Genomic DNA, 144179 nt, shown 5'->3' with positions numbered 1-144179 from the left:
GGATCAGCTCCTAGTTTGGGTTCAGGAGGCAGATTTAGAGGCTTCAAACTCTCGTCTTGGATAAAGCTCATTGGCTCTGAACCATCCCTTCATTATGCTGCTGTAGGCCACAGGCTGCTGGGGGCAAACCATGCTGCCACCATCCCAAGTGCCTTTAGATAATGTATGTTATAATTTGGTGATATAATACTGAATTGAAATAGGACCATTATATTACTACTGGATAATCTCCTTTAAAGGGACAATGAGGAGTTTCTCCATCGGCAGAACAAAAAATTCCACGAGAATAAAAAAGTCTCATATTAATGTGGATGAATCTACGTTACCACTTGTTAATGGGCCCATTTTCGATAAATATATCGTTTTGTCTCTATCGTTATTTTGTTATTATTAGTGTGGCGGAAATGCTGGGCGAGCCGACCAGCGTTTCCTTACTTTCGGTTTCGCCGACGCTGCCCAGCGAATCATGAGAATAACGCCGCCGAATCGCCGTTTATGGTGGGAACTACGACGGTATCTGAACCTCTTTGAACCTCTGACTTTAATTCTTGATGAATGAAAACATGAGTCTGTCTCGCGCCGGTCAAAGAATTTCACAGTGCGTGCGGAGGCTCATAAATGTAGTGTAAAAACGCTTTGCTTTTCCAAAACTCCTCGTTGTCCCTTTAAAAAATCAAATGAAACATAAATATAAAACATAATATAAACAGCTCATAACTCTATCAACATGATCAGTACTGTCTCCAGACTTGGACATCAGCTTTGGGACAACAGATAAAATATCCAGGAAACTTGAAAGGTTGAAGTGCCGGTACCTCCTCAGCCAGACTGGGCTGTTTGAGCAGCTGGTCCTGGTCCTTCCTGGCCAGGTACAGAGCGTCGTCGATGGACAGTTCTCCGCTCTTCACCTTGTTCATGATGCTCAGCTGCATCTCGTTGCTCAGCTGAAATCACAACAAGCCGGAGCATCGACTTCAACTTAAACCTCTGGTTGCATTTTCTCAGTATCATCATTTGAGAGTTCACTCCTGTTGTGTATGTGCACGTATGTGAAGAGTTTTGGTTCATTTCTCCCCAAACAAGTGATAAAACATTACAAATATTTAATAGATGATCACTATGAAAACTTTGGATTTCTTCCTCATACTGTATTTTGCATGACAAGACTTGCTGAGAAACTCTTACAGTTATGATGGCTGATAAAGAAAGGAAGAATTAAACAGAATTCCTCAACAGATGTGTGTCACTCTCAGCCCAGCTGAAAGAGGAACCAAAGCAGCAAGATCAACATCTGTATCTGTTACAGGAACACATGCCTTCCTTAAATCAGTCACTGTCACATTTCTGAGCGAGTAGTAAATGCTCCTGTTGTGGGAAACCACAAAGAGCAGGCAACTCAAGAAGAATTGAGGAAGTAAAAAATGCTCGAGAGACTCCCATAAAGTGCACAGAAACTTTTTCTCCTTTCTTGCTTGACAGACCTGCCGCTAATGAAAGTGAGAGAGCTGTTTTCTCTGGAAACTAAGGGTACCAAAAGCTGTTGTTATTTAGTGACTCATCTGCAGATGCATTGATTTTACGCTCTCATAAACAGGCTAAATTAGTGTCTGACACTTGCGGTTAAAAAAAAAACATACTGCCTGATGCCGGCTTCCTCTGCCTGAGCTCATAAACTGGAGTCTTACCTTCGGCAAGTCCTCAGAGGGTTTATCCATCCTGGATAGATTGTCTTTCTTCTTGGTTCCTAAATTTGGCATCGTTTTTTCTTTTTAATATGTCTCACAAAAATCCATGCAACTGCTCAGACAATGAATCTGTTCCTCTGTTGTTGTTGTGGCAGAGATGCAAATGATAATTGGGTTTTCAGTGAGACAAATCTTGAGCGGAGAATTGCTCCTCTGAGCGGAGAGAGGGAACATTGCTTAGATTTGTTGTCACTTTCTACACCTCCCACTTTGAGCTCAGGTTGCACCGAGGTAAAGACCAGTCAGGTTTCTGCAGCCACACCCACAGCAGCTCAGCGCCCTGCACCTCGCTCTCACCTAGTTCACATGTCTGCACTTGTAAGACAATGTGCATTCACTGTAGGAAGCCTGTGGCCCCTTCACAGTCCCTAGAATAACTCAGGGCAATACAAAAAATAATCTATATGTCTCATTTAAAGACTTTTCCCCAGTAGTTTTACAAAAAACTTTACCCTCAATCAGAATGTAATTGTCTTTAACAACAACAGGAATAACAACATTGCCTTTACAACAAAACTATTTCAGCATCTTATGATAAGTGCTTTCCCTGGTAAACTAAATTATAATCCTCATGCTGCTTTATAAAAGCAGAGCATATTTTCTAGCTGCCACACAAACTGCAGAACAGATAAATAAAAATCTCAGCCTGATTATTTCATCACAAAAAAGTACACTGCCATACAAAGACCAAATAAAAAAGCAGTGGGAAACAGCAGCAACAAAGAAAATAAAGTAATTTTGAGCTTTTCCCATGGTAAACAACATCCAACAGGGATAATTATATTAAAATTGCATGTGTATGCGGAGCGGTGCCTTAACAACAACGTCAACACTAATCATTTCTCATTACTGGTGACGCTACACATCTGTTGCACAGCTGTCATGTGCTGCTAATAGCCTGGATTTTCATTTTGGGCCCATTTGGGACGCACAGGCGGCACAAACTCCCCAAATCCCCTCCATATATAGGTTGATTCTGCTTAATTGAGTTAAATAAATAGGTGGGAAACAACAGCAGCAGTAGGATGCGACACGTCCCATTTTCATCGTCTGTCTGTCTCGTTCTGGTCTCATTTAATGACTTTGTGCCAAATTTAAATTTTAAGGTCTCACCTGTTTACAAGTCAATTCAACTAGAAAACTTCAGACACAGTGTTAGAATAAAATGTAACATATTGAGAGTCACTCTTCTTAGTTGACCTTTAGTTGATCTCTGAAGTTGTGAAGCCAGTGAAGGAGGATATGAAACTTGCTATCTAGCGGGCCACACGCAGTTGTGGAGAGAAATTATTTTTTTAATTGTGTGTGTATAGGGCAACCGCCCACTTGTGTATCCAGCAATGCATATTTTGTATAACCTGCTTGTGTGTACTCAATAAAAGGAAGCTGCAAACTGGGGAGCGTTGGAGTTAGCAGAGAACACTCAGGAGAAGTGTTGCGCTCCCCTAGCTAGTAAAAAGCCACAATTGTGTTTGTCTCAGTCTGTTCAGTGATCCAACGGTGAACGAACGGGGTATTTCTACCCAACACACAGTTATTATTCATCTGTGATGAACTGGATCAAACATTTTTATTATCACACTTATGACAATCACTGTTTTTGATAAATGATTGACTTCTTTTTTACTCTGCAAAATGTCAAATGTCAGAAATAAAGGCCAAGTCAAAATGTTCATCTTTACTCCCTGAGACAAGGTTCGTTACCTTTAATTATCAGTGCAAGCTATTTTTAGAATGGCGGAGCAGAGCCGTGAGCTGCTCAGAGCTACGCTACGGAGACTCATGGGATTTCTTGGTTTCTTCCATCAAACTCATCAAATACACAATCCAACAACTCCACAACGCTCTGGTGGACAAGTTGTGAGCTGCACATTCACCACGCTATGAGATAATAACACAACGTTACCACACAGAGTTGTTTTAGAGGGAAATTCATGCAAAACCACTGATGCGTGTTGCCTTCAGGGACAGTTTTTCATCAAGCAGTCTCTGTATTTCCCTCTAAAACAACTCTGTCTGGTAACGTTCTGTTATTATCTCATAGCGTGGTGAATGTGCAGGTCACAACTTGTCCGCCAGAGCGTTGTGGAGTTGTTGGATTGTGTATTTGATGAGTTTGATGAGGAAATCCCATGAGCCTCCGTAGCGTAGCTCTGAGCAGCTCGCGGCTCTGCTCCGCCGTTCTAAAAATAGCTTGCACCGACAATTAAAGGTAACGAACCTACTGCTATGACTATAGGGATTATGGCAATGGGCCAGTTTGCCAAAATGTTGAACTATCCCTTTATCAATTTAATTCTTTAATGGCATTTTTGCTATTAAAATGACTTTAAACAATCCATCAGCCATTAAATAAGAATCGCTAAGAGCTTTGTTGTCGATCCATTAAAGGCAAGGCAAGGCAATCTTATCTGTATAGCCCATTTTTACAAACAGTTTGTCTCAAAGGGCTTTACATGGCATCATAACAACATCCTCTGCCCTTAGACCCTAGGCAGACGTGCAATAGATGTTGTATACAGCCAAGAAAACTGTTTATAGCACAGAATATGCAAAACATGGAAATGTTAACAAGAGTTCAAGAAGGCAGCTTAGGGGAGGCAATCAATAATCCGCTTATTATTTTATCTTCAGGGTACCAGCGGGTTTCTGGAGCCTGGGGAGATAAAAAAAAAAGAAAAAGAAAAGTTGTTAAGGTACTTAACAGGCTCGACAACAATGACTTCACTTCATCTTTACTCCACCCATCTGAAAGTTTCGTGTTACCTTCAGGCTCCAGATGAGTTTCTGCATTTCCCTTCCTTGCGGTCACTGTAGCCTATATGTTCCCAATAAATGATCTGATTCACAAGCTGCATCTAAAAAAAAGCGACCAAGTGAGATCATCAATCAAAACTACTCACTATTACAGACTGACTTCCCTTTATTTGCCTGGAAATGAACAGGGAAGAAGAGTCGTATCACACATGTAATACTGTCGTCACACTGAGGAAATTCACACACTGAAGGTTCAGTATCGACCCGAACTACGACAGCAGCAGCAGCAGCTCAGGGTCACACAAGTTCAAGTTCAAGACAATTTCTACCAAACAGAGCTTTTAATGACTTTAATCAGCTTTTAACCTCTAAACATGGATATTTCCTGTCGTGCAGGAGCAGAAAAACACACAAAGATGGATTTCACACACCAGAAACCAGGAAGTACCGTCTCCAAAATGCCACCACAGAAGAGGAAAATAAAAGTATTAAAAGTCTCCAGGTCATGTTGTGACTGTAAAGGTCAGAGATGTTCATTGAAAACAAGTTACCATCACTACTGCAGTATAATGGATCTGTGTGTGTGTGTGTGAATCCTGTGTAAATTTGCTCGTTTTACACATACAGGGAAAAAACCTGACATTTTTAATGGGAATGGGTCTATGGTAAAAATGCCTTTATTGTAATAGTTTGCTGGGGACTGGATCCATTGGAGTTTCCAAGGAGGAAACAGACTCAGTGGTTTTTTTAGCTGCAGCCGTAACTGTAGGAATAAACGTGCACCACACCACTGGAGTTTAACACAACTATGAACAAGAGGGAAACATATTACACAATATACGGTAATAACAAGACCGAGGGGGGAGGGAGGGGGAGAGGCTTTATTAGCTCTGTAATAAGAAGAAGAATGAACAGCTGCTTCATGAGAAGTTTGAGGGAATTCCCACGGTGAGGTGGAGTTTTACTTTTTACCACAGAATGTGAGAAGAACAATGAATAAATGTGAGTCTGCGAGAAAATACTGAAGAAGGTGATACAGAGTGTGAATAACACACAGACACACACTGTTTAGTCTACTTTAGATAAAATACCAAGTCCACATGTTGTTTAAGACACGTTATTCCCTTAAACAGCTGTTTTAGACTTAATGAAATGCAATGAAACATTTTAAATGCATGGTGCTAATATACGGTAGGTAATACACTTGCAGTATATAGATGTAGTTTTTGCAATAGTTGCATTAGCCTTTGTGGCATTAAATAGGAAGAAGAAAAAGACACTTTATAGCACATTTCTTGTCAGAGACAATGTGCTTCACAATATAAATACATAAAAATATAAAACCACAGATAACAATTGCATTAATTTAACATGGTGACTTTGCATTAAAATTAAAGAGCTGCTTACACGTTCTAGCATCACTGATAATAATTAAACATTAGTTGTGCTCTTAGTTTTGATATTTAAAGGGATAATTCAACATTTTGGCAAATTGGCCCATTGCCATAATCCCTATAGTCATAGCAGTAGGTTTGTCACCTTTAATTGTCGGTGCAAGCTATTTTTAGAACGGCGGAGCAGAGCCGTGAGCTGCTCAGAGCTACGCTACGGAGGCTCATGGGATTTCTTGGTTTCCTTCATCAAACTCATCAAATACACAATCCAACAACTCCACAACGCTCTGGTGGACAAGTTGTGACCTGCACATTCACCACGCTATGAGATAATAACACAACGTTACCAGACAGAGTTGTTTTAGAGGGAAATACAGAGACTGCTTGATGAAAAACTGTCTGAAGGCAATGCGCATCAGCGGTTTTGCATGAATTTCCCTCTAAAACAACTCTGTCTGGTAACGTTGTGTTATTATCTCATAGCGTGGTGAATGTGCAGGTCACAACTTGTCCACCAGAGAGTTGTGGAGTTGTTGGATTGTGTATTTGATGAGTTTGATGAGGGAAACCAAGAAATCCCATGAGTTATAAAAATAGCTTGTACCGACGATTAAAGGTAACGAACCTACTGCTATGACTATAGCGATTATGGCAATGGGCCAACTTGCCAAAAATGTTGAACTATCCCTTTAACAGGATGAGGTCAGGATCCCGGGCTGCTGCGTCACATATGTGGGGAATTTCTTTCAGGGACATGTCCAGGTTTAAATGTGGAGACCTGCAGGACAGGAGTTTACAGGAAACGGTCAGAAAAAAAAAGAAAACCGTGGGAAATACCCCGCGCGCAGCCCCCAGCGCGCAGCCCCGCCCCCCCGCCTTAAAGACCGACGGTGCGTAACACGGCAGCTGCACAGCGCGCGAGGTGTGTGTGAGAGAGACATCTACATTAACACAACATCAATACAACAGGACAGGACACCGAGATGCGTCCACCGACGATAATGATGATGATGGTGATGGTGGTCTTTACTATAATGGTGAGTGAGCTCATTGATGCATTTCACTGTAGAGAGGAGAGAGAGATTTGGATCAAAGCAGCGCAGCTTCGGTCTCACCTGCGTCTCTGGATCATTAAGTTTATTCATAAGTTAATTATATGTAACTATCTTCATCTTGTGACTTATATTCGTGTGCAGTTTGATCCGGATCGGTCTTAGTCTTAGTGCGCAGCAGCTTTTTCTGCCACATACGCAGCGGCATTACGCACCAACTCTCATGTTTTAGTTTCACTTTCGGTTCTGAGTCACTGCGACAGTGGGAGGCGGCGGCGGCGAGAGCGCGTGACTCTGTCTGTCCCAGTCATACATGTTAAAATAATAATGTCAGAGGAGCTCAGTTTATCCGTGTTAAGATAAAAGGAGAGAGAAGTGGTGCAGCAGCAGCAGCAGCAGCAGCAGCAGCAGCAGCAGCAGCAGCAGGTCCACGGCTGCTGCTGCTGCTGCTGCTGAGGCCGAGTCAGGCATCAGCAGCTCGGGCTGAATGTTTGGGACTTTCCGCCGCGCCCCTCTCACCCGCCCGGGCGGAGGAAGTGCACCAACTGTCAATAACCCACAGAGAAAACATCCCCACCATGTTTATCACATACACTGTGGAGGGGGGATACCAGGACTAACTAACTAACTAACCAGTCAACCAGTGTTAACTAACAGGAGTGTGTGTGTGTGTGTTTGTGTTGCAGGGGACGACTGCAGCTCAGCCTCATTGTGACCCTCAGACTCAGTATGAGCTGCATGGACAGTGCTGCAAGAAGTGCAGTCCAGGTACATCTATCTATCTATCTATCTATCTATCTATCTATCTATCTATCTATCTATCTACCTATCTCTGTCTCTATCTATCTATCTATCTATCTATCTATCTATCTATCTATCTATCTATCTATCTATCTATCTATCTATCTATCTATCTACCTATATCTGTCTCTATCTATCTATCTATCTATCTATCTATCTATCTATCTATCTATCTACCTATCTATCTATCTATCTATCTATCTACCTATCTCTGTCTCTATCTATCTATCTATCTATCTATCTATCTATCTATCTATCTATCTATCTATCTATCTATCTACCTATCTATCTATCTATCTATCTACCTATCTCTGTCTCTATCTATCTATCTATCTATCTATCTATCTATCTATCTATCTATCTATCTTCCATCCATCCATCCATCCGTCATGTGATGCAACCCAGTGTCAAGTGCATCTTGTACAATTTTACAAATGATGTAATTTTACATCATTTGTCACATTATTTAGAAGGAATTTAAAATGTAAAAAGTCAGTGTTGCTAAAATGGCATCATAGGGAAACAGAAAAAAATTTAATTTTGATAAGTAGCTACACTTAAATCCACTGTAGGTGGATAAAATATTTAATATTAGTCATTCTTTTGTGGTTACACCATTTACAGGGTGGTTCAAATGTCATAAAACCAACATGAATACAAAATGTACATTTTAACAAATCTGCTCGTCTTGCCAACTTACTGTAACATGTTCAGTGTCTAGAGGACGAAGGTTTCAGTTTGTTTCCCTCTTTTCCTTCACTTCTCTGGATTCATCTTCACTTCTGTCCATCCTAAAGTCATCACATCAGCTCTCTGAGGGTTTAAGAAATGCACTTTACTTAACAGTTTGATAGCACTTAAGTGTCTCTCTGGTCAATATGAAGCTCTGCAGCCAAGTGTATAATAGGAAACAATCAGATAACATAAATGTCAGCTGGATCGATCGTTTTCTGACTCTTAAGGGCTGATTATGTTGTTGGATGTCAGGTCGGAAGTAGTTGGAGCCACTAGTGTTTTCCTACAGTATTATCTAACACCTCAGAATCAGATGGATTAGATTTATGTGCAGTTTAAATACAGTAAATCAAACACAATGATCTTATTACTGTAATGGATCTAAGGTGTCAGATCATCTTTACTGGATCTGTATGTTCCAGTAACCACACGTTTCCATTTTCTTGAGATAACAGTACTTCCGTGTCACTGTTTTGTCCTTCCAGGCACCCGTATGATGATGAACCATGGCTCTTGTGAGGAGCCCAAGTGTGAAGAGTGCGGAGAGAACGAATATCAGGACGAGTACACGCACAGCGACAGGTGTAAACGTCAGCCGTACTGCGACCCCAGTAAGAGCTCGTCACACAGATCGCTCACACATCCAGATGATTTTGGTTTCGGCGCATCTCGACTTGAATAAAAACTCTTTTTCTTTCTCTCTCTCAGATAAAAACTTCCAGAAGTCTGTTGGTCAGAACAAGAAGCAGCTGTTGCCCTGTCTGTGTGAGATTGGATTTCACTGCACTACACAGTGTTTGACTTGTGTGCCGCACAAGTCCTGCAAACCTGGATACGGAGCTAAATCCATAGGTATTACACTGTTCATCCTACTGATGCAGAGAAATTCAGTTTTGCAGCGTTGTGAATCTTTTCTGACTGTTTTTTTTTTTCATCAGGCAACCAGACACATGACACCGAGTGTCAGGAATGTCCTGAAGGAACGTTTTCCCAAAACGACTCATGGATAGAGCCCTGTCAGAAACATCAAGAGTGAGTACAGGAGCTCCAGCACATTAACTTTACATTCATACAATTTAACTTTAACATCTCTTTTACAAGAGTGTCTCGACCAAGAATATATTTATTTTGCACAATTTAAGAAAAAAAAAACATTTATTTTGATTCCTCACTGGACTAAAAGGAATAAATGTCCAATAATATTGGAAATAATAACCACATATTCACCATTTGAACATTTTATTCTTGTTGGTCTGACACATTTCACGAACAAGTCAACAGGTTTAACTGGATATACAGTGACAAAGATTATCACATTATCATTAAAATGCAGTTTTTAAATGATGATTTCATTTAATATTAAAGAGATAGTTCAACATTTTGGCAAAGAGGTAAATTCATGCAAAACCGCTGATGCGCGTTTTAGATTTTAGTCAGGTCTAAGTGGTGAGACGCAACCGGTCGCTACCGCCTTGTGTTCAGACACTGTGTGGTTGCGGTTTGGTTGTTTAGTGTAAACTGACAGGTTGATCATTCACAGTTCACACATTGCTTTTTGCAGTCTTGGTCCAATGTCTAACATTAGTTCAGAATCAGTTGTGGCCAAAAGCTTTGAGAATGACACAAATATTAATTTTCACACAGTCTGCTGCCTCAGATTTTATGATGGCAACCTGCATCTTAAACTCCAGAAGAGATGTGATGAATTGAGGAGAAATTAAAGCTGAGTTTTAGAGGGAAATTCATGCAAAACCACTGATGCGCGTTGCCTTCAGGGACAGTTTTTCATCAAGCAGTCTCTGTATTTCCCTCTGAAACAACTCTGTCTGGTAACGTTCTGTTATTATCTCATAGCGTGGTGAATGTGCAGGTCACAACTTGTCCACCAGAGCGTTGTGGAGTTGTTGGATTGTGTATTTGATGAGTTAGATGAGGGAAACCAAAAATTTTCCCAGCTTGGGATCAATAAAGTGTACTGTATCTAAATCCCATGAGCCTCCATAGCGTAGCTCTGAGCAGCTCGCGGCTCTGCTCCGCCGTTCTAAAAACATCTTGCACCGACAATTAAACCTACTGCTATGACTATAGGGATTATGGAAATGGGCCACTTTGCCTATCCCTTTAAGGGGAAGGCCCTGAGTTAGCTCCATGTGTCCCTTAGCTCCAGCTTCAGAGTCCTAGTTCTGGTTAAATCAATGACTTGTAACTAGTTCCAGGGAGAATGGAGGCTCTCTGCCTTCCACCTACTGTAGCGTAAGACCAGAGTCACAACCTGTCTGACAAAGTGAAGTAGATGATCACTCAAATATCTCAAACAGCAACACTTGATGCCACGATCTAAAGAAATTCAAGAACAGATGAAAAATAAAATCTTTATAAAGTAATTTCTAAAGCTTTGGAACAGTGAAAGCTTCAATTTCAAATGTTTGAATGGACTTCTGCTTCAGTAAATGAAATCACATCACAACCATCGCTTGTCGATCGTCTCTTCGTCACTCTTGACGTGTGAAGTCTTCAGTTCCCTTTTTTTTTCTATAATCTGCCCGAGACACAGCTGACCTCAGACCAGTCGCACCACACCCGTCCTCCTTCCCTCTGAGTCTGACGTCAGTTTAAATTGTCCTCGTTCACTTCCTTCTGTCTGGACACGAACTTGTACGGTAGCTTTGCCTCAGGTTTGTCTGTAGGAAACTCAAAGATCAAGATCTGATTCAATGAAAATCATTTTGAAAGACTGGATCATAGGTTCATTCTCTTATAAATAATCATAGCAGTCCAAACTGGACTGTTTCATTTTCTATATCAGTATTTTTTTTTAAATATTGCATCATAACAGTGTTTATTGATATTACAACACAATCAAACAGAAACAGGTCTGAGTAAGAGAGAAAGAAAGAAAGTTCACACGCTGTCCCTTCACATCTGTGTCATCCACCTCTTCCAGTGAAATTCAAAATAATTTCAATGGAAAGTTTCAGTTCAATGTTTTTTTCCCTCTTTTCACTGGAAAAAACCCCCCGAAATAGCAGTGAGTCCAGTCCAGTTTGTTACTGGGGATTTTTTTTTCATAGATCCAATTTAATCGTACACATTTTCTTTCTTAAAGGGATAGTTCAACATTTTGGCAAATTGGCCCATTGCCATAATCCCTATAGTCATAGCAGTAGGTTCGTCACCTTTAATTGTCGGTGCAAGCTGTTTTTAGAACGGCGGAGCAGAGCCGTGAGCTGCTCAGAGCTACGCTACGGAGGCTCATGGGATTTCTTGGTTTCCCTCATCTAACTCATCAAATACACAATCCAACAACTCCACAACGCTCTGGTGGACAAGTTGTGACCTGCACATTCACCACGCTATGAGATAATAACACAACGTTACCACACAGAGTTGTTTAAGAGGGAAATACAGAGACTGCTTGCTGAAAAACTGTCCCTGAAGGCAACGAGCATCAGTGGTTTTTGCATGAATTTCCCTCTAAAACAACTCTGTGTGGTAACGTTGTGTTATTATCTCATAGTGTGGTGAATGTGCAGGTCACAACTTGTCCACCAGAGCGTTGTGGAGTTGTTGGATTGTGTATTTGATGAGTTTGATGAGGGAAACCAAGAAATCATCCATGGATTGATTTCTCACCGGCTTTGTTGAAAACAAATGCACATGGAGGAGAGGAGGGTTAGAGACACAGAGGAGGAGGAGAACCAGACATTGGAGAGTTCAAGTTTAATTTCTCCTCAATTCCTCTGATCTCTCTTCTGGAGTATAAAATGCAGGTTCCCATCATAGAATCTGAGGCAGCAGACTGTGTGAAAATTAATATTTGTGTCATTCTCAAAGCTTTTGGCCACAACTGAACTAATGTTAGACATTGGACCAAGACTGCAAAAAGCAATGTGTGAATGATCAACCTGTCAGTTTACACTAAATAACCAAACCGCAACCACACAGTGTCTGAACACAAGGCGGTAGCGGCCGGTTGCGTCTCACCACTCAGACCTGACTAAAATCTAAAATCTAAACTTGTCAAAGTGAATGTTTTGCACCAAATTTGAAGAAAAATTAGAGATGTTGTGTTCATGATGAGCCGAAATCATAGTGACCTCAACCTTTGGCCACAAAATTGGAAACAGTTCGTCCTTGAGTCCATGTGAGTGTTTTGTGCCAAATTTGAACCGATTCCCTTGATAAAACCTTCACAAGGACGAGATTTCACTTTGTAAATCACTGTGACTTTGACCTTTTCATTTTTAACCATTCAAATCTAATCAGTTCTTATTGAATCTTAGTGAAACTTTGTTCCAAATCTTATTTTAAAAGAAATTTCTCCCAGGGTTTTTACTAAAGCTACAGGACACAAAGTGCTGATTCTCTCTTTCATTTGCATACTGTAGCTAACCAGGGATTTTAACAGATTCTTGTGTTGTTGTGCAGATGTCCGGACGGATACCGGGTCAAAGAAAGTGGGACGAGCCAATCCGACAACGTCTGTGGTGAGTAGCGAGTGGGAAGATGAATAGTGAACGTGTCTGACTCGCAGCTCGGCTACGTACAGTCGTGTGGTTTCGAGGTGTTTTGTCTTTTCCTCAAAGTGAAACTGCCGAGGCGCCGAGACGCTGAGTCTCATGAAATGTATGTCGGTCTGTGGTTGAATTGTGGGATTCACGGCTTTCACCTACACACGATATATACACACGACACGACACTACACTGGTGTGTGAACTCAACACAAGTAAAAGCATCAGCTTCTTTTTTGTGTTGTAGTATCAAAACGTCAGCGTGGACTAAAAGTCCTTTCCACTCGACACGTTCTCATTTTGTGCTTCCTCTGCTAAAATGCAAATTAGTGACAGATGCTACATGTTTCCTGTTTCCTGTATTTATTGAAACTTCTGTGTTCTTCAAAATGAATACTCATGTTACACTTAAATAGACTTACAATGAACATTTATATTGGAGATTTAACACTGAATTTCTGCAAATTTTTGTCTTTATCTTCTTGCAGAGAAAACACGAGACCACATCTTGGCCATTGTTATTCCACTGGTTTGTGCTGTGATTGTCGGTGTAGTTCTGGTCACTTTGTGCTTCTGCAGAGGTGAGTTGTTGCTGTTAAAGCTTCTTTTACTTCATGTTACAGTTTTATTGATGTAATCTAATCACTGTGCTTTCTTTTTGTGTCTTGGTTCATAGGAAATGCAAAAGGAGTCAAGGTAAATGTGATTTTCTTTCTTGCTTTGTTGACTTTTGCATATTCAATACTCTTGTAACTATTAGTTACAGTCACACACAAAAAAATATCATGTTGGGGTAGTAGATGTCAGGATAATAATCCTAAAATGTTGCTACCTCTCAAGTTTAGCGCCTTTTTCTTTAAAGATGTAAACTTTATCAGAATAAGACGAGATGATTGACACCGGTTTTATCTGTATGTCAGTGTGAAGCTATAACTCTGTCCAGGTTTAACATAATCTGTATTGATTAGAACAGGGGTGTCAAATGTGGGGATGAATTTGCCAAGTGTTAAAAATGACATAGAAGACAGAAAAGGCGTAATATTGTCGAATGTTACGTATTTTTCTTATGGAATTTTAGGTTGTTCATAGAATAGAATAGTAATTTATTAATCCTCCAATCGAGTAGAGTAGATAAACTTTATTGTCATTCAGGTACGCATAGAATGAAATGTCGTTGCATTGACAATGATCAGTCGATCAGTAAAAGTGTTTTATGTGCATATGAAAGTGCTTCATGTGAATATAGTTAAAATAAATAAATATATAAAATTGAGTTTAAAAAGTGACAATGTATAGTAAAAACAGTAGTTCTGGCAGCAGTTATTGAGAGTTCAACAGTTTTATGGCCTGAAGGGAGGGGGGGGTGAAGCTGATACAGAACCTGGTTGTTCTGCTCCTCATACTGCGGTGTCTCCTAAAATTAAAAAAATAAAGATAAGATAACTTGGAAGATGTAAAATAACTTAGGCTAGCAATAGTATTAAAAGAAAAGAAAATGAAAAAGTAACAAAATCTGTATAAAATTATAAAGGAAACATGAAACATATACTCAGGATGAGCAATTGTGTGGGTGTTTTGTAAAAGTAGAGTTCATTAACTGTTCTTAATAATATACCTACTTCTTTGAACTAAAACAAAGGTAAAAAAAAATATAGATTTCTTTATTATTTATAACATTATATTATTTAATTGGTCCGGCCCTCTTGAACTGAAATGAGTTTGACGCCTTAACCCCTGGATTAGATAATTAGACACACATACGAACGCAGTAGAGATCCTTTATGGGTTCAGCACAAATACTGAATAAAAAAATAATGATGAGTTTTCTTATTTTGCCTTTTGACAACTGTTTCCTTTATGCCAGAGGCGTCAAACTCAAATACGCCGCGGGCCAGAATTTAAAAAATGGTACAAGTCGAGGGCCACATGTTTTTTTTATTGAGAACTTATTGAAATTACCTTTTTGCACATATTGAACCTAAAACTAATAAAGCTTGTAAGTTATTTACATATAAAACAACAATAATCATTTAATAAAAAAAATAAAATAAATCAGTTGCATTCATTTCTAATGGCTCTATCTGCAGCTTTCCATGGTCATTTCTAATTAGGGATGCACATGATTAACCATTAACCAATATCAAGAACTTTGACTGATTAAAGCAGAAGTAAGCGATATTTTTGTGTTAATATAAGTCTTAAATAGATATATCTTCCGACAGCAATCACTTACATAGAGTGTTTGGACCGAAACACGGGTCTCTCAGTCCCTCTGCTCTGCTCTGAGCCGAGGAGAAAACATTTCTCGTATCCTACAAGTTTTATCCAATGAGGAGAGAGAACGTCATGAAGGGCTGTGTGTGCAGCCAAGGGATGCGCGTGAATGTGGTGGCTCCTCATACTGCGGTGTCTCCTAAAATTAAAAAAATAAAGATAAGATAACTTGGAAGATGTAAAATAACTTAGGCTAGCAATAGTATTAAAAGAAAAGAAAATGAAAAAGTAACAAAATCTGTATAAAATTATAAAGGAAACATGAAACATATACTCAGGATGAGCAATTGTGTGGGTGTTTTGTAAAAGTAGAGTTCATTAACTGTTCTTAATAATATACCTACTTCTTTGAACTAAAACAAAGGTAAAAAAAAAAATATAGATTTCTTTATTATTTATAACATTATATTATTTAATTGGTCCGGCCCTCTTGAACTGAAATGAGTTTGACGCCTTAACCCCTGGATTAGATAATTAGACACACATACGAACGCAGTAGAGATCCTTTATGGGTTCAGCACAAATACTGAATAAAAAAATAATGATGAGTTTTCTTATTTTGCCTTTTGACAACTGTTTCCTTTATGCCAGAGGCGTCAAACTCAAATACGCCGCGGGCCAGAATTTAAAAAATGGTACAAGTCGAGGGCCACATGTTTTTTTTATTGAGAACTTATTGAAATTACCTTTTTGCACATATTGAACCTAAAACTAATAAAGCTTGTAAGTTATTTACATATAAAACAACAATAATCATTTAATAAAAAAAATAAAATAAATCAGTTGCATTCATTTCTAATGGCTCTATCTGCAGCTTTCCATGGTCATTTCTAATTAGGGATGCACATGATTAACCATTAACCAATATCAAGAACTTTGACTGATTAAAGCAGAAGTAAGCGATATTTTTGTGTTAATATAAGTCTTAAATAGATATATCTTCCGACAGCAATCACTTACATAGAGTGTTTGGACCGAAACACGGGTCTCTCAGTCCCTCTGCTCTGCTCTGAGCCCAGGAGAAAACATTTCTCGTATCCTACAAGTTTTATCCAATGAGGAGAGAGAACGTCATGAAGGGCTGTGTGTGCAGCCAAGGGATGCGCGTGAATGTGGTGACGTAGGGACGAGGACCAATAGATCCATGACGAGGGCGGGGGCTGCTAACTCCGTCGGCTGACAAGACGTTATGGTGCGTTCAAGGCAACCCGTAACCCGTGTTTTTCCGACCTGTGAAGTCGTACCAGTTCAATCTGGTACGAGCTCATGGGTCAGAAGTTACGAGTGGCCGTTATAGTGACTTTCACAGGTAAAACAGGTCGGAAAAACACGAGTGGGTTGCCTGGAACGCTACAAAGTTGTAAGTTGTGACTTGAAGCTGTAATTTACGGTTTCAAAAGCCTGCCTGGAACGCAGCATTAGCCAAAACGACCGGATCGCTTACTTCTGCTTTAATATCGATAATTTTTTTAACTTCTATGTGTCTTGAGTTTGACACATGTGCTTTATGCTATAATGAAAACCTGGCTCCATATTTTCCATGTATTAAATCCTGTTATGTGTTCCTGTGCTGCCTGCAGGGCTGTGTGGAGTCGTGTCGTGGAGACTCGTGGGAGATCCACAGAGAACCCGTCCCCATGACGCCGGAAGACGAGGACGTCGGTAAGGATGCGGTGTATCCGGTGCGGCTGCTGTCCCAGGTGGAGGAGGAGGTCGTCAGCAGCAGCCAGACGCCGGTGGAGGACCTGGACGAGCTCAGCGCCGCCGAGATGTCGCTGGATCCCTGTCGCACCGAGAACGGGAACTACGTGGGGCAGGAGATGGGGAAAGCCGAGACTCTGTCCCGACAGGAGTCACAGACGGAGCCCATCACCCGACAGCTGTCCGCCACGCACACGTACACGGGCTGAACGTGGCCCTGAACGCCTCATTCTTTGAGAAGAAAAAAACAAAAAAAACATCTAACTGTGAATGTAAGCTGTTGCGTCCCATTGGAGTTGCACATTTCTTGAAAGAAAACCTAAAGTTGTACATAAGTTTTCAACAATACTGTCTTAACTCTTTCGCGACCACACTAATTCCTCATCACATCCGCTCAGGACCACATGTTTTTGGCTATTTTTTACCTTTTTTCTCACGTCGAAGCGAACTCTGTACATCACCTAGAAACAAACGGTCTTCACGTGGTTGAAGAGTGACTTTCCAACGCGCTCCTCGGAAAAACGGCGAGTTTTTCCGCCGTTTCGTTCGTGAGTACGAAGGAGAAGAAGAGAGCTGGGTTTCTCCAAAAACGGAGCTCCCGCTCTAGTTTCAGAAAAAAACGCACTTTTGTGTCAAGTGGCAATCCGCTCATATTTCCGCTACTCTGTCTGCAGTGTGGCGTCTCCCAAATCATTTCTACGGCTAAATAAGTATTTTTGTAGGCAAATCTGGGGGGTGTGGCAGCGTGGAGAGCAGCGGTGCGGTGGGGCGGGGGCGGCCGGTCACAGCACCCGCTGCACGGTGAAAACAGCAGTGATAACCGGCTTTCAGATCCGAGTCTCCAAACCAGAAACGTTTGTAACAGCACCGGAGAAAGTCGCCAGATTTGTCGTCGGTCGCTTTTGTCAAAAAAAAAGTTGCCTAGAGGGTTTGGAAAGTCGCCAGATTTAGCGAGAAAGTGGCAACACTGTAGCCGACAGCCGCACAGCGCTGCACGCTGTCCCCAGAGCAGCATTCAAGGAGAACGATTACTCAAACAAAACCAAAATCACACAGTTGATTGAAGTTTAAAACAGTTTTTACATATCAGAGGACTACCATATTCACACACAGGGTACCTGAGAGTGTCTATTATCGTAATCTTTAAAAAAAAAAAAAAAAAAACCTTTTGGCGAGTTAACTCGTCAATGGTCGCGAAAGAGTTAAACTTTCAATTGATGTAGTTGTTTTGTTACAGTAGTAGATAGCACGACTTTGTTGTAGTATTGGCTCTGGTACTAACTGGCTGTTATGTTGTATATTGATGTAATGATCAGCTGCATGTTTACTGTTTTTTTTTTCTTTTTTTATATATATTTTTGTGAATGTGTAAATTCTGTAATTTGGAGTGTGTAGCATGTAATTGAGAATATTTTGCATTAAATGTGTTTGTTAGTGAGTAAGTGTTTGTCTGTAAAGCTGTGTTCAGAGGGGGAGTATCACGGATTATTCTTTTCTTTTTTTAACTTTATTTATCAAATAGTATGAACAAGTGAAAAAGGAACAAAAAAAACAAAGTGACAGACATTCCAAGACATGACAAAGGTACCGTACACATCGAAATGATATAAGGACAAACATTATCAAAATATTTAGATAAATAATATAAGAAATATAGAAATGACAAAATAAATGAGTGAATAAATAAATAAATAGGTCTAATAAAAGAAATAAATTATAAAAATGTATTATATTTTTATTCTTATAATGGAACCATGAGGGGGTGTAGAAAGTACCCATAATCCCCCGGGGGGAGATCTAAGCAGGAAGTGAAGTGACATGTGAGAGACAACAATGGGGGGTAAAACCAGAGCTCATTCACTTGAAGCGTGTGTTTGTTCACATAGAGAAAGTTGCACTAAATGAAAAAAAGCAGAAACTGATGAAAATATGAAAAAAGCTGCACGGAGCGTCTTTTTTTATTTTATTTTTTTTTATTTTCCTGTTTCTGGTTCGGACACCTGAGCGTTTTACCACGCTGGACGTCGACAGAATGAAAGTGTGAGTAAAAATGTGTGTTCGTGTGTGTGAGTTCAGATTTGACAGAGTTGTAATGAGTCAGAGCGCACCTGTGTTTCCCCCCTTCAACCGGTTGGAAATCCCCCCACCCCTCCTCTCCTCTCCTCTCCTCTCCTGGTTATATGGCTAGTATATGGCTGGGCTGCAGACTGCACAGTCAGACCTGCACCTTCAGACCCCTTAACGCCACCTAGTGGTTGACTGTAAAATTGCAACTGCACAGTCTGGACCTGCACTGTGGTTTTTTGACAGGGCAAAATCCAAATAAAACGCCTAGATCTTATTGTTTATAAAGCTTGGAACAGTTTTAAACTTCTTTTTTTTTGAATAGCCTATGATGAAATAAAATGTTTTTAAATGTTCTATTGCATGGGGTTACTATTGGTTTTGTAAGCAGTCTAGATATGACAGATACGAAATATGGACAATATGGATGGCAGTAGGAACGTGAGTAGCCTATCCAATGTGAATCACATTGTTCGTTTAATGTCATAAAAGTTTTGGTCGAAAATGTATCTGACAGTGTGTGCCAACGTTTCCACACTATATGTCTGTTTTTATAGTGTTGTTCTCTGGCAAGTGCTTTCTAATGCAGATTTTCTGCAAATGGCAAATAAATGACTCTGACTGAAAACTTTGACATTTTATATTTTATGAACACGTTGGCCCACACACATAGCCTATCATTTTATTTCTGTTTAATTTAAGCACACAATATTAAAAGTATCTCGGTTTCATTAAATGAAACAAAATGTGCCGGCCAAGCCAGCTTCCAAAAAGATCAATATTATATATAGTAGGCTATATCTTACGTATTATTTGACGTGCATATAAGACTATCTTACGTATTATGGTCAAACGTTCGTTACACTGTCAGATACATTTTTACAAAAACTTTTATGACAATTATGACAACACCTGAGATCCAATGTGATTCACATTGGATACTCACGTCCCTACTGCCATCCATATTGTCCATATTTCGTATACATTATCTGTATCCATTAGCAACAAAACAGGTGGCGCTGTAGCAAAAAACTAAGGGGTCTGACTGAGCAGGTCTCCGGGTCTGCAGACACATGCTTCTCCCTCCTGGTCTGATCAGGCTGTAGTTACACTGTTGGACCACAGGGGGGCGCTGCAGGAACAGAGTTTATACAGTGACACTGTGGATGAAAAACACAAAGTAACAGAAAAAATGTAGAATGATGTAGAAATGTTAACATTTTAAGACATTTTTCTTTTGTTTTCGTATGTTTGCTTCAGAAAATCAAAGGTTAATTCCTCTCTCTATGTGTGTGTGTGTTCCTGTTTGTAGGGATTATTATTCTGCATGTGGATGTTGAGCTGCAGCCCGGTCCAGAAGAAGATGCTGCATCACAACAGGAGCTTCCTCCTCTCTTCTTCTCCTCTCCTCTTCATCCCTGGATTAACGGAGGTAAACGACTCCTTTGAAAGTTGCAGCTCTGACGTCACACAGAGAACTAGCCCTTTAATGAATGCAGCTCAGGCCTGCATGGTACTGCAGAAAACTCAGGCATTTCAAAACATCTGTAAACAGCTGGTAGCTATACCCATTATACATCTGATGAATTTGAATTTAGGTCTGAAAGTTTAGTTTCCAGGTTCAGTCAACGTTTGGTTTGATATGAACTCTCTCATCAGGTTCACATGATGGAGAAACCAACTTCTTTACGTAGGTTTCACATCTGGAATGTGGAATAATATGGATTAAATAAATGAAGACTGTGTTGCCTTTTAAGGATCGGTGCGATAGCCACTTCACCTTCTGACCAAAGAAATGATCTTCAACCTGTAGGGAAATGAAAAGTTCATGACCCTGTGACTGTGGATGACAAATTAAATTGAGAAACTGACTTCCTTCAAATGTTATTATATTATAAGAAGATAGATAACAAGCTCATGCTCATTATCTCTCCCCAAAGACTCCACTTCCTACAGAGACTCTGTCAGTTTTCTACAAAGCAGTACTCAAAGGCATCATCAGCTATGGCTGTGGACGGCTGCATGGTTTTGTTCAGCATCAAATGAACGTTACCAGGTGATGGAGAACAGATCTAAATCAACCAGTCACTTTATGAAAGCATGTGTGTTGTCAAACAAACTAACATGGAGAATCCATGTTCCACTCCCTCGTTTAATTTTTTCCGAACACGAGTTAGTTGTTGCTTTCAGGGAGTTTGCTTCGAAGCCGTTAGATAAATAGTTCCCAACCATTTTTGGCTCGTGACCCCATTTTGACATCAAAATTGTCTGGCGACCCACTCAGATATTTTTATATGCTGCATTTAATTAGAACTTGGTTTGTATTTGAGAAGGTGAAAGTATAGAATACAGTTGTTTATGATCATAATTTTAAAAAGAATAATAATTAGTTAAAATAATATTTTTATCAGTAACTTTTTTTTATCAATTACTAAACATTTCAGGCGACGTGGGGCCCCGACCCCAAGGTTGAAAAACACTGCGTAAGATGCAAAGGCAACCGTGTTTAAACTCTGCTTCATCCCGACCTCTGTGTCGCAAGTATTGAGGCCTTTTAAATCTACTCATTTGCCTCTGTTGCTCTCTTTTTATGTTATTAGTTTTCTACTATCTTCCCTTATACTAACATTTGATTTACACTATAAAATGCACAAGGCCTAATATCCTATTACTTAAACTCAAACTACACTGGTGTCTGTGACTATTTACTGGTATGTAGTTGTCAGTCTGAACCTCTGCACCATGCACTTCATGCATAAGACAAATGTCCCTGAATGGGACAATAAAGTACATCTCATCTCATCTCATCTTAATCTCCTGTGCATGACTACAAACTATTAACAGTTACACTACTTTTATATCATCACAAGCAAAGCTTAGTATAAATGTCATATAAGATGTAAATGTCACTTTAATAGACTTTATGCACATGCAGCTCCACTACTTCCTGAACTTAAACAAGCTCCTTTATTTCCTGTTTTACATTATTGGACAAACTGATTCATCCAGGCGTGACTGACAATTGTGAATACTCAGTTTGTCCAATAATGTAAGACAGGAAGTAAAGGAGCTTGTTTAAGTTCAGGAAGAAGTGGAGCTGTGCATAAAGTCTATAAGCAAAGCAAAGAGATGATGATGATGATGATGAGTAAAGTGTATAAAACGATAAATCAGGATTTCTGGCACGAAGCTGGACTTTATTTAAGCAAAAATATTTCTTCATGATTAGACAAAGGAAACATAATTTACAGGTTCATCGGTGGAAAAATACATCTAGACATTTATTTACAGTAACAGTAACAACACGTCAGTCTTTGGTCTCAGATTCTCCTCTGGTCTCTTTGCAAACTTCAGGACTAAAATAAAAAAAACTTCCTCCCTGAGGTTCGACAGAGTAAAGTGCATCATGGGAAATAGTCTGTGGTTTTGAGTCCGTTTAGATAATTTCTCTGGTGGTGTAGCATGCGGGGAGCAGCAGCCCCCCCCTGGAGGCCCAGTCGGCCCACAGCCCCCCCGCTGCCGCCGGGAGGAAGACGCTGTCCGCCGGACTCTTCCTCCTCCTCACGGGCTCCGAGGTCGCGGTTTCTGCCAAAGACCAGATTTTGGGTTTTTGACTGGAGATGTTGTCTTTGTCTTTGACTTTGTCTTTGTCTTTGCTCTCAGAGTCAGAGTCTCTCTTCTCCACTTTCCTGACCAGCGCGAGCTCTGCGTCCTCCTCGTGCGGCTGCTCCTGCATCTCCTCCATCTCCAGACGCGCGTTCACGTCCGGTTCTGAGCTGGAGCTAGTCTCCAGGTGGACGCGCTGCTCGTCCCCGCCGCCGCCGACGCGCTCACTCTCATTCTCAGGCTCGATTTCGCTCCGTTCATCGTCGCTCTCTCCCTCCCGCTCCTCTTCATCTTCATCCTCCTCCTCCTCCTCCTCATCGGACTTCCCTTTGGACGCCCAGCTCACGCGGTTCTCCTTCTTCAGGCGGCGGCGCGCGTTGGCGAACCAGGTGGAGACCTGCGTGAGGCTCATCTTGGTGATGATGGCCAACATGATCTTCTCCCCTTTGGTCGGGTACGGGTTCTTCAGGTGCTCGTTCAGCCAGGCCTTCAGCGCGCCCGTGCTCTCCCGCGTGGCCACCTTGGTGACGGCGGCGGCGCGCGCGGACAGATCCTCTACTGCTGCTGCTGGACGGTAGGGCGGGTAGAAGGCCCCCCCGCGAGCCAGCAGCGCGTGATGGTAGGGGGAAGCGGCCTTCAGGTCGAAACCGTTGTTCTGGAGAAACACAAGAGAGGAAACGTTTAGGAACGAGAACGAGCCAAGGAATGGCAATGCGCTCCTTGTGCGTAATTACGCACTGGAGCGCAGCAGTTCAATGGGTGATTAATGGTCGAAACCGAGCGAGGAGGAACTCGAACCTGTTTATACGAGTTCACTTACAGTTTATCTGCATTTTTTTTTTTTTTTACACGCAAACAGAACTGAAACAAGTGGAGCTGTGTGTGAATCACATAGTACTGAGGTTTGTTCCCGTTTCTGACATTTAACATCCCACTTTTGATTTTAAAAAAAACTGAAACTAAGTTGCACTGAGTTGATTTTCTCATTAATTTACTTTATTTGTTTATTTGGATGGGACAGCTAGTGCACGTTAATGAACATAAAAACATGTAAATGTGCCGGATTGTAGCAGCAATGCTAATTTCCCTCCGGAGTCCCATAACATAAAAACAGTACAGTAATAATATAGACAACATAACAAAAAGACAATAAGACTGTGACGATATAAAACATATTGACAAAGACTTTATGGACCGTGAACTCACCATGTGTGCGATGTGCCTGTGGTGCGGATACGGGATGAAGTTATATCCCTGTAGTCCAGAGTATGTTATGGGAACTCCAGCTGCTGCCATCGCTGCCAGATGTTGTTGCGCCTGTTGTTGCTGCTGCTGCGCGTGCTGCTGCTGCACGAGCACCGGGATCTGATATCCAGTCGGCATGCTGCTGAGGTTCCTCTCCAAGAAGAAGTTTCCAAATCCAGTTTGTGACGCGGGCATCGTTTCCTATAACGTCCCAGTTCCTCGATCGGGGTTTGAGTGGCAACTTGAGCCTCCTGGATCTATTTATATGCAGCCAGGGGGAGGAGGGAGAGAGGGGGAGGGAGGGAGAGAGGAGGAGGAGGGAGGGGGGTCCCACTGGTATTGACTGACAGCTCCGTTCAAAAGACCTGCAGCTTTCACTGGGCAATAAATCCCATCAAAGACGCCCTCCCTCCGCTGTTCCTTTTAGCGTTGTGGTGAAGAGGCTAAATATGTTAACGCAACACAGTGATTTCTGCAGAACACACTGAGGTTTCAATTCAAATGCAGCTTCTTCTTCTTCTTTGAGAGCATTGGATAATAAAGAGTCTGAGAAGAAGGAACCAGCAGCTTCAAACAGACGGTTATTTATTCTCCTCGTTCAGTTTGAAACAGCAGAAATTTGATTTTTCGTATTTTATTTCATTTTATTTTATTTCCGTCACTTTATCTCCTCAAGAGATTCATATAATATATAATAAAACACTTGGATCCAGTTCACACCGTCTCTTCCTGAAGCTTCTTCACCTCTTGAGAATTAAATGAACCTCCTACAAGACGCTGATGGACAAAAATAAGGAAGGAAAAGAAAAAGGAACGTTTTGGTTTTTACGCACGCCGCGCGTAAAAGTGTCACCGAGAGACAGATCTGCTCATTAATTTACAATAATAGCAGGAATAAAGAGGAAAATCTACCAGTTGTCACTCACTCGGCCTCGCGGGGGGAGCCCAAAGCTTTTTATTTGTTAATTCATTTCATTGACCATCGGCCATAAAAACAAAACAAACTGTCCGTGAACGTGTCGGATGGTTTTGTTTGGAGCGAAGAGCCGCGTTTCAATGGCCCTAATTAAAGCAGGTTAAGCGAAACAGGTGTTGACTAATGTATATGATAATTGTGAGATAACAGATGCTAATGCGCCTGTGAAATGTGTGTGTGTGTGTGGAGGGGGAGGGGGGAGAGCCTAGGGATGCCCCCCCCCCTCCTCCTCCTCCTCCTCCTCCTCATGTCCTTCAAAAGCGCCACAGTTGAGCTCAGTGTTGCGTTCAAAGGAGCTCGTCTCTTATCTCGCATCACTTCTGATTATTATATTAACAGCGTTAGGAGGTGAAGTGCTGCTGCTGATAGCGCGACGACGCTTTTGTTCCCAGATAATAGTGGAGAGAGGGGGAAGGAGGGGGGTATTATTGTGAGGATGGGGCTGGAGAGAGGGAGGGGGTATTAAAGAGAATTAAAGAAGTGTCCAGACACGCAGGGTAAAAAAAAAAAACACTAACACCATCTACAATCCTCTCTCCTTTTGATTCCACGTGTTTTTAGTTTTTTTTCTTTTCACTTTAACATTTAAAACTTTATTACTGTTTTTTTTTTTGTATTATTTGCTCTTTTTCTGCAGCTTCAACTCCTTTTTATTTTTCTCACTGAGCTCCTGATGTTTAAAATCTATTCCTTCTCATTTTATTGACATTTAAATCTAAAAGCTCCTCATTGTTTCCACAAAAAAAAAAACCTGCACATGCAAATTCATTTTTAATGCAATTAACTCAAAATTAAAATGTCTAATATCTAGACTTCATATATACAGGCTTTTTTTTTAATTTTTAAATTGTAGTATTCTTATTTTAATCGCATATAAATCTAAAAGCTCCTCATTGTAATGAAAAAATGAAACCTGCACATGCAAATTAATTTTCAAAATTATAATTTCTAATATCTAGACTTCATATTACAGCCCATAATACAGGTTTATACACATGCACAACGTGGAAAATTGAAAAAAAATCTGACTTCAGATTGTTTAGGACAAACTTTTTATTGTGAAGTGTTGCTGCAGAGTTTACAGTCACTTTATTATGAACATCTGGATGATATAAAGACTCAGTAACTCAGTAACTCTCTCCTTCATGCTGGTTCTGATTCTCAGCTCAGTTTTTGGTCTTGCTGAGTCTTCAGTCTGAGGAGACGGAGGAGTGAAGAAACAAACAGATTCTCTGTGTAAATGAAATAGACGTGGGATCGTTATTTATCCAATTAACATCCAGATTATAAAAGGAATTAGTTCTTTCTTCTCCTTGATCTTCACTTTGACTCCTGAGCATCAAACGATGACAACGACATTAAAGTATCATGTAGTGTGAGTCAACACTAATACTGATGGTTGTGTTGCTTAAGGAACCGACTCATCAATCATAGTTTGTATTATATTTTCCTTTTATTTGCAGATTTCAGCTTTTTTCCAACAAAAAAACAGACTTTATAAAAAAAAAAACACAAAACACTTTAGCTAAATTTTATTTTGAATCCTAATCCAAACCAGAAGTGTTTTTTTTCTTTAGTTGCAGTGTTGTGTGAGTCTTTAGAGCTTCTGGATGAGGAAATGCTGCTGGCTACTGATCAGATGGTTTGATCCATAGATAGCGATTCACACAAAAACTTTGAAACCAAATGAAAGTTTCCATCTTTTAAGAGTGGGTTTTTCAGCTTCTGACCTTCATATATAATAATAATAATGATAATAATAATAACTTAACATTTGGACATTTTAAAGACGGTGCAAAGCTGTGATTTATATTTTCATTTGTCAGTTTCTGTCACGTTTTATTGACCAAATAATGAATTTATTGATGATTATCAGGTCTCATCCTCTGATATTTTGTTACATAACTACAGGTTTATTGCATCATCATTGTAAAGAGAGAGGTATGCACAGATAAAAAAAAAAAACAAGGTGGAGGGAAAGGAGGAATTCATTTAGGGTGGGGTCCACAGAGCCTAAAGCAAATTTGTACAAGAGCAACAATGGGCCGAGTGGAAGAGAGAGGGAGAAGAGAGAGAAGCTTACGGCATCAGTGGTCGACATCTCCCAACACAAACAGCTCAGGGCTGCAGCTTTTGTCTTCTCTTGTAGATCCACTTTTCATTCTCTTCCTCTTTGGGCACAATGCAGGTGTCGGTGCTGCTGCGACAGGTCGGGGCTTCTCCTTCTCCTTCTTCTCCTTAACGCTGTTTGCTGTTAGGATGTCAGTCGTTTACAGGAGAGAGGGAGAGAGAGGGGGAGAGAAGTGGCCAAATGGAAGAGGATTGTCCTTCAGATACAAGAGCAGATAGAGGAAGAGGATGAAATTCTCCTTATCTCTGTAAATAACCACTCTCCTCTCTCATTCTCATTCTCCTTCTCCTTCTGTTTAAACTCAACTCCACATTCATTCTTTTATCTACAAATCCCCCTGAATGCATCACATCACATCACAGCCGCGTCCGCCGAGGGGATAAAATAATAATGGAGGCTAATGAGCCGGCCGGGACAATGGGGTTTAGGTGTGACCTCTTTTTTTTTTTTTTTTTCTACCTGCGATGTCGACAAAGGGACTAAACATGCAATTAGAGAAGTTCAAAGGTCGGTGTGAAGAAGACGAGCAGAGAGAGAATCCACACAGTCTCCGACACCTTCGGCTTGTTCGTTTATTTCTGCAGCACAAACACAGAGGAGAGGAGGTGAAACTCTGTTAGGTTGTTGTGTTTTATTCTTTTTTGTCATTTACATTTTTATTGAACTTTTAAGAAACATACAGATAAGTACAGGTTCAAGATGCACATGTTTTCTTTTGTGTGTTTTGGTGCTGACATCCTCTCACATACAAATAGGAGAGATTATGAAATCCAAACAAATATGACACATAAGGAATCCACATGAGAAGAAACCGAGTCCTGTTGTGTTTTATTCTGTTTTTTTTCCACATTTAATTTCCAGTAAAAGCAGCAACAGCAGCAGCAGCATCGTTACCATGGCGTCAGAGAGCCGCTGTGCGACGGTTTCCCTCCCTAATGGGATTTTCCTGGGGCCAAAACACAAATGTTGAGATGTAAGCAAGAGTGTGAATGTTATCAAGCCATCCCACCTCTTCACTATCAGACCCCCTCTTCCCACCCAGACCCCCCCACCCCATTGCCCCCCCTATCGCCCCCTTCCCCTCTTTGTCCTTTGTCATGACTCTTATCAGCGCCACTCTATCATTCTTTCAAAATAGTAGTGGCGCTGAAACCGCTTGCAAATGTAAGGATGTCTTTGTTTAGGGGCCGGCCCCCCCTCAGCCCCCCCCCATGAGCCCCCTCCTGGGTGCTGCCTGATTGACGGCTCTCCGCTGGGTGAGTGACAGGCGGCGTTGGTGAAGGTCCTGATGGTCCTGATGGTCCGCTGTGACAGCTGCTGTTAGTGCTGCTGCTGCTGCTGCTGGTTGTTGTGTAGCTGGTGGTTGTGTTGCTGAGCCTCGGCCCCGCTGGGTGCTGGTGGTGGGTGGGATGGTGCAGGGGCCCCTAGGAGCCCCCAGCGAGAAGCCCCCACCCCACCCGGTGAGCTCGTTGTTGCAGATGAGCTTGTTAGGTCGCTGCTCCCTGGTTCTTCAGCTGAACATGTGGAGAGCAGCAGGAACCGGCTTCAACCGGCCGCCGGGGTCGGATTTGACACCGAGACTGAGACTGATTTGATTTTATCTAAAGAACTAAATCAAGTCAAGTATAGTTTATTTCTCCCAACTTGGGCAATTTGGTTGCAGTCCAGGTTTGTAAAAGACATAAAAACATTCCAACACACATACATACATATATATATATACTATATATATATATATAAACAATAATGCAACAAAAGGCAATTTCAGGTGAAGTGTCAACCACATAGATCCCCAACATCACCATCATCAACATCATCACCATCACCATCATAAATGTAATGAACAACTCTTATAATTCTCCTTCGCTGCAGGACGGAGAGATGTAGAAGATCATTTGCACCTTTTTACTTCTTCTGTTCATGTAGATGAGCTGCAAGAGAAATCAATTTCCCTTTGAGGATGAATAAACTCATTCTTATTCTTATATCATTATTTAGCTGTTTTTATCGAATCTGTTGACACAACGTCTCCTGCAGGTCGTCCTTCCCTCCTGACGGTCTGATCCCTCTGTCGTTTTGTTTTGTGGAGGTTTTTCCTCTGATTGTCGAAGGGCAGATAACGTGACATAAGACATAACTCTGTTTATTCATTCATCCCACACATGGGACATTAGGATATTACAGTAGCATTGTAACATACAAGGTAAAAAAAAAAAAAGGTAGAATGGCCCATTGCCATAAGGAAAAAAAGCCAATGATATAAAACAAACATATAAGAGAGAGAGACGTTCTGTGCCCAATTATTCCAAGAGTATATTCAGTTATTTATAAGAATAGAATAAAAATGATATACACAGTGTTGATAGTTTACACACTGTAAAGTCCTAAAACGTGTGATTTTTGTCACTGAGCCAAATGAGAAACTTTAACTCAACTTGACTCGTGTCGTCCTGATGATGAAGTTCAGGTTTTTTTAGTTGTGATATTTTCTCCCTGGAGCCTGTCGATGATTATGAAATATGATTACATGCATCTTTCAAACACAGTTTAGTTTTAAAGCCTTATTATTATTATTTTCATCATTATCTCCTTGGTCATCGTCTCCGTTGCAGGTTTCAGGGATGTTGTGGTTTTTTCCTGTGCAGGATGTTACCGTAGAAACTGCTTATTGACACTTTCAGTGTTCATTAATATGCAGTATCCTCTCCTATGAAGACAGATTTGACTTTACTTTTTTTTAAAGCATGTGTTTATTAATTTCTGTTTGCAAGTTACAGCAAAGAGCAAACTGTTTCTCCCTATTCTCCCTCCCTTCCCCTCTTTCTCTCGCTAAATAAGTAAAACATTAAAACTATAAAAATGAGATGAAAATAAAGCAAAAAGGAAGGAAAAATAATAATATTAATAGATTTGACTTTATTGTGATAGATTTTCTGCATTATTGAACGTCAAGAAGCATTTATAAAGAGTTAACGCGTGTCGTTCATGTCGTTGTGTCGCATCGTTAGCTCGGCTCATCCTGCTCTTCTACTTGTGTGGAGTGTAGCAGAGCTGGTCTATTTCCAAGTGTAACAACAGCGTTAATGAGATTATCTTAAAGTTTTCAGAGTGACGTTAATGTGAATGTGCTGCAGAAACGGGACAAACTGAAGTTCATGCGTCCATTATTTTGCCTCTATAGCCTCACAGAGAGCAGCTAATGAGGTTATTGGTGCATCTGTGACGTGACATCTACATTTTGGCCCTATTTGTGAAACAATGGGAAACAAGGAAGCCGGGGACATTGGTGCTCTGTGTTTTCCAACTCAAAATAACAAAAGGCGAGCGGCGGCTGGTGGGAGAGGCTGTGCTCTCATGGAAATGAGCAACCGAACCAACAATGTAGCTCCTAATCTCTTCAGAGAGAGGAATCAGTTACACAGCAGTATGCGCCCCTCAATGCTTTTCATTAGAGTCAGCGTGCTATTGAAACAGTCGCTCCACCCACACACACACACATATACATGAGTGCACACACACACACACACACATACATACAGCCACAGGCCTTACTCATACACACCAGATACAAGGTACCCCCCCCCCCCCCCCCCCCAAAACAACAGAGGGGTTGAAATAAGTGGGGCAGAGGGTGGTATTGGGGGTGTGAGGCCTCAAAGCATGGGATTAGAGTTAATGTGCCCTCCCTGGGTTATAATCTCTTCAGAGGGAGACTTTGTTTGAGGGGCTCGAGGGCAGTAAGATAAGTATCTATTACAGAAACTCCCCTCTTATCCCCCTCCCTGAACCCCCCCCTCCCTCCGCTTCAACATCCATGAAGCACAAAAACACTTGCCTCTGTTCCCACTCTGTGTTGTGTGATATCCAAGACACCAAAAGCAAGTGCTGCCCTTTTCAGCTAATCAGGAATTAAGGTCTAAAGCCGTATGGAGAGTTAGCAGGGCCCATATTTACTCCATCTGTGGCCCACAAAGTCAGGTAGTTAAAGAAAGATCAAAGGCGGCCGGGCGGCTTAAGAAGGAAAAAAAAAAGAAAAAAGAAAAACTCTGGTTATTACGACGGAGTATTAGGGCCACATTCACAAATAAAAAAATCACAAACTCCGAGAATAAAGATGTAAATTTACGACTTTATTCTCGTAATGTTATGACTTTTTCTTGTAGGAAATACGACTTCATTCTCATAAATTTAAGACTTTATTCTCTTAAATTTACGACTTTATTCTTGTAAATTTATGACTTTATTCTCATAATGTTATGATTTTATTCTCGTAAATTTATGACTTTATTCTCGTAATGTTATGACTTTTTTCTCGTAGGAAATGTACGACTTTATTCTTGTAAATTTAAGACTTTATTCTCGTAATGTTATGACTTTTTTCTCGTAGGAAATGTACGACTTTATTCTTGTAAATTTAAGACTTTATTCTGGTCTTTATTCTCGTAAATTTACGACTTGATTCTCGTAATGTTATGATTTTTTTCTCGTAATGTTATGACTTTTTTCTCGTAGGAAATTTATGATTTTATTCTCGTAAATTTACGACTTTATTCTCGTCTTTATTCTCGTAAATTCACGACTTGATTCTCGTAATGTTATGACTTTTTTCTCGTAGGAAATTTATGATTTTATTCTCGGAATTTACGACTTTATTCTCGTATTGTTATGACTTTTTTCTCGTAGGAAATGTACGACTTTATTCTCGTAAATTTACAACTTTATTCTCGTAATGTTATGACTTTTTTCTCGTAGGAAATTTACGACATTTTTCTCGTAATTTACGACTTTATTCTCGTAAATGTATGACTTTATTCTTGAAGTCTGTGTTTTGTTTAGTTTTTCTCAATGTGGCCCTAATACTCGGTCGTAGGTTGTTCTGCAGAAGGAGAAAAAAGCTTCATCACACGTCGTCGTCCTTCTTCTTCTTCTGTGAGGAGAAGCTGCACAGTTTGATTTCAACGAGTCAGTGAAGTAGACACAAAACAGCAGCAACAGTTTAAATATAAAATACAGTTTAATACCAAAATATCCTCATTACTGTATATAAATATTGTGCAAAAGATGTAACGGAGGCTCCTTCTTCATCTTCTTCTTAGATTACATATTTAGCATCAAACAATAATGAACAATTACAAAAAGCCCCTTTTAAAGCAGCGCTGGCAGAATAAACTCAAAAACACTGGTGCAAAAAAAAAAAAAAAAAAAGGTTTAAAATGAAACTTGAACCTGAGGCAGAAACTTCAGATAAAAGATTAAAAGTTATTGCAAATCTGCAGAGAAGCTTCAAATCAAACAAAACAAAATCAAAAACCTGTAAAAATAACTAAAGCGACACGACAGACGTGCACTTGTCTGGATCAAAACTGGTGATTGGCATAAAACATAACACGAGCCAGGCTTTAATAATGTTTAAATTGTGATAAAATAAAAATAAAATAACATTTCTCATGCAGATTTTGTTTAATATTTTCCTCCCTGCTTCTCTCTGTAATGTCTCACTGACTCAAACATAGAGACATTTTACTTAACTTAAACTGATCACAACCAAACAGTATGAACATGAACTTGTATCAGACTGAACATTTCTACTGTAATTTACATCAAATCTGTCCTGAAAGAGCAAATTAATTCACATTTAATTATTAATTTTTTGGTTAATCAACAACCCAAATGTATGTTACTGTCTGTTTATGGATGGTGCCTTCATGGACTTCAGTTATTATAAAGTTTACTGCTAAATGACGAACAAACATATGTTTTATGATATGTTTTATAAAAAAAAAAAAATCTCAATCAGTCTCAAGTGTCGCTCTCAGATGTCCCAGTTTCCTGCAGCATTTGAACGCATCGGCAAAGAAGACTTTCTAGTCCTGACTTACACTAATTCTGTTTTTCCAGGTTATCCAACACTGTAATTTTGATCTGTAAACAAATTTAAAACTTTTTTTTTTTTTTTACCTGGATCATCTGCAAATTTAAATCCTGACTTTAAATAAGTGACTTGTGTAAAATTTAGGAAATGAAACACAACAAATACTGATGGTAGCCTATGTTTTGTTTGGAAAATAGTTTTTGGCAAAACATGAAGTGCACTTTATCTTTAATTGGCCATAATGTATAAAATCTACAACTAAGAATGTTTAAAGGTTAAATCTGGTGATGTTCTTCACTCTGTTTCAGTAACGTTTCCTAAAAACCTCAGTGTCCTGTTGTTGTTTCAGGAGATAATTTGACTTTTTTAGAGACGTAACTGTGTTTTTGTGACTCATTTTGAGACAAATTAACATACGATAATTATTTTTTTAATCATATTTGTGGATAAAAATAAAGAATATCACCTTTATATACCTGCTCTGTCCTCAAATTGAGAGTAAACTAACGCACAAAGACAAAGCAGAGTTTAACGTTTCCCTGCGACTTGAACTCAACATTAATTACAATTCAAAAGATTTGAGAAATACTTGTCTGATGAGTGACGATATTGATAATATTGATCAGTTGCAGCGCCTGTGTGGAGCCTTTAGGTTCATCAGCAAGCGTGCGTTATTGTGTATGAATGGAATGACTGTCAATGTGTGTGTGTGCATGATAAATACACACACACAGTATTAATACTTCAATAGTACACACATGGAGATTTACATTAAAGGGATAGTTCAACATTTTGGTAAATTGTAATAGCAGTAGGTTCGTTACCTTTAATTGTCGGTGCAAGCTATTTTTAGAACGGTGGAGCAGAGCCGTGAGCTGCTCAGAGCTACACTACGGAGGCTCATGGGATTTCTTGGTTTCCCTCATCAAACTCATCAAATACACAATCCAACAACTCCACAACGCTCTGGTGGACAAGTTGTGAGCTGCACATTCACCACGCTATGAGATAATAACACAACGTTACCAGACTTGTTTTACAGGTAAATTCATGCAAAACCACTGATGCGCGTTGCCTTCAGGGACAGTTTTTCATCAAGCAGTCTCTGTATTTACCTCTAAAACAACTCTGTCTGGTAACGTTGTGTTATTATCTCATAGCATGGTGAATGTGCAGGTCACAACTTGTCCACCAGAGCGTTGTGGAGTTGTTGGATTGTGTATTTGATGAGTTTGATGAGTTGAAACCAAGAAATCCCATGAGCCTCCGTAGCGTAGCTCTGAGCAGCTCACGGCTCTGCTCCGCCGTTCTAAAAACAGCTTGCACCGACAATTAAAGGTAACAAACCTACTGCTATGACTATAGTGATTATGGCAATGGGCCAATTTGCCAAAATGTTGAACTATCCCTTTAACATAGCGTAGAGTCAGAAACGATCTGCTCGTCCTCAGCGTGAGAACTTTCTGGGTCTGAACGGAGGGAGGACGAGTTGATGCGTGGCCGCCCGCTCCTCCTCGATGGGCGCCAGCTCCTCGGCCGAGCCCCACTTCTTCTTGGACTGGAACAACGACACCAACTTCCTGTTCCTGTTGCGTTCTCTGGCCTGAGTCACCTGGAACTCTGCCACCGGAACAAACACAAACAAACAACACGTTGACGGGTTAGAGACAAAGAAAAAAATTAAATTCGGTAACACTTTACACACTTTTAAGCATTAGTTAAAGGGATAGTATCATTTTTTGAAAGTGGGGTTGTATGATCTACAAATAGCCCCTAGGTACTTTAATTGCAGTAGAAGACAATAGGCCGTTTCTTTGGGTCCATTCACAACACTGTATGTTGTGAATCTCTGGGCAGGGCTATTATGGGCTGGCGTTGCTAACGGGAGGAGTGCAGAGAGTCTTCTACTGCAATTAAAGTACTTAGGGGCTATTTGTAGATCATACAACCCCACTTAAAAAAAATGATACTATCCCTTTAAGCATTAATAAATACTGAATTCTTCATTTATAACGCATGAATACGTATTAGTATGTAGTTTATAAATACAGTTAAAAATGTTTTACTCATCATTGATAAGCACTAACTATAAACTACATACTAATATGTATTCGTTATATTATTCGTTGCGTTATAAATTAAGAATTCAGTATTTATTAATGCTTAACTAATGCTTAATAGTGTGTACTTATTATAAAGTGTTACAGCTTAGCCTAACATGCTTTAGCATATCTTAGGTTTTGTCCACATGGAAACACAGCTTCACCCAGGACGATCTTCTTTCGTTTTGAAAAAAAATCTAAACACGCCATTGCGTTCTGAGATTTTCCCACTCTGGGACCCGTTTCCAAAATATACCGTTTTCACCCCTCGGAAAAAAAAAAGCCGCCTGGACGAAACGCTGAAACGATACTTATGCAGATTCACTGAAACCCGTGTCTGTGTGGACATGCAACCTCTTAACTCGCCTCGCTCTAGTCTGTGCACAGGTAAACAACCTGCCAGCTCCTTTAAAACTCATTAATTATGCATTTGTTGGTTCACACTAAACCCAAAGTGTAAAAGCGACGGGTTTCACAGGAAAAGGAGGCGTTATGGTCTGGATTCGTCCAGTGAAGCTGTCAGACATAAAAAACGTGTCATTTTCACTTTGATTTTGGTTGTTTTAAACACTAATCTAAACACAATACAGGAACTCACACATATGGCGTTTTTAGAGTCATTGATGCAGCGATTATCACTGGACAAGTTAACTGTTTCCCCCTTGTGTCTAGTCTTTATGCTAAATTAATCATCATTGTGCTGTTTTCATTATGTACAGACATAAGACTGACATGAATATTCTCATTTACCCTTTGACAATACAGTTAAAATTAAACTATAAAACCATAAAACATTAAAACTTTGCACTTAAAAATAAGGTGAAAAAAGAATTAAACATTTTTCAACATGTTGCGCAATTACAACTGACTAAACAACTTCAGTTCTTATAAGGACAATATCATATTTTTATAATACTTTATAATGCTAAAAGACTTAATCTAACTCATCATCCTGAAGCTACAGTGCTCTTCTCTCTCGAGTATTATTTCTACAGCGCGTTCAAAAACCAGAGTTACATGTTTTACATAGCCTACTTTAAACATGCACATAAAATACGTGGCCAAAGATTGACAAATTTGAAAAAATATATAAAACCACATCATAAAGCGAAAAGTAATGAATTAAAACAAATATATATTACATCTTGTTGAACATTAAATTATTTCTATACTCACGCAGCTCACACTCTTCCTCCGGACCCTCCGGTTCTTTGATGTTTAGGTAGTGACAGGCAAGATGGCCGCTGTAGTCCCGCAGGTTTTCTTTGGCACCTGATGATAAGAGTTAAAAATAAATCAGAGGAAAACTGAGCCACGTGTAAAAGGGGAAGAAAAACAAAACTCAAAGTCCAAAGGTAAATAAATTAATAAATATAAAAGCATGAGAGTTAAAAGCAGCAGATTAAATGAAAGCAGTTTTTTTTTCTTCTTACCGTACGTCCCAACGAGCAGGTCGTGGATATGTTGATGACCGTGTAACGCTGCGATGTGTAGAGGTGTGTAACCCTGCAGGGCAGAAAGAAAATGCCAAAATGTAGATTCACATGTAATTTTCATGGACAATAATGATTAAAAATACATTTTAACACTCAATTTACTCACACAAGTTAAAGTTTACACTGCAAAAACTTTCTAGTCAAAATGTCATTTCTAGTCAAAACAAATCTCATTATACTTAAAATAAGTCATCACATTTAAAAAGTACGGTAGCTTGTTTTTAGACACTTTTTACTTCTTTCAAGCATATGTTCACTTCAAATAAGTAGAAATATCTGATAGTGGAGCAAGTTTTTCTTTCTTATTACAAACATAAAACAAAACTGGCTTTCACTGGCAGATTTTTCTACTTATTTCAATTGAAAATTTGTCTGAAACAAGTGAAAATGATCAAAAAACAAGTTAATTTTTAGGTGATGAGTCTTATTTTAAGTGGAAAGAGTTTAGTTTTGACTAGAAATGAGACATTTTGACAAGAATAAGGACAAATATTCTTGGAAAGATTTTGAGTTTTTGCAGTGTAAAATTGAACTTTACGTTGTGTCGAGTGGTGAAAAGCTTCAGTTCAGTTCTTACCCCCTGGAGTTTCCCAGGTCCAAATGCAGCCAATGAAAACAGCACAGAGAAGAGAAAAGAAAAAAAAAAGTATACAAATTAGCAAAAGGTTATGGAAACACCAGATAATGATAAAAACATAATTGCTCGGGGTAATTCACTGATAATTGCTTCAGTTGTAGAGCGGTTAGTTGTGCATGCGGACGAATAGACGAACGCACTGTTTTGGGAAACAATTAACGTGACATGACATGATTTATTAGCAGAGCCCGACAACACGTGCTGCTGTAATACATTTACACAGCTGGAGCTTCACACAGGTCGCTCAGGGAAACATGACATCACTGAGGAAGAAGGAGGAGGAGGAAGAGGCGGCGGCCATGTTGATCAATACAGGTCAGACACTGTACAAACCAATCGATCGCCACCTGGTAACGGCCGGGATACTCACATGCTGCAAGAGAAAAAGAAGAAAAAGAAGTGTGTGAATAATTGGAATACACACCACAGACTTAAAGGGACATTCCACTGATTTAACTCTTCGTGTTCCTGTAATATCGTCGTTGACTGTGACCTTTGACCTCTGATTGGCTCAAATCTCATCAGTTTGTACTTTAAGTCATGACATAGAGTTTTCAAAAAGCAAAGTCATGTGTTTGTGAGGACCGTGTGGCTTTGACCTTTGACCTTTTTTTGGCCACTAAACTCTACAGTGTTTTGTGAGGTTGTTATATATCAATAATGAAGGTTTATAATCGTAAATATTGAGGATATGGAGGCAGATATGATCTGGTTTATTATTTAGATGTAAAGAGGAAATGTTAAATGGATAGTTCAACATTTTGGCAAATTGGCCCATTGCCATGATCCCTATAGTCATAGCAGTAGGTTCGTTCCCTTTAATTGTCGGTGCAAGCTATTTTTAGAACGGCGGAGCAGAGCCGTGAGCAGCCTCTAAAACAACTCTTGTGTTATTATCTCATAGCGTGGTGAATGTGCAGGTCACAACTTGTCCACCAGAGCGTTGTGGAGTTGTTGGATTGTGTATTTGATGAGTTTGATGAGGGAAACCAAGAAATCCCATGAGCCTCCGTAGCGTAGCTCTGAGCAGATATTTAGGAAAGAGGAGCACTCACTGATTTGGTGTTGACGTCAGCGCCGGCGTTCACCACCAGCGACGCCATGTCCGGGTTCCCGTGTTTTGCCGCCCAGTGCAGAGCCGTCTGCGTGGGACAGAGAGTCAACAGTTACTGTAGCATCATCACCGTCACTGTCACATGCATCGTTACTGGGCGACGGCGGCAGAGTGGGGAGGGAGGGTGAGAGAGAAAGAAAGAAAGAAAGAGAGACAGAGAGAGACAGAGAGAGAGAGAGAGAGAGGAGGTTTCCTGCCTAATTACAAAACAACACAGCTCTGTGCCCACGGCCGGGGAGGAGGGGGGGGCTGGTTGCTGTCACCAGGGGGAAGATTGATGATGTTAGTGTGACCTGCGGAGGGGAGCCCCACCCAGACATCATCACTACTGTCAGCACACGTCAAACACACACACACACACACACACACACACACACACACACACACACACACACACACACACACACACACACACACACACACAGATACAGCCACATGTTCACAGACTGAGATCCAGTTGTAATAATAATAATAATAATAATAAGTCGACATGAGGAGCCGACGTGAAGCCTCCACCTGTCGGAGCAGAGCTGTGATCATCACGGCCTCCTTCGCTTTAAAGCTCCGTAATTATGTTATCAACAGGTGTGGGGAGGAGTGGGGGGGGCAGATGTTGGCAGATGTTGGCTGGAGTTTAAAAACCACATCCATCCTCTCTCTGAGTTTGAGTTTGACCCTGAACACGACGAAACTGTTCTCACAGCTGCTGCAGCAGAAGAGAAGAGAAACTTTAAAAAGAAAGAAAAAGTGACGAGATGGAAACGACGACTTCTCTTAGATGTGGAGGCGCTGACGTGTTGCTATGACACCTACCATGTTTATCTTTGTGTAAAACAAGATAATTAACATTTAAGTCCTGTTCATGAATAGAAAGTGACTTTTGGAAAGTTCATCATTTATTTCTCGATTTTTTTAAAGATATTTTTCAGACATTTTTTTACCTTTATTTTGAAAGGACAGTGTAGAGAGAGACTGGGGGAATAACATAGGCCTACACTCCGAGGAGTCGGACCGGCGATCAGCGCTTTAGGCGTACGCCAACATGGGACGTTTTCTCTAAACACTCGACCAGCGAGCATCCGTCAAAACCTGTGATTTCCAATCTATAATCTATACTTTTATCTTTTAACAAACAGTGTAAAAGTTATAAAAACCAGCTGCTGCATATTAAATTGCAGCGAAAATAATGTGTAGATAATAAATAATGATCATTTAGATAATGATAAATAATTTATAATTTATAAAAGACTGATGGAAGCTGTTCTGCTGCAGAATGAGAACTTGTACTGTAGATATTAGATATTTAAAGTATGTCATTTCTGATGATACTTATAATACTTGTGTTATTTTGAACAATTAACACTCAATGATCAAGTGTCAATAAAAATGAATTAAATTATCAGGACAGTTTTCTGGTGGTTATCAGTCACCATCTCTCTCTTCTTAATTTGCCATTTAATAAATAAGTGAAAAAATGATAATTCATGTGTAACAGTGAATTATATAATATCTGCTCCTTGTTGTTAATCAGCTCCTGAGACTAAAACCTACAACAACTCTGACACGTCCGCTTGGTTTTATTTAAGTTTGAGAGGAACTTCCTGAAAGTTTCAGCTGCAGTTTGAACCTCAAAGTAATTTAGAAAAATAAAAACCTTCCGTGCCGACCGGAAAAACTCCAGAGCAACACATTCAACTTTTCTGAAGAATTTCCTGATCGCTATTATTTTATATTTAGATATTTAAAAAAAAGAAAGGTTAAAAGGTAAAAAATCAGTTTCATTGAGCAGCAGATTAAGATTAAGATGCTTTATTGTCATTGTATATCATACAACGAAATTTCCATTTGAGGCATCCCCAGATACCCGTAGCAGCATTTAAAATAATGTTAATAATAATAATAATTCATCCTAAAAGCCTAAGCAATAAATAATAATAAAAAATCATTTTAGGATTAAGTTTTTACCTGAGGAGCAGCTGTAAAAACACAGAGACAGAGAAACCCAGAGGTTTAGATCCTGTCTCATCACAGACAGAGGACATGAGTCTGTCTGTGTCGAGGAGCTGAGACGCTAACGACGCTAAGTAAGTAACCGCTGGATGACAACTGTCCAACATCTGGAACAGAAAATAACTAGAGGAGAGATAGAGAGAGAAGGAGCTGCGTCTGACAGACAGACAGCGTCCATCACTGTCTGTTTTGTCACATCTGAAGAAGACGGATTGATTGGGTCGAGGCGTTTGACGGGCGGCTCGACGGGCGTCCCGGCGGGGAGCGGTGATGGACGAGGACAGAACAGGATGCAGCGTCAGGATGCAGCGGCAGAGAGGAGGAGGAGGAGGAGGAGGAGGAGTGATGGACTGATGATGTACTTACAAACTGTGTGGAGGAGGAAGTCGGTCCCAGCAGGAAGGGAAGGAAGCGAGGGAGTGAGGGAGGAAACAGAAAACAGAGTGAGACACTGAAGGACGGTGTCAAATGTCTTGGTTGAATGTACAAAACTGGACATTCAGTAGGAACATCTGCATGAAAAGGACATTTATTTTTCTTTACTTTGAAAACAACCAAATGGAAAATTAGTAAATTTTTTTTGACAGCAAACCAAATTTTACACTTTTTTTGAAGGAACTTAATCAATACAGCACCGAGATCAATGGACTAGAAATGCCAAAGGCTTTAAAAACAAACTTTATTTTGGAAAAAAATGTATTTATTTAATATGCTTTTCTTTACATCGATGCATTTTTTATACATGATACTTCTATACTCTTTGTATATTTATCCACCTTTTTCCGAACGTCAAAAACGTAAGTCGGTTTTGCTCTTCCGGTGGGAATTATATGCATGGTTGTTTTTTTGTTTTTTTCAATGAAAATCTGTAAAACATGGATCATCCCACCAGCTTTTAACAACAGATATCACACAAATTGACATTTGTGTTAAAAGCCAGCGTTAATAGATCCGTGCGTTTACCGCAACTATGACAACGACTGAAAACCATGGAAACGTACAGTAAACGTACAATTCCACCGGTTTGGAAACTTGTGGATACTTTTATATTTTTTTCTCCCCCTGGCTCGACAGTTTTGTTATGTATGAAGGCCTAATTGTTAAAGCAGAAGTAGGCGGAATATTTGTGTTAATATAAGTCTTAAATAGTTATATCTTCCGACAGCAATCACTTCTATAGAGTGTTTGGTCTGAAACACGGGTCTGTCAGTCACTCTGCTCTGCTCTGAGCCGAAGAGAAAACTTTCCTTGTATCCTACAACCTTTATCCAATGAGGAGAGAGAACGGCATAAAGGGGCGGTCCTCTCTGTGTGTGCAGCCAAGGGATGCGCGTGAATGTGGTGACGTAGGGACGAGGGCGGGGACTGCTAACTCCATCTGCTGACAAGAAGTTAGACAAAACCACCGGATCACTTACTTCTGCTTTAATAAAGTTTAAAAAAAGACACTGAAGGAAGGAGGAAGGAGGAGGAGGAGCTCAGGTGGAGGTGTGCAGGAGATCTGACCTTTATGAAATCCACCTGATCCTGACAAACACGAGGTGAGAACAGGATGAGCAGTTAAATCCTCTCAGTCCTGCACGACTCCTCCTCCTCCTCCTCCTCCTCCTCGTTGTTTCTCATCAGTCTTGTCATTTATTTTATTCTATTTTTTGTGCATGCAGGTTTTGGTTTTTCTTTTCCATCCTCCTCCTCCTCCTCTTCTGCCGACCGACCGGACATCAAAGCGTCCCGAGGAAGACTCAGCACCTTCCCATGGACACAACCTGCATTGTTCTACAATTAATCCCAGCCTGCTCTATTACTTTCAGATTATCTTTAAGTGGGTGAAGTCTTTGTGGGGCATTAAGAGTCTCCTTAATCCGCCCCCACCCTCCTCTTTCCACTACAATCTCCCTTATACACTTCAATGGCGGGCCTTGCTATCTTGTCCGGGTGGCTTAGGGCCGCTCTTAGAAGGTGGTCCGAGCCAGCGAGCCACAGGCCGCCGGACGGTGTGAGAACTGTGACACAGGGGAGGGACAACAAACATGAGCTCAAATCTCTTAAGCGCACACAGGGAGACAAATAAAAGGATTTGGGTTGTCAGGGGGGGCCGCAGGAGCTAAAAAGCTATCTTTCATAATCCTTTTGATAGTGGAGACCTTTGAAATGCATGATCTGGATGTTTCAACACGGGCTTCTCCGAAAAAAAAGAAAAAAAAACTATTAGAGGGAAAAATCTCATTGGAGCTTGTGAAAGTTACACAAGCTATAAACGAGCGAGGAGGAGGAGGCGGTCGGTGATAGATGGAGAACTAGAGAGAGTAAAATGTGGTTTATTTCTAATCAAAATGTCATTTCTAGTCAAAACAAATCTAAAATAAGACTCATCACATAAAAAGTAACTTGTTTTTAACACTTTTAACTTATTTCCCGCAGATTTTCACTTGAAATAAGTAGAAAAATCTGATAGTGGAGCAAGTTTTTCTTCCTTATTACAAGCACAAAAAACTTGCTTTCACTGACAGATTTTTCTACTTATTTCAAGTGAAAATTTGTTTGAAACAAGTGAAAATGATATAAAAACAAGGTAATTTTTAGGTGAGGTGGAAAGAGATTAGTTTTGACTAGAAATGAGACATTTTGACAAGAAATAAGACAAATATTCTTGGAAAGATTTTGAGTTTTTGCAGTGAACTAAAAAATCAACTTTGAGTATCAGTTTTTACACATGTGGTGCAGATGTTGGTGTCGGTGATGAGACTCACCCCCTGAGGAGACGTCACGGTCACAGAGCAGCATCGAAGAGAGATAGATGAAATAAAAAAAGAGGCTTCAAATCATTAAAAAACATCTGAAACACTCAGTTAATAAAGTTTATATTATATATTGATATAACAGTTTGCAACAAGTGGCACATTAAATACTCACTGAGGTGAAGTCCTGGTTCCAGCCCCAAGAAAAGACACAAAAACAAATTAATTATAATCATCCATCACATGAAACAGTTTTTATTAAAAAACATAGACCGTCACTACATGTGCTATTTTCATATTTCATATCTTATATTATATTCTTTTTAAAAAGAGTCTTTTTATTTTAGTATTTCTGGAGGCAGACACAATATTAACACATTTCACTGCACATTGTACCATGTATAATTGTGCATGTGACAAATAAATCTTATCTTATCTATCTATATGTTAAAATATTCTACTCTGTTAGTATTAAAGTCCTTATTGTCGTCGCTTTGTGCAGAATAAAACAAACTGAGAAATTAGAAATCAGCAACAAATGGCTAAAAGAGAAACTTCACACATTATTAAAACATTAGATATAAACAGATAAATATAAAATGTGCAGATTTAATTCTTCACAGTGGGAAATTGCACAATATTATATTTAATTTTGATTGTGTTGATGAAGACTTTGAATAGTCTGAGGAAAGAAACGGTTTTTATTTGTTGTGGCCGGAGTTTTAAACGACAGGAAGTTCCTTTCACAGTAGTTGTGTCTGATTTGTGTGTTGCCGACGCTGTGATCAGAGACTCGGTTCACTCTGAGCAGCTTTAACACGTGTTGAACAAACAGCTCCAGAGATTGTTGAGTTGAAGTCTGTTGACTTTTCCATCACGTCTGAAGAGCAGTGACGACTCGGAAAGTCAGAGCGAAGACCGGCGCACACATGACGAACGTCACACAAGACTCTTTAGTTTTACTGAGGTGAGACTGGAGGAGACGGATCAGTGATTAATGCAAAGAACAATAGTTTTAATTAACTTTATTATAATGAAAATATTTCTTCAGTAAAGTAAAAGTATTTTCTTGTGCAGCACAGTTTGCAAGATCATCTGCATCCTTGAAGGGATTTTCAAAATAAAGCATCTGTCACATATTAGTGAGTTTGGCTTGCAACAAGTCTCAGTTTAGTTTTTTGTTTTCCTAAATTAAAGGGACAACGAGGAGTTTCTATTTGGTTATAAAAAAGTCTCATATTAATGTGGATGAATCTACGTTACCACTTGTTAATGGGCCCATTTTCGATAAATATATCGTTTTGTCTCTATCGTTATTTTGTTATTATTAGTGGTGGTGGAAATGCTGGGCGAGTCGACCAGCGTTTCTTTATTTTCAGTTTCGTGGCGAGTCATGAGAATAACGCCGCCGAATCACCGTTTATGGTGGGAACTACGACGGTATGTGATCGTCTTCCAACCTCTGACTTTAATTCTTGATGAATGAAAACATGAGTCTGTCTTGCACCGGTCAAAGAATTTCACGGTGCGGAGGCTCATAAATGTAGTGTGAAAACACTTCGCTTTTCCAAAACTCCTCGTTGTCCCTTTAAATTGAACTTTTATTAAATAAAAAATAGGTTTTTGTTTTGCAGCTTCTTGTAATTTTATATTTCTGTATCTTTATTTAGTTTTCTGCACCAGTTTGTGTAACGTTGGTGTTTCCTGCCTCGTCGCTATGTGACAGCGATTATCACCACGCTGCCACATGTTGTTATTGTTTCCTGCACGAGGTCCAAAAGATAAAAAACACTGTAACACAGTGTGGTGAAGGCAGAAGTTGACGGACCAGAGGTCAGAGGTCAGAGAGCAGAGAGCAGAGCTACCTTCTTATTGGCCAGAGAGGGATCCTGTCTGAGCAGCTGAGAGAGGTCGGGCACCCGAGCTCCGGCTGCAGAGTAGATCCACTCCTTCTCTATGGGATCCAACTGGAGCAGAGAGAGAGAGGTCAGTCAGACACACACACACACACACACACACACACACACCCTGCCATCTACATCCTGTTATGGGCTGTCTTTGATAGCGCTGAAGCTACAAACCTCTAATCCATTTTCCTAGAAACCACAGAGTCGCAGCACAAACTGACACACCAAGGGAAACACCCACGATGACGCTGCTGCACACACACACACACACACACACACACACACACACACACACACACACACACACACACACACACACACACACACACACACACACACACACACACTCCCAACAGTTTAGACTGAACTTGAACTTCTGTTTTCTGTTGTTTCATTAAAACTTTCTCTGGGCAGGAGGAAACTGACTGGGTCAGAAACAGAAGCAGAAACAGCCTCATAGAAACAGCTCATGTACAAAAGATAAATGTGCATAAATGTGAATTTACACTAGTAAACATCTGTAGTTGCGACAGAGTATTAGGGCCACATTGAGAAAAAAAAAAAAAAAATACAGACTTGGAGAATAAAGTCATACATTTACGAGAATAAAGTTGTACATTTCCTACGAGGAAAAAAGTCATAACATGAGAATAAAGTTGGAAATTTACGAGATACAGTTGGAAATTTTGCGACTTTATTCTCAAAGTTTGTGACTTTTTTTATTTGTCAATGTGGCCCTAATACTCTGTCGTATGTAGTATATTTGTTGATTACTTTTTTTTTTTTTTTTTTTTTTTAAATCATATTCATATATTTGTACTCTACCTACTTAAAAAAAAAAATCTTATTAGGGAAAGATGCACCGACATTTTGTTGCGCTTCATTGCTTGATGACAATAAAAGGAAATTCAATACAATAAATATAAAGATCGACGTCTTTACAGAAACCTGGGAATCATTTCTAACGCTGATCAGGGATCAATAATCCAGGACTAAAAATTTAAGACTTGCTAATGTTTAGTAAAATTACCTCTAAATGCATTGTGTTGGAATGATCCTTTACTAGTTTTTCAGAGTCGTACAGAGAGACTTCACTGATGAGACATGTTTGTATGTCTGTGTTTGTGCTCTTGTGTGTGTATAAATATCTGATACATATCTGTCAACATGAGCCCGGCCCGTTGTTGTAGCCATTGAAAGTATTTAAACCACAATTAAGACATAATAATCACCTGATCGCAGTTTTTTTTGCATAATGGTTGAAGTCGTTTCCCTTCATCTGTTTAAAAACAGCTGCATGTAACTAACAGAAGTTTGACTGATCCTCTTTTCATGACATCATCACGTTGCCCCCCCCCCTCTCCTTCTCCTTCTTCATAAGGGTTATATGTATTATCATCTATGTTCAGGCCTTTACAATATACAGTAAGTGGCATAAAATGATCAGAAAAAGACAATTAAATCATTAACCGCAATTATTTGTAAGGCAATTAATCAAAGTCAACTAAGCCCTAGTATAATACACACACACACACACACACACACACACACACACACACACACACACACACACACACACACACACACACACACACACACACAGGAAGTGAAGTGACTTACGGCGACGGCGGCCGAGCCCATGCTGCCTGAACTCTCCTCGTCCTGCTCCGACTCCGACTGCAAGACACAGAGAAGAGACAACAGGACGCTGAGTCGCTGGACTGTGACACACACACACACACACACACACACACACACACACACACACACACATTAACTGTATCAGTCATAGTGCTCACTCAGCATGAGACGACATCACAGGACACACACACACACACACACACACACACGCTGAGGGTCACGCTGCTGTGATGTTTTCCGGCCGACGAGACGCGACCAGAGGGTGTGAGACAGAGAGAGAGAGAGAGGGAGAGGTTAATGAGACATGAGACGAGGCGACACTTTCACACATGAGGGGGAATGAACAACAATCCAATTAACAATGAGCCACAACAACAACACAACAAGTCGACAGTCAAACACTCAGCTGTGTTTTTTTGTTTTTTTTACTCTGTAAAAGGGTCAAAAAGAAAAAAACTCAGGAGAAGTCATTTATGTTGTTAACTGTTGATGATGATGATGTTGAAACACTCGGCTCTTTCATGTCTCTGCTGCTAAAACTGTCACATGTCGGCCAAGTGAACAAGAAAAGTGGAGCGATGGTAATTAGACACACCAATAAAAACAGACTGAGAGAGAAGAAAAAGAAGGGAAAATAAAACCCTAACAGTTTAATCTGCACTTTTTATTTCCTCTTTTTCAATTTATCTGATCATTTCCTGCGTATTTATCTATTTTATCAGGAAACTTGCATCTTCAAATGTCTCGTTTTGTCGCAGAAACACAGAAATATTCACTTTACTGTCAGAGAAAAGAAAAGAAAAGAAAAGAAGAGAAAAGCTGTTTCTGCAGATGTTTGTTGGTTTGTTTGGGTTCAGAAATGATTGATGAAGCTTCTGTCGGAGGTTAAATAACGATCAGATAACAGAGCGTCAGACTGGTGTGAAGAGTTCACATGCTCATATCTGATCATTAACCCTTCGTCATGTTGCTCAGCATCGACGCTGCAGAACAGAGAGAAGCTGAGCATCATGGGAAACTCAACAGGTCTGTTAAAAGTTATTATACATTAGATTATATTCATCCTGAGGGGAAAGTTAACGTCCTGGAGCTGTTGAGCTTCATCATTTAGGACCCTGACTTTAAATTCACTCTCCATCGTCACCTTTTCTTCTTATTTTCGAAAATGTCATCTAAAAAAAAAAGTTGGGTAACACTTTACAATAAGGGTCCCTTAATTAACGTTAGTTAGTACATTATTAAGCATTAATTAACTGTTTACACTGCAAAAACTCAAAATCTTACCAAGAATATTTGTCCTATTTCTAATCAAAATGTCATTTCTAGTCAAAACAAATCTCATTCTACTTAAAATAAGACTCATCACATTAAAAAGTAGCTTGTTTTAGACACTTTTTACTTCTTTCAAGCAGATTTTCACTTGAAATAAGTAGAAAAATCTGATAGTGGAGCAAGTTTTTCTTTCTTATTACAAGCACAAACAACTTGCTTTCACTGACAGATTTTTCTACTTATTTCAAGTGAAAATTTGTTTAAAACAAGTGAAAATTATCTAAAAACAAGTTAATTTTTAGGTGATGAGTCTTATTTTAAGTGGAAAGAGATTAGTTTTGACTAGAAATGAGACATTTTGACAAGAAATAAGACAAATATTCTTGGAAAGATTTTGAGTTTTTGCAGTGTACAGATATATTAACAATCATTATTATGTATTACTTAGGATTAGGAAACACATCAATTAATGTAGCCTATTAGTAAGCAGTTAATTAATGTTTACTACTCAAAGTTAGTTAATAAATTATTAAGTAATAATAAAAGTTGAATAATGTAATCAGTTATCATTATGTATGCATTACTCAGCATTAATTAACACATTAGTTTATATATATTAATGCTTAATAATGTACTAACTAATGTTAATTAAGGGACCTTTATTGTAAAGTGTTACCAAAAGGTTTTTATATTGAGTGAACTAATGAAGTTCTTCTGTTTTCTCTCTGTGAACGTTGGTCTCTTCCAGACGATACAACGTTAATGAGTTTATGAACCGATGTTTCAGACTGAGTTTCACAGCTTCAGGTCGTCGTTAATAAGGAATCAGGTGTGACTGACTGACACCTCCAGTAACACACTGCTGCAGAGACACACACACTAACACACACACAGCAACACACTCTGACATATTCCAGCTGCATCATCATCATCATCATCACTATCATCATCTTCCTCTGGGACGAAGCTCGGCCTCTTTAATGATTTTTATCTTTCTAATGAGCTCCAACATGTTGCTGTTTACCATGACAACACAGCTTCATTTAAATGCAGATCCTCACACTCACACACACACACATACACACACACACACACACACACACACACACACACACACACACACACACACACACACACACACACACACACCTCCCCCTGCTGCTGACCCCCCCCCCCAGACCCTCAACCCGCTGGGGCACAGATCCAGGTAATTAACTCAGCACCACCTGGTGGCCGAGACGGGAACCACAGCAGGTTCTGAAACAGGAAATCGCTGTTTACTTCTCCTGACACTGAAAATTATACTGTATTATAATATTAAATGAAGAAGACACATTTTAACAAAGGTTAAAGTCCTCAGAAAGATGTATTATTGTACAATTATTTTATCATTTTAAAAAGTTGTGACGATACACTGCAAAAACTTTCAAAAATCTCTCCAAGAATATTTGTCTTATTTCTTGTCAAAACTAATCTCTTTCCACTTAAAATAAGACTCATCACCTAAAAATTAACTTGTTTTTTTGATAATTTTTACTTGTTTCAAACTAATTTTCACTTGAAATAAGTAAAAAAAAATCTGCCAGTGAAAGCAAGTTGTTTGTGCTTGTAATAAAAACTTGCTCCACTATCAAGATTTTTCTACTTATATTTCAAATGAAAATCTGCTTGAAAGAAGTAAAAAAGTGTCTAAAAACAAGCTACTTTTTATGTGATTTGTTTTGACTAGAAATGACATTTTGACTTGAAATAAGACAAATATTCTTGGTAAGATATTGAGTTTTTGCAGTGTGAAGTCTGAAGGTGAAATTTTACATTAACGTCCAGAACGCACTGACGTTCTGTTTAATGTGAAACATGATGAATAAAAGTCACAGCACATCTTCTCCATTAAGAAGCAACAATTATTAGTTTTATTTATTTTATTCTATTAATTGATTACCTAAATAATGGCTGATAGGCTACTGATCTTTAATTATTGGAGTATATTGATGTAGGAGTGAGTTTATCACTTTGACGATGCAGCAGGAAAAGTTGGAGCTCATAATATTATCTTTATTTACTAATGCAAAGCTTATGAATCTTAATAGTTTTACGTGATAAATCACATTAAACATATTAGTTGTATTATTCCTCTGAGAAAGAAATTCACATTAATCATTTTATTACCAAAATCTGACTTTTAAGAAACTTTTTTTGGGGGAAAAAACTCATCTCAGTAAAATTCATCTTTGTTTTGTCTCTCTTTTTCCTTTTTTTGGCAAATAAATTATAGACTCTAATTTGAGTGTTGAGGACACAGACAGTCTGTAACCATGACGACGCAAAAAATAAACAAAAACAAAACTGCAGAGATAATGAAAAGGCACAAGACCGGGCAATATTATCTGTGTTCAGTAAAACAGTGATTTAATGTCATGGTTATTATCAATACTTTTATAAATCACATCAATCTGCAGATAATAATAATAATGATAATAAATGTTATGTTTTAATTACAATCGGTTGTAAAGGAGAAATCTAAACTATCAGCTATTTATATTATTACCTCATCATTTCCACACATAAAACAAGACGAATTAAAACAAACAGACGCTACGAAGCTTCACGAGCTCATAAAACCTTCAACACAACCCGCTGCCATCCAAAACTCTAAACTTTATTGAATCACAGCGACGACGGGCTGTTTAAACATCTCCACTTAATGTTGATTAAATCCACACACACACACACACACACACACACACACACACACACACACACACGGGTCCACGAAGCTCAGTGATTATTACAGTCGGTTGTTTTTCTAATGAAGCTGCTCGTCGTCACGCCAACGTTTCTCTGATGTTTTTCCAAGTTTAGACAAAGTCGTCGTTGAGAAGTCTAAATGTTTAGTCTCTGTTCCTTTTTAGTGACGTTTGGTTTCAGATTAGAAACTCCTGGAGAGACAGAAACGTTGTGTTTCTTTCTACTAATATTTGAGTTTTCTAGTAGTTGTGTTACAGCTGACTCAGGTTTATTAGTTATTGTCACAATAAACAGACAAAAGCTCAGAGTTGTACTGGTTTGTAATATCATCTATGTATGTATTTGAGGATAACCTGTATTTCTTTTATTTGATCATAATACCATGTGTTCTGTCCTGCTCCACAATATTTACACTAAATCCCTGGAAACTACAGAACTCCACTCAAGTGTGAATCACTGATGTGCAGTGAAACACTTCACAATAATGATTCTACAACAGGAAATTATACATTCATAGAACAAAATATGTATAAAACTCCAAAAATTCAAATAGCAGCTGAGGTGAATCCAGGTGAAACATTCCACTAAATAGAAAAACTTCATGAATGAAAACAACTTCCTCCATCCAACAGCCCCGACCTGCTGTTTCCACATCTGTATCATCACGTGACAACAAACTACAGACAGAGACCTAAACTCAAACCTCCCTACAGCTCAAAGTGCTGCCTTCAGATATCCAGAACCTAAAACAACATCACATAGGCTAATCATGAAAGAATAAAAAGCATATTCACATTTGAGAAGATAGAAACAGTTAATTATCAATATTTTATCTCTAAAAACAGACGAATCGATGATCAAGAATGACACCAGATTAATTTCCTGCACCACAGAAGCAGAAGCACCAAATTAGATAAGTGATCTCTCTTATGTGCATTTGCAGGATTCCCAGCGTTACTGTTGCTGCTGCTGCTGAACGTCTGTGATTTAAAGGGATACACCAACATTTTTTTTTTGTGTCTTGCCTCACTCCCGAGTCCATGACCAGCAGATAGACACCATCCTTTCGACTGTGCGTGCAGTAACAAGGGAGATAGAGCCGTATCGCCCGTAATTAGCTTAGCTCAAACACTGGAAGTGTATGGGTAGTGTTAGCCTGCCTGCTACCCGAGCCGAAATCAGCAGTCAGAAGCTGATTTCATTTTAGCTCTAAACTATATATATATAAATATATAACTTTATCGACATTTCAAACATGTTTAGGCGAGAAAGTAGCCGTTTAGATCAGCAGTGTGTCGTTAATTTGTCTAAATACCAGCTGTTTACAATTTTGTTCGGACGAATTCGGCGCTACTCAAGCTAGCCGTTGTGACCAACGCACTTCCGGTTACTTTCACAAAATAAAACACCCATTGCCCTTGACATACAGAAAACCATGACGATAGAATTTGTGCTTTTACTTTGAAATAGGAAGCTAACCTACCCTCGATGTAGCTAGCTTGAACCAAAATAAACCGTCTTTGCTTGAACCCTCCGTTTTGACCGATCTCGTCCCGTTAGCGGCATTTGACCGCTCAAGATGCCTTACCGGAGAGTTTTGTCAGCTCTGAGACGAAGATCGGCCCGCCGGTTTCCGTTTAGAGTTGCTGAAGAGTTTCTCTGATGACTTTAGGTGGAGGCAGGCTAACACTACCCATACACTTCCAGTGTTTGAGCTAAGCTAATTACGGGCGATACGGCTCTATCTCCCTTGTTACTGCACGCACAGTTGAAAGGATGGTGTCTATCTGCTGGTCATGGACTCGGGAGTGAGGCAAGACACGAAAAAAAATGTTGGCAGATTGTGACCTCTGACCCCAGATCATGCACCGACTAGTGTACCTGGATGTGGACAACAGGAGGCTGCAGAGGTTTGTTCTGCTGCACGGTGACTGTTCCTGTCTGCAGGATCACACACACACACACACACACATCAAAAACACAATCAGCTCTGAACTTCCTCAGGTCAAAGTGCTGCCGGAGGTTTAAGCCTCTTTTCCTCCTCCTCCAACATCTGGGTGTGGAGCAGATAATGTTTACTTTCACAGCCTGTTTGAACAAATCATGTGTGAGGACGTTAAAACCTGCAGCATAAAGTGCATTAACGTTTCAAATCTACAAGTTAAAGGCTTTGTGTTTTCACTCACTCACTGCAGGAACAATATTGCACAAGTACTTCCAGGGGGATTACTGTGCATTAAACCACACGCCGTGCAGTGTTTATTTTCACAACAGTCAAGTGCTTCTCTGCTGCATTAGTTTCACACAGATCCGCCCTCTATGTAAAGACATTAAGCCCTCTGACCTTCCCCGTTCTTCTCCTCGCAGCAGCAGCAGCAGCAGCAGCAGCAGCAGCAGCAGCAGCAGCAGCAGCAGCAGCAGCAGCTCTAACAGTGAAGAGCTCCTTCTTCTCCTTCTGCACTGCAAAAACTCAAAATCTTTCCAAGAATATTTGTCTTATTTCTTGTCAAAATGTCTAATTTCTTGTCAAAACTGATCTCTTTTCACTTAAAATGAGACTCATCACCTAAAAATTTCCTTATTTTAGATTTATATATAACATTTTTTGTGCTTGTTATAAGGAAGAAGAACTTGCTCCACTATCAGATTTTTCTACTTATTTCAAGTAAAAATCTGCTTGAAAGAAAAGTAAAAAGTGTCTAAAAACAACCTACTTTTAATATGATGAGTCTTATTTTAAGTATAATGAGATTTGTTTCAACTAGAAATGACATTTTGACTAGAAATAAGACAAATATTCTTGGTAAGATATTTGAGTTTTGCAGTGTAGTTTCCATTTATTTTCCTATACTTTCCACACCTAGAAATGTATAAAATCAAATTCCATACTTCCCATACTTGTGTAGGAACCCACTATCAGATTGTTCTAGTTATTTCAAGTGAAAATAGGCTTGAAATAAGTAAAAAGTGTCTAAAAACAAGCTACTTTTTATGCACAACTATGTATGTATATGTATAAATATACTTACCTTAGGTATAATGAGATTTGTTTTGACTAGAAATGACATTTTGACTAGAAATAAGACTTATATATTATACATATTCTTGGTAAGATTTTGAGTTTTTGCAGTGCGCTCCACAGTGTTTCTCTGTGTAAATGCCACAGGGCCGCGGGGCCGTCGTTAAAAACACTGACACTAAACGCTCCGAGAGAGAGAAAACGGGCTGCAGCACAAACAAAGACCGTGTTGTTGTGACTGTGAGTAAACATGGTGTAAACACAGAGACACACAGAGTTTATATTCACCTCAGCGGCGCCGTCGGGTTCTCCACATGACATCGGCTCATCCTGCTGCTGAGGAGGAGAAGAAGTCGTTGTCGTGGCGTCCGTCACATCCCACTGTGCCGCCGCCGCCGCCCTCGTTCTGGACGGACTCGAGTGTTTCTGTCCATCGTCGTCATGGGCGATGATGATGCCCTGATGATGCTGCTTGTTGTCGCGCTCCTGCAGCAGCTGTCGGTACTTCTTCTTCAGGACCAGGAACTTCTCACCCTGCAGCGGAAACAAAGAAAAACAGAGACATAAAGAACATTTAATGCTTTTATTAATTCATCTTTATCAGTTACACATGAACTAACTTAACATAACTGAACCTATGCTCTATTTAAATTCACATTAAACTCAAGGTTAAAGGGATCGTTCAATATTTTGGCAAATTGGCCCATTGCACATAATCCCTATAGTCATAGCAGTAGGTTCGTTACCTTTAATTGTTGGTGCAAGCTATTTTAAGAACGGCGGAGCAGAGCGGTGAGCTGCTCAGAGCTACGCTACGGAGGCTCATGGGATTTCTTGGTTTCACTCATCAAACTCATCAAATACACAATCCAACAACTCCACAACGCTCTGGTGGTGTGAGTTGTTTTAGAGGTAAATACAGAGACTGCTTGCTGAAAAACTGTCCCTGAAGGCAACGCGCATCAGCGGTTTTGCATGAATTTACCTCTAAAACGCAATGGGCCAATTTGCCAAAATGTTGAACTATCCCTTTAAACTTATGTTTTAAATGGCTCATTTAATCTAAAATGTATAATTTCTTACTTTTATTGATGAGATCTCATATAGGTGATTTAATTCACTTTATCAGTATTTGAATATAGAAGTTTAAATTTAAAAAGTAAAAAAAGACTTAGTTTGGCTTTTTTTTTTTGGAAAATATTAATTTACTTATGTCCATCACATCCTGTATTTGCGTCCCCGTCACAGTTATTTGTCATTTTACATTTCTGTTTGTGCACATTTAAACAAACGAACCATCTCTAGGCTTTAGATTTACTTCTATATATAAATGTTTATGAGTATAAGCAACAAATAAAAGCAGAATTTCTCACCATTTCTCTAATTTGACACTGAAACCAGTTCATTTATAGTAACTCAACTGATATTGGACAGATAAGTTTTTACAGTAAAACTCTGTGACTCAGTGAAAAACTTTTACAAAACCATCTTCAGAGAAAACACAACCAGCAGCTGCGTTCCCTCGGGGGGAGGAGGGAGTTAAGTTATTAGACGACTTGTTATTATTGTGCCAACACACTTTAACAACTGTTCATAGTGAAACACTCGTTCTGCATCGGTGCCCGAATAAAAATAGACAGAAACACGAGAGCAAAAAGCTTTTCCCACAAAAGGTAAAAATATTTTTTACAGTTCACTCACATTCTCCGACTTGACCACAGCGATCCGGTCGATGATGAGCTTGAACTCCTCTCTGTATTTAGCTGCAGGGGGAAAAAACATTTGACATGTAAAACTGGAAACTAAATATAGATTTTAATATCTAACAGACTGTAATGAGAGGGAGGGACAGGAGATTACATTGTTAAATGAGGATAAAAAGAAACTGACAGGAATAGACACAGGGATAAAAAGGGAAAAAGAAAAGAGCATGAATTAAAAGAAATGAGAGAAAACACATGAAGTGTTTCCAGACAGAGACAAAACCAGACGGTAGAGTGCGTTCACAAAGTATTCAGACCCCGTCACTAAACATTTACTTATGTCATTACCTCATGTTAAAATAACAAAGTCTCTTCCCACATGAATCTACAAACAGAAACCCATAATAGCAAAGTGGAAACAGAAAAATATATATTGCACACTGACATAAGTATTCAGACACTTTGCTAGCAGACCATAAATTGAGGTTCTTCACATTTCTCTTCATCATCTTTGACCGTGATTGGACTCAACCTGCGGTGAATTCAGCTCTTTTGATGTAAATGTAAAAAATGTAAAAAAATAAAAAAAAAATAAAAAAAAGTGTCAAAGACGACGATGCACATCAGAGCACAGCGCACTTTCCCTAAATATCTTACAAGATACAACTAACGCAATTTATGTTTATTGTAGTTTACCCATTTTTTTTAGAGTTTTAATATGTCCTATGATCCTAAACGTGTCAAACAAATAACATGATGTTGGGAGAACAGCTTCTCACTCCGACGTATGACGAGGTCATCATGGAAGTGACAATAAAACTGAATTGAACTGAACTGCATGATTCTTAGATGGAAGAAGGAACAACCAGGAACAACCAGGACTCATCCAAAGGACCTGAGTACCAGAGGGGACCAAGAACCTGATGCAGACTAACTTACTAGTAGTACGGTGGCACCGACCTTCAAATTTTAGGAGTGCAAGCAGAAAAGGAGTGCTCACCACTTAAATCAACTTGCTAAGCAAATATTTACATTTCCTTTTCATTCATGATTCACAGATTCCAGATTCATTACGTCTCCACTTTCACGTTTCACCAGTGTTAACACAAAACTGGCAAATTTATCTGGTTGCACATGCATAGTGCAACCAGTAGAGTAGATCAAAAGTTTACTTGCACCGTCTCAAAATTTAAGGGCAAAATGTATGGACAGTCTTAAAGGGATAGTTCAACATTTTGGCAAATTGGCCCACTGCCATTATTGCTATAGTCATTAGTAGTAGTAGGTTTGTTACCTTTAATTGTCGGTGCAAGCTATTTTTAGAACGGCGGAGCAGAGCCGTGAGCTGCTCAGAGCTACGCTACGGAGGCTAATGGGATTTCTTGGTTTCCCTCATCAAACTCATCAAATACACAATCCAACAACTCCACAACGCTCTGGTGGACAAGTTGTGACCTGCACATTCACCACGCTATGAGATAATAACACAACGTTACCACACAGAGTTGTTTTAGAGGGAAATACAGAGACTGCTTGATGAAAAACTGTCCCTGAAGGCAACATGCATCAGCGGTTTTACATGAATTTACCTCTGAAGCTTCTCCACAGTGGAAGGTTTACAAGAAGCAGCAAAAACACTCTTATCTGGTCTGATAAGATCTAGATTAAACTGTTTGGCCTCAACTCTAAGGCCGAGTCAGGAGGAAACCACAAATGTTGTAGAGTGCAGATTGACGAGGGGGGAAATATTTCTATATTTTAGCATAACGCTGCGACATAAGAGTGTGAAAACCAACTGAAGGGGGTCTGAAAACTTTCTTAACGCGCTGTGTGGTTTGTGAGTGAGAGTGACAGTCTCTTGGAGGAGCGGCCGGTTTCGTATTTCTTCATGTGAGCTGAGAGGACGAAGGCAGGAAGAGGAACAAGGTCCGTCCCAGCACACACACATTGCGCTTGGCTGGTCAACTGGATGCTGCTGCTGCTCACACTTTCAAGAAAAACACACAGTTTGCTTCGATGAAAATAAAAAACAAGAGGAGAGAGAGGACTGAGTTTCTCCTCCAGCATGAGCCCAAACACAAACAGATGACAGAATATCCCCCCAAGGACAAAAGGCCTGAGTCACCGTAAACCTTTTCCTGTGGGAACCAAACACACCACAGCTGACGACCGGAGCTCATCAGATAAAACCTTTTGTCTTTGTTTACACCGGAGAGCAGATACTCAGACGTGTGCAGATTGTGTGATTAAAAAGGCCTGTTTCTCACCGAGGGGCCCTGATTAAAGGGATAGTTCACCCAAAATTGAAATATCCGTGGCTTCTCTGAGTTACAGGGGGTCTCGGCGTAGCAGTGCATGTCCATATAACGGTTGCAAATGGATACCAACTGTCTTCGTAACAAAAAGACACACCAAAAAACATCCAAATACCTCCATGCTGCTCGTATGTAATGTCCGTCTTGTATTGAAGCCCCGAAATGCGAAATTGTCCCGAAAAAAATTAAATAAGTTTTTTTTTCAGGACAATTTCGCATTTCGGAGCTTCAATACAAGACGGACATTACATACGAGCAGCATGGAGGTATTTGGATGTTTTTTGGTGTGTCTTTTTGTTACGAAGACAGTTGGTATCCATTTGCAACCGTTATATGGACATGCACTGCTACGCCGAGACCCCCTGTAACTCAGAGAAGCCACGGAGGACTCTGAAACTTCTCCCAGCCCTTAGTCCACATGAGGGTGTAGAGGGAGTAGATAATTAATGAAATTTCAATTTTGGGTGAACTGTCCCTTTAACACACACAGACACTCATTAGACTTTAGGCGTATAGGTACTAGGCATCCCATTCATTTCATTCATTCATTCATGCCTGAGCTGCACATACATAACAACCACATACTGGAAGTGTTTCCTTTTCCTGAGGTGAGCTGGTTCCTCGGCTCACCAGCGCAACAACAGGAAACCCAAAGGGAAGCTGCCACTTAACATCTGTCTCAACAAAAGACATTCCTCGCTTCGCTCACAGACTAGTGAGCAGCTCTGTTAGACGGCAACAACGCGCTGGTTATTTATTAGCTGGAGATCTGCAAAAACAAGCAGCTCGGACAACACACACACACACACACATGACACGTCAGGGTTCCCACTCTGTTCTGGAAATCATTTTCTACAGTCTGACGGACAACACGCCAACACAACCTCCGCCCCATTCATGCTTTGGAGAAGTCTTTTCAACAGTTGTAGCTTATTTTGTACATTTAACCAGTTTGTTTCTATGTTTATTTCTCTTCTCTATCTCATTCTCTCTCCCAGAAGTCTGATTTAAAGATGTGCAGTCTGTGGCTGCAACTTATCTATGACATAATATCTTACATGCTTAGAAATGAAGACAATTTTATCATAGAACAACGCAAAAACATGTTGTTTTCAGTTCTCTGTCACTATCTAACTGTCCTTCATCAGAGAAGACAACAGGTCCAATACTGGAAACACTCATCAACTCAATGTCACACTGCAAAAACTCAAATATCTTACCAAGAATATTTGTCTTATTTCTAGTCAAAATGTCATTTCTAGTCAAAACAAATCTCTTTATACTTACTTATATATTATATATTATATATATTATACTTATAAGACTCATCACATAAAAAGTAGCTTGTTTTTAGACACTTTTTACTTCTTTCAAGCAAGCATATTTTCACTTGAAATAAGTAGAAAAATCTGATAGTGGAGCAAGTTTTTCTTTCTTATTACATTTTTCTACTTATTTCAAGTGAAATTTTGTTTGAAACAAGTGAAAATGATCTAAAAACAAGTACATTTTTAGGTGATGAGTCTTATTTTAAGTGGAAAGAGATTTGTTTTGACTAGAAATGAGAAATTTTGACCAGAAATAAGACAAATATTCTTGGAAAGATTTTGAGTTTTTGCAGTGTGATAATTTTCTCGCTAGGATTGGGAAAGAAACCCTTGGTGGTGTATAAAAATCTCTGAAAACTGAGCTCTGGCAGCTGGTGTCATGATGTGATAAATCATTTTCCAGGACAACTCAAAGCTTTTCCAGGACATTTGACTATTATTTGTGCTTTCCATGACTGGAAAATTGGTCAACCATTTTCCAGGTTTTCCAGGACGCGTGGGAACCACCCCCAGCTCCCTCCTCCCACCTCCCAACACCGTTGCCCCAGTTTTTTCCGATGTGATGAGAAAAGCGAAACCCATTAAACAGGTCCATGTCCAGTCATGCATGTGGACTTAATTATGATTAAAACACTATCATCACAATTACGACGTGAAAAGCTGCGACCACCACATGCTACGGCCGGACTTTAAATATGTGGGAAGCACTTTTGTAATTGGACGTTCACCGCGTCAGATGGTCTCTCTGTCGCTCTTAAACCTCTGTCAACAACTGCACCGCTGCTGACGGAGCATCTGGACCGAGCACGCTGCCGCCGACTGCAATCCAAGGTCACTTTGGATAATCAGTCAGGGAAGGTTGAAATATGTTTGTGTTTCAGCCGGTGCCAAAGGTAAAGGTGCAGTTCATCAGAGGATCACGGATGAATCATTATTATTTCTTTAGGAATGAGAGGGGGGGGGAAGTGCAGAAAAGGGGAAAACATGAAACGTTGCTTCACTGTGATTTATTACACAGCTGTTGTGTTGTGTTGTGTTTGTTGGCTTCAGTTTTGAAAGATGCACAACACCACATGAAAAAGGCACAAGTTGTTCACAGTGCAGAAAAAGAGAAAGTAATCAGTAGTTTGCCTACATTAGTGCTAATATACAGCAGGCCTGCAAAAAAGAAAAGGGAATTGCCGTTTTTCACATTCTGGAGCTTATTTCTAGCATAAAATTTGATCATTTCCTCCCCCAGATAACTTTGATGTCATTACAAGTGGTTGTGATGAAATGAGCTCCAGCCGAGAGGCGCGTATATCCGTATAATGGAGTCTACAGGGCAGCAGAATGCAGCCTCTAAATAACACATTATCTGCAGAGAAACTCCTTCATTTCACCAATATTTAGTTGTGATAGGCTAGTGCTATTCCCCTCTGAGTCCGGGGTTAGCTGTTATCAACATCCGGGGTCTGTAGGTTGACCTACTGACCTCTGACCTGGATGATGTCATCTCTGAGCGCCGCACGGCTCATTCTGATAATAATCATTCTGCTTCGGCATTCGGGTCCATTTTTATCTCAACTAGCCGGAGCTTTAGTGAGTCCAGGTTGAGGAGAGGAAGCCTGTGGAAGCTGAACTTCATCCAGCTGCTCATTTTGTTCTGACAAGTCAGAAACACGCAGAAACGAACCGTAGCATTAGCGGTAGCAACAAGCCGCGTGGCGCTCAGAGATGACATCATCCAGGTCAGAGGTCAGTAGGTCAACCTACAGACCCCGGATGTTGATAACAGCTAACCCCGGACTCAGAGGGGAATAGCACTAGCCTATCAGAACTAAATATTGGTGAAATGAAGGAGTTTCTCTGCAGATAATGTGTTATTTAGAGGCTGCATTCTGCTGCCCTGTAGACTCCGTTATACGGATATACGCGGCTCTCGGCTGCAGCTCATTTCATCACAACCACTTGTAATGACACCAAAGTTATCTGGGGGAGGAAATGATCGTATTTTATGCTAGAAATAAGTTCCAGATTGTAAAAAATGCAATTCCCCTTTAAAGTTAGATGTGCAGGATTTTTCTTTTTGCAGGGCTGCTGTATATTAGCACTATAGGCGAACTACTGATAACTTTCTCTTTTTCTGCACTGTGAACAACTTGTGCCTTTTCCACGTGGTGTTGTGCATCTTTTCAAAACTGAAGCCAACAAACACAACACACAACAGCTGTGTAATAACCCCGACCCTGGAAGACCCTGTAGTCATTTTCATCCAGGGTCATAAGAGGTTAACAGAAAAAAAACACTTGAAAAATCTTATTTAACTGCTCATAAATTCAACTTCTTATTAATCACAGGAACGTTGCCTCACTCCTCTGACAAACCGGCTTCAGAATGTGATTTATATTACACAGCTGTTGTGTTGTGTTGTGTTGTGTTTGTTGGCTTCAGTTTTGAACGATGCACAAACAACTTCTTCACCACATTAAAAAAAAAAAAAAAAAAGTGCATGACGTTCATAGTTTTTACCCAAAAACTGTTAGTAAGTACAAATATGGGAAGTATCTGAGTCTGTGGCTGTGATTCAGGACCTGGTTGCATAATCCACATGTAGGAGGAGGAGGAGGAAGAAGAAGAAGAAGCAGACACACTGCAAAAAATCTAAGATCTTACCAAGAATATTTGTCTCATTTTTTGTCAAAATATCATTTCTAGTCAAAACAAATCTCATTATACTTGAAATAAGACTAATCACATTAAAAAGCAGCTTGTTTCTAGACACTTTTTCCTTCTTTCAAGCATATTTTCACTTAAAATAACCTGATAGTGGAGCAAGTTTTTCTTTCTTATTATTATTATTATTTTTCTACTTATTTCAAGTGAAAATTAGTTTGAAACAAGTGAAAATTATCTAAAAACAAGTTAATTTTTAGGTGATGAGTCTTATTTTAAGTGGAAAGAGATTAGTTTGACTATAGAAATGAGACATTTTGACAAGAAATAAGACAAATGTTCTTGGAAAGATTTTGAGTTTTTGCAGTGCAGAGTGGTCCTGGGTTCAGATTGAAGGAAGTGGAGACTTTTCTATTAATCCTGATTATCTTTACTGAGGTATCACACACACACAGACACACAACAGGTTGTTCCCGGGGTCCTTGAATGTGTCATATGGAGCTGATGGTGAGTTCAGGTTCCCTTCAGCCTGGAGGAAGGAGGAAATGACACAATTCCTGCTCTGAAACTGTAGATGCATGAGGCATGAGAGGGGCTTTTAATGCAAACCAGATGCAGCAGGGAACAATGCACGGACACAGCAGAGTGTGTGTGTGTGTGTGTGGGAGGGAGGGGGCTGTGTTTCAGAGTGGGGGGGCTGTGTGTGTGTCTGTGTATGTGTGTGTGTGAGGTCTTTACCTTCAATAGTAAATGACCCATAGGAGGCTGGATGGTAAACATGAGGCCAGTGATATCTGTGCCATCCTCTCGGACGCACGGATAGAACCGACTCACACTCCTCCTCCTCCTCTCTCTTTCTCTCCCTCCCTCCCTCTCTCTTTTATTTGTCATTAATCTGAATCCACGACACACACATAGAGACACACACAGAAAGACACACACCGGTGCTACTCACCGCGGAGCTGCAGGTCACTGTGGCCGATAAAAGGCTTGAACGTCTTCAGGATGTCTGCGTTTCTCACTCTGCCCGAGTTTCCTCCGCTGGAGTAGAAATAATCCAGCAGCGACTCCTCGTTCACATCACTCATCTCAGCGCAGGGTCCGTGAACGCCTCTTCTCCCGCTCTCTTTTCTCTCTCTATCTCTTTCTCTTTCTAGATGTTTCTTTTTCCTTTTTTCTTTTTTTATTATTCCCACCGTTCAGATCTTTTATTATTCTAACATCTCTCCTCCTCCTCCTCCTGCTGTTTCTCTCTCACTCGGCCATGACAGACTTGGGGCTCCTCTTGGCTAATTTGTTGTAGTGCATGTCTGAAGTTCACTCCACCCAGAGGAGCTGACCGCCTCCTCCTCCTCCTCCTCCTCTTTAACCCTTTAAAGTCGCAGCTCAGCAGCATCTTGCGGTCTGAGCTGCTGCAGATTCTGCTGCGCCGCCTCAGCTCCGACCTCTCCTCTTATCATCTTTCATTTGTCTGTTTATCATCCATTTATCGCGCTTTGGAAATGAACAAGGCCAAAAACTAAAGCCTGAGCACGTTCTACGCATTTTTTGAAAATGTCCCTGAACGCCTCATATCCATGCAAGACGCATTTGTGCTGTAGGATATTCAAGTGTTCTAGTATCTTCGACTTCACTGCATTTCCCAGGGAGGATTAGTGCTTTTTACTTCACTACACACTAATTATTTGGCGCATTTATTAAAATAATAACACAATTTCACATTTCATTTAGCAGTTTTGCATGCAGCAGTTTACATCTCTGCAGCCTTATAGTGTTATAAATATGTAATAGTAGCCTATTGATTTTGGTTTTATAATGATGCAAATTATTTGATGCAGTTGAAAAAAAGTATATATAAGTATAAAAAGTTGGATTTTGGCAAGCTTATTGTTTTTTCCCTCACACTTTTATTTTGGGAAAAGGTTTACATACATCCTGTCCCACTGCAATGTTGGTAAATGTTTTGCTGTATGTTGATTTAACTGTTAAACACTTTGGATGAAGCAATTTTTCCCGAGGCCTTGGCACATTAAAGCAAAAAACAAGAAACAGTTTAAAACACAAAATGGGGAATGTATAATATACACTCTATTATACGCTATAAAGTTAGCTCATGTTAGCAACTTTGCAATAAATTGTCACGTAAACATTGCTTGAATGTGATTCCAATAATGAAACCAGTTTATATAGGCTACTAGCCTATAATAATTAAACTGAAATATGAATTTCTTTAGGCCAGAAGTTGCAGAAGTGCAGTTGAACAGCAGATCTTCTGTAGTTGGTACATTAGTTACATAACTATTGACATAAAGCACGTTATAATAACACAATCTGACTGTTACAAACACAAAACGTAATGTTTGCTTACATCACAGCTGCAGCTTAAGGAGCCTATTTTCACTGAATTATACAAAGAGACACAAAATGATCAAAAAGAAACACAAAGTGACACGAGAAGACGACTAAGAAACATGAAATGATGCAAAAAATGACCACAAAGTGTTGCAAGATGACAAAGAGACACAATATGACTTCCTTACATGTCTCAGCTCCCATAACTTGCAGAGTGCTCATGGTAGGGCTCCCAAATTTGTTCTCTACAAATAGCATTGCCATAAACTTCTCAAACTATATCACATAATTCATTATGTCAAATGCAAGGAGTGCCACTGTTACAACCTGCCCCACTACCAGGGTAGGTTGTAACACAACCTGGGGTAAATTGTAACAGTGAGATTAAAAACTAAAAACTGAGACCAAACCATTTATTGTGCATGTTCCAACACTAAAGCATCTTTCTGTGGTTCAGTATGAACAAAAATAATTCATTACTGACGGCTAAATGAAGAACAGTGTCAGTGGTGTAGATCTAACATTAGAAAGCTGTTTTATAGAACATCTTCTGATAACACCAGTGAATGTTGAACATGTATGAATGTAAACCTTCAGCAGGAAGTCAGAAGCAGCTCATAGTCCATGTATAATTCCAAGAAAGATTAATGACACTTAATAAAACAAAACAACAAAGGTAAAAGGTGTTGCAACCATCCCCACCCCTGTCAGTCAGTGTTTGACTAACTGTACCTGCATGGTGGTTTGAAATAAACATTAATGAAATGACTCATATTTTACCTAAGAACCTGCTCTTTCGTCGTATTGCCTAATTCAAACTTCAACGGTATTGATATTAGTCAAAATTTAGGCTTTTGTCCAAAACATTAGTTTCTGACCTAAAAAAGTTATTTGGCTGTAAAACCTACTCACTTCATGACACAACCATGCAAATTAACATGCAATGTCAAGGATTGAGTGGGTGCACATGATATTGATCACGTAACTCTAATGTTATCCCTTATTGGTGAAAGTGATGCTGTTACAACCATCCCCGGTCTCCCATATACCTCCTTTACCACTGCAGTTATTACATGAACAGGCTTCTGTTGGTAAATACTTTTCCGTAGGTTGATTTAGCTGTTAAACACTTAAACACTTTAGTTTTTAAAGGTGGATGAAGCAAAGCAAAGTCTTTTTCTTGCATCGTCGCATTCAAGCAAATAATGACAAAATGGCAGAAACAGTTTTTTTTTTTACCCAGAGGTTCTGCAGCTCTGCAGCACACATTTTGCAGATACTCTAATATTTTGGTGGTGGACAGGATGACCTCAAACACACTTTGATGTTTCACATGTTGAATATGTATCACACACTTATAACCAACATTTAACAGGTTTGTCACATGATCTCATTTCACAATCTGTTTCCTTTTCCTTTCATGTCTACGAACCACAGTCTCATTTTTAGGTAAATAAGAAACTCAGTGTGGACGTTGTCGTTGTTTAAAGAGCTGATATTCGATGGTTTGCATTTGGGTCACAAGTTGTGAACTTTGCAAACACACACACACACCCACACACACACACACACACCACTTCACCCCCTGCTGATAATGACGGAGCCCCCTCCATCCGTCCGTCCGTCAGCTCAGGTATTAGACACAGAACACATTGTCAGATTAATTGTGTGATTGCGCTGTAAATATTAAATGTGCCGGACTTACACGTTAATCCCTCTGTCCTCCTCTGGTATAGCTTCTCTTTGAATGGGTTTTCATTTAATTTAGAAATGAGTGATTTGTATTTCCATGTTTTAGGCTGCTGCCCTAAGAAGACAATATTGGAATTACAGTAAGCTTCTTATAAGCTGATACAATTATTGAGGTGAGGAGTTGTGGTGTGTGTTGTCGCGTGAAAAGTGGGACCTTATGCTCTTTCAATTTAGAAAAAACAACACAACTTTTACTGGGATAGAGACATTTGATCCTCGAGCATATGCTGCGTCTTTGTGGGATGAATTTATGCCCGAGAGCAGCTGGCAATACGTTTATCACCTTGGTGCTGCTGTTTGGAGATTGTATGGACCCAAAAAAAAAGAAAAAAAAAGCAGAAGATCAGCCATGATTCATTTAGTCAAAGTGTTCAAACAGACCTACAGCCTTTTATTTTAATTAAAAGATAAGAAAGGAATAAATGTCCTCCATTATCAATGTATTGTTGTATAAGATAATATTAGATGATTACGTTTAATGTAAGTAGTAAATCTATTAAATGAGGCAAAGTCCAGACAGATCAGGGGCCTCATTTATCAAAGAGGGTGTAAAACTGCTACTAAATATTTGCGTACGGCGAAAAGACGAAAATGGCGTACACCCTAAATATTTACACCTTTTTCAGATCAATCAAACTATGCGTACGCACAACTCTCCGCAATAAATCACACAGGACTCAAGAATGGTGCACACGTGAACACACCTCTTACTCCGCCCCCGGAACGCCTATATACAACTCTATATGGTCAGCACGTGCATATTTAAGTAGCCATGTGCTCTCTGTGGCGCAGCAACTTTTGTGACAACAAAGTGACAACGGAGACAACCGGCGGAGGACGGGGGAAAGAAGCGGAACTTCTCCGCTTCTCCGAAAGCAGATACACGGGCAATAAATCAGTCAGAAAAATGATCTTGCATTTTAATAAGCTACAATAAAAACAAAAACCTCCCAAATCTCAACAAAAGGGAGCAGAAAGAAGAAGAATCTTATATAATCTGCCCGTTTATCCCAGAAAATCTTTTTTTTTTTTTTTTTTTTACCTAGATGTTAAAACAATGTAGGAAGCAGGACGATAGTTACCATTACTTTGCAGGCCTTCCCACTACACAGTTACAGCTCTACTGGACTCGGTTTAGGTCATTTTCCATTACAGCTGAGTCCTTCACTGTTCCTCCTCAGGGCCGCATTGTCTAGCTCCATTCTCTCCTCTCGTCAGCTCCAAACACACGTGCACCTCGTTAACTCAGGTGACAGAATAATAACAGTCTCAGTAGCTGCAGATCAGTGTGCGCTGCTGCCGGTGTGTTTTTAAACTTGGATGGTTTGATCCTTGTCGGACGTCACATATAGCCTAATCAAAAAAGCAAAATCCACAATGCGCTCTGTTTATCAATTAACATAGAGCCTAGTGTTATTATAGAGCGGGTTGGATTGCCAGCACCGGTCCACCACTACCACAATTACTTTAAAAAATCCTCTGTGCTCTTCTAAATGTACTCCGCTCCTCTCTCCCTCTCACACTGCAGTTCTCTGACTCAGCAACGGTGTCGCCAATTCCTCCTGTTCCTCAAAAAAGGCGTAAATCACGGTACGCCAGGGTCAAAATGGGTGTAAATGTCCGCACTTTTCCCCGTCAGGTTTTGGCTTGATAGATCCCAAATTTGGCGGAGAAAAGTGCGTACGCACAAAACGAGGGGAAAATGGCGTAAAAAAAGGTGTATCCACAATGATAAATGAGGCCCCAGGTGAAGAAGTTTTAAGTGAGGCAGATTGTTAATATTGATGCATGTGTCATTGATGCAAACAGCTTTACATTTAAATCCAGTGTCTCCAACATCAGGCTCCAGATAAAGGTCTCAAGATCAATCTGAAAGGTCACGAGATGATCGACGAGGCAGAAAAGGGACAAAGTCCTGCAGAATAAAACTGTTTTAGGTTTAAGGACTTTTCTCAAATGTGAAATGTTGAATAATTTGTGCTTTACTGACATTAAAGCATTAAAATCAGTTGTTAGTGGATATAATATGTCACAGGTAGCTGAACTGAAACAAGAGACCAGAAGTAGACACAGATTTTATTCACTGATTTATTCCTTTTTCTAACACACTGGTGTAATCTATAACATTTATAGTTTCTATTAGCACATATCATAAAATCTTAATCTGGAAAGAAATAAACAGTCACATTTGATGAATGAATGTGGCTGAGCAGAAATATTAAGTGTCAGAAAACATCCAGTCAAACTGTGTTTACGATGTTAGTCCACAGCAGAGTTTAGTTTTGAGGCCTTTGCTACGGTTACAAAACATTACAAAGTCCGAAACACTTTTACAAAGCTTGAGACAAATTGACATTTTTATCATAAAACAAAATTACATTACCATAACACATTTACAAGTCCTGAAACAAATTTACATTTCAGAAAACAAATTGACAAGAAACGAAACACTTTTACAAACACAGAGACAAATTTACAAATAACATCAACCGGAAAGGGAATGCACCAACTCCGAGGTTGAACCGGAAGTGATAACGGGAGCAGCCAATAGGAGTTGTCGTTGTCGTTGATGGAGTTCATGCTGACCCAAGATGGACAGCGATCGGTGCCGTCGGATTTTGTAATGTTGGTTTGCACCTCCAGGCCACCGTGATACGAATAAAAGATGCAAAAATAAGGCCGATTACGTCGCAACAAGGCCTGTCCCAGTTGGAAGGCTCCTCCAAATCCGTTCTTCTCTCACGGCTCTAGGACACAGTGCACCAATCCTTCATGGCCGACCGTATCCCAAGATTCTTTGCGCCCTTTATTATTAGCCACCTATAGCATGCTAGTTATCAGAACATGGTAACCCCGCTCTGCAGCCATCTTGGAGGCGTGGTCGCCCGCTGAGCAGAGCTCTGTTGGCTGCATCGCCCGATGTGAGGAGATGGTGGAAGAGTAAAAACCACTTTCAAATGTTTAACGTTAAGACGTTGATTGTGTTGGGACACAATCAGGAAATGCTCCAAAGGCAAAGACCGTCACATTTACATATTGTCACGTGTATTGTTTTGCCTCGTGCTGACGGACCACTTGTTCACATAGAGGCTTGTTTATGCCGTCTGCCCAATTTCACGTGAATGCAGCATTGAGTTGCTTGTGATATACAACCGCAACGCTAGATGGGAGGAATTCCTACACAATGTACCTTTAAAGTATAGGTCATATCATTATATCCTGAGGTATTAAAAGGATAGTTCACCCAAAATTCAAATTGCACTCATTATCTACTCCCCCTCATGTGGACTAAGGGCTGGGAGAAGTTTCAGAGTCCTCCGTGGCTTCTCTGAGTTACAGGGGGTCTCGGCGTAGCAGTGCATGTCCATATAACGGTTGCAAATGGATACCAACTGTCTTCATAACAAAAGACACACCAAAAAACATCCAAATACCAAATACATCAGTAATCGCACTGACGCTAGCGCAAATCTCACGAGATTTGGACGGACCAGGAAGAGGAGCTTCCACTACAAACAAGCTTAAAACATAGACTCATTTAATTTTTTTCTGAACAATTTCTCATTTTGGGGCTTCAATACAAGACGACATTACATACGAGCAGCATGGAGGTATTTGTGTGTCTTTTTGGACGAAGAAAAGTGGTATCCATTTGCAACCATCATATGGACATGCAGTGCTGCACGGAGCCCCGCTGTAACTCAGAGAAGCCACGGAGGACCCTGAAACTTCTCCCAGCCCTTAGTCCACATGAGGGAGAGTAGATAATGAGAACATTTCAAAATTTAAATTTTGAGTGAACTATCCCTTTAATATCAGCCTCAAACTTCTTGTATCAGTACTAGTTTTAATATTCTTTGTCTTTTTTAAAATCTAAAATCTGAATAGCTCGAACAAAAGCTGTGAGCTGTGAGCACAGTTTTCTCTTGTGTTGTTTAATTCATGCTTGGGGGGTGATGGGGTGGGCAACCAGATGTTGCTGCTGTGCCTGTGCTGCTGCATCTGCATGTGAAGGTCACAGCCACCGGTCTAATGGCAGCGGAGCGGGTTGGGTCCTGATCGGGGGCAGATGTTCACAGATGTGATCCATTCCATATGGCTGCCACTCGTCCACTCGTCCTTTTCACAGCACAGCGGCTTGTAAACACGCTTTAGTTCGCCGTGTCCCTGTAAAACATGTCCTAAATCCAATCACCTCGTCTCTCTCTCTCTCTCTGATGATGATGATGATGGTGATGGTGATGATGATGGTGATGATGATGAATGGCAGCGTGTAGTGGTAGTAGTGACTAGTGACCTATAAGCCTCTACTGAGATTACAGGCCGAACAGCCAGGGCAGCAGGAACCAGCCAGAGCTTAAAGAAGGATTGTTTGGATAGACAATGGTGTCTACCTGCTTTTAATCCCCCCCCTCCCCACTACCCCCACCACCCCTCCGCTCAGAGAGAGGGAGAGGACAGGGGGGGATTGGCAGAGTTTAATAAATGAAAGTGCTCCTATAATCAGGATTTGCCAAAGTGCCCCTTTGTGTTAATCGGACATTTTTTACAGCATGGTTTTTGACATCTGCCACAGCAAGTGGTGTTAACCCCTCCACTGCCCCACAGCTGTGTGCATGCATGTGTCAGATTTCAGATTTCAGATTTATTTTTTATCTTTTTTTAAATGGGAACAGTAGATATTGATGGACATTGACATGTAAATATGTGGGATTGTAGCCAAGTGGCTAATTTCCATCCCCAGTCCCATTGGCAGGTCGATGTTAGACATAAAAAACAATGATGATAAAAAGTACAAAAGGTAAAAAGTACAAGAGGCAGGACTAGGACGACAAAACACCTTGACATCTTACACAAAACATATATGAACGACATACATAAACCACCAGTTAACTGACCATAGACCATAGAAAAGAGTGGGTAAGGGGACCAGAAGATTACTGAGAAGTTATAAAGTGCTACAGTGCTAGTTAAAGTGCTGTTTGCTAAAGTGACAAGTGCATAAGTGCAAGATTGAATTGAATTGAATTGAATTGCACAATGCACCAATAAAGTGCAGGATCGACTTAAATTGCACTATCCCATAGCACACGATTGCACATGCAGATGTGTGTCCAATATTGCACAAAGTTTGTATACATAAATGTATTATGTACACACCATTGTATGAAGTGTGTGTGTGTGTGCATGTGCATGTGCATGTGTGTGTGTGCAGCAGTAGCGGCCTCATGCAGAGGAGGATGCATCATGTAAATCCAAAGAGTGTGAACACAAGATTCATAAAGTTGAGGGAAATAAAAGTTTTGATTTTGTTTTATTTGTGTTTTATCATCACACACCTGACGACACAGTGCAGGATGCAGCCGTCGACCTGCAGCCCCCCACCTCACCCCTCCTCCCCCGCCTCATTACTTACTTAGCAGAGGCTAATAGAACAAGGACGTGTAATTACTTCATTGCTAAAATAGGAAAGCTGCATTTTAATAATTAAAGTCCAGCGTATCAGCGGTAAAGCATAATAAAATTGTTTTAAAATCGAGGATTACAACAGTAAATCCCGCCGGGCCAGATGTGAGAACAGGGGGGGAAAGGTGGGGAGGGGGGGGGTTGTATTCTGGGACCAGATTAAAGAGAAAATCCCACAGCGGCCGAAGCGCTGTCTTTTCTCTGCAGCTTAGAGGCTTGTGTGGACTCAACATGCTGTAATCCACCGATTAGCTGATATAATCACCTGTAAATACATCTTGGTCATGATGTTACTCTGGGCCATCGGGCTCGGCCCTGCTCTCATGTCCCACATGTGTCTGTCTGTGTGTGTGTGTCTGTGTGTGTGTGTGTGGGACACTTTGCTGTTGTTGAGCTGAACTTTCTGGGAACCAGAAAGAGGCGACAGGCGGCTGAACAACGAAACACTGTGTTCTCAACTGAGCAGACGAACAACGATTAACCTGAATTATTCCACATTAACTCTGCTTTAGTCTGTTGAATAGTTTGTACATCACTGACTTCAGTGTTTGTTTGACACCTGCTAACAGTTAAAGGCCCAGTGTGTAATATTTGTCAAGGTTTATTAGCAAAATCTGAATATACTATCCATGAATATATTTATATAAGTGTATAATTGCTATATAATAAAATCCCTTATGATTTGTCTTTTATATCTACATCAAGGGTCTTTCTTTAGAGAGAGCTGCCATCTTAGCGCGCCATGTTTGTACGGCAGCCTGAAGGGAAAATCCAGCCAGTTAGAGAGCACGTTTCAAGAGTTTCATGTTCATAAATAAACCAACATAGAAGAAGGAGGAGGAGGAAACAGCAGACATGCGGTGAAATGGTTTAGATCTTCACCTCATCGCTCCTGAAATACTCCCAGTCGTGACAGTTCTGCTTAACTAGTTGTTTTGTCCTCGGAGGCCACCGTCACTTTGCCGACGTGAGGAGCGAGTGTGAGCGAGATGAACACTAGATGTGACGATTTTACCTCCATTTTACACACTGTACCTTTAAAACTAATTTATTTATCAGTGTGAGTGTGTCTCTTCTATAATCACTTTAACAGCAGGAGCATGCATAATGTTGTTGTATATTTCTTTGTTATACAACGACAGTAAAGTCTTGAATCTTGAATCTAATATTTTGCATGAATACTGATTAACTTTTATAGATTACATATGTTTGCATGTTTTTGCACATAACACACGTCTATTTCCACTGTAGCTACAATAAACGATACACAATCAACCTCATTGCACTGATCATCATCTAGTTTGTATTCTTTTTCTACATTTTGTAATGTGAACTCTTTTCTTTCATATTTGAAATGCTGCTGCCTTAAAAAGATTTTTGAATTGAATGATACAACAGTAGCTATGTGAAGTGAAGTCGTCTTCTTTTACTTTTCATTTAGCTGTGAATCTCTCTTCACTTTCACTCCAATAAAAACCTGTAATGCAGCTTCTGCTTCACTTACAGTAAAGACTCCAAACGCGTCGTTAATCATCACAAGACCAGACATGTCCTGGAGTTGTGATGCTTCAAGTGAAAGTTGAAATAGTTTGACTTGTTGTTTTAGGTTTTTATAAGTGATGCATTTTAAAATACAGCAGTTTAATGTTATGTTATTTCTAATTTACTCTGTATGTAATCTGTTTACTTAGATAGTCGATCATGTGTTATGTAAAATTAACTTGCAGCTACAGATGTGAGATAAATGAACTAACAAGTGCCAAGTTCCTTCAGCATTTAATGTTTTAGCAAATTTTTGTCTTTTTTTATGGGTTTTATTGTGGCTCTGATGTTTGGCCTGTCATCCATGTTGTTCTAGTGTCTGTTGTGTCTTTTTATGTCACTATGCTGCAACACAAATTGACCGTTTCAGGACGATAAAGATTAGTGTTGTTACTTCAGACCGGTCTCGAGTCCACATCTTCAAAGTCTTGGTCTTTCTTTATTTAACCACAAACATCTCTGTGTCTCTGTCTCACTTTGGTTTCTGTGATGTAATTCAATAAGTTCCAGATAATTCCAATAGTTGTACTAAGTATCAGCTTGTGTTAAACCATCTGAACAACTTGGTGTCACCAGTGTGGACAGTGGGAGGAAACTTCAGCAGGTTCTGTGCTGTGTTCTTCTGTTCAATACAAACTTTGTTTACATTAATATGGTTTAGATTTTACATCAAATCATCTTTTCTTTTTTAGCTGAGGAAGAATAATGTAAATATCAAGACACATGGTTATTATGAGGACTGGTGCACTGCAAAAACTCAAAATCTTACCAAGAACATTTGTCTTATTTCTAGTCAAAACAAATCTCATTATACGTAAAATAAGACTCATCACATTAAAAAGTAGCTTGTTTTTAGACACTTTTTACTTCTTTCAAGCAGATTTTCACTTGAAATAAGTAGAAAAATCTGATAGTGGAGCAAGTTTTTCTTTCTTATCACAAGCACAAAAAACTTGCTTTCACTGGCAGATTTTTCTACTTATTTCAAGTGAAAATTAGTTTGAAACAAGTGAAAATGATCTAAAAACAAGTTAATTTTTAGGTTATGAGTCTTATTTTAACAGGTTCAGTTTAACCTCATGACTCAGAGGTCAGAGGTCAGGACCTTTTCCCTGCTGCTGCTCCTCTTCCTCCTCCTCTTCATCTCCGTACACATTCTGTCGCCACAAAAAAAAAAAAACGACAGACGACCGACGAGAGCGGCGCGACCTCTTCCTGTCCGTTTTAATGCTGTGACATCACGTCCTCAAATCGCTCCATCACAACGGATTAAACCATTTAAACCATTAAAAACAGGGGATTGTAAAGTATTTTAGCATTTTTATTTTTGTAAGACACTTTAAAGTCATTCCTGAAAGAGGAAACACATGATTTTGGTTCATAGCACATTCATGCCTGGCAAAAAAAAATAAAATAAAAAAAATTAGAGATTAAGACTACATCAACAACAAAAAATACAAACATGGAAGCAAACAATATAAACAATATCTTATATATAAAACATAGCAGGCATAATAAATATTAACACATAGACAAAAACCTAAAAGTAAACAAGAGTTATAACCAATTTTGGTTTTTTTGGGCCAAGTTTGGAATAAAGAAAGAAATCACTGATGTGTGAATGTGAATGTGAATGTTTCCTTTCTGTGTCGTGTTGTATGTTAGTGTGTGTGTGTGTTTTTTATGTTGTTTTTTAATCTCCTGGAGGAAAAAAAACAAAGACCTTTAAACAAAAGCAGCTCTGCAGATTCACTCGTTACGTAACGTCCAACCCAAACCTGTCCAACCTCATCACACTGCAAAAACTCAAATATCTTACCAAGAATATTTGTCTTATTTCTAGTCAAAATGTCATTTCTAGTCAAAACAAATCTCATTATACTTAAAATAAGAAACATCACATTAAAAAGTAGCTTGTTTTTGACACTTTTTACTTCTTTCAGGCAGATTTTCACTTGAAATAAGTAGAAAAATCTGATAGTGGAGCAAGTTTTTCTTTCTTATTACAAGCACAAAAAACTTGCTTTCTACTTATTTCAAGTGAATATTTGTTTGAAACAAGTGAAAATGATCAAAAAACAAGTTAATTTTTAGGTGATGATTATTATTTTGAATGGAAAGACATTAGTTTTGACTAGAAATGAGACAATTTGACAAGAAAAAGGGCAATTTTTTTTTTTTTGCAGTGCAACGTCTCATCTACGTCTCATCAACGTCCCCAAGGAAGAAGTTTCTCCTACGACTGAATTATTGTTGTTGTGCACTTTATGTTTGTGTTTTTAATACTTTGAGGCTTCAGTGAACACTCAAGCTATAATATATATGTTTATATATATTTATATATAGTTATATATCTATTTAGTGCAGGAAACTCATCACCCAGGTTCAGTCATCAACTCATCGTCTCGTTAGTTCAACGTAGCAGACGACGTTAGTTCAACCCAAATATATATTATATAAAAAAAGGTTAACAGGAAATAAGGAAGTCTGTTGCTATGGTAACTTATTATGGTAACACTTTTTTTGGTCTTTGGGTGCTTTGAATCTACCAGTTCTTCAGCTGTTTAGTTTTTTTTTTTTTTTTCTTTTCTGTCTTTGGTTGGTGTTTTGTTCAGGTGTTTTTCGTTCACAGGAGATGGGAATCAGTTTTGGTTCAGTCAGGAATCGAGGACCATGAATCATTCAAACACACACACACACACACATACACACACACTTGTTCATTCATTCATTTATACACACACATTCACACACACATATCTGTACACGAACAGACAAAAACAGCAAACAATAAATTCTCAGTTATTGCGTGACTGTAAATGTAATTTCACTCCGTAGTGATTCTTCTACTTAACAAAGATAACTGTGCAATTTTTTTTTTTTCAAACCAGGAGTAGTACAAATATTAGGAGGACGTCCCAGGTGCTCTTTCTGCTTCTGTTTTTCTTTTTCTTTTTTTTTGCCATGTGTTCAAAGTGTTTTCAAAGACTTGGTTGGTGTCGCTGCAGGATTCAGCTCCTCCTCTTCCTCTTCTTCTTCTTCGTCTTCTTGTGGTGCAGGGAGGAGGAAGTGTCCAGATTGTCCTCATGTTCCTCTTCCTGTTCCACCAAAGTCACCAGTCCACCTTAAGGTCCCAGTCCCCCTTTAATGCTACTTCCGTTGCAAAGTGCAAGCAGTTAATAATAATAATAAATGTCTCTGTGCCTCTCCGATCCGTTTGAGGGGGAAAAAAATAAAAAATCAGAAACCAATGCAACAGCAAAGGAGAAAAGAAAAGAAAAAAAAAGATTATTGTTATTGTTCAAAAGTGAAAATGGTTTGAGTCACTGAGGAAAGGAGAGAGAGAGAGAGAGAGAGAGAGAGAGAGAGTGCATCTGTGTCTCAAGAAGTTCAGTCCATCCACACTAAACAGGTTTAGTTCCTGGTGGCGTCTGCAGGCGACGGCCAGATGTTTGGAAGAGTGGTTATACCTCCCTGGAAGAAACACACAGATCAGATCCAGATGTTAATACAGTAAATACTGAAATATACAGTAGAGACAAATATTATACGATTATACGATACAAAATTACTTTATTATAATCCCAAAAGGGAAATTCATGTGTCTGTCAGCTCATCTTCCATTTGCAGAAGAATTAAAAAGCCTGATACAGTATTTCTCCATCCTGCTTATTCTACATATTAGGACTGCACAAACACTCAAGCACTTTAAGTCTTTATTAAAAACTCATCTCTTTTCCTTTGCATTTTAGTTTTTAGTTTAGTAGTTAGTTTTATATGCTTTCACTTTTGTTTCATTGCTTTATTGCAAGTTTTTACTGTACATTACCTGTATCCCATTTCGTTTTATTGTTACTAGTTTTGCTTGTATGTTTTTATTGTACAGCATTTTGGACAACTTGGGTTGTATTTTTAAATGTGCCATAAAAATAAATATGTATGTTATTGTATTGAATATATAGAATATATGTGTATATACTGTATGTATGGAGGTTTAACTCAGTACCTGAGGATGGTAGACTATGCACATTATGTTTAACTTAAATGTAATCGAGGATGAACTGCATTTTGTCTGTTATATGACGAAGCCAGGCAGTTTTTGTTTGAGAAAATGCAAAATGTGAAACCAACAAAAGTTGTTTTGGGCTGACGATGATGAGGTAAAGTTGGAATGGTTCTTCAGAAAAGAAGTCTTTACTATAGCTACTTTCATAAAAAGTGCCTGGACACTAAGAAAAAGTGAATTATTATTATACGTGAATTCCATGTGGTTTTTGTTTCGTCTGTACTCTGATGATTTTGTTTGTTATCTAAATATGAAATGTGTCTTGAAATGTGCATGACACTTAAATATATATAAATTCATCAAAATAAATTCATTCATTCAATTAATTCATGAATTGTATGTATTTTTTTTTCTCTTTTTAATTTTAATTTTAATTTATATTTATTTTTTCCTAGGAGTTTGCATGGATGTGTGGATGTGCAGCTACACATTGTATATGCTGTATATGTTGTTGTATGTGTTAGTTGAAGTGAAACAACCAGTCTGACTGTGACTTACGATGCGGTGAGCGTGGAGTTGAGGACGAGCGTGGTGCGGATCTTGTACAGCTGAGCCAGAGTCAGTTTTTTGTGCTGCTGCTGCGCCGGAGATTTCCTTTTCTTCTGAGGCGACACCTCCGTTGAATCTCCGCCCGCCGCCGCCACCGCAACCGCCGCCGTTGTCAACGACGACGATGACGACGATGCCGACGACTCGTTCCTGGAGGACGAAGGAGGAGCTGCGTCTCCGTCCGAGCTGCTGCTGCTGCTGCTGCTCTGGGACTCGTGACCTTCACGCCGTCCCATCATCGCCACCGCCGCCGTCGCCATCGTCGCTGCTGCTGCTCTGTGTCCCCGTGGCAACGCCGCCTCCTCCGCCCTCCTCAGGCCGGCGCCCAGCGTGGCAGCGGGCATGGACGCGCTGAGGTCGAGGTCGGCGGGGAGAAGCCGCTCCGCGCCGCCGCCGCTCCGGCCCAGTTCTGTCAGACTTCTGCTGTGAGCCAGCGCCGTCGCCGTGGAGACGGAGATGGAGATGGAGGAGGAGGACGACGGGTCCAGGCGCCGCTCCTCCTCCTCCCGGCTCAGCGAGTGTTTGCTGTGGGAGACGGAGGAGGCGTTGCCGTGGAGACGCTGCAGCAGGTTGTCCTCGGAGCGCGACAGGACGAGGCCGGGGAGTCGCTGGAGGCAGAGGAGCCGCGACGGGACCACGTGCGGCCGCCGGCGAGGTCGGCACGACGACGACGACTGGACCACGGACAGCTGAGAGCCCAGAGAGGCAGCATCCTCCTCCTCCTCCTCCTCCTCCTCCTCCTCTTCCTCCTCCTCCTCCTGCTCCTCCAGCTCTCCTTCCTCCCTGTCTCCTCCTCTCTCCTCCTGCTGCTCCTCCAGCTCTCCTTCCTCCCGCTCCACTTCCTGCTCCTCCTCCTCCTCCGTCTCCTCTCCTTCGCTCTGGCCCGGCGGCCGCGGCTGCAGTTCTCTGAGCAGCGACTCGGGCGAGAGCGTCCCGTAGGCGCTGTCCATGGAGAGGGAGCGGCACTGAGGATCCAGCTCCTCCTCCTCCTGCTCCTCCTGCTCCTGCTCCTCCTCCTGCTCCTGCTCCTCCAGGGAGTAGATGCTGGACTGGACGCTGCTGCTGGACTGAGGCTGTTGGACCTCCGATGCCTCTGATGCCACGTCGGCGTCAGCGTCGGCGTCCGAGTCCGTCTTGGTCTCCGCGGCTCCTCTGAGGTTCATGTTGGCAGCAGGAGGCTCCGGGTGTTCGCCTGGTTCATCGATGTCCATCACCGACAGCGTCTCAGTGGAGCCGTCTGATTGGCTGAGAGGGAGGAGACAGACAGAGCGGGTTGATATATTATTCACAGCCTGATTTATACAACATTTTATTGCTAAAAACATGGAGAAATTTGATTTTTTTTTTGGGCTGGTGACAGTATTTTGTCATTTACAGAGTGATAAAAAGAGATATCCAAAATCCTCCTCTGTAAAAACTTCTGACTCTCATATGTCAACAAAATAAAACAAGAATTTTGAAAGTGGCTTTATCCATTGTTCAGATTTCTGTTCTGGAAATGTATGCAAATTAGCGCATATTTGATTAGATATTGCCTCATTTACATATTTAAACATAAAATTTGACAAAACTTGTAATACAAAAAATATTTGTCTTAATGTAAGTGATAAACTTGGGAAGTTTCATGGTGATACCTGTTCGTTTAAATTTGTACCCTATTCACCTGTAGTGTCTCAGCTTAAAGCAGATATCAGCTTCACGGCCGTTTCGGCTAATGCTGCGTTCAAGGCAGGCTTTTGAAACCGTAAGTTACAGCTTCAAGTCACAACTACGACTTGGTAGCGTTCCAGGTAACCCGTAGCTCGTGTTTTTACCATCCTGTTGTCTGTGAAAGTTCCCTATAACGGCCACTCGTAACTTCCGACCCGTGAACTCGTACCAGATCGAACTGGTATGACTTCACAGGAAGGAAAAACACAAAGTACGAGTTTCCTTGAACGCACCATGAGTTAGCAGCCCCCGCCCTTGTCAGGCATCAATTGGTCCTCGTGCTACGTCACCACATTCACGCGCATCCCTTGGCTGCACACACAGCCCTTCATGCCGTTCTCTCTCCTCATTGGATAACACTTGTATCCCAGAAGAAATGTTTTCTCCTCGGGTTACAGCAGAGCAGAGTGACGGAGAGACTCGTGTTCCGGTCGAAACACTCTATGTAAGTGATTGCTGACGGAAAATATGACTAATTAGGACTTATATTAACAAAAACATTTCACTGATATCTCCTTTAAAGCACTAACACAGCAATAAAACCGTACCAAGGATTGCACTCCAGTTTATCCCATAAAGATGTTATATTCTATTCTATTTCTATTCTTTATACTAATAGATAACCTAATCTCCTGCCCTGCTGGTGATCCGGCATCGATCCAGCGATCAGTCGGTGTCCTACCTGGAGTTCTGCTGGTCTTGGTCTTTGTGTCTTAAACAAGGGGAGCTGGTGGTGGAGTTGCTGCTCTCGTCTTCCTCCTCCATCTCTTCCTCCCCCGTACACCTCTTGTCCTGCTGTCGGAGAACCTCCTCGGTGCGAAGCTTCTGGAGCTGGTTCTGAAATATAAAATTTAAAATAAAGTGAATAAATGATGTTATTTATTCCAAAATATTAATTAAACTATTAAAACAAAGTATTTTTTCCTGGTTGTATACAGTATATAACAGATCTAATGTGTCTCTGACCTGGACGTTGCAGATTGCATCGATCCAGCTTCGCCCCTGGGTGGCGCTGTTGGCTTGGAAAGTGTAGGCGGCCACTGCACTCTTGAACTCGTTGAGGTAGATGAGGATGAACGAGCCTGAGACGACAACAAAACACTCATTATTCATCAATGTATCGATAAAAACGACACAATTCAACTTCAGCAGCAAAAACGATAATGAGCTCATTTTTACACCTGAAATAATAAATCAATAAATTATAAAGATTGTTGTTTGTTTCCTGTTTCCTTATGAAGACAGGGTTCCTACACATTGGACATTTCAAAATTCGTGTAATTTGAGTAATTAGATGCATATCATGTAAACTTAGGCAATGAATCATTTGTTTTAATTAATATATGAATTTGTATGCCATTATGTCACCAAATAATTCCCAGGAAATTGTAGTTAAGTACTGTACCCAGATCAGTATTAAGATAAATATATTTCCATACAATACACTGCAAAAACTCAAAATCTTTCCAAGAATATTTGTCCTTTTTCTTGTCAAAATGTCTCATTTCTAGTCAGAACTAATTTCTTTCCACTTAAAATAAGACTCATCACCTAAAAACTAACTTGTTTTTTGATAATTTTCACTTGTTTTAAACAAATATTCACTTGAAATAAGTAGAAAAATCTGCCAGTGAAAGCAAGTTTTTTGTGCTTGTAATAAGGAAGAAAAACTTGCTCCACTATCAGATTTTTCTACTTATTTCAAGTGAAAATATGCTTGAAAGAAGTAAAAACTGTCTGAAAACAAGCTACTTTTAATATGACGAGTCTTATTTTAAGTATAATGAGATTTGTTTTGACTAGAAATTAGACATTTTGACTAGAAATAAGACAAATATTCTTGGTAAGATATTTGAGTTTTTGCAGTGTAGTTTCCATTTTCCATTCTTTCCAGACCTGGAAATGTATAAAATCAAATTCCATCACTTTCCATACTTGTGTAGGAACCCTGTGTAATGTCTAAAATGATCAATAATAAGAGTATTATTGATCAGCGGGGGGGCGAGTGGGGGCTTACCGGGGTCTTTCAGCTCCTTGCAGACGACGCTGTGCATGAGCAGAGGCTGTCGGATGACTTTCACCTTCTCCACTCGTTTGACCGGTTTGGTGACGAGCAGCAGGTCGGTGAACAGGAAGCAGTAGACGTCCATCTGCAGGAGAGATTAATAATGATTTAGATTTAGGTTCATACCGACAGTGATACGTGATGTTTCGTGCGTCCGACTCTGAGCTGTGAAGCTGCGATGACGACGTCACTCACCCGACTGTCCTTCCCCTCCTTCATCCTCAGCGCTCCCTCCAGATGCAGCTGTCGGGTTTCCTCCGGCGAGATCCCTCTCATGGGAGCCATGAGGTCGAAGCGGTTGTACTCTTTGAGGATCTGAGAGCGGAAGAGACAAAAAAAAAGCATGAAGTTTGATGTTTTTTTCCTTCCTCTCTGACCTTTAGGTTTTTATTTTGCTTCATTTTGTCTCTTTCGTCGGTAGATTTCTCCTAAATTCACCAAAAGTTAGTCTGAGCCAGGTCACGTCAGGTCTCATTGTAAAGCTCTCTCTCTCCTGAACAATGATGGAGGCTCCAAAAATAGTAATTTCCTTCATATCCGCAACCAATCGTAAAAGTACGATTTACAATAACAATCTTTTCTCAGAAAGAGTTTTTCAGACTCAGACTCTGAGCTAGAAATCTCCACTTCAGCAGCACTTACAGACACCAAACCTTCCACTTTGATCCCTTTCTATATTCTGAAGGTTTTTACAGAGAGGATTGTTGATACATCATTCACAGCCTGATTTATACAACATTTTATTACTAAAAACAGGGCGAAATTTGATTTTTTTCGGGGCTGGTGACAGAAGTTTTTACAGAGGAGGATTTTGGATATCTCTTTTTATCACTCTGTAAATGAGAAAATACTGACTCTTAATATGTCAACAAAATAAAACAAGAATTTTGAAAGTAGCTTTATCCATTGTTTTAATCCAATCTTTATAAATTATTGATTTATTATTTCAGGTATGACTCTGACCTTCTCCACCTCCTCGCTGCTTCCCTCCACCGCCTCGTACGAGTCTATCCGGGCGGAGATGGTGGCGAGCTTCTGCCGCTCCTGACGCTGCCTCATCTGGGAGTCCACGCTGTTGATGAAGCCCTCGACCGTGGCCACCTGCCGGAGGGGAAACACAGAGACACATCCGGGTTCAGAAAGACGGTTGTTCACCAGTGGTACGAAGAGATGTTTAAACTTCTACCAGAGCTCAGTTTTAAAGTTTTAAAGGAGAACAAGAGGTTTTTGCTCTTGTTGCTCTTTCCTGAGTATTGATTTTGTTTCATGGAGTCCCTGATCCATGTGTAATGTCTGAACTGTAAACTTTCTAAGAACCATCCATGTGAGGTCCATTATAGTGTTGAAACATTTAAAAGCATATAAAACAATTAAAAGACAGAAGGTTTGTGCAGTGTTTCTTTATAACTTGGAGCTGATTTGAAAACGCTTAACTTTCCACCTTGGAGCTGAAAACCTCCAGAAGGGAAGAAGCAGTATTTAGTAGTTTTATTTAAAATCTCAGTCTATACATTACAATACATTTTTTAGCTTTACTCTTCAGATATTGTTCCTTTTTTTAAAGATTTATTTAGCATTTTTTTCACTTAATTCAGCAGTGTTTCAACAATATATTCAGCTTCCAGCTTTCAGCATTCACTTGTATCGTATTTCCTTCAGGAAATGCATTCTCTGGTTGTATCTTAAATCTCAGTCTGCAGCACAGTTATCTTCCTGCAGGTGTCGTCGGTTTGTCTGTAGCAGCGTCTCACCATGTTGTTGACGATGTCCCGGGCCGACGGCTCGTCCGTCTTCTTGAGGACGCTCTTCAGCAGCAGAGGATACTTGGTGAGTCTCTGATGAGGCTTCGCCAACATGTCGGCCAGCTTCAGACGGTTGCACTGCTTATTGGTCTCCGCCCACTGAGACGCACACACACAAAAGACGGGAAATCAACAAACATTTTTTATTAATGAACGAGTCATAGGAGAAAGATATAAAAAAAAAAAAAAAAAAAAAAGTAGAAGAAAAGCCACCGACCGTGACGTAGGTCCTGAAGAGCTCGTTGTCCCTGAGAATTGTGCGCATGTGCTCCATGCAGCCCTCCTCCTCCATGCAGTACCGGATGTAGGGCTGAAACCTGAAGCCAAACTGGACACACAAACACAAACGCACACATGTCAACATGAAGGAAAACACAAAACTGGTTCAAACTGACCTACTCTTTATAACTGGACACTGTGCACTTCACTTGTTTTTATGTTGATGTTTTGTTTTAATGACGTCTCTGATATTTGATGCTTTTATTCTCAGTAAGGTGACTTGAGAGGAGCCTCCAAATAAAATGTATTATTATTATTATTATTATTATCACATTTTTACATCAGGGTCAGTGTGAAGTCAGAGCTGCACCGGATACAGAAAGGTCAGATAAACTGGTCACCTGACTTTTAGTATCTTTATTCACAAATGTAAAAGCAGCTGTGATCTATTGAAACACACTGGTACCAGGATAAGCAGCGTTATTGTCACAGTAATGACTCTAGATATTCCTTTATCAGTCCCACAATGGGGACATTTCCGTTATAGTGTTATTCCGATAATAACAGTCTAAATAATAAAAATGAAGCAATAAAAAATAGTATTTGTAAAAGAAAGATATGTACAGTCCAGTAATGAGTGGAGACATCAATGAAGTGACTTTTAGTATTGATCATTTACAAGTTTGTGCAGAAAACATGTGTTTAAAATGTTTTAATGTTTGATCTAATCAATAAAGATGGAAACTGAGTGTCTGTACCCAATGTTCCCTCTAATTTTCAAAACTCCTGAGCAGAAATTCAACTCCCCTGATGACCTGCTTGAACGACTGTGAGCGACAGCTTAAGCGTACACAGTACGTCCACATGCTGGTGCTATGGCCTCACCTCTCCAACTCCAAATATCAATACAATTGGCTATTACTATAATGATTAATAACAGATTATTTTGACAACATTACCTAGGCTACTCCATATCTAGGTCAGTTACAGTTAATGATAACAAAATACAATATTGTTTTGGCAAAATAGAGTTTGCATTTATTGCCATATGAACAATTATGTCAAAAAATAACTAACATCAAGTTGGTGTCATCAACTCTTGGCACTGAAGCATTCTTGATATGAACAGTAATAATAATTCTCAAGCAAAAACTTAAATCGTAGTTGCAGACCACGGTTAAGGTCATACATTTCACAATTCGAAGCGCACATTAGGGAGAAATAAACAGTAAACTAGTCAGGGATATTTGAGTGTGCAACTTTTTTTGTCTTCTGGGCAAAGAGGTGGGGAGCAGTGTGCAATTGCACAGTAAAACACCTTAGAGGGAACAGTGTCTGTACCTACACCTAAAGAACAGATAGGCAACAATGGGTTGTGCAATCCCCAGCGGGCAACATGCAATATCTTTTTTTGTGGACTAATGTTTCCATATGCTTTTATACTTATATCTCATGTGATGTTTTTATAGGTTTTATGTTTTGTATTTATTCTGTCTTGTGTGTGTTGTGTGGTATCACAGCGGGTAAGCAACGTGAATTTCGCTGAATTCTTTTTTCAATGACAATAAAGGCAATCTAATCTAATGATTAAAGGCCAAATAAGCAGAAAAAATTGTAATATTATAATAATTTATTGATGTACACAGCTATATTTTTGACTTCAAAACCAGAATGTGCTCAATATGTTTCTGGATTTGAATGACTTGCTGGCAACTAGAAATGTGAATATTCACTTTATTATTATTATTGTAAAATTGTTATGTGCGGTGCGGTGCATTCACTGACCGTCCTGAAGCCGTGGTGCAGGTCGGTGGGGTCGAGCAGCGCCCGGGCCTGGCGAGCCTTCTCCAGCACCGGCTGCATGACCTCGTTCCACAGCGACGTGTGCAGACGGACGATCTCCTGGATGTTGCTGAAGACTTTGGGCGGCTCCACCTCGGTCAGCAGCCCGCTCTCCTGCAGGTTCAGCAGCCCGCTCAGGAACAGCTGGAGGGGGGGAAGAAAAAAGAAAAAAGAAAAAACGTTTATCAGCCTGACGGTTAAAACACTTTGACTCTGTCTCAGTGAGGTGGAGATAAAACTGTCTGTTCTCACACAGCAGCTTCACTGTGTGTGTGTGTGTGTGTGTGTGTTATCTTTATGTGTGTGTGTGTGTGTCTCTGCACTTACATCAGTGATGACTCTCAGTTTCTTTATGTACGTGGCCTCCGTGTGCAGCAGCTCCCATATCGCCTCCTGCTGGTGGAACTGTCGCCTCGTCAACACCTGCAAACACACAGAGGTTATATTAATAAAAATTGCAAAAAATAACACATTATTAATTATTACTGTGTTACAACAACCCTGTCTTTTACGTCATTCACATTCAAAATAAAGATTTAAAACTGTCGGCGTGAATCCAACACTGAACAGACGTCACATGTTTAAGTTAATTGATCACTGACACTGTGCACAAACATGTCAATGATATATAGATGTGCTGAAAATTAATCTAAAAAAGCCAAAAAAAAATTTAAAGATGAAATTAAAAAGGTTTAGATCCTGATTTCACTAGTTTGGAATTAAATATTGTCAAAATTAACATTTTAATAACGAAATGAAACATGAAGCCTGTATATCAGAGGTAACAGACAGAAAGACAAAATAAATCATCGTTATAGGATGTTTCTCAGGCCTTTAGCTGAAAACAAATATAAAATCCTACAACATTAGAAGATGTTTCATGTTGTGTTGCAGAAAAAGGTTCACATTTTTTTGTATCGTCTCAAATGTAACTTTTGTAAAATCATATTTACGACTTATATATGTTATATTTGTGAGATTATTTTGAAAAGTCTTATCCTCTTATATTATTCTATAAGTGTTATTTAAGTGAACGAGGGCGTAGGCAGGTCGTGTGTCATCTGCTGCTGCGTCAGGCTCCACGGATCATAAAAACCTGAATAACTGTGTGATGCAGCTGCAGGGAAACGAGCGGCTCAGCGATGTGACTTATGTAACTGACGGGCACAGACGAATGTACAGTATGTGAGGCTGTAAACAGCTGATTACTCGTATACACATTAACAGGTTGAAGCTGCTGCAGCTGAACAACGTGCACCGGGCGGGTGGAGCCGTGCACAGTTTCACGACAGCTGCGTAACAACTGACTGATTTGTGGGAATCGTTCTGTGAAAACTGGCAACGACGAGATAAAAGAGGAGGAAGAGGAAGAGGAAGAGGAAGAGGTTCATATGAATGAAACCGTTTTATTATTACATCATCAGACAGGTTAACTTTAATTCCTGCTTCTCTTCAGACATGTTAGTATTTCTTATTTCTTTTTTCCCCCCCAATTGTTGTCTTAACTGTTTGATTTGATTTTGTATTGTATGACTTTCACATGTCTGAAATAAAGTCTTTATTTATTCACTCATCCATTTAAAAAGTCATCTGAGATCAGGGGAGGGTCTTTAATGCTTTAATTGTTAAAGCTTTATAATGATTTTCTTGCAGTAAAAGTAAAACAGAAACACATTTTCCATTTTAAATGTTTGTGTTTAAGAGAAACCAGATTCACTTCTTTTTACCTGTTTTAGTGACGTATCAATAATTCATTTCTATATTTTGCCTGATGAGTGAAGTGAACAAATGAATTGAAAAATGCACATGTAGTTGTTTTAAAAAAGTAATTAACACACTAAAGTTAAAGCAGCTCATTTATATTTTATTATAGTTTATTTATCTGTATCATTTAATTTCTCCTCTGGCTTCACAATGAACAACTTGTGACTGAACTTTTAGCTTAATATTTCTATTTTCTACACTTTGAAATGTGTGTGAACTGAGTGTGCAGCCTGCGTTGTGCAGTGTGTAGTGTGTGATGATGGAAAACCAGATGGGACAAGTGAGGGTGTAATAAGTGTATCATTTCTCTTTTTTTGTGTGTGTTAATGTGTTTAGTTGTGTCTTATTTGGAGCCAGATATTAGGATTTGAGTTATTTGTGTCAATAAAAGAATGAACAAACTAGTGTTGTGCATTGTGTTATGTGTAGTGTGTTGTGTGTAGTGGTACCTCGGGGTTGTCCAGCAGACACTGCCAGCTGTCCTCCAGGCTCAGGTCCGTCTCCTCCCCGCCCCCCTCCCACGAGTCCTGGTGGAAGCTGAGCAGCCGCGGCACTTTGGGCAAACCGAACAGCGTGTAGGAGTGGAGTTTACTCTGCAGCTGCTCCACACGGTCCACTTCCTGTCACAGGACCAGACACACAAAGTAACGAGCCTCATTAATGAAGTGAGTGAGGGGGTTATTAGACGACAGAACGTGTACGATTGTGTGTGTGCATTTGTGTGTATTGTGACATTGATTCACACTGTAAACAAAGCTGCAGTCTGCACATTAGCATATAAACTGTTGAAATCCACCAGGAGCTGCTGCTGCTGCTGCTGCTGCTGCTGCTGCTGCTGCTGCTGCTGCTGCTCGGCTCTTTGTTCAGCTCTGATGTAGTTATGAAAATGAGCTCGGTGCATTGAAACCATTTTAACAATAGAGGATGGAGGGAGCAGTGGGGGGGGGTTGGAGGCAGGGGTGGGGGGAGGGGCTGCAGAAGATGAACCACTGATGTATGACTTTAAACTAAAGGGATAGTGCCATGCACCCATAATTAAAGGTGATGATGAACCTACTGCTATGACTATACACTGCAAAAACTCAAAAATCTTTCCAAGAATATTTGTCTTATTTCTTGTCAAAATGTCTCATTTCTGGTCAAAACTAAACTCTTTCCACTCATCACCTAAAAAATTACTTGTTTTTAGATCATTTTCACTTGTTTCAAACTCATTTTCACTTGAAATAAGTAGAACAATCTGCCAGTGAAAGCAAGTTTTTTTGTGCTTGTAATAAGAAAGAAAAATTTCCTCCACTATCAGATTTTTCTACTTATTTCAAGTGAAAATATCATTGAAAGAAGTAAAAACTGTCTGAAAACAAGCTACTTAGAGTCTTATTTTAGGTATGATTAGATTGGTTTTGACTAGAAATGACATTTTGACTAGAAATAATACAAATATTCTTGGTAAGATATTGAGTTTTTGCAGTGTAGGGATTATGGTGAGAGGAGGATCTGACTAAAATGTTGAACTATCCCTTTAATAAAAAAAACCTGATCCATGTTGGATACAAGTGTGATTTAAGAGGAACTATGATCAGATCTGTGTCAGCTCTGTGTGACAGGAGGTGGGTGGAGGTTTGACCCCCACAGTGTGAGTGGAGGTGGAGGGATACGGGGAGGTAATGAGGGGGTTAGATGGGGGGGGGGGGGGGGGGGGGGGGGGCAGAGGTCCAGGTCCCAGAGGAGGCTCCGTGGCCCTGAGAGGGTTAAAGGCAGCGGAGACGGTGAATAGAGACGAGCCGGACGCTGACAGCTGACTGACACACTCTGTCTCTGTGTGACATGTGGATGTGACCTGAGGGACGCCGCCGCGCACAATGGCAGCGTGTGTGTGTGTGTAGGTGTGTGTCTATGTGTGTGTGTGTGGGTGTGTGTGTGTGTCATTACAATGAAAGTTGATTATTGTTGTTAAAAACAGAGTAGAGGTCACAGCAGATCGGACACTCCGGGGGTTTGTTGGGGGGTTAATTGGTGACCTCTGGCTGGAGTTGAGCCATGCTAACAGTTTCCCTCTGTTTCAAGTCTTTGTGCTAAGCTACGTTAGCCTGGCTGGTATTGATCTCCTCCACATACCAAACTCACTATACAAAAGGTGATGGGGGTTTTTACTTCTTCCTACTCCTTTCCAAGCATGTTTAATTTTATTTAATTTATTTAGCAGTTTTTCTTGTTTTTGTTCTGATTATGGATACTTAGTTTGTTTGGTTTTGTTTTGATTTCACTGTTCACACATGTTCAAAACAAAGATTTCAATCAATCAATCAATCAATCAATCAATTGCTCGTGCCTTTGCGGTCACTGCTCCGAAACTTTTGAACAATTTTCCACTCTGTGTTAGAACAGCTCCAACACTTTCAACCCTCCAAATTGATTGTTTTTATCATGACAGTTCTTATTGTTTCTTATACACTGCTCAAAAAAATAAAGGGAACACTTAAACAACACATCTTAGATCTCAATTAATGAAATATTGCAGTTTAAAATCGTTATTCAATATATAGTAGAGTGTGTTGAGAACAAAATAACATAAAAATGATCAATGTAAATCAAAACACAGTGATGTTATTAATGTGCACTGTCCCTGTTTTCAAATAAACTTATAGAAAAAAAAAAAATTATCATCCCAGGTTGATTTCACATGGGTGTGATATACTTGGAGTTACAATGTGTTGTTTAAGTGTTCCCTTTATTTCTTTGAGCAGTGTAGATTGTATGTCAGTTTTTTATTTTATTCTATTTATAAAGCACCTTGGTTAAAGGTGCTATATAAATAAAGCTTAACTTGTCTAACTCTCTGCAACAACATGAAGATTTACTCCTCTAAACTTCAAACACTTGTCACTTTTATCCGACGACAGGATCGAGCCGGACGGAGCTGACTGAGTGTGTGAGATCATTTTTCTTCCACCTCCTCATTTCCAGAGTTTCTGCTGCTGCTGCCGGTGGGAGGGGAAGTGTGTGTGAGCCCACGACGAGTCAGGAGACTCTGAAGGGAAATGACCTCACCAGGACCCGGGGGATCTGACCTCGTAGCCCCCCCTACCCCCTCCTCCTCCTCCTCCTCCTCCCCCCTCCCCCTCCCACCGCTGCTGCTGCTACTGTGCTGTTTGTTGTTTTAAGCTGAGACACGCCTGGGCAACAATCCTGAACCCCCACAGCTGCTGCTTCTGAATCTCACTTTTACTGCCCAAAGGAAAGTGCAGCATGCAACACACACACACAAACACACACTTGTATATGTCTTTAAAGGGATAGTTCAACATTTTGGCAAATCAGCCCATTGCCATAATCCTCATAGTCACAGCAGTAGGTTCGTTACCTTTAATTGTCGGTGCAAGCTATTTTTAGAACGGTGGAGCAGGATTTCTTGGTTTTCCTCATCAAATACAAAATCCAACAACTCCACAACGCTCTGGTGGACAAGTTGTGACCTGCACATTCACCACGCTATGAGATAATAACACAATGTTACATCACAGAGTTGTTTTAGAGGGAAATTCATGCAAAACCACTGATGCGCGTTGCCTTCAGGGACAGTTTTTCATCAAGCAGTCTCTGTATGTCCCTCTAAAACAACTCTGTCTGGTAACGTTGTGTTATTATCTCATAGCGTGGTGAATGTGCAGGTCACAACTTGTCCACCAGAGCGTTTTGGAGTTGTTGGATTGTGTATTTGATGAGTTTGATGAGGGAAACCAAGAAATCATTCATGAGCCTCCGTAGCGTAGCTCTGAGCAGCTCGCGGCTCTGCTCCGCCGTTCTAAAAATAGCTTGCACTGACAAATAAAGGTAAAGAACCTACTGCTATGACTATAGGGATTATGGCAATGGGCCAATTTGCCAAAATGTTGAACTATCCCTTTAATATGACCTCTGGTCTGATCGGTGTGTACCTTTCCGAACGCTCCGGCGTTGGAGCTGAAGAAGCCACTGAAGCGACTGGCGGCTCGGTTCTTCCAGCTGTCGGGCCCGGCGCCGACGCTGGGCAGCGAGCCACCCATCTGTCCCACGGCATCCTGGGTGGGAATGTTCGTCTCCCCCAGGAACTCGGTCATGTTCTTCCTCCGTCGCGCCTGACCCTGAGAGAGGACACAGAGAAAGAAAGTTCACACAGCGTCCAAGACCACAAAACCAAAAACCAGAAAACGAAAGAGAGAGAAGTGAGTGACATAAGTGATTGTTTCAGCTCAGGAGGAAATACACACTGCAAAAACTCAATAATATTTGTCTTACAGTATTTCTAGTCAAAATGTCATTTCTAGTCTAAACAAATCTCATTATACTTAAAATAAGACTCATCACATTAAAAGTAGCTTGTTTCTAGACACTTTTTACTTCTTTCAAGCAGATTTTCACTTGAAATAAGTAGAAAAATCTGCTTTCACTGGCAGATTTTTCTACTTATTTCAAGTGAATATTTGTTTGAAACAAGTGAAAATGATCTAAAAACAAGTAAATTTTTAGGTGATGAGTCTTATTTTAAGTGGGAAGAGGTTAGTTTTGACTAGAAATTAGACATTTTGACAAGAAATAAGACAAATATTATTATTGAGTTTTTGCAGTGCAGCGGTTTCCAGTCAGACGGACGGACGGACAACAGAGACAATGAAGGAGAAGGAGAGAGAGAGAGAGAAGGATAAACAGGAAATCAGAGGGGAATTCTGTGACATCATCAGGTCGATTTCGAGCCGATCCGAACGGACAGACGGACGGACACAAACAGGAGAGGGAAGGACGGACGCTTCCTCACGGCCGACACTCGTTACATCCCAAGGAGCAGCAGGTTTGTTCCATAAGGACATAATGCTCTCGCTCCAAGTCTAAACCATTGTCCCCCTCCTCCATTGTTTCCCTGTCAGCAGCAACACTCTGCATCTCTGGACACTTTTACGAGCAGCGGCAAAGCAAACAAACAGGAGGGGAGGGGGGGGGGGGGGGGGTATCTGAGGAAGCAGTTGTTTTTGCCGTTATGAGTGTCAGTGCTGAGGAATCTGCTGCTGCTGCTGTGGGGGGGGGTGAGGGGGGGGGTCGAGGCTGACTGACCGACGACCCTCTTCAAACACAACGACAACAAGAAACTCACATTCCTGGACACTGACACTGTTGCAGAAACTGAGCGTCCCCATTCCAACCAAATTCTTTCGCCGTTGACCCCCCGCACACATATATACACACACACACACACACACACACACACACACACAGACAGACACACATGCAAACACAATGCAATCAAAACACCAACGCACAAAGACCGCGTCACGTCAGGTTTCAGCTTCCTCTTCCACAAACAAAGATCCTCATCATGCAACTTTTTCCACATCGTCAGTGGTGTGTGGAGCTGCACAAACAAACTAATTAAAAAATCACATCTTCAACCTTTAAAGGGACATTGTGTAAATTCTCCTGTTATCTATTCACAAAACTCTATTATTTGGTTCAAAAGTCTGTTTTTCATTAACCAGTAACAAAGTGAAGTGTTCCTTTCAGCTCTGAATGAGCCGTTCATATCATTCATATCTCCATGGAGCGGGTAAGCTCGGTGCTGGCTGCCATGTCGTGTCGCCATGTTTTTTTACATTCAGTGGCAGCGTGACGGTAGGAAACCACAGAAACTCAGCGGAGCTTTTTTTTTTTTTTCCCGACTTCCGAGTTGTTTTGAACGCAGCATTAGCGTGTCATTTGTAATTTAATAAAACGATTTAAATAGACGTAAACATTTGGTATAGATGACAATTAATGACTTTAATATTTCAAACACTTCCCCTGGAGGATTAATAACTGCTCCTATATTAATAGACACTTAAAATATTTTGTGTAAATAACTAGTTATATAATTATATTCTGACTTTTTTTACACATTCATTGTGTTGTGAAATTTATTGATGCATAATAATCGTGGTATAACAACTGCAGATCTTTTACTTCAACAGACTCAGCCTCTCTCAGGCTGCAGCAGCATCGGCCTCACACAGCTTCATGTGTTTGGACCAAATACGTAAATAACTGTAAAACAGAGCAGGACGAAACGCCGGAGTATAAAAACCGACAACATCAAACGCACACGAGGCAAACAGAGGTAAACAACCTGAATGAAAGCGGCCTGATAACGGCTCAGGGCGGTTTATAATCATCTGTGACATGTGTATGTAACTGAAAACTTAGAGACAGAACAGAGATGTAAATATTATGAACGGCTCCTTTTCTGCGCTGCACAAAAGCACTTAAGTGGAGTAAAAGGGCCTAAAACACTAAACACACACACACGGTTGCATAACGAGATAGTAAATCAATGTGTGTGTGTGTGTGTTTGGTGGGGGGTCGTGCTGCAGGTTTAGGAAACAGCTTTTACTCCTTTTATAAAGAGGAGGAGAGTGACTCAACTGCAAATAGAAGCTTTTCTATCCAGAAACGTGGAAACGAGACAAATTTAGAGAGAAAAGGAAACGAATCTGGAGCCATTTAGGGTTTTTTTTCTTTGTGTGTGTGTTTTTTTTATAAAGTGGGGATATGTGGTCCAAAAAGTTCAAGCACACAGGTGTCAGGAAGCGTAGAGGAGGCAGCCTGGACCCTGAGCTGCTGCCAACTCACTAATGGCCCCAGGGAAAAAAAAGAAAAAGAGAAGGAACAGAGCCGAGTCCTGTGTACTTTAGTTTAAGTGTGTCTGTGTGTGCATGTGATGTGACAGCACCGAGCTGTGGAAATGTAAAACAGGTGTGATACACTACAAACACTCAAAATCTTACCAAGAATATTTGTCTTATTTCTAGTCAAAATGTCATTTCTAGTCAAAACAAATCTCGTCATACTTAAAATAAGGCTCATAACATAAAAAGTAGCTTGTTTTAGACACTTTTTTACTTATTTCAAGTGTATTTTCACTTGAAATAAGTAGAAAAATCTGATAGTGGAGCAAGTGTTTCGTTTTTATTACAAGCACAGAACAACTTGCTTTCACTGGCAGATTTTTCTACTTATTTCAAGTGAATATTTGTTGAAACAAGTGAAAATGATCTAAAAACAAGTTCATTTTTAGGTGATGAGTCTTATTTGAAGTGGAAAGAGATTAGTTTTGACTAGAAATGAGACATTTTGACAAGAAATAAGACAAATATTCTCGGAAAGATTTTGAGTTTTTGCAGGGTAAAGAGCTCATACAGTAAATACACTGTAGGAAAAGGAAGAAGAAGGAGAAGAAAGTTGCTTAAAGAAGAACCCAGTGTGTGTGTGTGTGTGTGCGCCGAGGCCAGGAAGTTGTAATTATAAGCAGAGCGAGCGACAGTTTCCCAGTAACAGTAACAGAGCTCACCAGTGAAGCCAGCGGCATGTCAAAAGTAACAAAAACCATCCTAATCCTTCACAATTGGATTCATGGATCGCAGCCCATTGGTCCTGCAGGCAGCTGCTGCAACAGCTCAACGGCGGCGGCGTCTCGCCTCCTTCTCCTTCTCCTTCTCCTTCCCTCCTCCGTGTCCTCCTGTCCGCTCCACCGAGGGGACACACACACACATCCACACACACCGCCGTCCAACTCCGACTCTATTCCAGGAAGCTTGTGTTAAACGTTTTCACTCTTGGGACGTCCCGTTCCAGCTGTTGACACGGTCCAGATCTTATGTCCTTGTCCTTGTCCTCCCAGCTTCTCCTTCTCCTTTTTCTATTCTCTATTATTATCTCTATTTATTATCTGTGTCCCGTCCTGTCTTATATCCGTCTGTCCGTCCACGCTCTTCTCTTCTCCTCTCTTCTCTTCTCCTCTCTTCTCCCGGCACCGACCACTATGCTTGCATTTCATACAGACACTGGCCTGAAGTCATAGCAACCAGGAGGATCCTGATTCCTGCCTCATTGTGTTGGGCAGGAAGGCAAAGGCAGGGCCGGCCGGGACACACACACACACACACATGCACACACACTCCCCCCCCCCCCCCAAAAAAAAAGGAGGCTGATCTGAATATTTGGAGGCGGAGTCAGGGTGACAGCTTGTCGGGAGCTCCCTGCTTCAAACACACTGATCCTAATTCTGTTTCTGCTGCTTAAGATGCCAAAGAACTCAACAAACTCCACATCTTCTTCTTTTTTTTTTTTGCATCTTGTTGTCTTTATAAAATCGTCTTTTTCCCTCTTTTTTTTTCTCCCTCCTAAATTCCGCAATTACCAGAATAAAAAGCGAGATAATAGAAACCACAGAGCTTCATTCTTTACTCTTATTTGGAAGTGGCCGCTGCTCCATTCTTCTTCAGGTTATCTCCCATCGCTGCAGACCTTTGAACAATGACCACGCTCCTTTTGGCCAAAAAAACAAGGAAAGAAATGCAGCCGATAATGGCCCGACGGGAAACTCCCTTTGTTTACTTGCTTGTTGCAGCACATTTAAATTTAATAGGCGGCTGCAGATAAGAACCAGCACACCAACACAAACACACACACACACAAACTCCTGGAGGAAACTTCCTTGAACATGAAAACTGAAAATAAACCAGGAACTATTTTTCTGATGATAACATACGGCAAACATTTCAGCTTGTGTTCACTCTTTAAAAATGTATAATATGTAGGAATTCCCCCCATCTAGCGGTGCGGTTGCATATCGGAACGTATTCTTGATGTTGCATTCACGTGAAATCGGGCAGATGTCAGACGGACAACAGACGCTGCATGTAACAGGATAAACAAGCGTCTATGTAAACAAGTGGTCGGCCAGCACGAGGCAAAACAATACAGGCCTGACAATATGTTGTCATGGTGATGTTGTATTGTTTACCTCCGATGGCCGTCTGCCTGAATGCAACACCAGTGCCTCCGCTGAGTTTCCGTGGTTACCTACGGTCACGCTGCCACTCAACGTAAAAAAAAAATGGCGATGCAACATGGCCGCCTCGGTTCGGTGCGTCGCCCACTTATGTATTTGTAACGACTTCAACAACTCATTCTAAGGTACGAGAAAGCTTTCATTAGTATGCGGCTGTGATTCCACTTCAGTGAAATACGGATTTATGAAAGAAATATTTGATTTTTGCTAATAAAAAGCCAAATAAGTTGAATACTGGGGCCTTAATGTGAATGTTGTATAAAAGAAGCTGCAGATAATAATACCACTTGTACCTCGGGAGTCCTCCTCCTCCTCCTCCTCCTCCTCCTCCTCCTCCTCCTCCTCCGTCTGCCTAACTAATTACGTTTACAAGGTTTCCCCCGTGTGCCTCCTGTGTAAACCTGTCAGTCAGAGCCCAGGGCAGCGAGAGCTTCCTTTTGTTCGGACCCCAGCTCCATCTGTGACCTGCAGGTCTGAGCAGTGAGTGGTGGTGGTGGTGGTGGTGGTGGGGGGGCAACAGGGGGAGGCAGGGGGGTGGGGGGGCATTAGTCAGGTTAATGATATCAAGCTCTGTGCTGCTGCTGCTGCTGGGTCTTATCTTATCTCCGGGTTTGTTGCACTAACCTTGGCCTGGAAAGGAGAGAAAATCTTTTTGCACGGTGGGACGAGATTGTATTGAAATAAGTGGAGCAGCATCATCACCACCACCACTTATGACCCCCCCACCCCCACACACCTCCCCCCACCACCTCCTCCTCCTGCTGCTACTCCTGCCTTCATGTTAGTCCACTGATAACAGCTCCCCTTGATCAGCTCGCTTTGATTAACGATGGGAAAACAGCACGACACTGACCTTCCTGAGCGCCAGGACACACACACACACACACACACACACACACACACACACACACACATATATATAGCCTATGTCATGTGTGTGCATAAGCAGGAAATAGAAACTAAAGGACCCCCCCCATCCTAACTCCAAACACACACATCATGTTTCAAGGCCACTTCAGCTCCAATAATCAGCAAACAGAAGCTCTGAGCCTCAGGTGAGACATGAGAGTTGTCACAACAATGCTCCATTTAATGGGACCATAACACCCCCCACACCCACTTTTTTTCTTCCAACCCCCCAGCCATCATCACACTTCACCCCTCACACACATACACATAAAGCTGATGTTTCCAGAGCAGCAGATGAGATCAAGTCAAAAACAAAACCCAAGATAGCGGCTCAAACTGTTCTGTAAATGACATTAAATCCAGTCAAACGTGTTGATTATTCTCATTATACGTTATTTTTATCCATTCATTACTTTAATGTTTTACTCATAAAATGTTAAATACTAAAAAAATAAAAAAATAAAAGCCTCCACAGACAGAACAAACGCGCTCTAAAGCCATAAACCCTTCATTATATTTACACTCACAGGTTTTTAATGAGCCTGTTTCTGTATTTAGTTTCTCCATTAAAAGTGAGAGTGGACACAAAACTGACAACACTATAATTCAACAGCTTCCAAAATGATCATAAAGTTGAGTTAAGACTCTCTTCATTTACCTCAGGCCTCTTGTTGTTGCACTACAGCAGGATTAGTTTAGTTTAGTGTACCTAATAAACTGGACACTTCTATTCTGATTATTATAATGAAATCTAATCTTTGCATCAGAGAAGCGGGAAACAACCAGTTTTTTGCTTAAAAATGAGTGAATAATAATTCATCCCCACATCTCTACAATGTTGGTGATGCGTTCAGGGTCGCCTCAGTAAAAAAAAAAACTCACTCTCTGTCTCATCTGACAGTCGTCGGCCGGTGTTGGTTTGATGACAGGAGGAGGCGACTCAGGAATGTCTGAGTCCACATGCAGCAGATCCCAGCTGCGCCACGACGTCAGCCGCCCGAAACGAACCATCGTAATATCCACAGAAACAAAAAGTAAAAAAAAAAACCAAATCTCAAAAGATTTAAGAATAATAATAACTAAAAAAACCAAAAGTAAAATCTTAAAACGTCAGGAAGGAGAAGAATCCATTTCCAGGGAGTCGGACATCGGAGCTGCTGAGCTGCAGACACTGTAACTGCAGGACAAAGCTCACACACACACAACTAACTATCATAAAGGTGTGTGTGTGTTTAGCTGCCACTTATCTCCACCTTAAGGCATTATGGGAAGTACTTTGTCTCTCCACACACACACACAAACCACCTGAGTGTGTGTGTGTGCTCTCAGCTCTCACTTTGCAGCTCCTCCCATTTTTACCATGTGGGGGAAAAAAATAATTGTTAGAACCTGATATAATTAATTAGTGTCATTAGAGACTGTGCTAGAAAATACATGAGTCATTCACACACAAACACACAATACACACACAAACACTGGACAAACCGGATCGAGCAGGGAAATTATTCCAATATTAGATCAAAACAGAAACGTGCGTGAGTAAAACATTTTATCATTTCACATTATTAAATTAAGTGATGCTTCTTTTTTTTGGTAGGCTAGTTTATTAACAAGATATTCTAAAAACAAATTCTTTATAAAATAAAAGCCTTTTTAACCCCCTTAGGCAGCTATTTCACATTGTTGGGCTTTTATTCTGAAATTCTTTGGGCTTTAAACGCCATGGGTCACTTTTATTTTACCTTTTCTTGGTTGTTTTGTTTCTCTCTTGATTTAAATGTGTCTTAAATGATTATTTATCTGTATAAGCACCTTTTTTTTTTTAACAAAGGTGCTATATGAATAAAGTTTTTCTTATTATTATGAGAAAAATAGCAATTAGTGTTTTAAAAAATGCTCAAAACAACCAATAAATGATTTATAATGATGATTTTAATTGATTTATCTGGTCACTAACTGACTCTAGATTGTGCAACACGTATTCAACCCCATGTAATTGTTATTAAGTAAATTTAACACATAATCCAATAAGGTTTCCTGCCCTTTCTTGTATATTAGCACTTGTGTCGGGGGTAAAACTTCTCACTTTACAGTCTTGTATTTATATACCTTTGAGATCTTATCATCAAGTCAATCACTGATACTTCTCACTCTATTAACAAACTATAGCGACTGTTGTCCGGGGGACACTTCATGTTTTCAGTCAAGCTCTTCAGATCAAACGGAGGCGCCCGCCGTGTGACCGCCGCTTGATTCAGCCATTGTCATTCAAAGTGTCTCTGTGTTCGCTCCACGACTGAGCCCATTGTGAGGCACCACAGAGGTCAGATAGAGAGAGGGAGAGAGAGAGGAAGAGGGAGGGAGGGAGAGAGGGAAAGAGGGAGGGAAGTTGGGGAACTCCACTTGTGTAATGCAGGAGGTGAAAACGCTCGACCCACTTTGCACAGAGGAACTCCAACTAACATCCTCCACCCTCATGCACACAAAAGCTGCTGCTGAGTGACTGTGTTGTCTGAGCTGCATGAATATAATAACCTCAGCAGACAGATGTGAATCCCTCTGTGTGTGTGTGTGTATCTGTGTGTGTCTGTGTGTTAGTGTGTTACTGTATTTCAGGTTCAGTCAGAAGACGACACAGCGGCCGCTCCCTCCACTGTCTCTCAGTGTCTCTCAGCTCTATGTGGGTTCCTCTGTCCCTGTTTCCAGCCCTGGAGGATTTTTCCGTCGTCCTGCATCAAGTCCTTGTCTGTTATGAAACAACATTATCTTTCTATCTATGCATCTATTTGTCTCTGTCTTGTCTTTTCCACATAACAAAGACTCCTCCTGCTCCGTTTTGTTTGCAGACATGAAAACCAAAAGGGTGAAACTCATATTTGTCTTGTTTCTTATGGCTTCATCAGCATTTTTACTGTTTAAGATTCTGTCTATAAACTGTGAGAGGACGCGTCATGATTGTGATGTTTTAGGATGAACTGTTTCTGTTCATCCAAATATCTAAAAACCAAAATATATATATCATTTTTTCAGAGATGTAAATTTTGGGGAAAAGCAACAAGTCGTCACTTCGCCGATCAGTCAGGTGACCAATTATAAATAAAAACTGATTCATCATCAGATATTTGCAGCGTTAGTCTGAACTGAGTTTCAGTGGCAGAAACCAGAATAATGAAACATGTCATGTCATGTTCTTCTGTGTGATTAATACACCGTTGTTGCTGTTTTTTAATGAATCACTGAATTCATTTAGTAAAATAGGCCAAACTTCAAAATAACAATGAACTGAAACACGCAAGAATCTCATCTGAAGTAATACAATATGATAAAATATTGGTTTAAATTGGCGGTGATCTGATCTAAAGCTGCAATTAATAATAATAATGATTTATTTGACTAATTGATTGACATTAGCTGATAGAGCTGAAGGAGACTCGTGTCATTTTATGTTTATTTAAAGCAGCAGATCATCAGATTGAACAATAAACTCAGACTGTCACATGATTTTCAATATCAGTTTGTATTGTGAAGCTTTCAAGGCCTCGGCTGGTGAATGAATGTTGTGTTATTGTGTGTGTGTTGAATCTTTTACGTAATTTCCCGGCAGTGTGAATTTCTATTACTTTCACTTGTGAAGAATTACTTAACTTTTTTTTTTTTTACACTCTACAATAAAATGAATCTGTATTCTGTACAATAAAAAAGTAAAAACCTGTTGTGTTCTTCCTTTACCTGCTGAGTCAAACCATGACCACATGACACCTGAGCTTCAGTCATAGTATTTTTAGTTTTCACTAAAGTTCTTCTCTTCGATCCTGATTTTATATTTCATTGTCTTCAAAAAGAGAAGCCAAACTCCTCAGATAATAAACATTATTTATATTCAGATTCAAAGATGAGTCGATCTGAGCGGAAAGCTTCAGTCCAGGTCAGGTTTTCAGGAGTTCAGGTGCATTATGGGAGTCCTGAGTCCACTGTTACATATGTGGAGGATCAATTACCTGATATTATCTCTGAGGGAAAGTGGAACGTGTAACATAACTCTGCAAAACTCACACACACCTTTCCTCTTCTCCACAGGTTTTATGATGTTTAACTTGAGTCAGAGGAGTTCGACAGCAACCTGAGGTGTTGTCTGCACTGCACTGCGCCATGGCAACTGATGGACGTTGTGTGTTACATAAGGACGGAGAGCGAGGGATCAATGTTCTCAAAGTGAGAACCGTCCGGCGCAGAGTTGGCAGATGAGTTTTCGTTATCTTTATGACGGCGACGGCTGTAAAAGCTGCTCTTACTTTCAGTTGTCGGGAAACAGGAAAGATGAGACAAGCAAAAGCAGCGAGCGTTTATTTGATACCAGCGTTTTCCCCTAAAACAAAATTCTGTGTCTCAAGTGTGAAGGTTGTTTTTTTTTTTTAGCTCCAACCTGAATATCCTGAGGATTAATGGCCTCCTGCTTCCTGAGCAGGTAGAATTAGTCACAGCTCTGATGACAGCATGGAGCAGCAGGGGAGTCCCAGCTGCGACCCTGACAAGAACTGGTTTCAGTTTATGTGAAACAAGTCTGATTCCTGTACAGTGAAGCTTTAGAGTAGCAGAAACCACCATGTGTGTAACTTATTTGGCTTTTTATTAGCAAAAATCACATATTTCTTTCATAAATACATATTTCACTGAAGTCGAATCACACCTGCATACAAATGAAAGCTTTCTGGTACCTTAGAATGAGTTGTTACAAGTCGTTACAAATACATAAGTGGGCGACGCACCGAACCGAGGCGGCCATGTTGCATCGCCATTTTTTTACGTTGAGTGGCAGTGTGACCGTAGGTAACCATGGAAACTGAGCGGAGCTGTGGGCTCGGCCTGTTAAAACTGTCACCACTGTGTAGTGTGAGGAAGGACGGAGGCACTGGTGTTGCATTCAGGTGCAGTCAGGCAGACGGCCGTCGGCAAACCAACCGGATGTCATTTTACTCGACAAGAGAAAGACGGTAAAACAATACCACATCACCATGACAACATATTGTCACGCCTCGTGCTGGCGGACCACTTGTTTACATAGACGCTTGTTTATCCTGTTACATGCAGCGTCATTGTCTGTCTGACGTCTGCCCGATTTCAGGTGAATGCAACATCAAGAATACGTTCAGATATGCAACCGCACCGCTAGATGAGGGGAATTCCTACATATTATACCTTTAAATTTCTTTATAGGTCAGTCTGCACCAAAGGTGACTGGATTCACTGCTGATATTGTAAGGGTGTTGATAATAAAATCAATTAAAAAAAGGATGGTGCTTCATGGGAACTATCAGCCGGACTGGAATGTGTCTCTGACCAATCGGGGCGCCGCCCGGCTAAAGCTCCTACTGTCGTAAAATAATCAATCCAGATCATCAAAGCTCTCCGTGCCCCATCACAGCCGCCAGCCAGGGGCCATAAATCCTAACATGCACGCAATAATAAAAAATAAAAAAACCTGAAAATACCACGATCAAACAAGAAAGCAACTTTTTAATACATGAAAGGGACCGAGTCTGACGCTGCGATGCCAGAACCTAGAGTCCAGTCACCAGGCAAATATCACAACCTCTCTTTCTTTCCTTTCTTTCTCTCGCTTTTTTTTTTTTTTTGGAAGCAAGACCCTTGTTTCCATAAAAAGCAGCCATGCATGCATCATTTACCCCTGAGTGCCACAGCTGCTGCCATAGAAACTGAAAGAGCGCGCTCGGTGCCCACATGCCCGAGCAGAGCAGAGCTTTTGTGCTGCAAACAGCTTTTAAAGAAATATGGACTGGCACAAAAAAAAAAAAAACACACAGAAAAAGGGAGCTCAGTGAAGAGAAGAGAAAGGCGTCTGCTGCTGTCGAGTCTGTTAAAGATTAAAGTATCAATAGACGTCAATGAGCCCGAGTCCAGTTCTCCTCAGTCAGTCTCACACACAAAGAGAGAAAGGAGAAGGTTTATTTACAGAGGCACCTGAACTTTACTCCAATATGACTCCTCTACTTTAACTCAGAGGGAAATACTGCAGCGGTTTAGCTTTAAACTCCTGCAACACTCTCACTATGACAAACAGCAAAGGATTAAAATCTGTGTAACTGTCTTAATACCACACATTCTGCTCCAACAACTATACAACTCTACAGATGAAGCCCGAGTACAGATTAGGACCAGGGCGCTGGTCTTGACTGGTTCTCTCAGACAGCGCCCTCTAGAGCCACAGGAAGCTTCATGCAACTTCTGTTAAACAGTCTGTGAGACTCAGTCATGAAGTTAACTTTTTAATTATGGTGAATTTGCAGATGCAGTCTGACGTACAAAATAATAATGATGCTTTATTATAGATTTAACTACCCCACAATTGAGAGGCAAATGATGCTAATCAAGTTTGGGTTTTACAAAAAGAAAAAAAAAATTTAACTTGAGGTAATACTTCTGCACTTTACTCACAACGTCATATTTACAGTGTAGTTGGAAACAACAGACCAAACAGAGCAGGTCTGGACAGTATTCTTTATAAAAAACGATTATTTTTGGCCCACTGCCCATGCTTGAATCTTTAATTTTATAAATTATTATTATTTTCCCGCTAGTCATATAGACACCTAACAGTGAAACACAATAAACTATGGTGTTATTCATTTTCCAAGTTACTTATGAGTGTATTTTGCATTAATTATGCTATAGGCATATTGAATTTAATGCGCTGCAACATGAATGTTTAGTTTTGGCCTGCGACGATCCATCATGATTCATGTCTGTCCTTCACTGAGAAGAATTTGGGCACTCATGCTTTATAATATTGATGACATTTCCCGTCAGGAGAAGAGGCAGAAAGATTCAGCAGAACCAGATGAAGATGTTCCAAGATGTTTTACTTCCTCCACTAAAGAGTAGTGTCTTCTTTTCTCATGCCAGACAGCTGCTCTGCTCTGCATGTTGTAACAGTGCCGACGCTGCCTTGCCCTGTGCTCTGCCTGATCTCACCAGCTTCCCTTTAAGTGTTATTGCCCCCTGAGGACCGAACATGAGCCGTTTTTATCAGTGACACTATCTTTCCACATTCCCGCTCAAATGATGCAACGCGCAAAATAAAATGCAACAATGCCACACGTCAACAGGAGGTCGAGATCCTCCATGACCGTGACTGTTTTCCTCAGCAACCTCCACTGTTTGTGCGTCTATGTGCGATGACTAATCTTAGTGATTTACTGCCGCAGATGGCAGTGAAACGATTTTCACCGAGCCTCTGCCTGCTCCTTTGCCCACAGCGACGATGACAATGAGCACAGTGTAGTTTACAGTGTGTGCCAGTGTTACATAATCACCTGATTACGGTCTAGACTTGCCTCAAGGCTGCTTAACAGCCTTTGAAACTTGCAAAAGGTCCAAAAATTAAATTAAAGGTGCACATGTGACATAATAAAAAAAAATGACAGTAGCCTACTTGCAGTTTATCACATGGAGACACAAATATCAGCACTAATGTTTCAGGTTAACAGGTTTTCTGAGGCTCCTCTGTTTTCCCGACCTGTGGGCCAGCGGGCGTACGTGCCTCCAACAACCGGAGCTCAGCTGCCCCATCACAACATCATGGTGATTCAAGTTTGAGCAACTGTGAAACATCTGGCAGCGACGCACACCAGTGACTGTTGATGTAAATATTATTGTGCAGGACAAAAATCACTGCTCATAATGGAGGAGATGTTGCTAAGCAGCCGCTGTGTTCGTCACTGCAGCCGAATCGATTTTATCTTGTGTTTAATATAATATCATAGGCAGTGGTGTAGTCTACTGTTGTAGTGGGTATATTGAAATCTAAATGCTTTTAAAGTTGGTTCATACCTGTAGCGTTAGATAGATGTTGTAATAGGTACACTGAAACATTATGCATTTTAAGTGGGTATACTACACTGCAATGAGCAGTTTATTAACATTATATTAAACTTTGTAATTTAGAATACGTCAATTAAAAATCTTCATGTTTTATCTTTGTGCAAAATAAGCAATCAACCTGTTTGAATGCTGCATGAGTTGAGGCTAAAGTTAACAACATTAGCTTAGCTAGCTTGATTGTCAAACACGCCAAAAGCCTTCTCTTGTAGGCTAATGTCAAAAGTTAAAACATAATATTTGAAAATAGTGACACAATGTAAGTAAAAGATGCAACATGATGTGTAAGAATTAATGAAAAGTATATTTTCCCTAAATCAGGACTAAATAGCTCTCAATGGATCATCAACTGGTGCTAATGCTAGAGGCTAACTTTATGTGATAGCCTAGATAGGCTACTAAGCTAAAAGCCTGATCGCGGCCTGAGTGCAGTAATTATTCTCATTTCAAAACAGGTCATGGAAACTTTAAGTCAGAGTTTTCAACCAGGCAGAAAATAGAGGTAGTTTTAGCTTAATTAGCTAGCTAGCTAAATAAGCTAAATTTAGCGTAATTAGCTAGCTAGCATTAGCTGATGGTAAATTTAACAGACATAGCAACCGTAACCAAGGGGATCATTAGCAAACATTTGAATGTAGCTAATTCATTCAGCTGTCATATCAATTCTGTTATAAAACTCAAGGAGGAGAATCATAGATTAAAGCAGAAGTAAGCGATCCGGTGGTTTTGGCTAACTTCTTGTCAGCAGATGGAGTTAGCAGTCCCTGTCCTCGTCCCTACGTCACCACATTCACGCGCATCCCTTGGCTGCACACACAGAGAGGACTGCCCCTTTATGCCGTTCTCTCTCCTCATTGGATAAAGATTGTAGGATACAAGGAAAGTTTTCTCCTCGGCTCAGAGCAGAGCAGAGTGACTGACAGACCCGTGTTTCAGACCAAACACTCTATAGAAGTGATTGCTGTCGGAAGATATAACTATTTAAGACTTATATTAACACAAATATTCCGTTTACTTCTGCTTTAAACAAGGTTTGATGTCCTTCCTGCTCTGTCAGTCCTGCATATTTCATATTAAATAACACCACTTCCCTAATAGACTAAATAATTAATCCATTAAAAAGGGGAAAAATCAATCCACAGATTGTCTGCTAATACGTGTTCTCCTTAGTTGTCCTGGTGCTAAAACATGTTCCTGATTCCTGACAGAGATACTGTAGCTACACGTTTTAACTGTTTTTATTTGCCCCGGCTGCGTGAACTTCATGACTGTCTGCTCTGCCTCTAGCTGCTCTGTGTTCGGCTCTCAGCAGCTCACACCAGAAACAAAACAGCAGCTTCCTGTAGCTGCAGGAAGCTGCTGGCGTGGCACACAGTGTTCCCGAGCGAACTCATCATCATCATCAGAACGAAATTGAAGGGCTCGGTCGGCAGCAATGAGCCCGGCCCGGCCTGGCCCAGCCCCGCCCCGCCGGCGTGCACATGTACACACACACACACACACAAACAAACACAAACACACACACACACACAAGCGTGCACGCAAAGAAGAGACACAAACGCAGCTGGTGGCGGCTGCAGGCTGCAGGGGAAATCCAGGAATACATTCTCCTGGCTTGTGCCGGACCAGATAAAGGTACGGTAATAATAATGGCTGCATGATGAGGTCATGATGGGATTAACAATGAGATACTACACTTAAAGCACAAAGCATTATGGGATGGCAGGAAGAGGAGATGATGATGAAGTTATGGAAAAATATCGAAGGGTGTGGCAAAACAGAGCGAGTCACAGGGTGTGTCTCTCTCTGTGTGTGTGTGTCTGGATTATTATAGGGGTGGTTTGTGTTTTGGTTTTGATGAGTCTGAGAGTTTCGCACAAAGTGTCAAATGATGAAATACGACCACACCACACTGCGTGGTTTATTTTAAAACTCACCAGCAGATCCACGCTCTCTCTCCGTCCCAGCGAGCCGTGCTCCACCCGCTCGCTGCCCGGCGTGAGGATGTACTGGCTCTGGCCCCCGGGCGACGGCTTCATGTTGGGCAGACTGAGCGACCGCAAGTCCTTCACGCCCTGCTCCACCTTCAGCTCATCACCTGGCCGCGCTGAAACGGAAAGAAAGAAAAATGTTCTTGAGGTTGAGCTGGAAAGAAGAAGTAGAGGAAGGAGGAGGAAGAGGATGAGGAATCCTTTGAAAGTGAAAACTTGCACAGAAGCAGTGTTTATTTATTTTTACAGAAGAGGAAGCCACTGTGGTTAAAATGTCCAGAGAAAAAAAAACAACAAAAAAAAACACTTTTTCTTTTCGACTTTTCTCTCTCATTCTCTCTCTCTTGTTTCCAGGTTTGAGTCATGTTTAATCTCAGCACCACACCCACAGTTTTAGGCTCAGAGTTTATTTTCTTAAACTCAATCCTTCAGCAGGCTTTTATAAAGATGGCAGGAGAGATAATACAGACTAAAATCAGTCATACCTGATTTGGCTGTTTTGTTTTTTTTGTCCACTTGGAGGCAGCAAAAACAAACCTTAAACTACGACATAGTGTCAACTTTTAAAGCTGATAGATACTCAACAGATACAGATCGATATTATCAATCATTTAAAGTTGTGCATTTGGCAAAACACAGTGAAATAAATCATAAAAAATAACAAGCAAGGTCTTGCCATCCATTTTTTAAATAAAAATATTGATGACAGCAGCTTTAACATGTGTTTAACCTTGTATAATTTTGATTAAAAGTGTTTAGCGTCTGCAGTAAAACAAAGCAGGACTTGATAGACTCTCAGACGTCACGTGACTGAACAGCTGTGGATTGTTCTTCAGACTGTATGTGACTCCAGACTGTGGTCAAGAGGTGCGACCGTTTCAAAGGAACAGCGTTTAGTCACGGCATTGGATCTTTCTTTCTTTCTTTCTTTTAGGACTGCTTTTTAAAATGGGCCTTTGATGCAGAAACAAGTGTAAGTGCAGAGAACACTGTAACTAATAAGGAGCTATAAGAGAGTATCGTGTTGGTTTTTAATGCTCCTAAACTGTGGAATTAAAGAGTCATAAGATTGAACAAATGACTGACACACTTTCTCTTGTGCAGTAGGTCTGATTGTGTTTAGGGAGGCAGTCTTCTTCTTTTCCCTCCTGGGTGTGACAGGAAGCTGCAGCACCATCTGTCCCGCTGCTCAGTCATTGTTAACAGCAGCAGATAAGAATAGTGAGATGTCTGAAATACACCAGGAAACGTTAAATAAAGGCTTCTCCAAGGAGGACGTTCAGCGTTTTCTATCCTCCTATTATTTTCCCTTATTTCTAGGAAGTGAAACATCATTGTAACAGAATTAGAAACAAGCACCACAGTGACCCATCTGCTCCCCAGTGGTGGTGTTATTGTTGTTGGTTATATACAAAAGAAATGAGGAGAAATCTGTTTGGAATAAAAACGAGACACTTAAACTGTTTGATGTGTCAGTTGTGGGTTTACGGCGGTGAAGTGATCTTACATTTTGTTGTTTCCTCTTCAATTTGACATTTTTTACGCCTGATTTCCTTTTTAATTTTCAGAGGATAAAAGACAAAGAGAGATTTCACAGAGAAAGTCAGAGGCGGGGGGGCGTTTAATCAGCCTGCAGCAAAAAAAAACCCATCAGGGTCCACTTAGTCAGAAAATTCAGCTTAAACAGTAACTGATGCTGCCCGGCTGTTTTAAAAACATGTTGCATGTGTCAGGGAAGAAATGGACTGTTTAATACCATAATAAATAAGTTGTGTACTTATTCTACAACAGGAAGGAAACACTGTAGTTGATAGTTAATATTATTAGATCAACAAAAAGATCAATGACTGAATGAGCAATAAAATCCATGTGGGAGAAGAGCTTTAAATGATGCCAATAAATATTAGAAAATAAAAAATAACAGAGCAACAGGAAGGAGTAAAAGCTGTGAATAAGCATAAACGGAAAAAAGGGCACAAATAAAATGAAAAATCAATATATTTTTACAATTAAAAGGTCAATTTATCTATTTTGCATTGAATCGTTTATGCATTTCTATCTTTATTTTTATGCTTCATTTCACATGAAACGTCTGACCTAATGCACTGTAATACTTTGTAATGAATCTTGTTCATTATATTTACTCTATCTAGCTTCTATGTGGCTGCTTTCTTAGCTTCAGTGTGTGTCAAATGAAACTGTGCCATGAATTTGACACCAGTTTTGTCTGCAGCAGCGGTGCTCTGTCTGCAGAAATAAACCTGGTGTTGTGGCTGTTTGTTCCAGTCCAGATACACAACTTTCCTAATTTCTTCCTGCATTAAAATATCAATAAGCAAAGACACACACATCATGATGTTTGATCAATGTGTTGCAGTGACTCAGTCGGAGGAGAGGACATCGGTGCAGGGTGTGGTGGCTGATTCAGTGTCTGTCTGTTTTTTTTACCTTTGACTTTGAGGTAGTGTCCTCCGAAGCGGTACGCCTCAAAGTTGAGGGACAGAGGCGTGTTGGACTGATCCAGGAACAGGTCGACCCGGGACAGCTCGATCCCGTTCCTCTCGAACACCGGACCCAGAACCTCTCTGGTTAAAAAAGAAAAGAAAAGAAAACAACAACAGAGCTGTTAGTTCTGGTTCTGACCAGACTGGTGTGCACTGCAAAAACTCAGATATCTTATCAAGAATATTTGTTTTATTTCTAGTCAAAATGGAATGTCTAGTCAGAACAATTCTCATTATACTTAAAATAAGTAATAAAATAAATCAATAATAAAAAGTAGCTTGTTTTTAGACACTTTTTACTTATTTCAAGCAGATTTTCACTTGAAATAAGTAGAAAAATCTGATGGTGGAGCAACTTTTTCTTTCTTATTACAAGCACAAAAAACTTGCTTTCACTGGCAGATTTTTCTACTTATTTCAAGTGAATATTTGTTTGAAACAAGTGAAAATGATCTAACAAGTACATTTTTAGGTGATGAGTCTTATTTCAAGTGGAAAGAGATTAGTTTTGACTAGAAATTAGACATTTTGACAAGAAATAATTTGAGTTTTTGCAGTGTGATGAGTCTTGACGTGTTGGCTCTCCTCTCACCCCAACGTCTTCTTTTTCATGGCAGGTACGATCTCTGTGTTTATGTCCACGTTGAGATCGAACTTGAGGCTGAAGCACTCCTTACTGGGGTCCTGCAGGGGGGAGGAGGAGGAGGAGGAGGAGGAGGAGGAGGAGGAGGAGGAGGAGGAGGAGGAAGAGGGGGGATAAACGGACACAGTGTTAGTTTATACAGGTGGGGCCGGGCCCCTATGTGAGCTCTCAGCAGGATCCACAGGGGGGCTCCTTCTCACTGCACAGAGCAGCCTGGGAGACACCATTGTGTTATGTCATCATCATCATCATCATCACCACTACAAGTGAGAATAATGGCGGCTGCTTTCATAACCACACATACTGTAACCCTCTGCTTATATCGTGACAAACAATGCTTCTACAAATAACTCAACAGAGTTACACAACAGGTGACAGCAAATCTTGTAAAAAAAAAAAAAATAGAGAGTGCTTTCATGTTGGGGGTGGGTGCGTGTGTGTGTTTTTGTGTTGCACACTGCAGATCATGACCTAGTGTGTGTACGACTACTTACATCAGTGTGTCGTCTCCGCGGCTTCTTCTTCACCAGCTTCAGTCCCCCTGTTTTACGTTCCCTGCAAAACAGTTACACACACACACACTTCTTTTTATTTTGCACAGTTAAAAATACACAAGTAAAAGGAACAATTTGATCATTTACAGAGCTGGAAGAGGCGAAAACTATGGTTGACAATGAAATATGTCATAAAGAAGAAGAAAACAGAACATGCAAATGAACGATCAGAAATATATAAATGATAATAATAAAAGGAAAGTTATAAGGAAATTGGTTTTAAGGAGATTTTTTTTCATTGTTACTTATATTACTGCTGCGATCATGATTTCTGTTTGCTTCATCTCCTCTCGCTGATCTTGTGCTCTGTGTTTTTAGATTAGCATATTGCTGTTGTGATGTTGTGTCATGCACTTTCTTCTATCTCACACTGTTGATAATATGCTCTGTGTTTTTAGAATAGCCGTGGACTATGGACTGGTGTTGAAAATTAGCCCATGTGCTAAAAACACCCAAGCAAAGCATCTGTGGTCTGTCCACTGGAACAGTGTCGATGTATTTGTGATGTCCATATCAAATAAAAGAAACATACATTTATGCCAGAGAAGTTACATTTACAGAGCAGAATGTTAAATGTTTCAGACATCCCGTGTAACCTTTTACAGATGAGCATTTTTCTGCTAAATGGGAATGTGTGTTCCATAATTTGACACCACTGTACCATATTGTAAATTGGCCTCACATTTTGGAGGATGAAGATAAAAAAACATTTATGGGTTGACTGAGTATGCACTGCAAAAAATCTAATATCTTACCAAGAACATTTGTCTTATTTTTAGTCAAAATGTCATTTCTAGTCAAAACAAATCTCATTATACTTAAAATAAGACTCACCACATTTAAAAAGCAGCTTGTTTTTAGACACTTTTTCCTTCTTTCAAGCAGATTTTCACTTAAAATAATCTGATAGTGGAGCAAGTTTTTCTTCCTTATTACAAGCACAAAAAACCTGCTTTCCCTGGCAGATTTTTCTACTTATTTCAAGTGAAAATGTGTTTGAAACAAATGAAAATGATCTAAAAACAAGTACATTTTTAGGTGATGATTCTTATTTTAAGTGGAAAGGGATTGTTTTGATTATAAATGAGACATTTTGGACAAGAAAGAAGACGAATATTCTTGGAAAGATTTTGAGTTTTTGCAGTGTGGACCTGAGAGTTTGTTCTAAAATAGTGAGCGTTATCATACAGATGAGAAACCGGATAGCGGACAGAAAAGGAGATGGGAACACATCATCAGCAGTGATATAATGGAGGTTACTGACCCACGGTCGTTGCTCCCCTCGTCCTCTTCCTCCAGGTCGGAGGGGGGGCTGGTGCGTGGGGGACAGGAGCGCGTGGACACGTTCCGAGCCAGGATGGAGGCTAAAGGTTAAGAAAACACAACAGTCATTCCTCCGGTTACATCACATCCAGGGCAACAACAACGAGGCTGAACATCAGGCTTTAAATGGTCGCATTCTGGCCTTAGTTTGTGCAGGTTTGAGATTTCTGCCTCCTCCACCACAATACACTACGACAAGTTTGGAAAGTGACTCTTTTTTGTGGTGTGCACATTACATCCAAACACTCACAACAGTATTGTCTCTGTGCAGAATCAGTGTCCTTGTTTTTTGTCTGGTTCAGAGGTTTATGTCCTTCTTGAATAAAAGCTTCATAATAAATCCACTTAGAGAAGAAAAAATAAACAGTCCTCCTTGTAACTCCGACACTCGGCCAAGAATCCTCATGTTTTTTAGATTTCCTTCAGTGTCAAAGTAAAACAGTGATAGTTGTTTGTCCATCCATGGAAACTTGAGCTGCTAACAGATCATTCAGTGTAGTTTTAATGCAGCTAATAGATAAGATCGACGTCTTGACTGTTGAAACTCCTGCTCTTCAAACGTTTTTGCTGGTAGAAAGTGTTCCTAGTGAGGAGGCAGATTATCCAGAGCAGGAGAAACTTCTTAGTGCTGCAGCGAGTTTAACAAACTAAATTCAATAAACGTCCAATTGTGCTGGAATGGAGGCAAAAATCTCAGTGATGAATATCTCAAAGCCCTGCGCAAAGAGTATAAAACACTGCATGGCTAGTTAGCACTAGCCTGGCTCCAGACGTTCAGTTCACTCAAATAGATGTGGAGCCGCCAGAGAGACACTGTCGGCCAATCAGAGCTGTGCAGGCAAGGATTAAAAAATGATGTGGTCATCTTCCTGCAACCACAACCATGAAAAACCATAAATAATGGCGGGAAAACTGCCACAAAGATGGCTTTAACTAGTGCGGAGGAGGTTAAAACGGTGCAGGTTGTTGCAGAGCAAAATTAAAAACAAAAGCAAACAGCAAACATCCATCCAGACCAGTAAATCACATACAACATAAAGTCAAACTGGATGGATTAAAGGGATAGTTCAACATTTTGGTAAATTGGCCCATTGCCATAATCCCTATATAGTCATAGCAGTAGTAGGTTAGTTACCTTTAATTGTCGGTGCAAGCTGTTTTTAGAACGGCGGAGCAGAGCCGTGAGCTGCTCAGAGCTACGCTACGGAGGCTCATGGGATTTCTTGGTTTCCCTCATCAAACTCATCAAATACACAATCCAACAACTCCAAAACGCTCTCATGGACAAGTTGTGACCTGCACATTCACCACGCTATGAGATAATAACACAACGTTACCAGACAGAGTTGTTTTAGAGGGAAATGCAGAGACTGCTTGATGAAAAACTGTCCCTGAAGGCAACACGTATCAGTGGTTTTGCATGAATTTCCCTCTAAAACAACTCTGTCTGGTAACGTTGTGTTATTATCTCATAGCGTGGTGAATGTGCAGGTCACAACTTGTCCACCAGAGCGTTTTGGAGTTGTTGGATTGTGTATTTGATGAGTTTGATGAGGGAAACCAAGAAATCCCATTAGCCTCCATAGCAGCTCACGGTTCTGCTCCGCCGTTCTAAAAATATCTTACACCGACAACTAAAGGTAACAAATCTACTCCTAAAACTATAGGGATTATGGCAATGGGCCAATTTGACAAAATGTTGAACTATCCCTTTAAGCAAAACAGAGCAGTAATCTGATCAGATTATGGTTAAAAAAGGTAAATGAGAACATAAACTATAAACAGCCACAGCGACAGTGTTCTCATAAATAAACCGAGTGATCAAACAAATCATAAAAGCCAAACTTTGAATTTCCTGGTCACACACACATGTGAGATGAGAGTGTTTGCCTTATTTAGACACAATAGGAACTCAGTGTGTCCTTGATATTTACACAGTGAAATCCGGTAATGAAGCTCCAGCTACGTATGACATCATCATGACTGTCAGAGCAGTGAACACACCAAATACAGACACACACACACACACACACAGTCTTGGATAATAAACTTTCATGGTCAGAACATATTGATCACATGAAGAAAATGGGTAAAAGTATTGCAGTGACAGACTAAAACTAAGTCTCCTAACTTTCATGAGAAATCTGATTAACAGTAAAAAAAAAAAAAAACACAATATTTCTCAGATCAGATAGAGTTCACCAGAAATGTCAACAAATATGCAACCAGACAATCCAGATATGATAATTTACTGGCACCTAAACCAAGAACAAACTTTTTAAAACATGCTGTAATATACAGAGCCATTACAGTATAGGATGGAACACATTACCTATTAACATCAAAAATATTAACTCAAAACACATTTTTAAAAAGGTAGTAATAAACTATTGAAATAAATTGTAAATTCAATGAGCAAGAAATATATAATGTATAATAATTTATTATAGGAATTTATTTGTGGGTTGAACTGTTGTGGTAATGTAATGATGTATGATGTGTTCTTTGTACCTACACTGCAAAAACTCAAACTCTTACCAAGAATATTTGTCTTATTTATAGTCAAAACAAATCTCATTATACTTAAAATAAGACTCATCACATTAAAAAGCAGCTTGTTTTTAGACACTTTTTACTTCTTTCAAGCTGATTTTCAAATCTGACAGTGGATCAAGTTTTTCTTTCTTATTACAAGCACAAAAAACTTCCTTTCACTGGCAGATTTTTCTACTTATTTCAAGTGAAAATGTGTTTGAAACAAGTGAAAATTATCTAATAACAAGTACATTTTTAGGTGATGATTCTTATTTAAAGTGGAAAGAGTTTAGTTTTGACTAGAAATGAGACATTTTGACAAGAAATAAGACAAATATTCTTGGAAAGATTTTGAGTTTTTGCAGTGTAGTAATGTAGTTTAGACTAGATTTGTTTGTGTAACAGATAGAAAAAGGAAACAGCATATTTTGGTATTTTTTATTTTATATTATTATTATTAATTTCACCAAAATCCATCACATGATGTGTTTTAGTTTATTTTCACTTTAAATATGGATTATCAGTAATATAATTCAAGTTTTTGTGGATTTATTTTTGTATTTCTTTTATTTTTACAAATCTGAGCTTTTATTTTGAAAGTTTGAGGACATGACGGTGCGTAGCTTCCTTTCTCCTCAGTCTGCGCTGTCCCTCACTGAGAGAGGTATGTTGTTTTGCTCTGGGATCAACAAATCATATTTCTTGAGTTTAAATGCAAAATTAACGGAAGAATATTGGTGTACAAATGTTTCGAGATGTGTTTATGGAGGCCTTTGTGTAGTGGCGTGTTTTAAGAGCCATTTTGAGCGAGAGAAGGAGAGTTTGTTTTGCTGCGACTTTTCCCTGTATATGTGTGTGTGAGTGAGCGAGTGTGTGCGTGCGTGTGTGTGGGTCGGTCCTCCATGTTGTAGCCTACATGCTCAATGTATTTTATTTTTTGTGTGTGTTAGGAGTTATGTGGAGAGGAGATGACCATTGCACTCACATTGTGTCTCATGTCACCGTCATGCAGGTATGTGTGTGTTTGGCCGCCATGTTAGAAATGTTTGTTTACTTTACTGTGTGGAGAAATGTAGTAGTGAGTAGTGAGTCTGCGCTGTCCCTCACTGAGAGAGGAGTTATGTGGAGAGGAGATGACCATTGCACTCACATTGTGTCTCATGTCACCGTCATGCAGGAATAAAGTTGATGTGAGAATCAGCCCCGTGTCCCCCGGTCATTGAATGAACGCAGAGTACTACACACGAACAGCGTGGTCGGGACCGAGCAGACCCGTTCCGGCTACATTGGTGCCGTGACCCGGATTTCTTCTCCACGGATCATCGCCAGACTGATCACCGGTGGTTGTTGTAACAAGTAAAGGGACATTCCAGGGGTTTTGACACTTAAAAAAAAGAAAAAAGAAAGAAAGAAAAAAAAGTGGGGAATTTTTTTTCTTCTTTTGAGATACTGAGGGTTAATGATATTTTCATCTCCATAACTTGACTTTGTGAATTTTTTTTGTTTGTTTTGTTTGTGTACATGCTAAGTGTTACTTACCTGTTTTTGATATCAGTGAATGAGTGAATGAAAGTTAAACACATTTGGCTAATATGGCTGATGGTGGGAATATAAAGAAGGTACTTAGCTTTGATGAGGGTGCTGTTGCAATGAGTTTTGGGAGGGGCATGTTTCTGGGAGATTCAACTCCAGCTAAGGCTACAGTAGGTCACCCAGCTTTATCTTCCACTCGAGTGTATCATGATAGCATTACTCCAAAACATGTGCTCAACCCAGCCACTAGTTCTTCAGGCATAGGGAGAGGGGCTAGTGCAGTACGCCCCCGTACATCATCCTCCACTCATATGCATACTAGTACATTTTCCCCCATGCAACACAGGTCTGATGAAGGCATTAGTTCTCCAGACATCGGAAACCTCATAACTCAGTTAGCTCACGAAATTGGTGAGAGCATTGCAAACCAGATACAAAAGACTACAGACAGTCACAATGACAAAAGTATTCCCACACCTAGTGCAAACAGAGGAGAGGGTTGTTCTGAGTTAAATATGACAGGGGTGAAGTTTGTGATGCAGGCAGATGTTAAAGAGCCTCCACACTTCAGAGGTGATGGAACTGACAAACACACAGTACATGAATGGGAAGAAGTAATGGATGTCTACCTGAAGAAAAGGGGTATTCCGCCCCAGGAACATTCCCAGGAAATAATGTCAAGACTGATGGGAAAAGCTAGGGATATTGTCAAGGTCACTCTGCGCAGCATCCCATCCTTAAAGCCTGCTGAGGACCCCAAGCTTGTTTTTGACATTCTTAAACAACATTTCAGTGAGGTAACATATTCTTCGATGCCCTTAGCAGATTTTTACAACACCTTACCTCTGGCTGGAGAGAATCCAATGGACTATTGGATCCGCCTGAATAAAGCAGTGGATGTGGCTGATGAGTGTTTAAAGAGGCAAGGAAGGTACATTGAGACCCCTGCTCATGAAGTTACAATGATGTTTGTGAAACATTGTCCTGACCCTGCACTCTCCAGTGTCCTGAAATGTAGAACAGCAGAGAAGTGGACATCGCATGAGGTACAGGAGCACCTCATCGAACATCAGAGAGAGGCCAAGACAAAAAATCAAGGTAAAACATGCCGCCCGCCACAACACCGGCAGGTTGGTGCTCATGTTCAGATTTCAACGCTGGAAGATGTAGCTACTGACAATGTGAGGGAGCCTACCTGTGAACAGAACATGACAGGGCCATCATCCACTCCTCCGGTTGAGAACGCTTGCATCCACTCACTCATCAGCCTGCTAGATCGTGTTTTGGAGCAGAAAGCTCAGGCAGTAGTAGCTGCAGCACCAAACAGAGAGCAAGCAAACGTTTTCCAAAGGAGTAAATGTAAAGTCTGCCAGGCCACTGACCACTCCACCACGATGCACTGCAGGCAGGAGAACCTGTGCATGAGCTGTTTCCGACCAGGTCACTGGAGGAGAGACTGTCGACAACGTAGGTCGAGACATAATGCCCCGCCCCATCCCATCCAGTCTCAGTCTAGAGAAGAACGAGGTGCAGCACCTTTAAACTAGATGGCTCACATTTTGAGAGGGGGCGTGTGAGTGTTAAAGAGACAACCCTCAAAGCTGGAGAAGATTTAAAAGAGGTGTATGCTAATGTGTGCAAAGCAATGCCAGAAGATTGTACAGTAGTTATCCAAAACATCCATAGTGTTGAACCATTTGGTGAATTATTTCATGCTCCAGTGACAGTCAATGGTTCTGCTCAGCTGCAAGGACTACTCGACTCTGGGTCCATGGCCTGCACAATAAATGAGGCAGCAGAACAGAGACTCTTATCAGAGAAAATTCTAACACAACAAAAAGAACAGACGCAGCGCATTATCCTGGTCGGCTGTGGAGGAGTACAGGTGAGCCCCAAGTGCATGTATGAGATGGAGCTGGGATTGTATGGTGTAAAGTGCACGGTTCCAGTCCTGGTGGTTGCTGGTCAGAAAGATGAGATCATCATAGGCACCAATATGTTGAAGTATGTTGTCCATCAGTTGAAGAATGATGATAATTACTGGAAACTTATCTCATGCAGTGCACAGGAGTCTCAGGAGTGTGAGCAGTTTCTGGAGATGATGGCCAGCCTCACGAGATGGAGAGGGGTGGATGTACCAGACAAGGTGGGCACAGTTAAGCTGACTCAGGCGGTGACACTACAACCCAAGCAGGAGTACCTATTATGGGGCAGGTTACCCAGTAATGTCCCGATGTCACCAGGAAGCACGGTGGTGGTGGAGCCCACTTCGTCCAGGTGTGTCCCCCGAGGCATCATGGTTGGCAGAGTGGTCACACCTTTGTGGGGAGATGGCTGGACTCCGATGAGAGTGACAAATGTCACTGAAAAACCTCTCACCCTGAAAAGAAACTGCAAACTGGCAGATGTCTCTCCCTGCATCGCCGCCGAAGACTTCACACTGCTTCAGGGCTCCTGTCAGAAAGAGAGCGACACAGACAAGAAAACACATGACCGACAAAACACTGTTCATAACACTGACCTGAAACAGAGACTGAAAGACCTTGGCTTGGGAGACGTCGACATTGATGGTTGTCAGGTGAGCCCCGCTACCAAGAGCCAGCTGGTGGTGATGCTGGAAAAATATCAGGATGTGTTCTCAAAACACCATCTTGACTGTGGAGAAGCCAAAGGCTTCGTGCATCGGATTCGGCTCACGGACGACCGCCCCTTCCGCCTCCCATATCGCAGAGTCCCTCCAGCTCACTATCAAAAACTGCGCCAGGTGCTCACTGAGATGGAGGAGCAGGGGATCATTCGAAAGTCAATGAGTGAATTCGCTTCCCCCCTCGTGATGGTTTGGAAAAAGAATGGTGACCTCAGGATATGCACAGACTTCCGATGGCTGAATGCGAGGACCATTAAAGACGCTCACCCTCTGCCTCATCAGGCGGACTGTTTGGCTGCCCTCGGTGGGAACTCTGTTTTTAGTACCATGGATTTAACATCAGGGTTTTATAACCTGCCCATGTATGAAGAAGACAAAAAATATACCGCCTTCACCACACCACTGGGCTTACATGAATATAACAGAATGCCACAGGGCCTTTGTAATAGTCCCGCATCTTTTATGAGAATGATGCTTAGCATTTTTGGTGACCTTAACTTTAGCAGCCTACTATGCTATTTAGATGACCTCCTGGTCTTTGCCCCATCAGAACAGGAAGCCCTCAATAGGCTGGAGGTTGTTTTTCAGAGGTTAAGAGAACATAATCTGAAGTTAAGCCCAAAAAAGTGCCACCTGCTGCGACAGTCTGTGAAGTTCCTCGGTCACATTATTGATGGTGATGGGGTTGCTGTTGACCCAGGAAAAGTGGAAGTGATTGTCAAAATGACAAAGAAAGACTTAATGGAAGACGACGGCTGCACGCCTTCGGTTCGGAGAGTAAAGTCATTCCTTGGTATGATATTTTATTATCAACACTTTATACCGAACTGCTCCTCAATCGCAAAACCTTTGTTTGCCCTCACAGCAGGTCAAAAGCGGAGAGGGAGGGTTGGAAAATCCAATCAGAAGCCAGGGGTCTTCAGAAAACTCAAACCTACAGACTGGACTGCTGACTGTGATTCTTCCTTCCTCAGCCTCAAGGAGAAGCTTTTGAACTGTGCGGTCCTCACTCACCCGGACTTCTCCAAACCGCTGATCCTGTCCATCGACGCTTCTCTCGACGGCCTCGGGGCAGTTTTGTCTCAGCTCTCAGAGGGTGAAGCTAAGGCTCGTCCAATCGCCTTTGCAAGCAAGACTCTCACTGGCTCACAAAAGAGGTATCCTGCTCATCGTTTGGAGTTTTTAGCACTCAAGTGGAGTGTTTGCGAAAAATTTAGTCATTGGTTAAAGGGTCAGTCTTTTACAGTATGGACTGATAATAATCCATTGACTTACATAATGACCAAGCCGAAACTCGACGCATGCGAACAGCGATGGGTCGCGAAACTATCTCCATACACATTTGACATCAAACACATCCCTGGAACAAAAAACATCGTGGCGGACGCCTTGAGTAGGGACCCCTTCACCAGGTCAGTGAGTCAAAGGCTGATGAGTGAGCCGTACAAGGATCTTTTGTTAGAGGCTGAGGGGACAAAGGAGGAAGGAGTACAGGATGTTTTTCGGTGCAAGGTTCAATGTCTTCAGATAAATGAGTCAGGCTCTGTGACCACACATGCTCCTGGTTGTAACCGAGCTGGAGGTCAGGGCTCCTCTGATGTCAAGTCCATCTGTGAAGCTCACACTGAGTGGGAAGTGGCTGCAGAGTCTCGAGCAGTACAGTTTCTCAAGGTTCTTCCTCAGATGGTGCCCTCACAACAAGACACACTCCCAGCTCTGTCTCTTGAGGAGCTTCGGCGTAGTCAGGAGTCAGACTCAGACATCAAGGACGTCCTGCTATTGGTGGAACGGGGAAATCTGCCATCTAGGAGGGAGAGAAACAGATTAGCCTCTAGAGCACGAGCCCTCTGTAAGCAGTGGCATCGTCTGAAAGTTCAAGATGGAGTCCTCTATAGAACATTTAAAGAGCCCTCTACTAGACATACAAGGTACCAGTTTGTCTTACCGGCTGCCCTGAAAGTCAAGGCTCTCTCTGGTGTGCATGACCTCGCAGGACATCAGGGACAGGCCAGGACCCTGCACCTTGCCAGGCAGCGGTTTTTCTGGCCGCAAATGGAAAGAGACATTAAAGACTATGTGAAATGCTGCCAACGATGTATCCTAGCAAAAAGCCCTGAACCAGCTGCCCGGGCTCCCCTGGAGAGCATCTGCACCACTGCACCCATGGAGTTGGTGTGTATCGATTTTTGGAGTGCTGAAGATAACAAACAGAGGTCAGTGGATGTCTTGGTCATAACAGACCACTTTACAAAGTTGGCTCACGCTTTCCCCTGTGTAAACCAGACGGCGAAACAGGTCGCGAAGAAGCTGTGGGACAATGTATTTTGCATATATGGTTTTCCAGAGCGGATACATTCAGATCAGGGAGCCAATTTCGAAAGCAAACTCATCTCAGAACTCCTCAGTCTCACAGGGGTAGCAAAGTCACACACAACCGCATACCATCCAATGGGAAACGGGCAGACTGAAAGATTCAATAGGACGCTTGGCAGTATGTTACGCTCCTTACCCCTGGCAGCTAAACAACACTGGGCACAACAGATACAGACACTGACTTTTGCCTACAATGCCACCGTGCATGAAACAACTGGATACGCCCCATTCTACTTGATGTTCGGTCGAGTCCCTAGACTCCCGGTGGACATGGTTTTCAAGCAGGTCTTGAAGGATACCAGTGTGGTTGACTACAACACCTACGCCAGCAAACTGATGACAAGCCTTCATGAAGCTGCTAATATCGCTCAACAACATACAAGGAAAGAACAGCAACATCAAGCCGATGGCTACAACAAAAAGATTCGAGGCACCTGTCTGAATGTTGGGGACAGAGTTCTGCTCGCCAACAAAGCAGAGAGAGGAAAAAGGAAGTTGGCAGACAAGTGGGAACCCACAATCTATTCAGTTATAGATCGTAATCCCCAAACCCACATCTACAAAGTGCAGGATGAGAGTGGGAAGACCAAGGTGGTACATCGGAACCTGATTTTGGATGTGAGCTTTTTACCAATCCCTGAACAAACCAGTGCAGAACCAGATCCAGGCACCTCAGACGAGATCAGTGAGTTTCGGCCTCAGCCACTTGATACCTTGAGTGATCTGGCGGAGGAAAATCCAGAGGACTGGACTTGCTCATGGGTGTGCATGTCATCTGATGCTGACTGTGAGTCATCGGGAGAGGACAGAGAGTCAGAAGAGGAGGATGAGACAACGTGTTCCCCAATCAGAGACTCTGATCGGATGTCACTTGGAAGTTCTGAAGCTGACCCTGCAGGCAGTGGAAGCATAGGACAAAGAGAGGAAGTCTCACCTCCAAGAGATTCACCTGGTTCCAGTGTGATTCCCAAGTCCCCTTTAACCAATGAGCAGAATGACCCTTTAACCAGTCTTCCTGACATAAGTGACACAAGACCTTGTGACATCATGCCCACAACAGTGAATGATAGTCAGGCACCTACACAAGATTCAGGGCCCGAGAGACATGTTGTCAGAACACGTACAGGCAGGGTCGTTAAAGCAGTTAATAGACTGATAGAGAATATGGTGCAGAAACCACTACCAAGGGGTATACATGGGTTCAGAAGAAAGTCCCAGTCTTTGATGACTTTGTTTTAAAGTGGAACAATAGAGGCATAGCCTGTGTTTTTTTGTAGTATTTTTCAGTGAATGTATTCATTTGATCTGATGTGGGAAATGTTCTCATGTGGGATTGTGTACCAAGATTTTATGTGATGTACAAGGCATCATATTAACTAGGAGAGGCAGTAGCCTGATCAACTTATGTTCTCTCTGAACTTATTATATAAGTAGCTTTATATGCTGGTTTAAGGACTTAGATTCCAGGGGACATCTTGGTTTGAGTGAATTTTGAACATTGTATCCCTTTAATCATTCTCAATTATTGAATACAGTGCTCTCCATATGTTCAGGATTTTGGAGAAATTAAGGAGGGGTGAATGTAACAGATAGAAAAAGGAAACAGCATATTTTGGTATTTTTTATTTTATATTATTATTATTAATTTCACCAAAATCCATCACATGATGTGTTTTAGTTTATTTTCACTTTAAATATGGATTATCAGTAATATAATTCAAGTTTTTGTGGATTTATTTTTGTATTTCTTTTATTTTTACAAATCTGAGCTTTTATTTTGAAAGTTTGAGGACATGACGGTGCGTAGCTTCCTTTCTCCTCAGTCTGCGCTGTCCCTCACTGAGAGAGGTATGTTGTTTTGCTCTGGGATCAACAAATCATATTTCTTGAGTTTAAATGCAAAATTAACGGAAGAATATTGGTGTACAAATGTTTCGAGATGTGTTTATGGAGGCCTTTGTGTAGTGGCGTGTTTTAAGAGCCATTTTGAGCGAGAGAAGGAGAGTTTGTTTTGCTGCGACTTTTCCCTGTATATGTGTGTGTGAGTGAGCGAGTGTGTGCGTGCGTGTGTGTGGGTCGGTCCTCCATGTTGTAGCCTACATGCTCAATGTATTTTATTTTTTGTGTGTGTTAGGAGTTATGTGGAGAGGAGATGACCATTGCACTCACATTGTGTCTCATGTCACCGTCATGCAGGTATGTGTGTGTTTGGCCGCCATGTTAGAAATGTTTGTTTACTTTACTGTGTGGAGAAATGTAGTAGTGAGTAGTGAGTCTGCGCTGTCCCTCACTGAGAGAGGAGTTATGTGGAGAGGAGATGACCATTGCACTCACATTGTGTCTCATGTCACCGTCATGCAGGAATAAAGTTGATGTGAGAATCAGCCCCGTGTCCCCCGGTCATTGAATGAACGCAGAGTACTACACACGAACAGCGTGGTCGGGACCGAGCAGACCCGTTCCGGCTACATTTGCTGTTTGTGTATATGATATGATGAGGTGTTACAGTGATCTGTAACATCCATGAATGTGAGTATGTATTATGTTCTTTTTAAAAATCGCATTGGGGCCTAACCCCAGGAAGAATAGCTAATGTCATCATGACAACGGCAAACACCATGAGACGTTAACTTACCTTGAGGTTGTAAGTCAAATCGGGGGTGCCGGTCAAAGTGCATGTTGTCTGTGTTCTCTGAATGGTAGCGCGAGTCACATGACTCACACAGGTGAAGGGGGCTTTTGCTATTCAGGTCTTGACAGTCTGGGTGGTGGCAAACCTGCACAGAGAGAGACAGAGGGGGGGAAGAGGGGAGGAGGGGGGGGCAAGAGAGAGAGAGTCAGGTCAGTACACAAGGTCCTCGTGTTAAAAAACAAAACAAAAGTATTTTTAAAGACTGGGCCGAAGTGAAAAGGGCAAAACAGTCACACACATTTAGAATAAACAGCTCCCTGACTCACTATTGTTCCTGCCACAATTAACTGACCACAGCTCTGCCACGGGGCATTCCTGAGGTTTGGTGGCTCCCCCTCCCCACCATCTGCCCCCCACCCCACCCGCCCCTCGCCATCAGTGGGATGATGAAGAAAACTAATAGACTTAAGACTAGTAGTGAGTCAAGTTTTTTTTCACCTTGTGTGCCGATCTGATCTGGGAACAGCTTACCCTCGCCGGCCTTACATAATCCAAAATAGCCTCTCGAGGGGTGACAATGAAACTGATCACAGGTCAGCGACTGGGAGGCTTCCAGGCCGCACACTGCAAAAACTCAAAATCTTACTAAGAATATTTGTCTCATTTCTAGTCAAATAAATCTCATTATACTTAAAATGAGACTCGTCACATAAAAAGCAGCTTGTTTTTAGACACTTTTTACTTTTTTCAAGAATTTTTCACTTGAAATAAGTAGAAAAATCTGATAGTGGAGCAAGTTTTTCTTCCTTATTACACGCACAAAAAACTTGCTTTCACTGGCAAATTGTTCTACTTATTTCAAGTGAATATTTGTTTGAAACAAGTGAAAATGATCTAAAAACAAGTACATTTTTAGGTGATGAGTCTTATTTTAAGTGGAAAGAGATTAGTTTTGACCAGAAATTAGACATTTTGACAAGAAATAAGACAAATATTCTTGGAAAGATGTTGAGTTTTTGCAGTGCAGAGCTGCAAGCGGCCAGAGGAGCCGAGGCGACAGGCGGCAGAAGGAAGCAGGATTAAGGATCTCCGTCTCAGGCCCAGACAGATCCGACCCCCTCTTACCCCTCTTACCCCTCTTACCCCCCTGCTGCGGCTCCTGCCCCTCTCCCCTCCCCCTCATCGCTATCTTCCCCTCACCTCAGCATTGAACCGGGACCACTACATCTACCTCACTCCACCCTGGACGCCATCATGCACACACACCCAGCCCAGGAAGTATAAGGATGTATGGGGAGATACAATAGAGGTCCTACTAATGTATTTCCTGTAATTGTTCCCATGTACTAAGGAGGAGCAGTGTGTCTGTGCATGTGTGTGTGTAAATATGTGCTCATGTGATCAACCGGGGGGGTTGGAGAGCAAGCTGTGCTGTGCAGTCGAGCCTTCATGTAAACACAACAGCTATAGATACACATGAAACCAGAGCAGCTCCCTGACGCAGGCCTCCTCTAGGTCACTATACACTGCTGCAGAATACACAACACATATTTAAAAGACAACAATATTAAAAAGACAAATAAATCTGACTGACAAGAGCTGTGACACTGTTTACGCAGAGAAGGTGGTAAACTTTTCAAGTAAAGGCATGGCAACCGTTCGTTCGTCCACCTCAAGGTGCAACTGTCCATCTTTACAGCTTGAGCACTTGGTGTGGAAGTTAGTAGCCTATGCACAGACTATTCTCAGTGGATTTAACTCTTTCAGTGCAGTACAGTGCATGTGTCGACCTGTCCCTTTTCTTTAAGACAAAATATACCCCAAAAAAGATAAAGGAAAAGGAGGGAATGACATCATTACACAAAATACTTGGTTGATGGCTAAGTGCTGGGGTTGAGGGGACCATATACATTATTATAGCTGCAACTACACACAACACAACAGAGATTTAGTGCAAGTCAAGTGATTCAGATTTTATAGTTTAGTTTATTAGTTTAATAAGGGACAATGTGCAATTACATTAATCATTTAAAGGAAAAAAATGAAAAGATGGTTGCACCAGACCAGATTTAGCTCCCAGCTAATTTCCATCTGTAGTCCCTACCCTTATAACCCTTATAACAGCTATAGCCCCCTCCCCTCCTCCCTCTGGTACTCTACCGTCGAGTCTGTGGAAAGCGACTCCATGTCCCCGTCCAGCAGGCAGGAACCCACCACCACGACCCCAATAAACATCCAGCTCACTCGCTGCTCACTCGCTGCTCGCCACCTCGCTGCCTCGGCTCTGCTGACTCGCCTCTGTCCACAAGCCACAATGACGAGCCGCCTTGCACTGCCTTATTAATCCACTCCTCTCAATGTCTAGCCAGGTATAATCGCAAGACTTTAAGGAGGTCGCGGGGCCGGTGGAGGACAGAAGAGAGGAGGGAGGGAGGGAGGGAGGGAGGAGAGGGATAAAGTTAAGGGAGGGTGAGGGTGAGGAGTCCCAGTAAAGATATAAACCCAAGGCAGGAAGGAAGGAAAAAAAAAAAGGTCCATCCAGAAGCTTTTCAGAAGTACAAAGCCCCCCTAATCTTGCAGCCTAATTGGTGCCTGTGCTCTGTCAAAGCCATCTGACAGTCCTGCAGAGATTAAACAGCCCGCTCTCAGCTCCGCCAGCCAGGGTCTTCTCCTCTTTTTCCTCTCTCTCCCTTTCTTCTCTGTCCTCTGCCACCACCAGCACCGACTCCTCCCTTCCTCTCACAGTCACTATAGGGTCACTAACTATACCCAAGGCTGCAGACAGAGCCCCGACCGGAGAGAGGTTTTAAAATAGAAAGAGAACGACGAGAGCGAGACTGAGAGGAGAGCAGTCGGCTAAACAAAATAAAGAGGATGGGCCGTGTTTACACTAGTGAGCATGACGCTCTCCCTACAATAAACACAGCAGGGTTAAAGGATAATTCCAGTTTATTACAAACTTGGGCCTTATTTTCATAATATTGACTATCTGTATTGCACCTCATAAAGTCATTGATAGGATCTGGGAACACAACTGCAATAAAATGGCAAAAACATACAGAAAGAAATATGATGCAGTTATACCAGTCTTGTGTTATTAATACTGAGGACAATATAATAATGGCTCCAAGTGTGACAATAAAAAACAGGCTCTTAGGCTATAAACCAGAAATATATTTTAAAGTTGGTAGGAATCGATACAGAGAGATAATTCTGTAGTTTTGCTGAGCTCAACAGGACATTTTAGCATCTTTCAGTTCATTATTGCGGTTTTCAAGCCGTTAGCCTACTAAGAAACACACAAACACACAAGCTACAAACAGCAGACAAAGTCAAGTAAAGCTAGTAAAGTCAATACCAGATTCCTAAAATGAACACAAACGCAACTTTAAATGAATGCTAATGCTGGTAACACTGAGCTAACAAGTTCATCATGGTGCCAACTTGAAGCTACAAGTTTAATTCCTCCCAGTCAGTAGGTATCCCACTCACACTCGCCCGCACTCGCTCCAACCTTCAGTTGTACTGGTTGCCAGGTAACACGCAATAGGGAGCGGCTATTAGCTAAAGCTAAGCTAACGCTAACCGTATTTAACGAGCAGCAGCAGCTCCGGTGTTGACGGCGGACTGGAAACACAACTGAGTAATTTCACACTAACTCACCTGCAGACGAACCCGACAAACCTGCAGCATCACGCCTGCGCCGGAAACGTTACAGTACCAGCTGACTGTAAGTTAGCATTAGCATTAGCTATCATCACGATCTGGCCCCCCCTGAGCGTCGATCATTTCAGGTCGACGTTGCCAACGTAACCAGATGTAATTTCGGACCCATAAAAATGTATAAAACACTTATTTATATAATTTATTTTTTCAGTAAAATACTACTTTTATTCTGCACCCCTCTGACCTTCTGTGGATGTATTATTTTTGAAAAATTAATCGTTTTGATGAAAAAGTTGTATGACCTTCAAATATAGGCTATTGACAGTTGTGGTTTGTGGCCTCCAACTGCTGCAAAATGTCTAATTATCATGTAGGCTATAATTATTAGCACGTAGCCATGATGCTAACAACACTGTGAAGCTGTAGCAGTAGCTACTTTGAGCTAAATGCTAATGTAACCTATATAATCACGCAAGATGATGGTGAGCTGGAATAACACTTAGGCCTAATATTTTCATTTCCATAGTTAACCTTGATAGTATGCTAATATTTTCTAGTTACACTAAACCAGGAGCAGCTGAAGCTATAAGATCTGCAGGTAGAGTAAATTCTCCAATAGAAACCCGGGCTTTTATTCACAGGCATCTAGCCTATATGGATAGACCAAGGGCTTCGTTGTTTTGACCACGTTCGTGCCGAAAATGAAAGATCATGAGTACGGCTGCATCGGGTCTGGGTTTGAATAGACGTGGGTCGGACCTGGTCACGTTTTAATTTTCAAGACCGTTGAGAACTCTAGAACAAATGAAGCAGTTTAGAAAGCGCTCAAACAGGCGATTGTGGGCTTTGAGAGGTTTTGTACATTCACAGGAACTTGCAGAAAATAGAAATAGACCCGGCTTCTAACTGAGACTCGGCTTTTATTTGCTGAAACCTGGAGCCAGACCCGTTAGACCCAGTACAGGAGACCAGAGTCTGTTTGAGACTTTGAGGCTTTTATTTGAGAATTTACGGTATTTGGTCACAATCCAAACAACAGGACTTGAAGCTGAGAGATCACCACAGTTATAATCCATCCTGATTGTTAACATGAACATCCAAGTTTCATAGGAATCCATCAAGTAGTTGGGATTTTTCAATCTGGGACAAAGTAGTGGAAGGAAGTTTAGATTCATACACTGCAAAAACTCAAAATCTTTCCAAGAATATTTGTCTTATTTCTTGTCAAAATGTCTCAATTTTAGTCAAAACTAATCTCTGCAGTTAAAACAAGACGCATCACCTTAAAATGAACTTGTTTTTAGACAGTTTTCACTTGTTTCAAACAAATTTTCAATTGAAATAAGTAGAAAAATCTACAAGTGAAAGCAAGGTTTTTGTGCTTGTAATAAAAAAGAAAAACTTGCTCTACTATCAGATTTTTCTACTTATTTCAAGTGAAAATCTGCTTGTAAAAAGTGTCTAAAAACAAGCTGCTTTTTGATGTGATGAGTCTTATTTTAAGTATAATGAGATTTGTTTTGACTAGAAATGACATTTTAACTAGAAATACGACAAATATTCTTGGTAAGATTTTGGGTTTTTGCAGTGTGAACTCATATCGATTCCAGCTGGAAAAAAAAGACAGGAAATTCTTACTCAAGTGTTGGTGTTTTTTTTGTTTTATGACGTTAATTAAGTGAGATCCTGCTCAGTCTTGTTCTCACAGTGTGATGGTTATTGTAAAAGGAGGAGGATGACGATGGGAACAGCAGCGTGAAAACACTCTGTTTCAGATATTTCTCAATCACTGCAGCGGATGACGTTTGGCAGGTTGCAGACACACACAGAAGAGGAGTGTTTCAGCCCCCGACTGACTGACTCACTGACCTCAGCCCGCAGCCACCGAGGACCGAGGCTTCACGGCAGTCGCAGAAATCTGTTACAACATCACCTACTTTATAACGCTCGACTCTGAAGTCAGCGTCGGTTGCACAGTTTTCACACGGCGCGGTTGAATGTCCCATCGCACACAGGTGCTATCTTCTCCAGCGAGGTGCAGACGGAGACGAGTAGTCGGCCCCCCGAGCGAAAACCACGATGCCATATTTAGACAATGGGGTAGAGATTGAAGGTTTATAAGGCCTCTCCGCTTATTGTGAAGATGAGGCGTTCACATTCCTGCTGCAGCAGAGCACATCTGACGCTTTAGCCAAGACAAACGAGAGCATCATCATCATTGCAGGAGGAAGAAAAGACCAAACAGCACCAAACCGGGTAAAATAAAATAAATAAATATAAAAAAAAACCTAAAAGGAAAAATCCTAGAAAAGCCTGACAGGTAACCCTGAAGATATACACCAGGCAGATTTTTGCAATAGTGAACATTCCTATCAATGAGAGGAGTGATTGACGACCTGATTTTGATTATCTGGACTTTTTCTAAGGATCTGAACCTGGAAGTGTGAGTGTACACTGCAAAAAGTCAAATATCTTACCAAGAATATTAGTCTTATTTCTAGTCAAAACAAATCTCATTATACTTAAAATAAGACTCATCACATTAAAACACAGGTTGTTTTTAGACACTTTTTACTTCTTTCAAGCAGATTTTCACTTGAAATAAGTAGAAAAATCTGAGAGTGGAGCAAGTTTTTCTTCCTTATAACAAGCACAAAAAACTTGCTTTCACTGGCAGATTTTTCTACTTATTTCAAGTGAAAATTTGTTTGAAACAAGTGAAAATGATCTAAAAACAAGTTAATTTTTAGGTGATGAGTCTTATTTAGTGGAAAGAGATTAGTTTTGACTAGAAATGAGATATTTTGACAAGAAATAAGACAAATATTCTTGGAAAGATTTTGAGTTTTTGCAGTGTAAGAGAAGCAGAGGAGGAGGACAGCTGACGGGCAAAACATGCGTCGTGTCACATACTGGGAGTTCATGAACGTGTTGCGAGACAACATGTGTCATGTGAGTGTGTGTCGCGTGTGCCCGCCCACACACACACACACACACGTATATATCCCCTCCACCCTGCATGCCTGCTCTCAGATCTGCCCGGATTAGTGGGGAGGTTCAGGGGAGCATGAGTGACTGACTGTAGATGAAACAATTTATGCACACACACAAATGCATATACACACACAAACACATACACATACACACACACACAATGCCCCACCTTCATACACACACACACACACACACCCTCCCCGACAGCTGAGAACACACACCGTCCGGCCCCCACAGCGGCCCTCGTCCCGGCTTAGCACGTCCAACGCCACGTGGCAGCACCTGCTTATGCACCCTTGTTTCCACACATCCTGCAAACACGCCAATTCACCACACGCACACACACACGCACATTGCACACACACACACACACACACACACACAGACTTACAAACACAGGCATGCCCGATCCGAGGCTGTGTCATCAACCACCACAGCACTAGTCACTCAGCTGTAATAAAGCCGTTGGTGTTTGAAAGAAGATGACTGGAGCCTTCTGAGGTGAATCAGGATTATTACCTTCACACTTAATCCTCCCAACGCTGGCACGCAACATATGAAGGCTATACAACCCCACACACACACACACACACACACACACACACACACACACACACACACACACACACACACACACACACACACACACACACACACACACACACACACACACACACACACACACACACACACACACACACACACACACACACTTTACAGCACCAACACTCAGAGTTTGGTCTTATTTATCTCCCGTGCAGCACAACAGAGCCGGCTTCACCCAGCAGCAGCTGATGCTAAAGGCATTAAGCTGTGTGTGGAGTCGTATTAAAGTCGAGGCTCAAATGTTTTAAACATGATTTATAATTAACGATGGAACTTGTGGGTTCAGGGCAACAACCTGGCAGCTCAATCTGGCTGCAATTTCCTCACCACCATCACAATTTTGGCTCCCATGGGACTGTTTTAAATAGGAAGTTTTGGACGGCTCGCCGCGTCCTCACGACGAGCTGGAAAAACAGCGGGCGATCTGGTCTTTGTGTATGGAATTATATGACGCATTGAGGGAAGAAAAGGCCGCAGATAAATTCAAATCCAGATTACAGATCTGACTCCATGTGATAGCCTATACAGCCCATCCATCACAGAGCAGAGCAGAGCAGAGCAGAGGGAGAGAATCTGCTCGGTAATGCTCTTACTGGTTTTGCAGAAGCCAGAACTAAACTGGATCAAACTTCCTGACGTTTTCCCTCTCCGACCTCCTCGCTCGGCTCTTCTTCCTCCTCCGGAACAGCTTGTCCTGCCAGAGCGCACCTACCTAGCACTTATGTAATAGCATGTATCAGCGAGTTGCACGTGTGTGTTTTCGTCAGGTCAGAGCAGGAGGAGGGTATGTGAGCCGCCGCGGGATACAGCTCCTCTCACGACTTATCTTCAGAGAGGTAATGGGCTCTCGCCGCTCGGTCGCATAAAGGCTGATGAGGCTGGAGCAGCATGAGAGCCTTTTATCAAACCTCTCCTTTCTTATCTAATCTAATTAGGTTCAGTTTTCTAGTATGCAACCAAAGTTATAAATAACTCGGTGGCTCTGTAATTGCACTTTACGGGCTGAGAAGCCAGAAACACCACACACACTCACACACACAACAGTGAAAATGAGGAGCACAAAGTATGAAATCCTTACAGTCACATCCTGCTGGTTATTATTTTAACTCTTACACTGCAAAAAGTCAAATATCTTACCAAGAATATTTGTCTTATTTCTAGTCAAAATGTCATTTCTAGTCAAAACAAACCTCATTATACATAAAATAAGACTCATCACATAAAAAGCAGCTTGATTTTAGACACTTTTTACTTCTTTCAAGCACATTTTTACTTGAAATAAGTAGAAAAATCTGATACTGGAGCAAGTTTTCTACTTATTGCAAGTGAATAGTTGTTTGAAATAAGTGAAAATTATCTAAAAACAAGTTCGTTTTTAGGTGATGAGTCTTATTTTAAGTGAAAAGAGATGAGTTTTGACTAGAAATTAGACATTTTGACAAGAAATACGCCAAATGTTCTTGGGAAGATTTTGAGTTTTTGCAGTGTACTGTAGAAGCAGATAAAACACGGCACGGTCTGGTGGATCAGCACCGTCGGCCGTGACTCACTGAGGTAACAGAGTGACGTCCCGACACTCAGGACTGTCTCATCCACTGCCTGGTAAACTATCCCAAATGGTTTCCATAGAAAACAGCTCAGGAAAGTGGGTGTGCCCACTTTTTGGCAGAGTAGGGTCAGTTAACCAGACACATATTTGCCAAACCAACTCGTCTGGTCTTCATCTTTAAAGTCTTTTCTCTTGTAAAAAAAAAAAAAAAAAAACCTAAAATACTGTTTGGAAAACACCACCAAAGATAAAGTATAAATCTTTCCTTTGTGTCACGACAAGGAAACACACACACACACACACACACACACACAGACAAGAGGGAGATTTATCCTTTACTGGCAGTGTTTTCATGTGACATCTTTTTTACTTTTACAAGAGAAGCTGACGGTCAGGAGGACGAGGACTGAGTGGCTGCTGGCTGCCACGCCTCCGTTTAAAGAGCTCAGACTGTTCACATCCACTGGGCTTTTCTATGGGAATCTCCTCGGACCGGGCCGAGTGCAGACAGACAGAAAAACAACAGCAGTAAAAAGTCTAATTCAAGTCATAATGGATTTAACTTGATTAAGCTGATTTTATCTGCCACTTGGTAACATGTGTCTTTTTAATTGTTGGGAGCAACAACGGAGCGACGGCTAAAAATAAGAAGCTTTTATGTTTTCTACATTGTTCTACATTGGTCACAACAAAGAGGGAGTGGAGGTTAAAAGGTTTGGATAAGAGATCAGGGTCTGACTTTAAAGGGATAGTTCAACATTTGCGCAAATCGGCCCATTGCCATAATCTCCATAGTCATAGCAGTAGGTTCGTTACCTTTATTTGTCGGTGCAAGCTATTTTTAGAACGGCGGAGCAGAGCCGTGAGCTGCTCAGAGCTACGCTACGGAGGCTCATGGGATTTCTTGGTTTCCCTCATCAAACTCATCAAATACACAATCCAACAACTCCACAACGCTCTGGTGGACAAGTTGTGACCTGCACATTCACCACGCTAATAGATAATAACACAACGTTACCAGACAGAGTTGTTTTAGAGGGAAATTCATGCAAAACCGCTGATGCGCGTTGCCTTCAGGGACAGTTCATCAACAGTCTCTGTATTTCCCTCTAAAACAACTCTGTCTGGTAACGTTGTGTTATTATCTCATAGCGTGGTGAATGTGCAGGTCACAACGTGTCCACCAGAGCGTTGTGGAGTTGTTGGATTGTGTATTTGATGAGTTTGATGAGGGAACCAAGAAATCCCATGAGCCTCCGTAGCGTAGCTCTGAGCAGCTCACGGCTCTGCTCCGCCGTTCTAAAAACAGCTTGCACCGACAATTAAAGGTAACGAACCTACTGCTATGACTATAGGAATTACGGCAATGGGCCAATTAGCCAAAATGTTGAACTATCCCTTTAAAGAATATGGCTTGAAAATGAAGCTCAAACCCCTAAAGATAAATAAAATTGATGCCAATGAAGAACAAGACCAGATGTAAACAACGGAGAGTGAGAATTAACAGGTGGTCAGGAGGAAACACACTCCAGCTGGAGATTTTATTAAAGCCTCTATTGTGCTATGTTTACTGCTAGAGTGTGTGTGTACATATCAGGCTGTAAGCATGGGTGTGTGTGTGTTTGTGAGTGTGTGAAGTGGGTTGGGAGGTTAATGTACAGCATGTAATGGAAAAACAACCTGCTAAAAAGTCTTATCTGTCACTGACACACTGGGAGGAAAACTGGAGTTTTCCCACACATTTATTACTCTACTATAACACACACACACATAAACACACACACACGCACTCTGTTTGTCATGGCGGTGCCCACGCCCATAGAGCAAACTCAATACCCTGACATTGTTCCAAGAGGCCATCATCAACCTCCACACACACACACACACACACACACACACACACACACACACACACACTATAGAAAACATGAAATCAAAGCCGACCTGAATCAACACTAAACACAACAGCTCCACTAATGCTTCATACTGGAAACAATGCTGCCTTACAAAGGCAAAGTGCAGTATCTGCATTTTTTCAATTTTTTTCTTTTTTTTGACCAATCAAAAGTGTGGCATATTCTCTTATCTTCAATCTGGTAGAATTTGATATTGGTGCTGCTAAAATTTCCAGAGTTATTGGGCTTTTTATTTTGCTGTCCATCCAAAAAAGCACTGTGAAACCAAGGCAAAGTGCCATATCTGTAGCTAAGACCAAGGCAAAAGAGCAGTATCTGCCATAACACTGTCAAAATTGGTCACAAAATATGCCATAAAACGGTCAGAAAGACAAACTACAAAATACACCAGTCCACCTTTTTCTAATCAATTCTAGACTTGGTAGTTATTCATAATTTGATGCTTAAACCTGACAATGAAAAACACAAAAAGCTGTTTTTCTCAGTTTGGCATTTACACAGATACTGCACTTTGCCTTTGTAGGGCAGAAATGGATATAATGGACCGAGCACAAAAGCTGTTTAGTTGTTCGGGCTCCAACTATCTGTCCGACGCTGGAGCTTCAGCTTCAGTCCGTCTGTGTTGAGACTGCAGGTGACGTCCAGGTAATACGCTGCTGCTGTGTGTTTAATCACCCAGGCCCAGCTTTTAATCTCCTAACTCACCATGTCTGCACTCCCACAGAGCAGCGCTGCGTTCAGCTCCTGTCCCGACATGTAAGCCATCACTGTTGGGTTTTTTTGTTTTTTTTTTGGCAGCTGGAACTGGACTTCTCCTCAGCAGTAAAGTTATTATGTTAGCATTATTAACTCCGCTCCTCGCTCATCATCAGTCAGGACGAAAGAGGCTGAAGAAGGAGCCGACTCACGGTACAGTAGCTTCAAGTCCAAAAAAACAAAACAAAACAAAACTACCATAGTCTCCTCGTTTTCCATGCAAACAAAATGGGGAAAAAAAGTAGTTGCATCCCAATAAACACACCCACGCACGCAAATGATTGGTTTGCGCCAGACGAGGCAGAATCGTGCAGAGTCTTGTTCAAATAGTGTGACTGCAGTGAAGTCAGTCAGTCAGTCAGTGAAAGACTCAGACGAGACTTTACTGTAAAGGCCCATGAACGACCAACTGCACTGATCAGCACCAAAAGTCAGACACATGAACGCATCATCAAGTGATTCACGGTCTGCAAGTGAAGGAAAAAAGACGACAAGACGACCGCCGTCTCATTTTTACAGTGAATTACACATTAATGCCCTGAACCTTTACCTGTGCAGGTCAGTACACAGAGACCACACACTCAGACACACACACAGGTGCACGCACTACTTAACACCTCTGAGGCAAATATTTCCCTTTTGACTGTACACTGCAAAAACTCAAAATCCTTCCAAGAATATTTGTTTTATTTCTTGTCAAAATGTCTCATTTCTAGTCAAAACTAATCTCTTTCCACTTAAAATAAGACTCATCGCCTAAAAATTTACTTGTTTTTAGAAAATTTTCACTTGTTTCAAACAAATTTTCAATTGAAATAAGTAGAAAAATCTGCCAGTGAAAGCAAGTTTTTTTGTGCTTGTAATAAGAAAGAAAAACTTGCTCCACTATCAGATTTTTCTACTTATTTCAAGTGGAAAATTTGCTTGAAAAAAGTAAAAAAGTGTCTAAAAACAAGCTACTTTTTAAATGTGATGAGTCTTATTTTAAGTAGAATTAGATTTATTTTGACTAGAAATGACATTTTGAGTAGAAATAAGACAAATATTCTTGGTAAGATTTTGAGTTTTTGCAGTGTAAACTAATTTTTACTGTAATCGCTGTGACATTTGAAGTTGCTTATCAGATCTGAAGCTGATGGTTTTCTCCTCAATGTCGATATTCAAGCTGAGCGACTTTTAACAAACACTGACAAGATTAGAAATCACTTAAAATTCCTCAATATCCAAGATTTGGCAGTATTTTTGCGGATGTCTACCAGTGTCCCAGAGGATAATAAATAAAAACAGGATGCAATAAAACTAACGATTATTCTCAGAGATTATGCTTTATGCCAAAAGCATGAAAAAAACACGTATATCTTATTAATTAAACAGACTAATAAAGACAAAAACATTGTGAACCAACCCAAAAAATTGTCAAAACTTGACATCTAGGTCTCGCAGCATTGAGTTGAAGTTGAATTGGCAGTAGCCTAACTTCATCTCCAGACGTTCTCCTGCATGCAGCAGCTCTCCTGTCAGGACGATGAATTTTAACCTGCAACTGGAAAACTACAACATCAGCTACTGCTCTGAGCATGATGGGCTGTCAGAGGAAATAAAGGAAAAAAGCTGCAGCGCCGTGCATGTTTTTCATCAAGACCGAGACGGGGTCAAACTCTGCTAAATGCAACTTTTTCCTTAAAGAGCCGATCTTTATTGTCCTCTGGGGAGCAAAGCAGTGCACATGACCCCCAAAGAGCCCCCCCAATGTTTGTTGGAGAGCTCCTTACTTTCCTAAACATTACACAGAGTTGCAATTAGCTCGGGCCCAGCAGGTGGGATTGAGAACAGCGGCCGGCGTACGGCTGCAGGAGATCAAAGCGGCGGCAGCGGACTGGGCAGGCCTGCATGGTCCAGGTCTGATTTATTTTTCAATAAATAAGCGGTGCATCTGTTGAGGAGTGGCATGGGAGGGAGCCGCTGCCGCCCGCTCGCTTTCTTCTGCCGCCATCTGTCCTCTGGCCGGGCGAGGAGAGCCAGCTAGGGCCTGGCTTTTTTTTTTTTTTTTTTTTTTACTGCGGCCCTTATGCAACAACACTGCCTGGCTGTCTGCAGGTCTGTTCCCTATTAACCGACTCTCCCTCCTCGCTCTGGTACTGTAGCTACAGTCCTGACGCCTCACACACATATGGATTTACTCAAACAGAGGCACTTGCTCCGTTTCATCCTCCAAGGAGGGAAGCGTGTGTGTGCGTGTGTGTGTGTGTGTTAGCCAAACACATGTTTAGTATGTTCATAAAAGGACGCGCGGCGGCAAATTCTGGTTGAAATGGTGATCATTGACTAACAGAGGACGGACGGCCGATGTCATTCAAAGCATCTGCAAGTGAAAGTGAATCAATTAAAGCAGCAGAGAGGAACCATGTGAGGCTTAATTCAACCAGAGGTCACCTGTAGCCTATAGCTGATGCTTTTAAAGGGTCATTTCATCCTATTACAACTTCATCCAAGCTGCCACCTCCTCCTATAATTAGGCCTTTAAAATTCACACACAGATGTCAACAAAAACAGGCTTTTTCAGTTCAAGTCAGGTTTGTTGGCTGCAAAACAAACAGACTTCATTAGCAGCAGCTAGCAAGCTAAGTGGCGCTAAATGAAGGAGCTCATGCAGCCGTTTCCACCAGACTAATTAAAAAAAAAAAAAAACCTTTAAAAGGGACAACGAGGAGTTTCTCCAGCGGCAGAACGAAAAATTCCAAGACAATAAAAAAGTCTCATATTAATGTGGATGAATCTACGTTACCACTTGTTAATGGTCCATTTTAGATAAATATATCGTTTTGTCTCTATCGTTATTTTGTTATTATTAGTGGTGGTGGACCAGCGTTTCCTTATCTCCGGTTTCGCGGACGCTGCCTGGCGAGTCATGAGAATAACGCCGCCGAATCACCGTTTATGGTGGGAACTACGACGGTATGTGATCGTCTTCCAACCTCTGACTTTAATTCTTGATGAATGAAAACATGAGTCCGTCTTGCGCCGGTCAAAGAATTTCACGGTGCGCGGAGGCTCTTCGTTGTCCCTTAAAAAGGAAACTTGAATTGGGTGAAATGTTAATTAGTCACACAGACAGACTTATCAGCAGCAGCTAGCAAACTAATTAACGCTAACTCAGGGAGCTAGCTAAAGACTCGATCCGCAGCTGTCTGTTAACGTTTCCACCAGATTCATTTTTTAAAAAACAAACCTTTAAAAATGGTCTTAATATAAACACCTGATATGGGCTAATCCTAAATAAATGGAGTGAAATGTTATATTATAAATTAGTCGCACAACCTTTTCTCAAACAAATACTATTCCATATATTCTTTATATCCATACATGCCAACTATAGACAAACTATGATCTCTGATGATATACGGTAGCCTAACCCTCACCACCGTATATGTTTTTTATTTTTATTTCCAGGGTTCTACCCTGAAAATGTGTCACAATTGTGAAACATTTGAATTTCGACGTTGTGTGTCTGTGCATCTACACTGAGAAACAAACTCCAACCATGCTTCATGATAAATGCAGTTTGCTTGGTCATTTCTCACATAGGCTAATGTTTGCAAACGGAGAAAGCAGTAAGCATATAGTAAGTTATCAATAACCTCATTCTAACACATCGAGTTGTGACATATTGACATCTTCTACCCTTACCCTATGTTATTGGCTTTATTAGCCTACATATAAAATGGCCAAAATGATTCCGTTATTGGCCGTTATTAGGTTTTGAGTTACTAAATCAATCAAGTAAAGTGTAGTGTTGTGAGTAGGCTGCAACAGAAATTCATCATGCAGAGAAATCGAGAGGTCGACGGGCCGGTTCTGTCTGGCTGCTATAAGCCATGAATGGAGGATTGCTGCTTAAGTTTAGCAAACAGTCATTAGCATTAGCAAACAAACAGTCTGGTCACTCACTGGCTGTGCTGCTGAAAATGATGTGTAACTAAGGAGGATGTTTTACAGTTCACACTTTGGGTAATAAATGCTTTTTTCATTTGTTTTTGTTTTCACTGCCAAAAATTCAACCGTTGGACTGCTCATGTAGCGTGTCGTCATCGAGTTAGCAATGCGCCACAGCTTCCTCAAAACCGGATGAGTAAAACGTTATGACCAACAGCAGCTGTGGCCAAAATCCTTAAAATAAAAAAGCTGATGTGATGTTGTGGAATCTTATTATGAGCCGTTATTTCCCAATCATCTAACATCCAGTCTATCAAAAAGAGTCCAGATTCGTGACTCATCGTCTTGTTTAACAGTTATTGGATATCAGATAAAGTTACAGACTGTATATGTAGTGATGATGTTGCAATGTCATCAGTGACTAATGACTCTGTTTTTCCCCAGATTTCACACGTATAGAAATTTAGGAGAATCTGACCCATTTTTCATTACTAGAAACTGACATCACTTTTGACATTCACACTCCCACACAGCTAGGGATTATGAGAAAATGGGCCACTGACCATAAAATGCAAATTATATAGCCTATATTATACATGTTTCTATTTGCTTACTGTTTGGTTCTGTAAACGGTTAATTCTTGTCTCTGTGCAGGCACTTTAGGTATCTCTCCTGTTGTTTTGAGTCTCCTTTTGGTATTTTTTGCATGTCTCTGGAGTAATTTTGTTTTCCCTTTCCAGGCTAATTGTGTTTATTTTGTGTCTAAATTTAGCCCTGTGTCTTTCAAACAAGAAAATATTAACACTTCTGCCTCAACCCAACCTATTCACAGTGATCCACACCACTACACAGCAACATTTGCATTTCCTCCTTCTGGTAATAAATAGGCCTATATCCAATTTTACCGGTTGTATTGATAACAGACATTCATTAACTCTCCAGCGTCCGGATGTATTCATTATACTATAACCTTTGTCACAGCTCTTATCTTTTCCACACACACTGATCTGAAAAGTGTCTGAAGCTTCCGTCTCTGCATATATAAGCGCTAGGACACATAAAAGCAAAGAAACTCAAGAACAAACAAGCTCACAGGAAATACTGTAACTCCTCTTTTTTGTGTGTGTGAACCACCAAAACTATGCATTCCAAAAGTCAAAGGTATGTTTCAACATGTACTGAAGTTTGCCCAAGAAAAACATTACCTCCTCATTTTTCACAACTCATTTTCCCATTAGACAACTGATACTTTTAGCTTTTTTTTTCCTTCCTTCTTTCTTCTTTTTTCCGTGGCCGAACCAAAGCATAAATAGCTACAACAGGTAACAGGAAGTTCTTTTTCATACATTTATATACAAGTTGCATTTGGAGGAAATTCAATCAAACGCTCTTTAATTATTCTGACTCCCCCTCCCTAAGCTTGTCCCCATGCTTGCAGCAGCAGCAGAGTCAAATATTTACATGACACACGCCACGGTCACGGTGTCGTCACACATGAGACAAACAGCGACTCACTGGAGCTCTTAAAGACAGAAACATCATTAAATCCTCTTAACACCATCCAGACTCACTTCTCTCTCTGTCATACACACACACACACACACACACACACACACACACACACACACACACACACACACACACACACACACACACACACTTATACATACACACACACAGTTCAGCTCAATGGAGAAAAAGGCAGCACCACTCACTCACCGGCAGCTGGTCTCGCTCCGCTCTCTAACACAGTCAAGTGTACCGACTGCTGTCTCAGGCTATAATGTTGCCTGGACTCTATGACGCAACCAGCCTTTTCCTAACCGTAGCTCCGGGGCAGGAGAAGGAGAAGGAGAAGGAGAGATAGACAGGAGGAGGGCGGTGAACAAGACCAAAAAAGGAGGAAGTGAGAGGGAGAAAAAAAAGAAAGAAAGAAAAGAAAAGAAAAGAGAAAGAGAGAGAGAGAGAGTAGGTATTCAGAGTCAAATCTGAACTTCCAGTGAATGCTGATGCGGGCAGCAGAGCAGGTCCAAATATGACATGGAAATTGATTATTTGGAGACTACTTCCAATTTGGTTAACGAGTAATATGGAAAGGAGAAAGAGAGAGAGAGAGGTGGTGGGTGCCAGTGGAGGGGGGTGGGGGGTGGGGGGGTACAGCACTGCTGGTCGGATCATAATATAAGAAGCAGATGTGAAATATGCAGACATAGGAGGAAAAAACTCTTCTTTTTTTTTACTTTTTAAGTGCTGTGGATGTGTGCTACCTTCACTGCCCCAAGGAGAGTGTCAGAAAAAACACAAGAGGAGCTGCAACCATCCATTGATTGGAGATCAACAAACATTGACATTGTTTTTTTGTTTTTTTTACACTTATATCAATTCAATATTTGAATATTTGAAGTCACGTTTAGATCTTTAAAACTGAAACAGGCACTTTTCACTCTTATATATAAACCACATAATTAACAGAATAATGAAAATATTATATAGATGGGACCACAACAACGATTGCCGGCACAAACTCACAGCCATTATGTCATCTAACTTTACATTATCATGTACTGTACCTACCATAGAAAACGCCAGCTTCCCTGGGAAAAGGTTCGAGTTTCAGTGGAAGAAGAGCCAGCCAATCAATCAATCAATCAATCAATCAATAGCTCCAAGGTCCAATAGACAGCAGGTTGTCAAAAAAAAGTTTTAAGTCCTGGAAGTCGCTCCGTCGTCGTCAGTGTCAGCAGTATGAGTGAGTGTGAGAGTCGTTTCTAAAATAATCCTGAGGAGCTTCAAGGTGAAAACAGCGGACGGAGTTAATCTGACGGCCGGTGGGATCGAATGAATGTGACAAGAGGCTGAAGCTGAAGCTGTGTTTACTACAGCAGTCGACCGGGAATACACACACACATATAACACACACACACACACAGAAAGAAAAGAAACTCATCAACCCCGCCCCCTCCCTCCCTCCCTCCCTCCCTCTTCAATCACACCCCCACAAGCTCACACACATCCTGGCTGACTCATGGAGACTCCCACTGAAACTGGATTTCTCTTATTCCCTTTTTTTGTTTTTAGAAGTTTTTCCGTCTGACCAACTCCTCTTTGATGTTTTCTTTATTTATTTTAGAGTCGAGTTGGGGAATCTGTGTCGTCACATTTCTTTTTTTTTTCTTTTTTTCTCAACTGTGTCTGTGCTGAACTTGTCCAGTTTGACTTAGCGCTTCGTTTGACCTCTGACCCCGGGGGCCTGGAGGTCACAGTAGTTCAGCTGGATCTGTTTTCAAATGTTCTGAGCAGGAAAAGAGTGGGAAAGTGAAAATCTGTTTTTATTAAGGAAGGTTCATTCTGCTGTGATTGAACATTTATCAATAAAACTTCTGATAATCCTCCATCGTATCGTCATAAACCTGAGAAAACAAAAGGTAGCTATGCTGTTGTTTTATGGCTCTTGAGGAGCTTTCAGTTCTTTTCCACCGAAAAAATTTCCAAGGAACTTCCATGTTTTCTAAGAATTCAAGGTGCTGGAACTTTTCCCGAGAATAAAAACTTCCTCCAACACACTCGCAGATTTGCATTTCTGCTCTGCAGCGAGGGCCAAAGATCCTCCAGTGATTAACAGGCAGAAGAATCAATCCACCGATCAAACTCTTTCAAAAAAGGGACTTCAAGCTTCATGTCATCCACAAGGAAACTGTTTTTGTAAGAAACCTCTGGCACTGATCCACACTAATCGTTGCACAATTGCAGAAGAAAGACGACGTTGGCATAATTAGACCAATCAGTAAACGATCACGCACCTCGGGAGCCCAACCCCCCCCCCCCCCTGAAAGTTTCCTGAACCGGGGGGATTTTTTTTCTGGCAGCAGATCTGTGACCCGTCCCTGCAGCTAAATTTAAACAAGTTCCTCCAAACAAAACACAAACAGGTGAAGTGAGTTCCTTCAGAGGGGGAAGAGAGTTCCTGCTGCTGGGAAAAACGGTTTGTCCTGTTTGTCGGAGAAAGAAATACTAATATTAATCCTGGAGATGTCACAGGATCAGTCAGGTGGAGACAACACACCGATGATCTGAGAGGACTAGTCCTTTAATTGATGACTGGTTGATCTGTTCAGTTGTTTTTCAGGTAAAAGTACCAAATATTTAACTATCAGACTTCATCAGGTCGAAGAAGTTTCAGGTTTTCCTGCTTCCAGCTTCTTCAATAATAAGATTTTCTACATTAATCTATCGGCCCTTTTCTACCAGCACTACTCGACTCAGTTTTTTAATGATTTTCCACGAGGGATAGAACCTGGTATTTATTTATTTTATTTATTAGTTTATTTGGGTGGGACAATGCACATTAATGGACATAAAAACATGTAAATGTGCCGGATTGTAGCAGCTAGTTTTGTTTTCTTAAGTATAATATAATATTTTATTGTTAGGTGGAGGCACCTGATAAGCTCCTGAGTTTTTGCCTCTTCCCGCACTTTAAATTGTCACAATTGTTACTTTTACTTGTGAAATTTTTAACTGTGCAAACAAATAAATCAAAATCAAATCAAGTGCTAGTTTCCATCCGGAGTCCCATTTCTGGTAAAGCCTCCGGCGAGGTTCCAGGTGAGCTGAGCTGAGCCGATGATAAAATGTGAAGTCAACCGACTGCCGGCCACTGATTGGCCAGAGAAGTGCGGCCGGTCACTGGGAGAATCATTGAGCGCAACGTCCAACACAAGACTCAAACCCGCTAACTAGTCCATGGGCCAAAGGCCAAAATGTGACTTTTTGGTAGCTACCACTCAAGGTGGCAAAATCTAGTAACATTTTTTGAAAAGGTACATGTCCACAGATGATATTTTAGTATGATAAGTGCTGTAAAAAAAAAGACTACAGTTTAGACGAAAATAGTGGAAAAATTGTTGTTGAGACCATGTTTGACCATGTGACCTTTATATTTCTTAGATAGGTCCAAAACTAGGTTTAAATGAAAGCTAGGATGGTACACTTTAAAATGCTACCAAACATGCCCTCATAACATAAAGTAAAGGTCTGAAAATGAGCACAAAACAAGGCATATGCCCCCTGCGTTTAGAGGCCTATTTATTGCAGGAGGTGGATAACTTTATGAGCTGATAAGTTAACTGTCATAAAGCTATAGACCGAATCTCTTTGCATGAATTTGCATGAATTTGCCTCTACAACAACTCTGTGTGGTAACGTTGTGTTATTATCTCATAGCGTGGTGAATGTGCAGGTCACAACTTGTCCACCAGAGCGTTGTGGAGTTGTTGGATTGTGTATTTGATGAGTTTGATGAGGGAAACCAAGAAATCCCATGAGCCTCCGTAGCGTAGCTCTGAGCAGCTCACGGCTCTGCTCCGCCGATCTAAAAATAGCTTGCACCGACAATTAAAGGTAACGAACCTACTGCTATGACTATAGGGATTATGGCAACGGGCCGATTTGCCAAAATGTTGAACTATCCCAAAACGTTGACGAAATCAAATAACGAATCGTCACTTCTGAGTACAGTTATTGATTATTCTTCTGTCAGTCGACCAAGTGTGTGTGCGTGTGTGGGAGAGAGAGAGTGTGCATGTGTGTGTGTGTGTGTGTGTGTGTGTGTGTGTGTGTGTGTGTGTGTGTGTGTGTGTGTGTGTGTGTGTGTGTGTGTGTGTGTGTGTGTGTGTGTGTGTGTG

The 144179-nt window shown here is 40.8% G+C and overlaps 3 protein-coding genes across 7 annotated transcripts; 1 reads left to right on the top strand and 2 right to left on the bottom strand.

The window, feature by feature from the left end:
- Positions 1-6800: 6800 nt before the first annotated feature.
- On the top strand, positions 6801-17660 carry cd40 (CD40 molecule, TNF receptor superfamily member 5). Its single transcript, XM_083975357.1, has 9 exons — positions 6801-6933; positions 7635-7716; positions 8970-9095; positions 9193-9336; positions 9423-9516; positions 12913-12971; positions 13484-13576; positions 13672-13691; positions 16850-17660. The coding sequence occupies exons 1-9, from the start codon at positions 6880-6882 to the stop codon at positions 17177-17179; spliced, it is 1002 nt and encodes a 333-aa protein (XP_083831483.1). The 5' UTR covers positions 6801-6879; the 3' UTR covers positions 17180-17660.
- Positions 17661-34162: 16502 nt separating this feature from the next.
- On the bottom strand, positions 34163-62833 carry LOC310988170 (uncharacterized protein). Its single transcript, XM_083974682.1, has 12 exons — positions 62505-62833; positions 55250-55311; positions 53837-54082; positions 52411-52470; positions 46489-46545; positions 44812-44928; positions 40590-40631; positions 38155-38241; positions 37422-37472; positions 36400-36472; positions 36143-36238; positions 34163-34484 (listed from the first exon to the last, which is right to left on the bottom strand). The coding sequence occupies exons 1-12, from the start codon at positions 62635-62637 to the stop codon at positions 34312-34314; spliced, it is 1197 nt and encodes a 398-aa protein (XP_083830808.1). The 5' UTR covers positions 62638-62833; the 3' UTR covers positions 34163-34311.
- An 11162-nt stretch (positions 62834-73995) lies between these two features.
- Positions 73996-141228, bottom strand: plekhg5b (pleckstrin homology domain containing, family G (with RhoGef domain) member 5b; the record flags this gene model as incomplete). Of its 5 annotated transcripts, none has more annotated exons than XM_083975274.1 (21): positions 134512-134707; positions 123079-123220; positions 111297-111396; positions 109973-110033; positions 109428-109519; positions 108780-108916; positions 106278-106447; positions 90617-90802; positions 87128-87298; positions 85242-85337; positions 84858-85058; positions 83071-83181; positions 82803-82952; positions 82015-82152; positions 81247-81366; positions 81004-81136; positions 79953-80068; positions 79669-79823; positions 78116-78521; positions 77226-78079; positions 73996-76135 (listed from the first exon to the last, which is right to left on the bottom strand). In XM_083975274.1, exons 1-21 carry the CDS (start codon positions 134569-134571, stop codon positions 76126-76128), a joined length of 3609 nt encoding a protein of 1202 aa, XP_083831400.1. In that variant the 5' UTR covers positions 134572-134707. The 5 variants fall into 5 exon arrangements, with proteins under 5 accessions (XP_083831400.1, XP_083831398.1, XP_083831401.1 ...); XM_083975272.1 differs by lacking the exon at positions 134512-134707 and adding an exon at positions 125236-125337; XM_083975275.1 differs by lacking the exon at positions 134512-134707 and adding an exon at positions 141070-141228 and having other exon boundaries at positions 73997-76135.
- Between the last annotated feature and the right edge of the window lie 2951 nt (positions 141229-144179).

This window comes from Trachurus trachurus (assembly GCF_905171665.1).
Source record: "Trachurus trachurus genome assembly, chromosome: 7".
Taxonomy (NCBI): domain Eukaryota; kingdom Metazoa; phylum Chordata; class Actinopteri; order Carangiformes; family Carangidae; genus Trachurus; species Trachurus trachurus.
The sequence above is the reverse complement of the archived record's forward strand: the minus strand, read 5'-3'. Positions and strand labels throughout refer to the sequence as shown.

What these genes read in the sequence shown, in the direction of transcription:
- LOC310988170 (XM_083974682.1), bottom strand. Translation starts at nt 62,637, where the DNA reads ATGAGTGATGTGAACGAGGAGTCGCTGCTGGATTATTTCTACTCCAGC. An exon ending in TGGGCTCGGCCGCCGTCGCC is followed by an intron (nt 44,929 to 46,488) that starts GTAAGTCACTTC and finishes TCTCTGCTCCAG; the next exon opens with TTGGATCCCATAGAGAAGGA. An exon ending in AGAAGGTAGCTCTGCTCTCT is followed by an intron (nt 40,632 to 44,811) that starts GCTCTCTGACCT and finishes CTCCCTCGCTTC; the next exon opens with CTTCCCTTCCTGCTGGGACC.
- cd40 (XM_083975357.1), top strand. Translation starts at nt 6,880, where the DNA reads ATGCGTCCACCGACGATAATGATGATGATGGTGATGGTGGTCTTTACT. An exon ending in TGGTGGTCTTTACTATAATG is followed by an intron (nt 6,934 to 7,634) that starts GTGAGTGAGCTC and finishes TTTGTGTTGCAG; the next exon opens with GGGACGACTGCAGCTCAGCC. An exon ending in ATACGGAGCTAAATCCATAG is followed by an intron (nt 9,337 to 9,422) that starts GTATTACACTGT and finishes TTTTTTCATCAG; the next exon opens with GCAACCAGACACATGACACC.